The sequence below is a fragment of the Lithobates pipiens genome, unplaced genomic scaffold (genome assembly GCF_037356315.1).
Source record: "Lithobates pipiens isolate NorthernLeopardFrog02 unplaced genomic scaffold, aLitPip1_a1.2 Scaffold_16, whole genome shotgun sequence".
NCBI lineage: Eukaryota > Metazoa > Chordata > Amphibia > Anura > Ranidae > Lithobates > Lithobates pipiens.
The window spans coordinates 547,276,312-547,420,490 of NW_027507748.1; the positions used below are offsets into that span (position 1 = coordinate 547,276,312).

At 44.4% G+C, this 144,179-nt stretch overlaps 1 protein-coding gene and 1 pseudogene across 2 annotated transcripts; one reads left to right on the plus strand and one right to left on the minus strand.

Annotated features, from left to right (window-relative positions):
- Positions 1-40,873: 40,873 nt before the first annotated feature.
- Positions 40,874-102,800, minus strand: LOC143983566 (uncharacterized). Of its 2 annotated transcripts, none has more exons than XM_077483377.1 (4): positions 102,687-102,800; positions 97,176-97,293; positions 81,595-81,799; positions 40,874-44,537 (listed from the first exon to the last, which is right to left on the minus strand). In XM_077483377.1, exons 2-4 carry the CDS (start codon positions 97,284-97,286, stop codon positions 44,476-44,478), a joined length of 378 nt encoding a protein of 125 aa, XP_077339503.1. In that variant the 5' UTR covers positions 97,287-97,293; positions 102,687-102,800; the 3' UTR covers positions 40,874-44,475. The 2 variants fall into 2 exon arrangements, with proteins under 2 accessions (XP_077339503.1, XP_077339504.1); XM_077483378.1 differs by having other exon boundaries at positions 97,176-97,311; positions 102,687-102,760.
- On the plus strand, positions 95,573-95,838 carry LOC143981483 (small nuclear ribonucleoprotein F pseudogene; annotated as a pseudogene).
- Positions 102,801-144,179: the final 41,379 nt, after the last annotated feature.

The following is a 144,179-nucleotide window of genomic DNA, read 5'->3' on the forward strand; positions in this document are numbered from 1 at the left end:
AGGTACTACATCAATGTTGGTGCTCTGTATGTGGCCAGGCTGTGTAAAAGTCTCACACATGTGGTATCGCCATACTCGGGAAGAGTAGCAGAATGTATTTTGGGGTGTAATTTGTTGTATGCATATGTTGTGTGTGAGAAATAACCTGATAATATGACAATTTTGTAAAAAAAAATAATAATAAAAAAAAATCTTCATTTTGCAAAGAATTGTGGGAAAAAATGACAACTTAAAAAAACTCATCATGCTACTTACTTAATACCTTGGAATGTCTACTTTGTAAAAAGGGGTCATTTGGGGGGTATTTGTACTTTCCTGACTTGTTAGTGTCTCAAGAAATGAGACTCACCTGATGTACTGAAGGCCTGATCAGATGTGATCAATTTTCAGCGATTGGCACCATAATTTGTAGACTCTATAACTTTCACAAAGACCAAATAATATATACTAATGTGGGTTATTTTTACCAAAGATATGTAGCAGTATAAATTTTGGCCAAAATGTATGAAGAAAAATTACTAATTAGCAAAAATTTATGACAAAAACAAAGAAAAAGGCATTTTTTTTTACAAAATTTACGTTTTATTTTATTTATAGCACAAAAAATAAAAAACTCACTAGTGATTAAATACCACTAAAAGAAAGCTCTATTTGTGTGGAAAAAAGGACGCAAGTTTCATATTGGTACAGTGTTGCGTGACTGAGTAATTGTCATTCAAACTGTGAGAGCGCTGAAAGCTGAAAATTGGTCTGGTTAGGAAGGGGGTGTAACTGCACTGTATTGAGGTGGTTAAAAAGATAATAATGGTGTTGTGGTAAGTTGACACACAAAACACACCAAAAAAATGCAAAGATGAGCAAACTGTCAAAAAAGGAGATGCTGATTAAAAAAACCAACCACAAAATAAAAAATAAAAAAAAGATTGGGTAGATGTGACGAATTAAAATATTGTATTGCTGAAATGAGTAAAAAGAAATACGTTTGGGAGAAGTGTGTGTGAATATGAGTATCAAAACAACTTCATTCTTGTAGCATTGTAAAGAAAAAGAGAATGCGCTGCATGAAAGAATTTTTTAACATTGCAGCGTGACGAATGTGCTATATCGATTACGAGCAGTAGTTTTACCTGAGCGAGTGCTTCCATCTCAGAATTTTATTGTGAGCATGCATGGCACCTTGTCCGTCGGACTAGGCTACACGCGATTGGAACTGACGTGATCGGATCATGTTGTCGGAAAATGTTATAGCCAAGCTGTAAAACTTGGTCCATCGGATGTTCCGACGGAAACAGTCCGATGGAGCCCACACACTGTCGGATTATCCGACAACACGGTCCTATCGGACATTGTCCATCGGAATATCCGACCGTGTGTACAAGGGCTAAGTGTGGCGGAAACTAACACTGCACATTACCCTGAACACACCATCCCCAATGTGAAACGTGGTGATGGCAGCATCATGTTGTGGGGATGTTTTTCTTCAGCAGAGACAGGTAAGCTGGTCAGAGTTGATGGGAAGATGGATGGTGCCAAATACAGAGCAATCTTATAAGAAAACCTGTTGCATCTGCAAAATACTTGAGACTGGGGCAGAGGTTCTCCATCCAGCAGGACAACAACCTTAAACATACAGCCAGATCTAAAATGGAATGGTTTCGATCAAAGCATATTCATGTGTTAGAATGGCCCAGTCATGTCCAGACCTAAATCCAATTGAGAATCTGTGGCAAGACTTGAAAATCTCTGTTCACAGATGTTCTCCATCCAATCTGACAGAACTTGAGCTATTTTGCAATGAAGAATGGGCAAAAATGTCACTCTCTAGATGTGCACAGCTGGTAGAGACATACCCAAAAAAGACTTGCAGTGAAAGGTGGTTCTACAAAGCATTGACTCAGGGGGGCTGAATACAAATGCACGCCACAGTTTTCAGATATTTGTAAAAAAAAAATGGAAAACCATTGATCATTTTCCTTCCACTCCCCAATTATGTGCCACTTTCTGTTGGTCTATCATATAAAATCCCAATAAAATACATTTACGTATTTGGGTGTAACATGGCAAATGTGGAAAATGTCAAGGGGTATGAATACTTTTTGAAGGCACTGTAATATGGATTTAAATCATCCTCTCTTTTGCAGCCAAGGAAACTGCCATCTTAGCCTCTGCCTCTTCTGTAGTTGCCATAGTGCTCCAACTGTAGTTGCCAACTGTGACAGTTACCATTCAGGACATGCCCTGAACATAACCATTTTGGGAAACAGTTCTGCTTTAATCTTATGTTAACAAATTTACACAAATTGATTAATTTTTTTGCTTGCGTCACAATGTAGCATTGAAACGGGAATAAAATATTTCTAAAGTAAGGCATATTTCTTCACTATGAGCAGTTTCATTCTTCTACATTACATAAAAGTCACACTAATGTGATATCTTAATCAGCCGACGTCTATTTTATTTTGGGGTATATATATATATATATATATATATATATATATATATATATATATATATATATACATATATATATATATATATATATATACATATATATATTGTGAGGGGTTAGCTCGGCAGCGGATGTGTGTGACCCCCTGGATGGGTTCACAACACAAAATCAGGCACAGCAGACAGCGCTGTAGGTGCAAAAAAACAAAAGAAGCAATTTATGCTACATGCAGTGATACATATAACAGCCAAACAAAAATAAAACATGAAAATAAATCCTGGTCAGCTCGACCTCTAACTACACACTTAGTTTCCCTGTCTAACAACTGAGTGCAGCCTTGTGCTGCACCAGTCCCTGTCTCTGTTGTAGAGGTTTGCCACACAGGCGTTAACTCACCGCACAGAACAGGTGTCACACTCCCCAGTCTATACAACACAAAACTGGTTCCAGGATGGAGCATCTCCCTAAGCATGCTGGGTTTTTTTGTAGAGGTCTTAATGAGCCCACTTACTTCAGCTGGGCTCATTAACTCTTCCCCTCTAGTTGTACAAGTCTGCATAAAGCCTGAATCTAGGGCACACATATTTCCCATCCTGGATACAACCAGGTGACTTTACCTGCCTGCTGCCACATACCCCCCCCTCTTGTTTCAACCTTGGGGTTGTAACACAAGCAGTCAGACACGCATGTATCCGAGACAAAGCATCCACATTCCCCATTTTAACACCATGGCGATGCTTAACTGTAAAGTTAAATTCCTGTAGGGCCAGGAACCACCTATTTACCCTTCTATTGGTCTCCTTGTTTTGAGCCATCCACTTTAAAGGAGCGTGATCAGTCACCAGGTCAAAGTGCCTACCTAGCAGATAGTACCGAAGGGAATCTAGAGCCCACTTCACTGCTAAACATTCCTTCTCAATCGTGGCGTAATTTACCTCATGGGACTTCAACTTCCTGCTGAGATAAATGACTGGGTGCTCTTCCCAGTTCCAGACCTGGGATAACACTGCTCCTAACCCAACGTCTGATGCATCAGTTTGTACCACGAAGTCCTTAGAGAAGTCTGGTGAGTACAACACTGGCTGGCTACATAAGGCTGTTTTTAAGGACTGAAATGCTTCTTCAGCCTCTGGGGACCATTTAACCATGACCGACTCTTTCCCTTTTGTCAGGTTGGTGAGGGGCACAGCCTGAGAAGCAAAATGGGGAATGAATCGTCGATAATAGCCAGCGATTCCCAGAAAGGCTCATACCTGTTTCTTGCTGTTGGGACGTGGCCAATTCTGTATGGCCTCGACTTTATTGACTTGGGGTTTTATCACCCCCCCTCCCAATAGTGTACCCAAGATATTTGGCCTCCTCCTGTCCAATGGTACACTTCTTTGGATTGGCCGTAAACCCAGCTTCCCGGATAGAGTCTAGGACTGCTTGTACTTTTGGCAAATGTGAGACCCAGACTGTGCTATGGATAATCACATCATCCAGGTAAGCTGCAGCATATTTCTGATGGGGCCTCAGAATCTTATCCAGTTTCCGCTGGAATGTTGCCGGTGCATTCTGTAACCCAAACGGCATTCTCTTATATTGGAATGCCCCAACTGGGGTTACAAACGCAGTTTTCTCCTTGGCCGACTCGGCCAGGGGAATTTGCCAATACCCTTTGGTGAGATCAAGAGTTGTCATATATCGGGCTGTTCCCAACCGGTCAATCAACTCATCTATGGGGTAGGTGTCAAATTTTGTAACTTTATTCAATTGTCGAAAATCGTTACAAAACCGCCAGCTCCCATCAGGTTTGGGCACTAGTACGATAGGACTGGACCAGTCACTCTGGGACTCCTCTATCACACCCAATTCCAGCATCCTTTGAACCTCCCCACGTATTGCCTCCCGTCGGGCCTCTGGTATTCTATAAGGTTTTAGTTTTACCCTTTCTCCTGGCGGGGTGATAATGTCATGCTCTACGCCAGATGTTTGTCCCGGCAGCTCAGAGAAAATCTCTTTGTTGCGAAGTACAAACTCTTTAACCTCCTGTTGTTGGGCTTTCGATAAGGTGTCTGCTATTCCAACCTCAGGAACTAAGCAATCAGGCTGTGCTTGTGACAAAGTCTCTGCGACTAAGGATTCTCTATCCCTCCAGGCTTTCAGCAGATTGACGTGATAGATCTGCTCCGGCTTTCGCCTTCCTGGCTGTCTAACCCTGTAGTTCACCTCACTAATTTTTTCAATTACTTCATATGGACCTTGCCATTTGGCCAGAAATTTGCTTTCAACCGTAGGGACTAGCACCAAGACCCTATCCCCCGGGGAAAAAGTACGGGTCTTGGTTGTACACTCTCTGCTGTGCTAACTGCGCTTGGGTCAAATGTTCCTTTACGATTGGCATTACCTGTGCAATTCTATCTTGCATCAGGGCGACATGCTCAATCACGCTTCTGTGAGGAGACCTCTCATTTTCCCAAGTTTCCTTGGCGATATCCAGCAGCCCTCTTGGGTGTCTCCCATAGAGCAACTCGAAGGGTGAGAAACCCGTAGAGGATTGGGGTACCTCCCTAATGGCAAACATCAGATAGGGTATTAGACAGTCCCAATTCTTTCCATCTCTATCCACCACCTTCTTTAACATTTGTTTTAGGATTTTGTTGAATCTTTCAACCAACCCATCTGTTTGGGGGTGATACACAGATGTACGCAATTGTGTCACTTTGTACAACTTGCATAGTTCTTTCATAACCCTGGACATAAAGGGTATACCTTGGTCCGTAAGCAGTTCCTTACAAATACCCACGCGGCTAAAAACAAGAGATAGCTCTTTGGCTATGGTTTTGGCCGAGGTATTTCGAAGAGGAATTGCTTCCGGATAACGGGTGGCATAGTCCAATAAAACCAAAATGTACTGATGCCCCCTAGCAGACTTCATTATCAGACCTACCAAATCCATTGTGATCCTCTCAAAGGGGACCTCAATGATAGGAAGAGGTACCAACGGGTTACGGAAATGTGGCATAGGTGCCGACTTCTGACACACAGGGCAGGAGGAACAATAATTTTCTGTTTCCTTCATGACCCCAGGCCAATAGAATCTCTGCAGTACCCTCTCTCTGGTTTTCTCGGCCCCCAGATGACCTCCCAGAATGTGCCCATGGGCCAATTCTAACACCAACTTCCTGTAAGGTTTGGGCACTACAAGTTGCTCAATGGTTTCTTCTGCCCTTTGAGCCACTCGATACAGCAGGTCCCTTTCCATAGTGAAGTAAGGATAAGTGCAAGTCTTATCTGGGTTCACTAACTCGCCATCTATTTTCACCACATTTTCCCGTGCCTTTAATAGGGTGGGGTCTTTTAACTGTTCTGTGGCAAAATTTTTCCTGTGAACCTCAAGATCCGAAAACTCCACAGACGGCATGTTTTCATCTGAGGATGTTGGCTCCTCCCCAGTTTCTCGAGTTTCCCCCGCCAATACCGACAAGGGAAATTCAGGAGAGTCCTCACCACTCCCAGAGGAATTCTGGTCATCTTCCTGGTTTATAGGGGCACCAGTGGGGGGCTCAGGACAATCCCAGAGTTCCCAGAATTTTGGAAAATCCCTTCCCACAATAGCATCATGTGGTAAGTGAGACACTAACCCCACCTGATGAGAGAGGTTACCTTTGGGGGTCTCAAAAAACACTGAAGTTACAGGATACTCTCGGGTGTCCCCATGCACACAAATAACAGCCACCTTGTTCTTCCCAGAGACCTCTGTAGTAACTAATTCAGCTTTTATCAACATTACCAGGCTACCTGAATCCAGCAACACATCAACATTTCTACCATTAATACACATTTTACATAAATGTTTCTCAGGTCCCCGAATGGCAGTGCATGCAACTGTCGCAAACAGCAACTGACGTCTCTCCCTTATAAAGTCACATTGCATAGGCTCATCCACAACTGGGCAATTGGCTGCAATATGTCCCTCCTGCCGGCAGCGGTAGAAAATAATCTTTTTCGCTGCCTCTTGCAGCCTGGGCTTCCCGGGATGCTCCCGCCAGACCTTAGGTAGAACTCCCATCCTCTCACTCTCTCCACCCTCACCCCTTGGAGTCATCTTACCCGCCACTGGGGATGATCTGGTCTTAGGATGGAAAGTCAGTGAGTCCCTGGAAGAGGTGGTCAAGTTCTCTGTAGCCAAGTACCTCTCAACCAGATCCACAAGTTTATCTGCATTTTCTGGGTCTCCATGGCTTACCCATTTTTGGATGGCAGTAGGAAGAGCTCTCAGGAAATGATCCATGACAACACGTTCCACAATGTTTGGTGCGATCAAAATCTCTGGCTGCAGCCACTTCCTGCTCAGGTGAATGAGATCATACATTTGAGATCTGGGGGGTTTTCCAACCTGAAAAGTCCAATTATGCACACGCTGAGCCCGGATGGCCAGGGTGACACCCAGCCGTGCCAATATTTCTGTTTTTAGTACCACATAGTCTTTTGCTTGGTCAGGCTCTAGGTCATAATAAGCTTTCTGCGATTCCCCAGTTAACAGAGGGGCCACCAGTCCAGCCCATTGCTCCTTAGGCCACTTTTCCCTTTCAGCAGTCCTTTCAAATGTGGTCAAAAACACCTCCGGATCATCCTCTCCAGTCATTTTTGTCAGTAAACGGCTCACACCAAAGGATGCGGTATTATTGTAACCACTTGCTTCATTGGTCTGCGGACGTTGCTGTATCAATGTCTCTATTTGCTGTTGAAAACTCTGCTCCTGCTTCTGCAACAGGTCTATGAAGCGGGCTTCAGATCGCTGCTGGGCTTGTTGCTGAGCTTCCAGACTCTGCTGCAAAGTTGCATTTGTCTGCTGCTGGGCTTGTTGCTGAGCTTCCAGACTCTGCTGGTGAGCCTTCTGCTGAGCTTCCAGACTCTGCTGCAAAGTTGCATTTGCTAGAGCCAGCTGTCTCAGTATCTCCTCCATGCTGGCCTTAAAAAAAAAAAAAACTGCCAAAATTCTCCACCAACTGTGAGGGGTTAGCTCGGCAGCGGGTGTGTGTGACCCCCTGGATGGGTTCACAACACAAAATCAGGCACAGCAGACAGCGTTGTAGGTGCAAAAAAACAAAAGAAGCAGTTTATTTATGCTACATGCAGTGATACATATAACAGCCAAACAAAAATAAAACATGAAAATAAATCCTGGTCAGCTCGACCTCTAACTACACACTTAGTTTCCCTGTCTAACAACTGAGTGCAGCCTTGTGCTGCACCAGTCCCTGTCTCTGTTGTAGAGGTTTGCCACACAGGCGTTAACTCACCGCACAGAACAGGTGTCACACTCCCCAGTCTATACAACACAAAACTGGTTCCAGGATGGAGCATCTCCCTAAGCATGCTGGGTTTTTTTGTAGAGGTCTTAATGAGCCCACTTACTTCAGCTGGGCTCATTAACTCTTCCCCTCTAGTTGTACAAGTCTGCATAAAGCCTGAATCTAGGGCACACATATTTCCCATCCTGGATACAACCAGGTGACTTTACCTGCCTGCTGCCACATACCCCCCCCTCTTGTTTCAACCTTGGGGTTGTAACACAAGCAGTCAGACACGCATGTATCCGAGACAAAGCATCCAAACGAAATCTATTGGATAATTTAAACTTTTTTAGCAAATAAAAAACTGAAAAGTGGTGCGTGCAAAATTATTCGGCCCCTTTACTTTCAGTGCAGCAAACTCACTCCAGAAGTTCAGCGAGGATCTCTGAATGATCCAATGTTGTCCTAAATTACTGATGGTGATAAATAGAATCCACCTGTGTGAAATCAAGTCTCTGTATAAATGCACCTGCTCTGTGATAGTCTCAGGGTTCTGTTGAAAGCGCAGAGAGCATCATGAAGACCAAGGAACACACCAGGCAGGTCCGTAATACTGTTGTGGAGAAGTTTAAAGCCGGATTTGGATACAAAAAGATTTCCCAAGCTTTAAACATCCCAAGGAGCACTGTGCAAGCGATCATTTTGAAATGGATGGAGTATCAGACCACTGCAAATCTACCAAGACCTGGCCGTCCCTCTAAACTTTCAGCTCAGACAAGAAGAAGACTGATCAGAGATGCAGCCAAGAGGCCCATGATCACTCTGGATGAACTGCAGAGAACTACAGCTGAGGTGGGAGAGTCTGTCCATAGGACAACAATCAGTCGTACACTGCACAAATCTGGCCTTTATGGAAGAGTGGCAAGAAGAAAGCCATTTCTCAAAGATATCCATAAAAAGTCTCGTCTAAAGTTTGCCACAAGCCACCTGGGAGACACACCAAACATGTGGAAGAAGGTGCTCTGGTCAGATGAAACCAAAATCGAACTTTTTGCCCACAATGCAAAACGATATGTTTGGCGTAAAAGCAACACAGCTCATTACCCTCAACACACCATCCCCTCTGTCAAACATGGTGGTGGCAGCATCATGGTTTGGGCCTGCTTTTATTCAGCAGGGACAGGGAAGATGGTTAAAATTGAGGGGAAGATGGATGCAGCCAAATACAGGACCATTCTGGATGAAAACCTGTTGGAGTCTGCAAAAGACCTGAAACTAGGACGGAGATTTATCTTCTAACAAGACAATGATCCCAAACATACAGCAAAATCTACAAAGGAATGGTTCACAAATAAACGTATCCAGGTGTTAGAATGGCCAAGTCAAAGTCCAGACCTGAATCCAATCGAGAATCTGTAGAAAGAGCTGAAAATTGCGGTTCACAAACGCTTTCCATCCAACCTCACTGAGCTCGAGCTGTTTTGCAAGGAAGAATGGGCAAGAATTTCAGTCTCTCGATGTGCAAAACTGATAGAGACATACCCCAAGCGACTTGCAGCTGTAATCGCAGCAAAAGGTGGCTCTACAAAGTATTAACGCAAGGGGGCCGAATAATTTTGCACGCCCCGCTTTTCATTTTTTTATTAGTTAAAAAAGTTTCAAAAACCCAATATATTTTGTTCCACTTCACAATTGTGTCCCACTTGTTGGTGATTCTTCACAAAAAATAAAAATTTTATATCTTTATGTTTGAAGCCTGAAATGTGGCAAAAGGTTGAAAAGTTCAAGGGGGCCGAATACTTTCGCAAGGCACTGTATATTGTAAGGGATCTTCCCGGGGTAGGGTGTGTTTGGACACAGTTCACAGCAGACTTGGAATTTGATAAAGCAGATCTTGGCGTTTATTCGTGGTACAAACAGTCCAGCAAACAAAATATACAGCAACACCGTGCTTTTCTAAGTACAACAAAAATAAAAGTCCTAGCCCGGCTGGGCGCTTACTAACAGGTTCTGCTCACCTATCTGACACTTACAAACACAGCGTCTTTCACCTGGATATCGCAGGGTGCGTTTTAGCTCCAGCAGTGGCAGTGCTTGCAGCTTCCTTCAACACACAGATTGTTCATTCCCTGGCTGAGCAGCAATCACCTGCAGACCCTACAGAGCCTTTAGCTTCCCAGGCTAATTAGGATCCAAGCTCACCTGATCCCAAACCCAGAACTGGATCGGGGGATGTGGAATGACAGGTCCCTCTACCAAACCTACCTGCCATTCCATATAAACCCAGGCCCGGCAAAATTAAATAACAACTCAGCAGCATATCGCTGCTGAGAAACTGATCCATCCTGGATTTACCATCTCACACTGTGTAGCAACCTAGGTGAGATGTACACCCCCTCGATCACTTCTCCAGTGACATGTCTACATATCCCCCCCCTCTTTTTCAGACCGGAGGGCTGAGCCTTTTGTCCCCACAGACAACTTACCCTTGACAATGCGTCAGCATTTGCCTGTAATTTCCCTGGCCTGTGTTCCACAGTGAAATTAAAGTTTTGTAGGGAGAGAAACCATCTAGTCACTCTTGCATTTCTCTCCTTGTTTAACTTCATCCATGTTAGGGGGGCATGGTCTGTCACCAACTTGAATTTCCTGCCTAGCAAGTAATACTTTAAAGATTCTAGGGCCCACTTCACTGCCAAACATTCTCGCTCCACAATGGCATAATTTTTCTCGGCCGGGGTTAGTTTTCTACTCAAGTACGTCACCGGATGCTCCTCACCATTCACTACTTGTGAGAGTACTGCACCTAAGCCTGTGCTAGAGGCATCTGTCTGGACCAGAAATTCTCGCCTGAAATCGGGGGTGACTAACACAGGTGGTTGGCACAAGGCAGACTTAAGGCTTTGGAAAGCCTCCTCGGCCTCTGGGGTCCACGTGACCATTGCTGTCTTTCCGCCCTTTGTCAAGTCAGTTAGCGGAGCAGCAACTGAGGCAAAGTTCGGCACAAATCTACGGTAATAACCCGTAATACCCAGGAAAGCTCTAACCTGTTTCCTTGTCAGGGGTCTAGGCCAATTCTGTATTGCCTCAATTTTATTTAGCTGTGGCCTAACCAATCCTCTTCCAACAATGTAGCCCAGATATTTGGCCTCTTCTAGGGCTAGAGCACACTTCTCGGCATTTATGGTCAACCCTGCATCACTTATGGCATCCAACACGGCCTGTACCTTACAGAGGTGACTTTCCCAATCAGGGCTAAAAATGACCACATCATCGAGGTAGGCGGCTGAGTAATCACGATGTGGTCGCAGAATCAAGTCCATCAACCTCTGGAAAGTTGCAGGCGCTCCATGTAACCCGAACGGCATCACTTCATACTGGAATAGCCCATCAGGGGTGGAGAAAGCAGTTTTCTCTTTAGCCTCGTCAGAAAGTGGAATCTGCCAATAGCCCTTTGTGAGATCGAGGGTGGTTATGTACCTGGCGTTACCCAACTTCTCAATCAACTCATCTACCCTGGGCATAGGATACGCATCGAACTTGGAGATCTCATTCAACTTTCTGAAATCGTTACAGAACCTCCAAGTTCCATTGGGCTTTGGGATTAGCACAATTGGGCTGGACCATTCACTCTGTGACACCTCAATTACCCCCAGAGCAAGCATACGTTTTACCTCGGCAGATACGGCTTCCCTACGTGCCTCGGGTATCCTATAGGGCTTAAGGTTTACTCTGCTTCTAGGCTCAGTTTCAATGTGATGATGGATGAGGTGTGTACGCCCTGGGAGGTCAGAGAACTTGTTTTTGTTTTTCTGTAAAAATTCCTGAGCCTCCTGTTTCTGTGACACTGATAGAGTATCACCTACCTTGACTGGAGGGATTGGTTGTGACAAATTATTAACAGTATTTGTCGCCCCCAAGGATTCCCTGTCTTTCCAGGGCTTGATCAAGTTTATGTGATAAACTTGGAAAGGCTTCCTTCTACCTGGTTGGTGCACCTTGTAGTTCACCTCACTGATCTTTTCAACAATTTCATAAGGACCTTGCCACTTCGCCAAGAATTTACTCTCAACAGTGGGGACTAGTATAAGGACCCTATCGCCTGGGTTGAATGTCCTGATTCTTGCGGACCGGTTGTAAATTCTACTTTGGGCCTCTTGAGCTCTCTGGAGGTGTTCCCTTACCAGGGGCATTACAGTGGCTATACGGTCCTGCATTTGTGCTACATGCTCAATAACACTCTTGTATGGTGTGGACTCATTCTCCCATGTCTCTTTTGCAATGTCTAGTAGACCCCTAGGGTGATGACCATAGACCAACTCGAATGGTGAGAACCCTGTGGACGCTTGGGGCACCTCCCTAATAGCAAACATGAGGTAGGGTAATAAATGATCCCAGTCACGACCATCTTTTGCCACCACTTTCTTCAACATATGTTTCAAAGTTTTATTAAATCTCTCCACCAATCCGTCCGTCTGGGGGTGGTACACAGAGGTACGGATGTGTGAGATTTTAAATAGTCTGCATAATTCCTTCATTACTTTCGACATAAATGGCGTACCTTGGTCAGTTAGGATTTCTTTGGGGATCCCAGTCCTAGAGAACATATAAAACAACTCACGTGCAATTGTTTTAGATGCAGTGTTTCTTAAGGGTACAGCCTCAGGATAGCGGGTCGCATAATCCAGGACTACCAAAATATACTGGTGTCCTCTAGCTGACTTTACAATGGGACCCACTAAATCCATGGCAATACGCTCAAAAGGCACCTCTATAATAGGGAGCGAAACCAAAGGACTGCGAAAATGTGACACTGGGGCACTAACCTGACATGTGGGGCACGACTCACAGTATTTTTTAATGTCATCATATATGGCCGGCCAAAAAAACCTCTGGAGAACCCTCTCTCGCGTTTTGTCAGTCCCCAAGTGTCCCCCAAGAACATGGTTATGTGCCATGTCAAGCACCTGACGCCGGTACGGCTTAGGTACCAGAAGCTGTTCCACAATCTCATCCTTAACCTTATTAACTCTATAGAAAAGATCATTAGTCACCGAAAAATGTGGAAATCTTTTTTCAGCATCTGGTTCCTGAGGTACCCCGTTCATAACAGCAACCTGCTCTCTCGCATTTTTGAGAGTGGGGTCCTGTAATTGTGCAGTCCCAAAATTATCGCTAGACACCTCTAAATCTAGTATATTTTGCTCAGTGGGAGGAGCCTCCTCCTCCCCAGCCAGGACCTGTAAAGGAAAACAATCATTTTCATCCTGCATACTTTTATCATTCACAGTGGACAAGGCAACCCCCTTAGAGGTATCCTCACTCCTTTTGGGGATTTTTCTTTTTTCCCAGAGAGCCCAGAATAATGGAAAATCGCGCCCCAATATTACATTATGCATGAGGTTTTTAACCACACCCACTTCAAATTGTACGGTGCCTTGTTCAGTCCCGACTTTAGCCAGCACTATAGGGTACATTTTTGTATCACCATGTATGCACACAACACTCATATGCTTTTTAGACTCTAAGTCCCCAGTCACCAGGCTAGCATGCACCAAGGTTACAAGGCTTCCTGAGTCCATTAACGCTTTAACAGGAAAGTCATTGATTGTAATATCGCAGATTTGCGGTTCAGTCTCTAGTCCAGGAACTGCAACACAAGATGGTTCCGCAAATAGCGACTGACGCCGGCTAGCGTCACATTCCATGGGTTCAGAGGTAAGAGGGCAATGGGCCGACACGTGTCCCGCCTCATGACATCTCCAACACTGGATAGGGCCTGGTCTCTTTGGCAAGGAGTCTTTTCGAGAGCCCCTTAGCCACCCGGGACCATCACCAGTCTTTTGTCCCTGAGACACCACTTGAGCCCTTTTCCCCCCATCAGCACCCCTCCACACTCCCCCAATAGATGGAAGTCTCTTACCAGCCGACGGCACAGATCTGGCGCTCCGGGGAGGTGAAGATGCTGCAGGAACATCACGGAGGTAGTCCTCAGTCGCCTGGAACCTCTCCACAAGGTTGACAAGTTCGTTTGCATTCTTAGGATCACCTTGTCCCACCCAGCGTTGCAAGTCAGTAGGAAGGGCTCGGAGGTAGCGATCCATCACGACCTTCTCTAGGATTTGTGCAGGAGTAGAAGTGTCTGGCTCCAACCACTTTCTTGCCAAATGGATTAGGTCATACATCTGGGACCTCGCTGATTTGTCCAGACTGTAGCTCCAGTTGCGTACCCTCCGGGCACGGACTGCAGTAGTAACTCCTAGTCGGGCAAGTATCTCCTCTTTTAGCCGAGTATAGTCCTTAACCTCTTGCTCACTGAGGTCATAGTAGGCCTTTTGGGGTTCACCTGTTAAATAGGGCGCAATTACTTCTGCCCACTCAGCGGCTGGTAACTTCTCTCGCTCAGCCACGCGCTCAAATACTGTTAGATAGGCCTCAACATCGTCCTCAGCAGTCATCTTTTGCAGCGCTTTCTGCACAGTCCTTCTCCCAGAAAAAATCTCTGGAGCGGCTCCCATCACCACAGGCGCCTCTCGATTTGCTATCAGGTGCTCAATAAGTTGTTGTTGTGCAGCCATGGACTGTTCGTGTCGTCTATTGGCCTCTATCTGAGCCTGCTGTTGTGCAGCGATCATCTGCTGTTGTTCAGCCATGGACTGTTCATGTCGTCTATTGGCCTCTGTCTGAGCCTGCTGTTGTTGCAAACTCACTTGCATAAACTGCTTCAGCATCTCCTCCATGTTGCTGGACTGTTCCTGGAGTGTCATTGCAGCTTTCACCCAAGACATAAGCAGCTGTAGCCAAGTCTGTCCACACCGTTGCCCCTAGCAACCGACTTTGCCCGCATTCTCCACCAATTGTAAGGGATCTTCCCGGGGTAGGGTGTGTTTGGACACAGTTCACAGCAGACTTGGAATTTGATAAAGCAGATCTTGGCGTTTATTCGTGGTACAAACAGTCCAGCAAACAAAATATACAGCAACACCGTGCTTTTCTAAGTACAACAAAAATAAAAGTCCTAGCCCGGCTGGGCGCTTACTAACAGGTTCTGCTCACCTATCTGACACTTACAAACACAGCGTCTTTCACCTGGATATCGCAGGGTGCGTTTTAGCTCCAGCAGTGGCAGTGCTTGCAGCTTCCTTCAACACACAGATTGTTCATTCCCTGGCTGAGCAGCAATCACCTGCAGACCCTACAGAGCCTTTAGCTTCCCAGGCTAATTAGGATCCAAGCTCACCTGATCCCAAACCCAGAACTGGATCGGGGGATGTGGAATGACAGGTCCCTCTACCAAACCTACCTGCCATTCCATATAAACCCAGGCCCGGCAAAATTAAATAACAACTCAGCAGCATATCGCTGCTGAGAAACTGATCCATCCTGGATTTACCATCTCACACTGTGTAGCAACCTAGGTGAGATGTACACCCCCTCGATCACTTCTCCAGTGACATGTCTACAATATATATATATATATATATATATATATATATATATATAAATGGGTATCCAAACCTTACATTTGGATTTTTTTTTTATACTATATACATAATTATATAATTTATCCAACGGATTTAGTTGCCGGAATGTCCGACCGTGTGTACGGGGGCTTAGGGTTTTGCTTTTAGGACAAAAAGTTCAATTTTGGTCTCATCTGACCAGAGCACAGCTTCTTCCACATGTTTGCTGTGTCCCCCACATGGCTTCTCATAAACTGCAAACAGGACTTCTTATGACTTTCTTTCAGCTACTCTTCCATAAAGGCCAGATTTGTGGAGTGCACAACTAATAGTTGTCCTGTGGACAGATTCTCCCACCTGAGCTGTGTATCTCTGCAGTTCCTCCAGAGTTACCATGGGCCTCGTGGCTGCTTCTCTGATTAATGCTCTCCTTGCCTGGCCTGTCAGTTTAGGTGGAAGGCCATGTCTTGGTAGGTTTGCATTTGTGCCATACTCTTTCCATTTTTGGATGATGGATTGAACAGTGCTCCGTGAGATGTTCAAAGATTGTGATTTTTTTTAAAACCTAACCCTGCTTTAAACTTCTCTACAGCTTTGTTCCTGACCTGTCTGGTGTGTTCCTTGGCCTTCATGATGCTGTTGGTTCACTAAGGTCCTCTAACAAACCTCTGAGGGCTTCACAGAACAGCTGTATTTATACTGAGATTAAATTACAGACAGGTGGACTCTCTTTACTAATTAGGTGACTTCTGAAGGCAATTGGTTCCGCTAGATTGTTATGGGTATCGGCGTAAAGGGGGCTGAATTCAAATGCACGGCACACTTTTCAGATATTTATTTGTAAAAAATGTTGAAAACCATTTATCATTTTCCTTCCACTTCACAATTATGTGCCACTTTGTGTTGGTCTATTACATGAAATCCTAATAAAATACATTTACATTTTTGGTTGTAACATGTCAAAATGTGGAAAATTTAAAGGGGTATGAATGCTTTTTGAAAGCATTGTAAATCAGGTTGATGACGGCACAAATTAGAATGATGACTCATTTTTCACAAATTTGCAATTGCTAAAGAAAATTGACATTCCAGCAAATGAAAGTCTAATTATGGCTAAAATTTAAAAATGACATATGATACAGTCTGTCAGTAGCAGTATCACAGCAGAATTGTTTATCTCAGTCTTCCCAAAACATAATTTTTTTACCTGGTGATCCAGACAAGTAGCCTATTGTTTTTCAACTTTTTCTGATGGACCAAGCTATTCAGACAGAGGTGGTGGTTAGAGGGTTGAAATAAACTAATTAGCACTGACGGGTACTTACAATGGTCAGCTTTTATTTAGTTAAATTAAATCTTTCCCCCCCCCCCCCTAAAAAAAAAGCCCAATATTGCTGTACCTATTTTAAAGTGTTAGCTGAAGTTGGGCTTTACACTGTTAGTCATATATGTCAAGTTCATCTAAATCTACTAGTTCATCCAACACCATCTTCTCCACTGACAGTACTGCTGTCCAAGGGTGGCTTGCTCCTCCAAAGATGCAGTGGAGGAATTAATGTAGCCACCCTAAGAAAGGAAGTGTGTGTTATGTATTGGCCAGTCACAGAAATGTACAAATTCCAATAATACAGAGGTCATAGTGCATTTATCAGTAAGATAAAGAGCAAAAGTGAAATATCTCTACAATACAACTTGAGGATAGTTAGATTGAACATACCTCAAATAGGCCAAGGGTGTACTGAGCAGTGTGTGTGGTCTGGTACAAAAATGTCTTGACATTAGAAATGATGACCGCTCTGTGACCTACAACAAATGCTGTTGAAGAAATTCACAGTACAAATTTCCACCTTGGTTTCTAATGGACCTTTTCCCAGCACTGGTCTCCGGCACCCAGTTGTGTGCTGAGAATAGAGTTGGACTGTAGCCAGGTGACATTTTATTTTCTGTGTACAGGAAAGCAAAAAGTCACCAGGACCTGTAGAAAAGGTTGTTTTTTTTTTGTTTTGTTTTTCAAACAAAAGAGGAATTGCATGTCTCCTTTGGTAAAAACTCTACCTCTTGCTGATAACTTGTTAAAGTGAGTGAAGTTCTGCTTTAACCACTTCAATACAGGGCACTTTCACCCCCTTCCTTCCCAGCCCAATTTTCAGCTTTCAGCGCTCTAGCGCTTTCAGTGACAATTGCGCGGTCATGCTACACTGTACCCAAATGAAATTGTTATCATTTTGTTCGCACAAATAGAGCTTTATTTTGGTGTTATTTATTCACGACTCCGTTTTTTTTTTTTTGCGATATAAGCGCAAAAAAAGCGGAAATTTGGGAAAAAAACAATATTTTCTTTTTTCTATTTGAAAAGAAATCCAATAAAATCAAATTTTGTCATAAATTTAAGCCAAAATGTATTCTGCTACATGTTTTTGGTAAAAAAAATTCCGTTAAGTGTATAATAATTGGTTTGTGTGATCACGGACATATGTACGCAAATGATCATGTACATATGTGTGCAGGTGATCACGTACATATGTGTGCAGATAATCATTGGGACATGTGATTTTAGTGGGACATATGTGGGGGACATGTTTTTATTATTAGGGACATGTGTTTTTATTATTTGGGGACATGTATGTTTTGGGGACATGTGTGTTTTGGGGACATATGTGGGGACTGTGTTTTCACTGTGTGGTGTGTTGTGTGTTTACACTACACTGATGATCAGTGAGTAAAAAGCTGTGAAAAGCAGCCCATACTCACTGATCATCAGCCGGCTGCAGCGTTCTGCTCTCCTCTTCTCAGCGGTGACTTCCGTGTGAGGAGAGGAGAGCCGATTGCCTAGCAACCGGCTGTTTGTTTACATCACATGATGGCCGTGATTGAACACGGCCGTCATGTGATCAGGAGGGCCAATCACAGAGCCCTCCTGCCGATCTGAGATGTGCCGTGTCCGGGTGACACGAGCACATCGGGATCCCGCTGCTCCTGAAGGACGTTCCTGAACGTCCTATCAGGAGCAGGCGGCTCCCACCCGGCCGTATATATACATTGGCCGGGTGGGAAGTGGTTAAAGTGTATTTCCACTTTATTTCCACTTTTGCAGCCAAATAAGGACAACTACGTTAAGGCTCTGTTTACATATATCCGAATTGAATGCTTTTTTAACCACATCCAATTCGCATGTAAATTAAACAGACTTTCTATGGAGCCGGTTCACATATCTGCAGTGCAGCAGCAGTGCAAATTTAAAAAGAGTCTTGTGCGTTTTTTAAGCACTGTGCTGCAGTTCAGATGCGAATTCCAAGCTATTGCCTTCCATAGGCAATCAAAAAAAAATGGCGTGGGTCATCCCCCCCCCCAGTCCATACCAAGCCCTTTTGGGTCTGGTACAGACTTTATATTGTACCCCTACTCATTCACTAAAAAAAAGTGTCAAAAATAAATAAAAACACAGAAACAGTTTTTGACAATTTCTTTATTAAAAATAAAAAAGGAATGTCCCCTAATGCAGAGCCATAATCAATCATGATGCCTGCCGCTGGACCCGAAAAAAAAAGCTTTGCCCGTGAGGAAGTCTATTGCCATCTGCCTGTTCCGCCGTGTGACAGTACTTAAATAGTTTAGGGGTGGGGTCACCTGGGGGTACCACCCCTTTGTGATGTTACCAACCCAGCATGCACCATCACAGGAGGCGGTGCCACAAGGTGAGGACGATGGCTGGCCCCACCCCTAAGCTATTTAAGAACTGTCACACTGTGGAGTAGGAAAGTGGTGGTAGCCTTCATTGCGAGCAGAGCTTTTTTTATTTTTTGGGTCTGGCAGTGGCGGTGGGCTGCATGATTAATGATGGATCTACATCAGGGGATATTGTTTTTTTATTTTTAATAAAGATATTGTCAGAACGGTCTCTGTGTTTTTATTTATTTTTGACATTTTTGTGGTGAATGAGTAGGGGTATATACCCCACACTCATTCAGATAGGGGGGAAGCCGGAATCTAGGAGCCCCCCCCCCCTTCCTGGCCTTCCAGGCTGCATGCTCAGATAAGGGTCTGGTATGAATTTTGCTGGGGACCCCACGTCATTTTTTTCCCCCTTAACCACTTCAGCCCCGGACCAATTAACAGCCTAAGAACCAGAGGTCTTTTTACAATTTCGCACTGCACTGCTTTAACTGGTAATTGCGCGGTCATGCAATGTTGTACCCAAACGAAATTTGCGTCCTTTTCTTCCCACAAATGGAGCTTTCTTTTGATGGTATTTGATTGCCTCTGCGATTTTTATTTTTTGCGATATAAATGGAAAAAGACCGAAAATTTTGAGAAAAAATTATATTTTCTACTTTTTGTTATAAGAAAAATCGAATAAACTCAATTTTAGTCATACATTTAAGGCAAAATTTATTCAGCCACATGTCTTTAGTAAAAAAAAAATGTCAATAAGCGTATATTTATTGGTTTGCGCAAAAGTTATAGCGTCTACAAACTAGAGTACATTTTCTGGAATTTACACAGCTTTTAATTTACGACTGCCTATCTCATTTCTTGAGGTGCTAAAATGGCAGGGCAGTACAAACCCCCCCCCCCCCCCAAATGACCCCATTTTGGAAAGTAGACACCCCAAGGAAGTTGTGGAGAGGCATGTTGAGCCCATTGAATATTTTTTTTTTTGTCCCAGGTGATTGAATAATGACACAAAAAAAATAAAAAGTTTACAAAAAGTTGTCACTAAATGATATATTGCTCACACATGCCATAGTTATATGTGGAATTGCACCCCAAAATATATTCTGCTGCTTCTCCTGAGTACGGGGATACCACATATGTGGGACTTTTTGGGAGTCTAGCTGCGTACGACCCCCCCCCCCTGAAAACCAATCACTGCCTTCAGGGTTTCTAAGGGTGCAAATTTTTGATTTCACTCCTCACTACCTATCACAGTTTCGAAGGCCATAAAATGCCAAAATAGCACAAAACCCCCCCCCAAATGACCCCATTTTGGAAAGTAGACACCCCAAGCTATTTACTGAGAGGCATGTTGAGTCCATGAAATATTTTATATTTTGCCACAAGTTGCAGGAATTTTACAATTTTTTTTTTTTTTTTGCACAAAGTTGTCACTAAATGATATATTGCTCACACATGCTATGGGCATAAGTCAAATTACACCCCAAAATAAATTCTGCTGCTTCTCCCGAGTACGGGGATACCACATGTGGAGCCTAGCCACGTACGGGACCCCGAAAACCAAGCACTGCCTTCCGGATTTAAATATAAAATGCTACCAAAAAAAACTGTTAGCGATCGCAGGGATCAGGCCTGACTCTGCGATCGCTGCACTTATGTGTTTAGTGTTTTGTAAGTGACAGTGATCGATCGATACTGCACTTGGGTGGGCTGGGCAGAGGGACAAAACACAGGTGCCAGCAGGTATCTGGGCTGATCTCGCTAACAATGCGTTTTTTTGGAACCCTAAACTGCTGGGGATGCTAGTATAGATCTGATCAGATCAGATATTGATCTGTTCAGATTCTATACCACTACGGGAGGTTTATGCTTTGCGTGTGGGTGTTAGCGGTACTGGCACTAACCTAGCACTGCCTGGGGTGACGCAGACCCTGACCCTAAAACCTAATTGATATCACCCGCCGGGTGATCAGGGGGTTAAACCTTTATTGGGTAATAAATGGTGGGTGCCCTGATGCTATAAAAAGCAAACTAACCAGAGTCACCCGTAACACTTATACGGTGATCACTGGTAAAAGGGTTAAATAGGGGCAATCAGGGGGTTCAAATTTTTATTAGGTAGTATATGGGGGTCCCTGGCGCTATATAAAAACCTGACGGCGAACCTAAATAACTAACTGGCTAACCAGCGTCACCAGTGACACTTATACTGTGATCGCTGGTGAAAGGGTTAACTAGGGGCAATCAGGGGGTTAAAACCATTATTGGGTAGTATATGGGGGTACCTAGCGCTATAAAAACCTGGCGGTGAACCTAAAAAAATAACTAGCTACCTAGCGACACTAGTGACACTAATGCAGCGATCAGAAAAATGATCGCTTAGTGACACTGGCAAAAGGGGGTGAAAGGGTTAACTAGGGGCAATCAGGGGGTTAAAACCATTATTGGGTAATATATCGGGGTACCTAGCGCTATAAAAACCTGGTGTTGAACCTAAATAAATAACTGGCTACCTAGCGACATCAGTGACACTAATGCAGCGATCAGAAAAACGATCGCTTAGTGATACTGGCAAAAGGGGGTGAAAGGGTTAACTAGGGGCAATCAGGGGGTTAAAACCATTATTGGGTAGTATATCGGGGTATTTAGTGCTATAAAAACCTGGAGGTGAACCTAAAAAAATAACTAGCTACCTAGCGCCACTAGCGACACTAATGCAGTGATCAGAAAAATGATCGCTTAGTGACACTGGCAAAAGGGGGTAAAAGGGTTAACTCTAGGGGCAATCAGGGGTTAAACCTTTATTGGGGGGTGGTAGGGGGCTACCCTGGACCTAACACTAACTGCCCTGACAGTTTTTACTTTTACAACTGACACTGAATGCAGTGATCAGTAAATAAATGATCACTGCAATCAGTGACACTGTGACTGGGGGGGGAGGGGGGGCGGGGGACGATCGGGGGGGGATGGGGGGGGTTTGTGTGCCTGTGTGTGCCTACATTTTAGTGTAGTGTTGGTGCACACTTACTTTCTGTCTTCTCCTCGTAGTCCGGTCAAAAAGACCGCCCCGAGGAGAATGACATCACTTCCTCCCTGCCTGTGTATACAATACACAGTGGGAGGAAGCTTCTCATTCGCCAGGAGCAATCGAGAGGGGATGGCCAGAAACCAACGGCCATCCCCTCATCCCGGATCGCTCCTGAAGCGAACCGGACCACCGTATCCAGCGGGAGGGGGTCAGATCGGACCCCCAACCCGCTGGAATGCAAGCACGTACATGTACGTGCTTGTGCCTGTACGTGCCATTGCAATGACGTACATTGGCAATACGGCGGTCCTTAAGTGGTTAAATGCTGTACCAAACCCGAAAGTGTTTTTTTCATTATTTTTTTATTGCCAACAATGTTTTTTTTTTACATTCAGCTCACAGCGGGGAACCCCTGACAGCTGATGAGCCTACCCTTAAGGCCCCTTTCACACAGGCAGATAGAGCTGGGGAAAGATCAAGTTATCCACTGCAGCTAAACTCAGACAATGCTTTCCTATGGCCCCATTCACACACTGCATTTAGCAACGGTTTTGTTACATGGGGTTTGGTGCGGTTAGAAAAAATGTATTTGACTGCATCCAGGACCGATTTATTGCAGCTATCTGTACATAACTGCAGGTAATCGCAGTGTACTATTTCGCCTTCAGATAGCAGCGGCAACAAGGAAAGAAAACAACAGGAAGCAGATCAGAAATGGCAAGAATGTTTTAACGCAGCTAAACGCAGCCGTGTGTAAACGCACGTAAACACAGCTAATTGCAATGTATAAATGCAAGTGATAACTTTGCCTGGAGTCTTGGAATTTCAAAATAACAAAACAAAAAAGCTTTTAACAGCAGCAAAACAGCTGCCCATGTGAAAGGGGCCTAAGGATGCGGCGGTCGGCTTCCCAGCCTGCTCCTTAACAACCAGCTAATGTTAAAGATGCAGGTGGCTGCTGGCTGCAAAAATTTGCATCTGCATCTTTGTATCTAAAATCACAGCTGAACCACTGAACAGCTGCTTAGGGAATTCGCAGTGGAAACAGAGGGGAAATTTGCACCAGACATGTGTAAACCTAGCTTAAAGTGGGGTGCCCCCTAAAAAAAAAAAAAAATTTAAAAGTCAGCAGCTACAAATACTGCAGCTGCTGACTTTTGATAATCGGACACTTACCTGTCCCAGGGTCCAGCAATGCGGGGGAACGAAGCCCCCCTTCGTTCCCCCGTGATACGCCGCACAGTCATCTGTTACACGTGACAGGTCCCAGATGACTGTGCGGCACGGAGGGGAAGTGATGTCACCAGCCCGGACAATGAAGGAGGTAGACTACGAAGGACCCCCTAGCAACGGGCATTTAGAGGTAAGTAAATATTTATTTTTTTCCAATTATTTTTTTGTTTGTTCTTTTATGAATTTTAAGCAATATTTTTTTTTTGGGTGGCAACACCACTTTAAGTTTTGTTACATGTACCCATTCACACAGCATATCTATTAAAAAAAATCCTAGCAGTTTACTTTGTTTATGAGGGAGTCAGGCAGTTATCTGTACTGTGCAGGCAGATTTTTGTTGTCAAATAAAACTAGATTTGATCAATGTCTGTCCTAAAGCATTAAAAATGTGGGGGCTGTATTTCTTGCATTGTATGTAAATTAGGACAGAACTAGGACAGGCTCACTCTAAAACCTGGTACAGACTATAAGCTTTTTTCATTCAACACAACAGGCTAAACAAAAACAATTTAACATATCACTGTACTAACACAAGTGATGTTAGTATAGCTATCTCCCCTGCTGTGCTATTGTGTTCTGACAGGAGGACTCCTCGCCAAAGCCACTCCCCCCCCCCCCCCCCAAATTGATCTTAGTACAAAGATCTCCCTTGCTGTGCTATTGTTTTCTGACAGGGGAACTGCCTGCCCCCCATCCACCAGGCCACCATTGGCTGCCAGCGCTGATTGGATGCTGGTTTTCTAGCATGCTCATTCAACAGAAGCCGGTCTATGAGGGAGCTGTACACATGGGCCAAAAGTCAACCAGTTTTGGGCAATTTTCAGGCCGTGTGTACCCAGTATAACATTATTCAAAAGACCTTGCAGTCAGCCATGACATTTCCTGAGAAACCAGGAATCTAAAATAGGGGTGTCAAACTCAATTTCATCGTGGACCACATCAGTATTATAGTTGTCCTTAAAGGGTTGGTTGTATCCGTTATGCCGCGTACACATGATCGGAATTTTGGCCAGCAAAAGACCGATGAGAGCTTTTTATCAGAAAATGCGACCGTGTGTATGCTCCATCGGAATTTAGCTGGCCAAATTCCTGCCAGCAAAAATTTGAGAGAATGTTCTCAATTTTCCTGATGGAAAAATTTTCTATCAGAAATTCCGATCTTGTGTATGCAATTCAGACACGCAAAAACTCACGCATTCTCATATTCAACTACGAGATGGAAGCTATTAGCTACTGGGTATTGAACTTCCTTTTTCTAGTCCCGTTGTACGTGTTGTACGTCACCGCGTTCTTGGCAGTCGGAATTTGTTGTGACCGTGTGTATGCAAGACAACTTGAGAAGAATTCCGTCGAAATTCCGTCGGGAAAACCATCAGACCTTTTTCCGACCATAATTCCGATCGTGTGTACGCGGCATAAGACTATATACAGCAAGTAAAATAAGTATTGAACATATCAGCATTTTTCTAGGTGAATATACTTCTAAAGGTACTATAGACATGACATTTTCACCACATGCCGGTAATAACCCATGCAATCCGTACATACAAAGAAACCAAAACAAATAAGAAATTCAAAAATTTAAATATGTGTAATAAAATGTATGACACAGGGAAAAAGTATTGAACACATGAACAAAGAGAGTGCAAGGCATGGAAAGCCAAGACACCCACTGAAATCTATCAGTAATTAGAAAGCAATCCTGCCCCTTGTCAGTGCAAATTAATATCAACTGGTTCAGTATCAACTGATGACCTGTAAAAAGGTGTCTCATTACTAAGGTGTCACACAAGAAGCATCTTATGATGGGTAAAAGCAAAGAGCTCATAAGACCACCCCAACCTTATTGCTGCAAAACATACCGATAGTATTGTTAATGGATGGATTGCTAAACTTCTGAATGTTCCAGTAAGCACTGTTGGGGCCAAAATCCGGAAGTGAAAAGAACATAATTTCACCATAAACCAGCCACAACCAGGTGCTCCTGGAATAAGTAGGCACAATTGTATCAAATAAAACAATAAGTAATGCACTCAACCGCCATGGCCTGTTTGCACGCTCACCACGCAAGACTATTGCTGACGAAAAAGCATGTTGAAGCTTGTTTAAAGTTTGCTGCACAACATTTAGACAAGTCTGAAATACTGGCAGAATATAGTCTGGTCAGATGAGACCAAAATTGAACCCTTTGGATGCCATAATACACCCCATCTTTGGAGGTCAAATGGCACGGCACATCATCACAAAAACACCCCAAAACCAACAGTGAAGTTTGGAACATCAGGAACATCATGGTGTGGGGCTGTTTTTTCGGCATACGGTACTGGCAAACTTCATATGATTGAAAGAAGGATGAATGGAAAAATGTACCAAGACATTCTTGATAAAAATCTGCTGCCATCTACCAGGATGATGAAGAAGAAACGAGGGTGGACATTTCAGCAAGACAATGATCCCAAACACATAGCCAAGGAAACTCTCACTTGGTTTAAAAGAAAGAAAATAAAGCTGCTAGAATGGTCCAGTCAATCACCTGACTTGAATCCAATAGAAAATTAATGGGAAGAACTAAAGATTAGAGTTCATAGAAGAAACCCACAGAACCTTCAAGATTTGAAGACTGTGGTGGAATGGCCCAAAATCACTCCTGAGCAATGCATGCAACTAGTTTCTCCATGCAAATAATTGAAGAACTCTGGACGGCCGCACTCCAAGATAAATTCAAATGCCTTTTATTCGTGAAACAGAATCACACAAAATTGGGTCACAGCAAAGCAACAATAGCTAACACGTTTCACACTACCAAGAGTGCTTACTAAGCTATGAGTAAGCACTCTTGGTAGTGTAGTAGGGAGGGAAGGAAGGAGACAGAAGGAAGGAAAGAAAGAGGAATGGAGGGACAGCAGGCCCAGATCCTACACCACAATATAAATATGTGTATTCCATAAAGTTTAACAATCAGCAGATAAAGATACTGCAAACAAGTAGTGATAGAGCTTCAGTCATCACAGAACCATGGTTGTTATGGTGTGAGGATGATTGAAGCGCATTTTTTCTATTATTACATTGTAATATAAAATGAAATAGTTTTACTCACGATAATGCAGAATCAGTGAAAGCCCTGAGCGCGTCACTTGCCATGTCGCCTGCCACCAGATGCCATCAGGTGTCCCCAGCACCCTCCTTACACCAGACATTCTTAGCAGAGTCTCTCCTTACATCAGGCATTCCCAGCAGAGTCCTTCCTTACATCAGGCATTCCCAGCAGAGCCCCTCCTTACATCAAGTGCCCCTAGCAGAGTCCCTCCTTACATCAGGTATTCCCAGCAGAGTCCCTCCTTACATCAGGTGCCCCATCAGAGTCCCTCCTTACATCAGGTACCCCAGCAAAGTCTCTCCTTACATCAGGCATTCCCAGCAGAGTCCCTCCTTACATCAGGTGCCCCCAGCAGAGTCCCTCCTTACATCAGGTGCCCTCAGCAGAGTCCCTCCTTACATCAGGCATTCCCAGCAAAGTCCATCCTTATATTAGATGCCACCAGCAGAGTCCCTTCTTACATCAGGTGTCCCCAGCAGAGTCACTCCTTACACCAGGCATTCCCAGCAGAGTCCCTCCTTACATCTGGCATCCACATCAGAGTGTCAGGGCTGGGCTCAGACCTTCTTTCTCAGAGCTCTGTGCTCAGCTGTCGGTTAATTGCCAAAGACTCTTCTTTCCACAGCGACTCACCTGGCCTTCATGTCTTGCTCGTCAGCTAGAGCTGCTGGTTATATAAACTCTTTGGCTCAGGTCTTCTGTGTCTTTGCCTTGGTCAACATATCAGGACTCTCTTTGCTGTGTTTTCCTGTGAAAGACTTTTGCCTGGCTGACTTCCCTTCTGGTTCCTGATCCTGTTTGCTGCACCCGACTCCGCTGATCTCTGGACTCCTGTTTCTCTGGCTTGTTCTGACTACCCATTCTGGTTACCGAACTCTAGCTATGTTTTGACTACGTTTGCTCTGTTGATACCATTTTATTAAATAATGTGATTTTACTGTACTTTTGTCTCAGTCTGATTCATGGTTCCTGACAGTAGGCAAAGGCCATGAATTCAGAAGTTGCAGGTGGATTCAGAAGTTGCAAGCAATCCACTTGTTGGTAATAATGTTCTCTGCCTCTCCCCTGTACTCTCGCCCCACCCCATGTTCTCAAGGTTCTTCCCTGTGCTCTCCAACCCCCCATGCTCTTTGCTGGTCCCACCTCACCCCCTCCCCCTCTCAGGGGATCTGTCAGGGAGGATAGTGGGGAAGGGGCCGGTTAACATGTCATGGGCTGCTCAATGCAAAATGCCCGGGCCTATTTTTTGTCCCAGTCCGGGCCTGCTCAAGGCTGCCTTTGCTGCTGCTGTGTTGGTACATCTGGTCCTACGGTACCTTTCATCCCTGAGGTTGATGCATCTGAGACTGGAGTTGGTGCCCTGTTGTCTCAGTGTCCTACCTCTGAGAGCGCTCTGCATCCTTGTGGCTACTTTTCCAAGAAATTATCTCCTGTGGAATGCAATAATGAGATTGGGGACAAAGTTGTTAGTGACCATTTTAGCCCTTAAAGAATGGAGGCATCTCCTCGAAGGTGCCACTGTGCCGGTTCTTATTCTGACTGACCATAAGAATCTCAAATTCTTGTCTGAGGCTAAACGCCTCTCCCCCAGAAGGGCGTGATGGTCTCTTTTCTTGTCAAGTTTAAGTTACATGGTCTCATTTTTACCCAGTACTAAGAATGTAAGGGCTGATGCTTTGTCACAACAGTTTTCTTCCACTTCCAAGATGGAGTCGGTAAGTGTTCCTGTGATTCCTCCTGATCATATTCTGGCTAGGGTTAACACCAGTCTCACTTCTTCTTTGCGTGACAAAATTCTTACCGCTCAGATTCATTCTCCTCCTGAGAAACTTTGTGACTGCTGCTTTGTCCCTGAGAGTCTCCGTACTGCCGTGCTCCAGACTTATAATGTGACAGACCCAACAAGGACAGGGGCTTTTGGAGGGGACTGCAGAGTAGCCTCTTGCCTACTGACTATGGGCCCTGGCATCTGAGGGATGTACAAGCGTTCAGGAAGATGTCCTGTTATATTATGCAAGATGACATTACCACATTTAACAGTCAAGGAAGCCATGATGACCTCTGCCAACTTAAAACTCAGAAGATGGATTTGAAATGAAAGCTGGCTAATGAGATTTGGACAGCCCTGGGCCTTCTTGAATACTGGAGCCAGGCTGTCTGGAGGGTGGAAGCCCTGACTAATCAAGGCTTGTTCAGGTGTCTAGCTGTTGATTAGCTTACTGTTATTTAGATCACTGTTAGATTTTAGTTGCTAGCTGTTGATTAGCTTATTGTTTATGTTAACTGTTAATTAGATGTACTGATGATATCACTGTTTAAAGTTCACATGGTTTAGGATAATGGGGTTACCCTTGAAATTCATACCAGACCCCCATGACATTTTTTAAAACATTTTTCAATTGCCAATTGACAGCGGTATAGTATTGCCGGCAATTTAAATGTAATTTTTTTTCTTTAGAAATGTTAGTTTTGCTGCAGAAGGTTCTATACATGGTGCATGGTACAAATGCACCACTTTACAGGAAGACTAAGGGGACCCCCCCCCCCCCCCGGCTCTATATTTAAAGGAATTTTTCATTTATATTGTTTCACTTTAAGCATCATTAAAACCACTGCTACTGTAAAAAGTATATTTAAATATTTTTTTTTTGCATTGATACACGTCCCCCGGAGAAGTACCTGGACCCCCATACCCTTTATAACTTGTACATAAGCCTTCAAAATGGGGACTTTTAATTTTTCAACTTCGGGTCCCATAAACTTTAATAGGGTTCGCAGTTCGGGTCCGAACTTTTTATATGTGCGGGAGTTCAGGTGTGAACAAAACCAGGGGGTGTTCAGTCCATCTATACTTGTAACTCAATTGTGCATAAATAAGTATTCAAGCATTTTACTTGTCAGTGTCAGAGATTAGCGGCAATTATACAAATTCTTACAAGAAGTCATTCCTGCTATAAGAACTATAGCGCTAAGAGCTATAAGAATAACAACTTTTGATTCAAAAGGTGTATTTACTTTTTCCACAGTGCACCATTACATCTATTGATATAGATATATATATATATATTTTTTTTTTTTTTACAGTAAACAGCGCTAAAACTATTTATAATATACATATAGGTATGTAGCATATAAAATATAATTTTACCCCAACAAAAATGTTTTAAGTTTAAGTGGAAAGTGGAACTTTTGCTCATCGGAACCCTCCCCCCCTCCGGTGCCACAGTTGGCACCTTTCAGGGGGGAGGGGGTAGCAGATATCTGTCTAAGACAGGTATTTGTGCCCACTTCCAGGCATAGACTCCCATGGGAGTCTATGCTTCTTCCTGTCCCGGCGCGCTGTCTGCTGGGACACACACGGGTCCCAGAGACAGTGCGGACCATTCCCATTGCGCTGCGCGACTCGTGCATGTGCAGTAGGGAACCGGGAAGTGAAGCCGCAATGCTTCACTTCCTGATTCCCTCACCAAGAATGGCGGCGGCAGCAGCTGAGAGCCGAACGATCAATCGGCCTCGACTGCCAACATCACTGGACCCTAGGACAGGTGAGTGTCCATTTATTAAAAGTCAGCAGCTGTAGTATTTATAGATGCTGGCTTTTAATATTTTTTTTTCCAGTGGACTCCCTCTTTAAAGTGTACTGTTCTAGAGGCAAATAGATTGCGTGTCAGGAAAACTAGTGACAGTGAACAGAAAAAAATTGCAGTTTACTAGAGACGTAAATATGTTAGTAAAGAAGACATAAATTAACATATAAAGATACAGAAAGTGTAGTAGAAGTGTATAAAAACAGACAAAAGGAGACAAAACATTATCAGTGCAGTTAAAGCACAGAAAGTGAAGGGAATATTTAAATCTATTAAAAAGGAGACAAAACCTTTTTTGGTATATTAGTGACAGGAAGAAAATATACTATGGGATCACAAAAATTAAAACTGGAAACACTTCTATTTGTGCAGTGGCGGCTTGTCCATTTGGGGCGCAGCCCCCCTAATCCATGTTTACGGCCCTTAATCTACATGCAGGGCGCTGGACACATGGATTCCAATGAAGATTTTTTGTTTTGTTTTTTTATGCACATGATTAGAGCCTAAGGCTCTAATTGACTTCAACAAAGGGTGGGCTCGGGGAGCAGAGAACTGTTCCCCCGAGCCCACCCACTTGTTTGACAATAGCAAATTAATATTTTCTATTGTCTTCCTGATTCTCCTCCTGTCCAATCAGGAAGCGCCCGTGGTTCCTAAGACCCGATTGGCCAGGGAGTCTCAGAACCCACTTCCTGTTCGGCTGGAAGGAGAAGGAACAAGGTCTCCATGGACGACTCACCCGCAGCCACATCCAGTACTCTGGCTCGGAACAGTGGAGTGGGGAGGAGGGGAGATCACAGTGTCATCTTGGGTAGACTCATCATCTGCCTCCTAAGGTAAGGAGGCCCTCTGCCTTCCCATCTATCTGTCTCCCGCGGGGGGGGGGGTTTAGTGATGCTGCTGATGCCGCCTTATTGTCCGACTCCCGCAGAAGGGAGTGGGAGATGGGTGGTTGGTGGTGCTGGTGAGTGCAGGCTTCATGTCCATCTCCTGCAGAGGGGGGAGGGGTAATGGCACCCCTCCCACCCGGGGGGTGGCATTGGTTTGCTCCCCCCCCCAAATATTAAGCACCAGCTGCCACTGTATTTATGCGCACAAAAAATAAGCTGGGTGTTGTTTATATAAATTATATCTTGCCAACATCCTGAAATTCAGATACAATAGGTATATGACACTAATGGGACCTTTAAGGCAGAATCATAGGTAACACAGATAAAAAAAGCTAATTCCAATCTTGATTACTGCTTTCCTCAAACTCACCAACAATCTGCTAACAGTCAAATCCAATGGACAGTATTCAGTTCTCCTACTTCTGGACCTCTCTGCTGCCTTTGACACAGTTGACCACCCCCTCCTCCACAAAAAACTCCATGCCTTTGGTCTCCGTGACTGTACTCTTCGCTGGTTCTCATCCTACTTATCCAACCACACCTTTAGCGTTACATACAATTCTACTTCCTCCTCTCCATTTATCTGTTGGGGTTCCCCAAGGTTCTGTCCTTGGAAATCTCTTATTCTCCATCTACACCTCGTCCCTGGGTGAGCTGATATTCTCCTCTGGCTTCCAATACCATTTCTACGTTGACGACACCCAAATCTATCTCTCTACCCCTCAGCTCACTCCTTCAGTCCTCACGTATAACTCATTTACTAACAGACATATCAGCCTGGATATCATGCCACTTCCTCAAACTCAACCTATCCAAAACCTAGCTCATAATTCCCCCCCCCCCCGTCTCTTCCCCTGATTGCTCTGTCAAGATTAATAGCACTACTTTTAGCCCCTCACATGCCAAGGTTCTAGGTGTAATCCTGGACTCCGAACTATCCTTTCGGCCCCACGTCCAATCACTTTCCAAATATTGCCCCAACAACCTCCTCAATATCTCAGGAAAACGCCCCTTCTTAATCATTGATACCACAAAGTTCCTAATTCACTCCCTGGTCATCTCCTTGCCTCAACATCTGCAACGTCTTCCTCATGGGATTACCTTTACATAGGCTATCCTTCTTCAGTCCATCATGAATGCTGCTGCCAGGCCCATCCACTTTACCAACCATGTCTGCTCCTCTCTGCCAATCCCTCCACTGGCTTCCACTCACCGAATGAATTAAATTCAAAATACTAACATCAACTTACAAAGCCATCCACAACTTGCCCCCCCCCCCCCAGCTACATCACTAACTTTGTCTCAAAATACTAACCAAATTGTTCTCTTTATTCCTCCCAAGACCTCCTACTCTCTAGTTCCCTTGTCACCTCCCACCATGCTCACCTCCAGGACTTTTCCTGAATCTCTCCTATCCTATGGAACTCCCTAGCCCAATCTGTCCGACTATCTCCTACTCTTCTTTTTGACGATCCCCGAAAACCCTTCTCTTCAGAGAAGCCTATTCTGCCCACACCTAAAAACTGTACTTTTATTTTCTCCATCAGATCATCCCCCACAGTTACTACCTTTTGTATCATTTGACCCTTCCTTCTAAATTGTAAGCTCAAAAGAGCAGGGGCCCTCTGAATACTCCTTTATTAAATTGTATTGTAACTGTACTGTCTGCCCTCATGTTGTAAAGCACTGCGCAAACTGGTGCTTTACACATCCTGTATAACAATGATAGTAATAATAATTACAAAATAAATATAAAAAAGATCAAAGGTCAACATGAAAAGATAAATACAAAATACAGTAAAAACAAGTTACATTGCGGTGGTTTAGGCTACCCTGTTACTCTCAGTATTTGGTGCTCCAGTATTGCTCAGTATTGCTCTAGTAGTGCTCAGTATTTGGTGCTCCAAATACTGAGAGTAACAGGGTATCCTAAACCACTGCAATGTAACTTCTAGGGTATAAGGCCTGGTCAGTCAGGGTGTTCACAATAATGAATTCAAAGCATTTTGGAAATATAGTTTTGTTACTATATTTGAAAAGGAGGGTATAGCAATCTGTAATGTAAATTTACATTAGTGAAAATGTAAATACCATGCAGTATACAATGGTAGTACAGATAGTAGGTTAACATGCTGTTACAGGCATAATACTCATGTTGTACAATCACAGTTGAACACAGCATAGAAGAAAGTGGCAGGTCCCAGTCGGCTGTGCCCCATTGTCCCCAGGTGTTATCCAGGACGGATGGAGATTCATTCTTATGAACACCCTGACTGACCAGGCCTTATACCCTACAAGATCGGTCTGGTGCTTCAAATACTGTGAGTAGCAGAACTTAAATAGCACACCGATATGTACCTTGTTTTTACTGTATTCTGTATTTATCTTTTCATGTTGACCTTTGATCTTTTTTTTTTTTATACTTGTTTTATAATAAAGCTTGCCATTGGTTTTGTATATCTGTGTTACCTAGGATTCTGCCTTAAAAGTTCCATTTGGGTCATATAACTATTGTATACTTCTATTCAGGGAGACCTGCATGCAGCAAACAACTTAAACATGTATGTGTGGTCTTCTCAGAAGTTAATAACACCATGGGGCCATTCACATCAGTCACTATGCAAGAACACCTGATGTGGTAGGGTGGAAGTGTTGCTCATGCACTGCAAAGTGACATTTCCTGTGCAGCATTTTGCGAGGTAGTGGATGGTGGATCTGATGTGAATCAGCCCTAACAACATTTTTGTTTTTTAAAGCTTTTTTTCCCTTTATTTTTAACTGGTGATCTGGACTGTAAAATACCCAGTGTTAGGGTTGAAGCAAAGAAGCAACGGAGAGAGAAACCCATGAACAGCAGTATTTTTAACCTAAACGAATGAACAAGTAGGAGTTGTTCGGGAAGAATTTCCATCATCCCATCCAATGAGGAGTAGTGTTAATAGTCTCAGGTTGATGCATAATATACACCTACTGGTCCTTTTTATAGGCGTAACATTATTATGGATGGGACAGTGTCTTTTCATACCTCATTTTTTACAGATGCAACATTAGTATGAATGGGATAGTATGTATAGAGGACCCACACTCAAAGAGGGAGGGAGGGGGGAGCGGGATATAGAAATAGTAGTGGCAATCAGAATATCTTAAAATAACCTGTTGGTGTTACTAAATGGTAGAACGGGACACTTAGTATAGAGGTGTATAGGAAGAGAAATGCGAGTGGTCTTTGAAGGGTTAATGATAAAATTCACCCCAACGATATAAAAAGGTGATGGGAACGTATGGCCTCACCCTCAGATGATGTCAATACGACAAAACGCGTCAGGGTGGAACCATACGAGTTTAACACAGCAGGATTGATAGGAGAGATAAGAGGAGAAGGACCGAGCCGGGAGATATCAGCGGGGAGCGATCCATTGCTGAGGGTGGTAGGACTATCCTTCAACCTAGCTGATCTAATAATCCATATATTGAACCAACGCTTTGAAAGTTTTAATGTTTGTGAGTGCAATGTTTGACGGTTTCTTAATTTAATAAAGCATCTTGTTTGTTTAACGGAATTACACTATATGTGTTTTTCTTTGTAATTATCCCTCTTTCTGAGATCGAGTGGTGTGATATATGAAGGGGAAGGAAACCTGCATTTACATCTAACAGGATTTCTTGATAAGATCTGTGAAACCAGCTGAGTCTGGTAAGAGAAATACCAAAGTGGGACTTCTCACTGGCACCGACTTTCTTTGGTGTTTGCATGTGTGCACGCGTGGAGGTGTATTCTGGACAATGGTGCAATATATGTCAAGAGTTTAACGAACTATGTTAAATTTCTGTGAGATTAAAAAACTCACCATCAAGCGCTAGCATTTTAAGATTGGAGATGAACATAAAATGAGACATAGAGTTTTTAATCCACTGAATATATATACATTGTGAATTTATATAATTATAAATTTAATGAGGAGTATCTTACCATTTATTGCACACTATTGTGATTGTCTATAATTAGAATATCATGCGCTGTTTCTGACTCTCTTTTGATGGATTGATTCATCTTTAGATGTGTTGATTTATTTCTATAGAGTTTTTTGTACAGTATTTTTAACCTATGGACAGGGGCGTAACTAGAAATCACAGGGCCCCATAGCAAAATGTTGTATGGGCCCCCCCCCCCCCCCCCCCATCAAAAAAAAAAAAAAATGAACTAATGCCATTGAACAACAGACTACCACACCCATGTGGCACAGTACCCAGGCAACAGCTTATATTAATTTTGAACAACAAAGTATGCACTATACTGTATGCAGCCCCTGAAGGGAACACATTGCAGACCTCCAGGCCTTCTAACCAATTTCTGTTCTGTTATATAAAATGAAATAGTTCAACTCACCATAATGCAAAATCAGTGGGATCCCTGAGCGTGTCACTTGCCATCATCGCCTGCCACCAGATGCAGATTGTAACTTGTCACAGGTTGCGGAATGTCACCTACCACATGTTGCAGATTGTCCACTTGCCACATCCCAGATTGTCACTTGCCAAGATAGATAAGTCACACATTATGCCACACATTATGGATTGTCACTTGCCACGTCCTGGATTGTCACTTGCCACGTCACTTGCTAAACATTATGGATTGTCACTTGCCATGTCCTGGATTGTCACTTGCCACATCACTTGCCACACATTATGGATTGTCACTTGCCACGTCCTGGATTGTCACTTGCCACGTCACTTGCCACACATTATGGATTGTCACTTGCCACGTCCTGGATTGTCATTTGCCACATCACTTGCCACACATTATGGATTGTCACTTGCCACGTCCTGGATTGTCACTTGCCACGTCACTTGCCACACATTATGGATTGTCACTTGCCACGTCCTGGATTGTCACTTGCCACATCACTTGCCACACATTATGGATTGTCACTTGCCACATCCTGGATTGTCACTTGCCACACATTAAGGATTGTCACTTGTCACATCACCTGCTACATGTTGCGGATTGTCACTTGCCACGTTACCTGCCACACATTACGGATTGTCACTTGCCACGTCCTAGATTGTCACTTACCACGTCCCGGGTTGTCACTTGCCACGTCACCTGCCACACATTACGGATTGTCACTTGCCACATCACCTGCCACACATTACGGAATGTCACTTGCCACGTCACGGATTTTCACTTGCTACGTCCCCTGCCACATGTTACGGATTGTCACTTGCCACATCCAGGTTGTCACTTGCCACGTCACCTGCCACACATTACGGATTGTCACTTGCCACGTCATTACAGATTGTCACTTGCCACATCCTAGATTGTCACTTGCCATACATTATGGATTGTCACTTGCACGTCCCGGGTTGTCACTTGCCACGTCACCTGCCACACATTACGGATTGACACTTGTCACGTCACGGATTTTCACTTGCCACGTCACCTGCCACATGTTATGGATTGTCACTTGCCACATCCAGGTTGTCACTTGCCATGTCACCTGCCACACGTTATGGATTGTCACTTGCCACGTCCCGGGTTGTCACTTGCCACGTCGCCTGCCACACATTATGGATTGTCATTTGCCACGTCATGGATTTTCACTTGCCACGTCACCTGCCACACGTTACGGATTGTCACTTGCCACGTCGCCTGCCACACATTATGGATTGTCACTTGCTCTGCCACTTTCCTGCTGTGTCACTGAGTCAGGCAGCAGATTATCAGTCAGACAGCAGAGAGATAATGTCAGCTCTCTGCTTCCTGGCTGCCTGCCCAGTGAGGGGGACCCTGCACTGCAGGGATGCAGGGCGGCCAGAGATGATGTCATCTCTATGCTCCCCGCCTGTCAGCTCCCTGATTGGCCAGCCCACTCTCTCACCAGCGAACTGGCCACTCTCATCCGCCTCCCACGGATCCTCTGACCGCCGCTCTCACTCACTGAGCCGCCTGTGGACCACCCGCGGAGCCGCGGACTACCCGCGGAGCCGCCCGCGGACTACCCGCTGAGCCGCCCGCGGACCACCCGCGGAGCCGCGGACTACCCGCGGAGCCGCCCGCGGACCACCCGCGGAGCCGCGGACTACCCGCGGAGCCGCCCGCGGACCACCAGCGGAGCCGCGGACTACCCGCGGACCTCCCGCGGAGCCGCCGGCTATCTCCCGCGGAGCCGTGGTGCCTGTCCTCACCGGGCCCCACTTGACTGCGGGCCCCATAGCGCCCGCATGTGTTGCTATGGCGGTAGTTCCGCCACTGCCTGTGGAGAGGGTAGTGTAATGCCCCGTACACACGACCAGACTTTTCAACATCAAAAGTCTGACGGAATGATTGCGGCAGACTATTCGAACGTGTGTGGACTGCAGCGGACTTTTGATTTGCAAAAGTCTGACAGACTTTAGAAATGGAACATGTTTCAAATTTTTCCGACAGAACTCTGCCGGACCCAGAAATCCGCTCGTGTGTGTGCTAGTCTGACGGACTAAAACCGACGCTAGGGCAGCTATTGGCTACTGGCTATGAACTTCCTTATTCTAGTCCAGTCATACGTCATCACGTTCGAATCCGTCGGACTTTGGTGTGATTGTGTGTGGCCAAGTCCGTTCATTCGGAAAGTCCGTCAGAACTCTGTCAGAACTCCGTCAGAACTCTGTCGAAAGTCTGCCGGACTTAAGTCCTGTCGTGTGTACGCGGCATTAGGAGTACTGGGAAATTTAGAGGAACTTGACTAATAAACTCCAGCTAATACTTGTTAGGCAGGACTAGAAATAGTGAAGGGAATTTACTAAGACTGGAGCAGGTCACTAATTAGCTTCTAATGTTCATTTTCAAAGCTTAAAGGCTAAATTTTTTTCTAAATTCCAGCTCCCTTATGTACCAATAAAGCATTCAAGTACTTTTTTTGCAAAAATATCAAAGCTTTCCATAAAATATACAGACACTTACCTTACTGTCCTCCATCCATGTTTCCAAACGTATCTATTGCTTCTGTCTGTCTTCCCTACAAACTGTAGGTCATGGAAGGAGTTGACCAGCTGACCTCATTAGCACACACCCTGCATCATCTACCCTCCCAACTCCCAGCTGCCTGTTTTTTAAATGAGATGCAATCAATCAGTGATCACCCTTCTCACTAAATACACAATATACAATCAGATTGCATAGTGTATGTCCATCTTTATACAAGTACATAGGAGAGAGTAGACAGAAACACTCAGCTGTCAAGCCACGTTCACAACTCACATTCCCAAATGCGTCTTTTTTTTTTTAGCGGGGGGGGGGGGGCGTTTTGGAGCATTTTCACTCATTACACACAGCAATCACCCCAAAGAAGCTTCAGAACCTTTTTTTTAGAGTGGAGCTTGGTGCCTTTTTACTGCCATTTTTAGTGCATTTTTGAAATGCAAGGAAACGCACAGATGTGAATGGGGCCTCATTGTTCTTGTGTTACTTCACCAATTTCACTTTTTTCCATTCACATCTAGCATAGTGGGAGTGAACATTTTGTGGCTCATTTTTCCTGTGACACGCATAGGGCAGCCCGTTGGCAATTTGTGGGTTGCGTGTTTTTTACTGTGCATTTTGCAGCATTTGCCACTCATTTTTTCACATGGCAAAATGTGTGTTTGCGCCTGTGTTTAGTGTGCCGTTAACAATTAATGGCACTGAAAGGGCAAATAGTAATTTTAGGTGTACAAAGATGGCCATACACTATCCAATCTAATTGTACAATATCCTGTGTGTTTCCTTGCATTGCAGAAATGCGCTGCACCAAAAATCGCTGTGAAAAATACACCAGCTCCATTCTAAAAAAAGTTCTGAAACTTCTTTGGGGTGGTTGCTGTGTGTAAGGCAGCCCATTCAGGTGGATGGGCTTCCCCATGTGTGATGAGTGAAAATGCTCCAAAACGCCTCCTCCCTCGCTAAAAAAAAACCACACATGTGGAAATGCGAGTTCCAGATATGCAGAGATGTGAATGGGGCTTGACAGCTGAGTGTTTCTGTCCACTCCCTTCTATGTGCTTGTATAAAAATGGTCATACACTATGCAATCTGATTGTGTATTTTGTGAGAAGGGTGATCACTGATTGATTGCATTTCATTTAAAAAACATGCAGCTGAGGGTGGATGATGCAGGGTGTGTGCTAATGAGGTCAGCTATTCAACTCCTTCCTGTGTCATGATCTACAGTCTGTAAGGACGTAAGACAGAAGCAATAGATACATTTGGAAACATGGATAAAGGACAGCAAGGTACGTGTCTGTAGAATTTATGGAAAGCTTTGTTATTTTTCAAAAAAAGTACATGAATGCTATATTGGTAATAGGGGTGCTGTCATTTAGAAGGAAAAAAAAAAAAGAAAAAAAAAGCCTTTAACTATATAAACTGAGGCTAGAAGCTGATTGGCTACTATGCACAGCTGCTTCAGCATATCTGACAACAGTCCCGAATTGTGCAGGACTGTCCCACATTTTGACAAACTCAAACTGCAGACTTTTCTCATTTAAGATGTTTTCGCCTGTTTCAGTGTTTTGTGTGACTGGACTGTAACAACCATGTGGATAAGGAATTTTGACTTTACCTGATATGCATACTTGTTTTGGGTTAGTTATTCAACTAGAAAAGCTAAAATTTCTGGGGAAATTGTGTGAAGTGTTCTTGCCTCCACCTACTGGAGTGGGCAGAGTAACTGGGTGGAGTGGCTTGAGTAACTGTTGTGTGGTTGCAGTGGCTGGAGTAACTGTGAAAAGTGTTAAAAAGCTTAATATTTTAAAAAGTATATATAGTAGTAAAAAAGTTGAAGAAGTCCCATCATTAGGTGAAAGAGCAGAAAAAAATTTTTTTCAAAAATTTTTTTTTTTCAAAAATTATTATTTTTTTTCAAAAATTTTTTCTTCAAAATATTTTTTTTTTCAACATTTTTTACTTTTTTAATCATTATTTTTTTTTTCATGGGGGGGGGGGGGGGGGGTCATAATGTTTTGGCTGGTCATAATGTTTTGGCTGGTCATAGCATTTTGGCTGATCATGGAGTTGTCAGCTTTTGTCACCTTCCACTTTAGTTTTGAACATTTCGCCATTCATTCCCATTGAACAAATTAACGCGAAAAAGGACTGTATTTCATGAACCATTCGGCAAAACATTCCCCAAAGTAATAACACACCAATCGGTAACAATCCGCACGTTTTGGTATATTACTGTGTATGTAGTGTAAAAGCTGTGGGAGGAGTTAGGGTGGTAAATTTGGCTATAATAATAATAATACATATGTGAGATAACAGTACCGTATATACTCGAGTGTAAGCCGAGATTTTCAGACCCTTTTTTTAGGCTGAAAGTGCCCCCCTCGGCTTATACTCGAGTCACCGCCATCTGCCTACCCAATCGGCGTGTCGTGCAGACAGACGACGGCCATTCCACTATTCAAAAGCCGCGCCTCCCTGTCTGTGATAGGCGGAACACTCAATTTCCCAGCAGTCAGTGGTCCGCCTATCACGGACATCCGCTCATCCTCATACTACGGACGAGGATGAGAGGATGTCCGTGATAGGCGGAACACTGACTGCTGGGAAATTGAGTGTTCCGCCTATCACAGACGGAGGCGTGGCTTTTGAACAGTGGAATGGCCGCCGTCTGTCACAGACGAGGAGGAGAGGTGCGGCTTTTGAATGGCATGGCCGCCGTATGTTTTTTATACATGCAGATCGGTGCAAAATGGCACACAGAGGCTGCAGAAGGACACAGAGGCTGCAGAAGGACACAGAGGCTGCAGATTGGCACACGGAGGCATGCACAGGACACAGGTAGGCTGCAATGGACACAGGGATGGTCACAGGGATGGACACAGGGATGGACACAGGGAGGTATACAGCTGCAGATGGGCATTGTTGACCCTCTTTTCCACTCTTTTAAGCTGTAACAGTAGCTGCTGCATGTCTCACCCTCGGCTTATACACGAGTCAATACGTTTTCCCAGTTTTTTTGTGGTAAATTAGGGGCCTCGGCTTATATTCGAGTCGACCTATACTCGAGTATATACGGTAAGTGGTCTTGCTATGCAAGAACACTTAATAAGTGTTGAAGCCAGTATAGCAAACATGTAACATGTATAGTTAGCCAGTATAGCAAACATGTAACTAGAATTTTTCCAGAATAAGCAATGAAGCTCTGGTATTTTGTTAAGAACAGCTTTATTTCAACATACATTGATAGGATTATGCTTAATATATAGGACAACATTTATTACGTTTTATTTTATAATGTGGTATTGACAATTTGCCGATGTACATTTGGTTCATAGATTTAAAAAAAATGCTGCAAATATTATTTACAATACAAATCAGGCTATACACATGTACCACCTTTACATAGAGAATTTTACCTATATAAAACTGCAATGTAAATCATCAATATTATTTTATTTACATTTTTTACGTCTTCTCAAACATATAGAAACTGTGTGGCACAGACAAGAATAATCTTTGCCACATTTAGAAACCCAAACAAAACTGTGCGCAAAGCCACATTAACCAGGGCATACTGTACATCTGGCATACTGTACTTACAGAACTATAAAGGACAAACGTTTTTCATTTTTAGCTATATACATCTTCGGATCCAATTAAGTCTGAACCCATTCCAAAATTACATTGATATAAGCCCAGAATGATGTAATTATATGTAGCTTGTACATTTCTGTCGATTTTATTTCCTATATAAATAAAACAAAATAACAAAACAGAAAAACTGTTTCTGTATAGAAAATAATGTGTGCTTGTATGTTGTCATTATATGCAGCTTGAATGTATCACCACTACACTTGCAGAGATTCCAAAAAATGTTTGTACAAGTTGTACCTTTAGGAACCTGTGGACATTCTGTGCTAGGCATAAGATGGCCATATACTGGTAGATTTTCAAACAAATGTTCATACGGACATTCATGCAAAAATCCTCATCATCGTATTTGAAAACATGAGGTGATGGTAGCTGTATTAGTGCAGTTGTGACAGAAACAATTGAGTGCTGTCCGTGATACCTTTTTTATTTGCACTAACATAAAATTTTAGGACAAGCTTTTGGGGTATGTTCCCTTCTTCAAGGTACAGCCCAGTATGCAAATAAACCACATTCACTATTAGAAATTCATTCTATAAACATGTTCCAATCTTGCTCCAAGTTTTCTTGTCACTACGGATGAAAACGAACATTGGTTTTACCCCACTAATGATTAGAAAATGAAAGGAACGTTCTTAAAATTAAAAAAAACTTTCAACAGCATTCTACTAGTGCATTGCTAGCTACATAGACAAGTATCTCTTTATTGTTAAAGGTTTGTGTGTTGGGTCTGCAATAAAGACAATGTAAATGAGTTACCTCCTTTTTCTACAAGGTGCAAAGCCCTTTTTAACATGCGCATGCTGCCACGTGGCATACAACAGTCATAAGAATTCTTTGATTAAAGTAACTTTCATTTTACTAAGAAACGTATATTTTAAGATCATCATTCATATGCTTCTTGTTTAGGGAGTTGCATAATCATGTTACATGCAACAAACGAAAAATTACAAATGCATTGCCTTTTTTTTCCATCAGAAAAAATATCCAAAAGTTATACAATTATATATGCATAATTTAATTTGATATTTTTCTCTATGTAATGAAATACTTTACAAGTGCTTATAAAAAATGTAATAAGGTAAAAGTTTAGATTTTACAATACCAGTATAAGCATTAAATAGAACTATCTTCATAAGCTAAAATGTTCCTGTTTGCTTACTATTGTTTCAAATATTGTGGGCATGATTTGAAACCTCTGTAGGGCTTTGTTGCAGTCTTGGCCATACACATTGCATTCTAACTGTTTAATTTTTGTACCATCTTTTTACAATTTACCAACAACTGTTTTGTGTGAGAGTCTAATGATCAATCCATTAAATTCATATCTAATTATTGGGGATGAGGTTCGGGCTGGCGGTGAATCCCAAGGAAATTTGTTGTTTGAACTGTTGGTCTCGAAAAGTTTCACCACTAGGTCTAAAGAACAATTTATAATGTAACATGTCACAAGAGTCAATAATTTGAAGGAATTGATAACCCAATCTTATTTTATGAAGCTGTTAGGGAGATCTAAAATTTCTCTATGGGGAGAGATATATGTACCTTTTAATTATCTATTTAAGTGTTGAAATTGGTGCATGTTCCATGGCAGTGTCCAGCGTCCACTGTCTTTTGTTTGTCTTTTGCTTATTAGTCCTACAAATGGCCAGAGTTGAATAACCATTTTATGTCCCCATGGACCTCAATAAAATTCGCTGAAAAGTTTGCAAACTTCAAGCAAGATTTCCAAACCTATTTGCAAACCAAACCCAGGCAAATTTGCTCATCGCTAATACTCATGTAGGCCTGCACGCTTGGCCAGCTAATAAGGAAAATATCTCCAGTTGCACACAAAAAGGACAAAATATCTTACTCTACATATTCTATCTTAAACAAAAGTGAAACATTTTGCCTGGAGTTCAACTTTAAGCCTAAGGCACAGTAGGTCTGTGCCTATGGGTGTCAGAGTGCCCATGTTATAATTTTATCATCTAAATAAATAAGCAAGAAAAAAAAGGGACCATTAAGTACCTAAAACTTCAAAACGACCATTTGGAGAAACTAACCTACTTGTATTTCATTGTATTTTATTAACTTTCTATGAAACCTGGACATTGGTGGTGTGACAGCTTATTAGGATAATGTCACATGTGTATCAAAATGACAGTGTTTCTTGCCGGTTATTAAGATTAATTACTAATAGACATTATTGCTTTTACAGAATTACAATATCTTGCCCACCCACTTCTCCATTGCCATAATACAGGGGTGACTCTTGCATTAAGAGTGCACGGGTGCTGCCCCCTCTATCCTGACCACCCCCTATATGGTTAATGGATAGATTCATGCATTGCATAGATTGGTTAAAATAAATGGTTAATGGATAGATTCATGCACACATGGCTGATGCTGCAGCCCCTATTCAGGTGTCTGGCCCCTTTTTGGATGCCGGGCACCTGAATTACAAGAGTGTTTTTTTAACCACCTGATTAGAGCCATAGGCTCTAATAGGCTTCAAAATAGGGTGAACTCGAAGTGCAGAGCATTGCGCTCGGAGTCCACCCAGATGTGTTAGAAAAGCAAATGAAAATGTGCTTTTCTAACACTGAATCGCCTCTCCGCCAATCAGGAAGTGTGGGTCTGTTACCCATTTCCCGATTGGCTGAAAGGTCAGGCGATCCTATTGGATGCCCAAGATGAGGGGAGGCGATGCACGCCGGAAGCCACTGTGATCTCAGAAGGGAAGAGGACACAGAAGACACTGCAAGATGCCTGCCGCAGCCTGTCCCCCTGCCCTGTGATCCCTGATGTGCCCACCGATCGGGTAAGTGGACCGGCAAACAGCGGGGGGGGTAGTGGTGCCAAGGGGGGAGGAGGATGTCTGTCTCCCCCCCAAACAAAGAACCACCAGCCGCCACTGCCATAATATCCTAGAGCTTCTAGGTTAGGTTGGAAGCAATGCTAAAATATGTCTGTCTCTTTTCTCTTTTTCAGTTATATGAAACACTTGTATTTTCTATATAAACACTTGTATTTTCTATATAAAATAAGGGCTTGATTAGGAATAATAAATGTATTGTATAGTTAATTTTTTTTTCTTTAGTATATTCATCATCATATTCACAACACCTTTCTTAATTATCTTCGTAGGTGAGCATGCATCCACCTCAATAAACATCAGTCTTTTTTAGACTTTGGATCTTCTCCGATTGCTGCAGCTGCTTTATCCTTGGTATTGTCTAAAAAAAAAAGAAAAAGAAGAGGACAATAATACAGTTTCAATTTATTAAAGTTTTAATAATTCTAAAAGTGCCCAAGCATGGGACATTTAGCATGACTAATTGAAATGCACTGTTTTTAGTGGTTACACATTCATCTTCAAATCTTAGAAGACAAAGTATCCCCTTTTAATTTTACAGTATTTAGTTCTTTGTACCATCCTCTTAGGTTCCCTGCAATGCTAGCTGCTATGTCAAACAGAGCAGCCCCCCATCCATAGCTGTTCAATACTTCAGCTAGCAAAGAGTCTGGTGCTAATGAGCGCATGTCTGCAGGCTGCCAGCACTTGTTGGCGGCATGAGGTATGTAAAGGAAGGTGAGGCTTGTCAGCCTAACCTTCCTCTTTATTTCTTTTGCCGGTGCTTGCCTAATTGTTGACCAATCCTGACAAAGCAAAAGGGGGCAGGTGACAAAAGTCTGTGGGCGCCACCATATGTAATGTTGCTTAATTCTTGGCTTAGGGTGTGTTCTGATTGGCCTTAACACAGGGACTGTGCAAAGGCAGGAACTTGACATCTTATTTTTAACATAAATAAAATGTATGATTTCCTATTGCAAATATGGATTCTACTCTGTATCATGGTGTAATACAAGATTTGTATAGTTGCTTTATTATTTATTTAATTTTTGTGAGAGGTGCTGCATAAAATATCAATAGGTCAAAATGAACTTGCCAGGCACATGACACGATGTCCTAAACTAAAGCCAAAGTCTCTAAAACGTCTCCAGTATTATATTTCCCCTACTCTGCAGGAAGTAGTGACAAGGTTGACAGAAGTTAGTAGTCTGCATAAATACTCAGGGCAGTCATCTACTCTTGGCTTGAAATCACAGCCAGGCTTTTCCGACTGTAAAGAATTGATTTATGTACCCAGTCTCAATAATATATACATTCTTTTTTGTTATGTGTATTCATTACAACTTTTATATACCTAAAGATTGCTGAAATATTTGTTTTAATCAAAAACTAAGTGACCACTTCTATATATATATTTTTCACATATGTATGCTTTCATTAAAAAAAGGATATGCATTCAAAAATCCTGCCTATACTACTCCCTAAAATGTATTATTCTGTTTTGTTAAAACAATCCCTATCTTTCACTTTATCAAAATGAAACTGGGAAGTTTTGCACTGTAAGAAAATGGTTCAACGCATTACACAACATGTTTTTAGAAGTGGCATTTTATAGGAGTAGGGGAGCACAGGAATAGCTTCCGCAGTGTAATGGTAGTCTTTCAATACTCCAGTAAGCAGAAAAGGTGTCATAGGAAGGTGTAGTGCAGCAACAGAATACTGTACATAGGTACATTTACATCGTTTTATTGGTCCATCTTGGCTGATACCATACCTGGCCAACTCCACTGGAATTTCCTGGTGCCATCGCTGCTCTGCCTAACCACCACTCTCAATGGTGCCTGTGCTGAGCGGCTGATCTCCTGTGTTCACAATGCTGCAGGCTGGCCAATCAGCACAGGACCTGGAAGCTGGTGGAGATCACTGGAGTAGCAGTGCCTATGATTTCCATGTTCCAGGGGCATCGGCCAGGTATGGTATATACATAGTTACATTAGTTCAAGCTGGACCAGAATAACTATATGAAAATATTCCAAAAAAAAACCGAAAAACATTCCATCTTTAAAAATATTTAATAGCCAGGTAAAGTAGGTCACGTAAATGGATTTCAACTGCTTATTTCTCTGTTAGACCAATGTTCCATTTGAATTCAATCATTAAATGGTTCTAAAGGCAGAAGGTTTTTTATCTTAATGCATTTAATGTGTTAAACTATTCCCCCCAGCTCCCACCCCTTACTTACATGAGCCTTATCTTGATCCCGTGCTGTGGTCAAGAGCAGCGGCTCTCTCCTATACCATTCTCTCTCCATTGGACATGAAGGCAGCAGCAGGAGCAATTTGCTCCTGCTGCTGTCAATCAAAGCCTGTGAGGAAGGACCGAGGGGTGGGGCCAAGCTGCGGTGTGTGTGTCAATAGACAAACAGAGCTTAGCTTGGGATTGAGTCTGCACATGTGCCCCCATAGCAAGTGGCTTGCTATGGGGGCACTCAGAAGGGGGGAGGGACCCGGAGTGCAGGTGGAGGACCCCAGAAGAGGAGAATCAGCACTGTTCTGTACAAAACCATTGCACAGAGCAGGTAAATATTAATGTTTGTTTCCTGTACAATCAATTTAAAAATACGTTAGTATATTTGCCAGAAGGGATAACAAAAATAACAGAGGGATAAAAATCCTTACCTAAGCATTTATTCATGTGTTCTCTAAGGAACAATAATAGGGCTAGGTTTTTAATTGAAGACCCAACACTTGAGGGAGTGTAGAACAGCATTTTCTCCAAGAAATATAATATTTTTTTTTCCTGCTTTTACTTTATTCATCTAACCAGCAACAATATTAACCTAGCTCTAATTTAAAGTTGATGTAAACCCTCACATATACCCAGTGAAGTGAATAGCCTCAGGTGATACAAATCCTTCTACATTTTTAGGTTTTACTTGTATTTCTGCAGTCTTCCCTGTTCTATACTCTTTGAAAAGTGCAAATCGTGTTAGAAATATTTCGTCCTCTTTTATCGGTGGGTGGGGAGTCTGGGCTTACCCTGTGTGAGAGTTGATTGGAGGAAAGGGACACACCGCTACCCTACACATAGGCAGAGCAATGAAGGAGCATGCAGAGCTGTAGTCTGAATAGACAAGCTCTCTGCTAATCTCCCTCTAAAGCCTCGTACACACGGTCAGAATTTCCGACAGAAAAGGTCAGACGGGAGATTTTCATCGTATATTCCGACCATGTGTATGCCCCATCAGATTTTTTACGACGAAAATTCTAACGGACCTAAAAGGAGAACATGTTCTATATTTTTCCGACGGAACTAATTCCTATTGGCAATGCTAAAGCATGCTCTGAACGCATGCTCTGAAGCAAGTACGAGACAGAAGCTATTGGCTACTGACTATTGAACTTCCTTTTTCTAGTCCTGTCGGACGTGTTGTACATCACCTCGTTCTTGACGGTCGGAATTTGGTATGACAGCTTTAGCGGAATTCAGAGTTTATTCCGAAGGGAAAACCAGTTGTGTGTACAGGGCATAAGTTCCCTCCACAACACAAATTTCCAGCTGCTGTTATCTCATGTGTCAGAGAACTTGTCAGAAGTGACTCACTTCTATCTTATGGAAAAGAGCACCAGAGAAAAACTGCACTCAGAGCTTTGAAGAGAGATAAGTAAACACTACAGATATACTATATGTGCCTAGGTCAAATTTCATAAATGGGGTTTACAACCACTTTAAGACTTGAGTACAGGCCCACTTAAGTATATTTACCAAAAGAAAATAAATTCATTGAACAGTGTCCAGAAAATAACGCTAATAAGGGTGGATATAAATCAATGATTTTTCTTAAAAAATCAAAAAAATCCGATTTTTTTTTTTATTTATATCAATTTTTTTTAGATTTTTATCAACTTTTTTTAATAAAATGCTTTTGTTTTGTATTTAAGATACATTAATAATTGAGTTTGATCAGCATGAAATTGAGCTTAGTCTTGTAGCATGAGGCTGTATATTCTGCAATATTTACATTTTTTGGTAAACTCATTCAATGAATCCAAGCTCTGCAAGCTGAGATAACATGCACTGCATTGATGCATTCACACAACTTCACAGTAATCATGAGATAAAACAGCAGCACCCGACAGCTGATGGAAACATCAGCTGTGGTGCCAATATCGCTGGACTCCAGGACAGGTAGGTGGGGGGGGCAGAACTCCACTTTAACTACATATTACTGGCTCAACTTTATAGATTTACACTTCATTTATTTACTGACCAACACTGTCATTTTTATAAATACATCACCACCTTTGCCCCTGGGGGCAAAGGTGGTGATGTTTGACCTCCATTTGTACCCTCAGGCTGCTATTGCTGTTTAACAGATACTATGGCCACTGTGCAGTTGTCCCTGAAAGGGGTAATGTTTTTAGCACTCATAACACATTTGGCTTTACATTTAGTCACAGGTAACCCTCTAGAGCAGGGATCTCCAACCTACGGCCCTCCAGCTGTTGTGGAACTACACGTTCCATGAGGTATTGTAAAATTCTGACATTCACAGACATGACTAGGCATGATGGGAATTGTAGTTCCTGAACAACTGTAGGGCCGTAGTTTGGAGACCCCTGCTCTAGAGAGACTGATAAAAGGGGAAACCCCCCAGAAACATGTCTCTTCGTATTGGCATCCCAGAAGCTTGTGTGTGTGTGTGACATCATCCAGGAGGTTTGTCTGCACTGACACCTGATGATTTCTCTCCCCTGTGTACTGAGTCAGCAGTCTGCAATCTGAGTCCAGCTAGCTGCAGCGTGAGTCTTATCCAGCCTGACAAGGCTTTCTCCACTTTCCACTCCGGTGCTTCGGAGCAGAATAAGGCCGCGTACACACGGGCGGACTGTTCGCCCAACTTTGTCCGTCCAACAGTTTCGGCAAACAGTCCGCTCAAAATTAGCATGGACGGACATGGCCACACACGACGAACGAACAGTTTGCTGAAACCGCGCGCGATGACGTGAACGGCACGTACGACGGGACGAAAAATACGACGTCCTATACACTGCATTATAACTTTCGGCGTGAAAATCCTTTCTGAGCATGCGCGCAACTTTGTTTGACGAACAAGCCTACACACGAGCGGACTTTCCGAAAAACCTTGTTCGTCAAACTGTCCGCTGAAACTGTCCGCTGAAAGCCCACACACGAGCGGACTGTCCGCCCAAACACTGTTCAGCGGACAAAGTTGGGCGAACAGTCCGCGCGTGTGTACGCGGCCTAAGAATTCACCTCCACTGCAGTTTGTGAATGCATTTTATACATCCTTATTAGTAAATTGATAGTAAAAATTCAATACTCAATGAGCATTTTGCACTGGATTTCTTTTTTTAAGTACTAGCTCAAAACTGACTAAGGCTGGGTGTACACTAATGTGAATTAGATGTGGGTTTTCTCCGCATCCAATTCGCATGACAGGAGAGTGTGACCCACTCTCGATCAAGCTGGTTCACACACCTTTGGGGTGGCTGCGGTCCGCATTGGAAAGGATCCCGTGCGTCTTTTACTCTGTTTCAGGTGCTAACTCAGGCGAAAATTCCGACATGATTCTCACCTGAATCGATGAACAGGAATGCACCGGACTCCATGATGTGACCCACGGCCACATCAGTGTGAACCCAGCCTAAGGCCCTCAAAACTATACAAACAATATATTTTTTTTAAATCAGAACCTAAAGTTAAATAGATTGTCTTAGTTTTGTATGATGGCCTATATTTCTGTAAATGTTTATTAAATCTTTATTTCCACATAAAAGCACACTATATTAGTGTACACAAACACAATATATTCTTCAAACTTTCAACTAATTATAAAATATGAGATCTTGTCATGTTCATTTCTAGCCTCCAACTCATGACCACCACAAAACTGCACATGTAATCTGAGACATCTTCAGCTATGCTAGTCACATTGACTTTTGGCAAAGTACCATATGTGTTGGTCACCAGGGGTTTAAAGGGTCTTAAAGCCGATAACAACAAAATCACCACCCTATAAGCACTATTCGTGGGATGCCGCAGCTATAACTGCCTGCGCTCACACATGGTGCTGATGGTTGGGGTGGAACCATGGCCAGGATCAGTAAGCTCCTCTCTCCTCCTCTGGGTTACATGCTGCATGTGCTGTGAGATAGTGTGTGGCTGTTGCTTGTCACTTGCTGGTTTGAGCAGTGCTATTCAACAATACCCATTCTTTCATCATCAGATGTGCTCTGCAGGATGATGACTTCTGACTGTGCAATCATAAATCATATGCTACCATCCTATAGAATACATTCCACAGTGGAGGTAGAGGTATTGTTGACTAGCACTGCTCCAGCTATGGAGAGAAGAGAGTTCATCTCAGAAAGGTAAGGCTCACAGACTAAAAATGTTTGACCCTGCCCAACTGACCTGAATTGGTCCTTAAACGCTTTAATACTGGGAACTTTTACACCCTTCCTGTCCAGGCCAATTTTCAGCTTTCAGCGCTGTCACACTTTGAATGACAATTGTGCGGTCATGCAACACTGTACACAAATGAAATTTGGATAATTTTTTCTTGTTAAAACGTTTTTTTATTGATCACAGAAAGAGAATAGAATACAGGAATATCTGTCTTGGCTATTAACTTGTGGTATCAAAGATATGAACAATCTTATCATTACTTTGAACTTCTGAAGACACGTGTCAAACCAGGGAGGCGATGGTTGAGAATGCCTACAGCCATATATGGTAAATAATATTATATGAACAGTTTGGCATTGCTGGCACAGTCAGTAGCAATGAAACACAAAAACAGATTGTATCTAGGGAGAAGATGGTAACCCCTATTAAAGTTTTGGTCAGAGTGGAGACAGAAGGGAGAAGAGAAAGAAGAGGGTGGGGTGAAAGGAGAAAATATGAGTGTGAGCAAATCCATAATATGGTGAAGATGAGTGGTCCGATAGAGCTTACTATAGATTGCCTACACCCAGGAGGTACAATAGGGGAAAGAGTTAGGATAGGTGCAGGAGGTTGAAAAGTTTCCCGGGATGGTAGCACCGTTCTGGTTCAGGAGCTGATGCGGTTGAACTTGGATCATTTTTTATAGCAGAAAGTAAAATATATATTTTTTTCAAAATGTTCACTCTTTTTTCGATTATAGCACAAAAAACAGTGGTGTCTTTTTGAGAGACTGGGCCACTGGGTTGATCAGTATTTACAGCCTTTGGTTATTAGACATCCCGGCTATATCAGAGACACCTCAGTTGTTTTGGATAATATACAAAGTATTGAGTGGGTAGACACCTTTAGCTGGATTACTATGGGTGTCAAATCTTTGTACCCCTGCATTCCGCATGAATTAGCATTGGAAACAGTGAGATTCTATTTCGAACATCATAGTTCTTACAACAAGGAACTAAAAGAGCTCATTGTACTTACTGTTGATTTTTTGTTGAGACACAATTTGTTTTATTTTTGATCATGTTTTTTATTTACAATGTACAGGTGCCTCAATGGGAGCTAAGTTTTCCCCTTCTTTAGCAAATTTATATATAGATTGGTGGGAAGAGAATTTTATTTTTTCTCCCTCCAATCCTTTTCTGAGCCATATAAAGTGGTATGGTCATTATATAGATGACCTGCTCCTTATATGGGAAGGCACTCATAGTGATAGTGATAGTGTTTTGTTACGTGTGCCAATAAAAATCCCCTCAACTTTAGTTTTGATACTTATCAAAGCAACATAAACTTTCTAGATCTTACCTTACAAGGATGTGGTTCTACAGGGCATATCTTTATCCGTACTTACCGTAAAACATGTTCTGGTAATTCACTACTATTGGCCTCTAGTTGCCATCCGGCACATAATATATGGTCAGTCCTGGTGGGGGAATGTATTAGGGCCAAATGTAATTGTTCTACAATGGACAGCTTCTCTGAGAAGTGTAATGTGGTGTCCTCCAGATTACAGGCACACAAATATAGACAGAGTCATAAATGTGGCCAAGAATAGGGATAGAGCTACTCTCCTGAAATACTCACAACAAAAGAATAGCAGAGAGCTAGGAGCTAATCCCATCACCTTTGTCACAACGTATTAGTGTAGATTCAATTCAGGTTCAAGATATTATATGTAAACATCTTCCCATTTTGTCAACTGACACCTGTTTTTGAAGCAGGTTGTAGGTTTTCTAGCCGGTGTGCTAGTAGTACCTTGGGTGCATCCTTTCTCTCAGTTTTTTCCAGTCATGAAGTTACAAGAAAACATGGTTCCACACCACAGGATCCTGGTTTTGCGGTAAGCACTTCAGAAAAGTCTGGTGTAGTGTGATCGTGTTCTACTGGAAGAAACTTTGCAGTATGGGATTACATCAATTGTAGAACCAGCAATGTAGTGTATACAGTTGAATGTACCTCTTGCCAATTACAGTATGTAGGATGTACTAGAAGACCATTAAGGACAAGGATAAGTGTACATGAGGCATCCTATACGTCAGAAAAGTGTTTGTCTAATGTGTCCAAGCATTTTAAACATCACCCTTTGGGCAATATATCATCTTTCATTTTTTATGGTTTAGAAAAGGTTAAAAATCCACCTTGTGGTGGTGACACATATCGCAGGTTTGGTGGATTTTTAACCTTCACAACCGGATACCATCAAGTATGAATTGTAGATATGATGTTGTCCTTTTCCTCCGATAGATATTTATTACAAAAGGCATTTTGTGCTAGATTTGATGTTTTATTTACATTTTTGTTTCTTATAGATCCAATTATTACTTTAATATGTTAATATGGTGTGTCCTGCACTTCCTGGGGAGTATACACCTGAGGTGTTTCACATATATTACAATCAATAACATCATCTAATTGGAGGGCGTGAACTACAGTATCCTTTTATTTGCGTGTGTGTGTGTGTGTATATAAGTGTATGTATGTGTGTATATATATATATATATATATATATATATATATATATATATATTGTAGACATGTCACTGGAGAAGTGATCGAGGGGGTGTACATCTCACCTAGGTTGCTACACAGTGTGAGATGGTAAATCCAGGATGGATCAGTTTCTCAGCAGCGATATGCTGCTGAGTTGTTATTTAATTTTGCCGGGCCTGGGTTTATATGGAATGGCAGGTAGGTTTGGTAGAGGGACCTGTCATTCCACATCCCCCGATCCAGTTCTGGGTTTGGGATCAGGTGAGCTTGGATCCTAATTAGCCTGGGAAGCTAAAGGCTCTGTAGGGTCTGCAGGTGATTGCTTCTCAGCCAGGGAATGAACAATCTGTGTGTTGAAGGAAGCTGCAAGCACAGCCACTGCTGGAGCTAAAACTCACCCTGCGATATCCAGGCGAAAGACGCGGTGTTTGTAAGTGTCAGATAGGTGAGCAGAACCTGTTAGTAAGCGCCCAGCCGGGCTAGGACTTTTATTTTTGTTGTACTTAGAAAGCACGGTGTTGCTGTATATTTTGTTTGCTGGACTGTTTGTACCACGAATAAACGCCAAGATCTGCTTTATCAAATTCCAAGTCTGCTGTGAACTGTGTCCAAACACACCCTACCCCGGGAAGATCCCTTACAATTGGTGGAGGTAGCGGGCAACGCGGTTGCTAGGGGCAACGGTGTGGACAGACTTGGCTACAGCTGCTGATGTCCTGGGTGAAAGCTGCAACTACACTCCAAAAACAGTCCAGCAACATGGAGGAGATGCTGAAGCAGTTTATGCAAGTGAGTTTGCAACAACAGCAGGCTCAGACAGAGGCCAATAGACGACATGAACAGTCCATGGCTGAACAACAGCAGATGATGGCTGCACAACAGCAGGCGCAGACAGAGGCCAATAGACGACATGAACAGTCCATGGCTGCACAACAGCAGATGATGGCTGCACAACAACAACTTATCGAGCACCTGATAGTAAATCGAGAGGCGCCTGTGGTTGCTAATCCACCCACAATGGAGGGAGCCGCTCCAGAGATTTTTTCTGGGAGAAGGACTGTGCAGAAAGCGCTGCAAAAGATGACTGCTGAGGACGATGTTGAGGCCTATCTAACAGTATTTGAGCGCGTGGCTGAGCGAGAGAAGTTACCAGCCGCTGAGTGGGCAGAGGTAATTGCGCCCTATTTAACAGGTGAACCTCAAAAGGCCTACTATGACCTCAGTGAGCAAGAGGTTAAGGACTATACTCGGCTAAAAGAGGAGATGCTTGCCCGACTAGGAGTTACTACTGCAGTCCGTGCCCGGAGGGTACGCAACTGGAGCTACAGTCTGGACAAATCAGCGAGGTCCCAGATGTATGACCTAATCCATTTGGCAAGAAAGTGGTTGGAGCCAGACACTTCTACTCCTGCACAAATCCTAGAGAAGGTCGTGATGGATCGCTACCTCCGAGCCCTTCCTACTGACTTGCAACGCTGGGTGGGACAAGGTGATCCTAAGAATGCAAACGAACTTGTCAACCTTGTGGAGAGGTTCCAGGCGACTGAGGACTACCTCCGTGATGTTCCTGCAGCATCTTCACCTCCCCGGAGCGCCAGATCTGTGCCGTCAGCTGGTAAGAGACTTCCATCTATTGGGGGAGTGTGGAGGGGTGCTAATGGGGGGAAAAGGGCTCAAGTGGTGTCTCAGGGACAAAAGACTGGTGATGGTCCCGGGTGGCTAAGGGGCTCTGAAAAGGACTCCTTGCCAAAGAGACCAGGCCCTATCCAGTGTTGGAGATGCCATGAGGCGGGACACGTGTCGGCCCATTGCCCTCTTACCTCTGAACCCATGGAATGTGACGCTAGCAGGCGTCAGTCGCTATTTGCGGAACCATCTTGTGCTGCAGTTCCTGGACTAGAGACTGAACCGCAAATCTGCAACATCACAATCAATGACTTTCCTGTTAAAGCGTTAATGGACTCAGGAAGCCTTGTAACCTTGGTGCATGCTAGCCTGGTGACTGGGGACTTAGAGTCTAAAAAGCATATGAGTGTTGTGTGCATACATGGTGATACAAAAGTGTACCCTATAGTGCTGGCTAAAGTCGGGACTGAACAAGGCACCGTACAATATGAAGTGGGTGTGGTTAAAAACCTCATGCATAATGTAATATTGGGGCGCGATTTTCCATTATTCTGGGCTCTTTGGGAAAAAAGAAAAATCCCCAAAAGGAGTGAGGATACCTCTAAGGGGGTTGCCTTGTCCACTGTGAATGATAAAAATGTGCAGGATGAAAATGATTGTTTTCCTTTGCAGGTCCTGGCTGGGGAGGAGGAGGCTCCTCCCACTGAGCAAAATATACTAGACTTAGAGGTGTCTAGCGATAATTTTGGGACTGCACAATTACAGGACCCCACTCTCAAAAATGCGAGAGAGCAGGTTGCTGTTATGAACGGGGTACCTCAGGAACCAGATGCTGAAAAAAGATTTCCACATTTTTCGGTGACTAATGATCTTTTCTATAGAGTTAATAAGGTTAAGGATGAGATTGTGGAACAGCTTCTGGTACCTAAGCCGTACCGGCGTCAGGTGCTTGACATGGCACATAACCATGTTCTTGGGGGACACTTGGGGACTGACAAAACGCGAGAGAGGGTTCTCCAGAGGTTTTTTTGGCCGGCCATATATGATGACATTAAAAAATACTGTGAGTCGTGCCCCACATGTCAGGTTAGTGCCCCAGTGTCACATTTTCGCAGTCCTTTGGTTTCGCTCCCTATTATAGAGGTGCCTTTTGAGCGTATTGCCATGGATTTAGTGGGTCCCATTGTAAAGTCAGCTAGAGGACACCAGTATATTTTGGTAGTCCTGGATTATGCGACCCGCTATCCTGAGGCTGTACCCTTAAGAAACACTGCATCTAAAACAATTGCACGTGAGTTGTTTTATATGTTCTCTAGGACTGGGATCCCCAAAGAAATCCTAACTGACCAAGGTACGCCATTTATGTCGAAAGTAATGAAGGAATTATGCAGACTATTTAAAATCTCACACATCCGTACCTCTGTGTACCACCCCCAGACGGACGGATTGGTGGAGAGATTTAATAAAACTTTGAAACATATGTTGAAGAAAGTGGTGGCAAAAGATGGTCGTGACTGGGATCATTTATTACCCTACCTCATGTTTGCTATTAGGGAGGTGCCCCAAGCGTCCACAGGGTTCTCACCATTCGAGTTGGTCTATGGTCATCACCCTAGGGGTCTACTAGACATTGCAAAAGAGACATGGGAGAATGAGTCCACCCCATACAAGAGTGTTATTGAGCATGTAGCACAAATGCAGGACCGTATAGCCACTGTAATGCCCCTGGTAAGGGAACACCTCCAGAGAGCTCAAGAGGCCCAAAGTAGAATTTACAACCGGTCCGCAAGAATCAGGACATTCAACCCAGGCGATAGGGTCCTTATACTAGTCCCCACTGTTGAGAGTAAATTCTTAGCGAAGTGGCAAGGTCCTTATGAAATTGTTGAAAAGATCAGTGAGGTGAACTACAAGGTGCACCAACCAGGTAGAAGGAAGCCTTTCCAAGTTTATCACATAAACTTGATCAAGCCCTGGAAAGACAGGGAATCCTTGGGGGCGACAAATACTGTTAATAATTTGTCACAACCAATCCCTCCAGTCAAGGTAGGTGATACTCTATCAGTGTCACAGAAACAGGAGGCTCAGGAATTTTTACAGAAAAACAAAAACAAGTTCTCTGACCTCCCAGGGCGTACACACCTCATCCATCATCACATTGAAACTGAGCCTAGAAGCAGAGTAAACCTTAAGCCCTATAGGATACCCGAGGCACGTAGGGAAGCCGTATCTGCCGAGGTAAAACGTATGCTTGCTCTGGGGGTAATTGAGGTGTCACAGAGTGAATGGTCCAGCCCAATTGTGCTAATCCCAAAGCCCAATGGAACTTGGAGGTTCTGTAACGATTTCAGAAAGTTGAATGAGATCTCCAAGTTCGATGCGTATCCTATGCCCAGGGTAGATGAGTTGATTGAGAAGTTGGGTAACGCCAGGTACATAACCACCCTCGATCTCACAAAGGGCTATTGGCAGATTCCACTTTCTAACGAGGCTAAAGAGAAAACTGCTTTCTCCACCCCTGATGGGCTATTCCAGTATGTAGTGATGCCGTTCGGGTTACATGGAGCGCCTGCAACTTTCCAGAGGTTGATGGACTTGATTCTGCGACCACATCGTGATTACTCAGCCGCCTACCTCGATGATGTGGTCATTTTTAGCCCTGATTGGGAAAGTCACCTCTGTAAGGTACAGGCCGTGTTGGATGCCATAAGTGATGCAGGGTTGACCATAAATGCCGAGAAGTGTGCTCTAGCCCTAGAAGAGGCCAAATATCTGGGCTACATTGTTGGAAGAGGATTGGTTAGGCCACAGCTAAATAAAATTGAGGCAATACAGAATTGGCCTAGACCCCTGACAAGGAAACAGGTTAGAGCTTTCCTGGGTATTACGGGTTATTACCGTAGATTTGTGCCGAACTTTGCCTCAGTTGCTGCTCCGCTAACTGACTTGACAAAGGGCGGAAAGACAGCAATGGTCACGTGGACCCCAGAGGCCGAGGAGGCTTTCCAAAGCCTTAAGTCTGCCTTGTGCCAACCACCTGTGTTAGTCACCCCCGATTTCAGGCGAGAATTTCTGGTCCAGACAGATGCCTCTAGCACAGGCTTAGGTGCAGTACTCTCACAAGTAGTGAATGGTGAGGAGCATCCGGTGACGTACTTGAGTAGAAAACTAACCCCGGCCGAGAAAAATTATGCCATTGTGGAGCGAGAATGTTTGGCAGTGAAGTGGGCCCTAGAATCTTTAAAGTATTACTTGCTAGGCAGGAAATTCAAGTTGGTGACAGACCATGCCCCCCTAACATGGATGAAGTTAAACAAGGAGAGAAATGCAAGAGTGACTAGATGGTTTCTCTCCCTACAAAACTTTAATTTCACTGTGGAACACAGGCCAGGGAAATTACAGGCAAATGCTGACGCATTGTCAAGGGTAAGTTGTCTGTGGGGACAAAAGGCTCAGCCCTCCGGTCTGAAAAAGAGGGGGGGGATATGTAGACATGTCACTGGAGAAGTGATCGAGGGGGTGTACATCTCACCTAGGTTGCTACACAGTGTGAGATGGTAAATCCAGGATGGATCAGTTTCTCAGCAGCGATATGCTGCTGAGTTGTTATTTAATTTTGCCGGGCCTGGGTTTATATGGAATGGCAGGTAGGTTTGGTAGAGGGACCTGTCATTCCACATCCCCCGATCCAGTTCTGGGTTTGGGATCAGGTGAGCTTGGATCCTAATTAGCCTGGGAAGCTAAAGGCTCTGTAGGGTCTGCAGGTGATTGCTTCTCAGCCAGGGAATGAACAATCTGTGTGTTGAAGGAAGCTGCAAGCACAGCCACTGCTGGAGCTAAAACTCACCCTGCGATATCCAGGCGAAAGACGCGGTGTTTGTAAGTGTCAGATAGGTGAGCAGAACCTGTTAGTAAGCGCCCAGCCGGGCTAGGACTTTTATTTTTGTTGTACTTAGAAAGCACGGTGTTGCTGTATATTTTGTTTGCTGGACTGTTTGTACCACGAATAAACGCCAAGATCTGCTTTATCAAATTCCAAGTCTGCTGTGAACTGTGTCCAAACACACCCTACCCCGGGAAGATCCCTTACAATATATATATATATATATATGTTGTGTCTTTCATGTTTGATTGTGATGTGAACAAGGTGTGTGCCGAAACGCGTTAGCCATCATTTTAACATGGTCATATGGAAATAACCTGGATTAGGTGTATCGCTGTGTTGGATCTTGTGGTATTTAAGTACCACCAAAAGAAAGCTCTATTTGTGGGGAAAAAATATGTAAATTTAATTTGTGTACATCCTTGCAAGGCCCGAGCAATTGTCAGTTAAATTACTGCATTGCATCCAATTTAAATAGTGGTATGAATTGCATTAGAAACAAAGGTTTATACTGCAAATAAGTAAATGGGTCATAAAGTTCCAACATCAGCAGTACAGCACACACATTAACATGTGCAATTTACTGTGCATTAAAACAACAAATGAGGGTAAATAGGAATTTTAAAGAGGGGGACCAGCCTGGGTGAAAAAAATGTAAAGTCAGCAGCTACAAATACTGTAGCTGCTGACTTTTAATATTAGGGCACTTAACTGTCCAGGGAGCCCGTGATGTTGGCACCCCAGCTAATCTTCGGATCGACTCCCAGGTGCTGCCACTGCCATTCCTGGTAAGGAAATCCATTAATGAAGCCTTTTGGCTTCACAGGGGGTTCCCTACTGCGCATGAGCGAAGGGCTTTCTAAGTGACCTTTGGATTCCTTGGAAAGGTTGGGAAACCCATGTTTCAGCTCCCCATGCACCTCTTATGTCTAAGGTACGTGACTGAGAAAATATATATTGAATTACTTAAAATGGGACAGTAATATTTATCCACAATATCTCCCAGGATATATGTAAAGACTATTCTTGGTTTGTTTGATTCTGAACTCAACATGTTAGTTGAGAGAGCTGATCACATTGTTGTTTGTGCTAATTAACCCTGCTATTGTGTGAAGGAGTTCTGTGTTGATGTTTATGATAATGTGTTTTGTATAGTCAGTGAGCTAGGAGACGGGTAGTCTATCCTGGGGGGTCATATCTCTGAGTCTCCTAGTCTGGGTAAATGATTAGATAACTAGCTCATGTCAATTAGGTTTCTGGTTATAGTTTTATTGTAAGCCTGCTGTATATATTTGTGTGTCATCTAAAATGAAAGATGCCATAGTTCGCAACTAAACAAGTATCATCTTGTTTTGTGCTTGTGAGCAGTTGGAATATCTGATATCTATATTCAGACTGGGAGGAAGCAGTATATCACGAAAGCACTCAAGCGGAGTGTAGGGAAGTTTCGTTACATTAGCGGAGCAGTGGGACATTCCCTTATAATTACATTACACAGAAGCTCTCGCCCCCCCACCAAAAAATTAAAAGTCAGCAGCTACAAATACTTTAGCTGTTGACTTTAAATATTAGGACAGTTACCTGTCCAGGAATCCCGCGATGTTGGCACCTCAGCTGATTCTTGGGTGCTGCGGCAGTAGTATTTTATATTTTATGAATTATATAAAGTAAATCTGTTTTACTTTTTAAAAATGCTATTACCTTCACAAAGGGGTTGATAAGCCTCCCCTGTGTGGCAGTGACAGTTCCTTTTTTGGAGACATCAGGGAGTCAGTTAAACCTGTCATGCAGCCTATGTCAAAGTTCTGCTACAAGACCCAGTGAAATTAATACAGAAGTTAGGGAAAGGTAATGTAATTTACTTCACCATTGGTTTCAGATTTCTTTCTCCATTCTTCCTACACTCCATGAGAAGTAAATCGTCTAGATAAGCCATGACGGCTATACCCTGAGCTCTTAGGTTAGCCAAGAGAGGATCCAGAATCTTCGTGAAGACTCGAGGGGCCGTAGCAAGCCCAAACGGCAAGGCCACAAATTGAAAATGGCGCCGCTCTACCGCAAACCTTAGATACCTTTGGTGTGCGGGAAAAATTGGCACATGGAGATATGCATCTTTGATGTCTATTGATGCCATAAACTCTCCCCCTTGCAGGGAGGAGACTACAGTGCAGATTGACTGCATTCGGAAGGACCGGATGCGTAAAAACCGGTACAGATCCTTCAGATCTAGGATAGGTCTGACAGTTCCATTTGGCTTCGGAACGGTGAAGAGATTCGAGTAAAACCCTGAACCCTGTTCTTTTGGGTCCACTTCTATTATCATCCCCTGGGATAGTAAGTGATCTAAGGCCAGAAATAGCGGTTTTTGTTTTACTGGATCCCTGGAGATCCTTGACCTTAGGAAACGAGAAGGTGGAATCTCCTGAAACTCTAGCCTGAAGCCCAGAGATACCAAAGAGATCACCCACTTCTCCCGGATCTCTTCCCACCAGGCTCCTGCAAACTGCAGGAGCCTTCCCCCCACTCGGCCGAGCGGGGGCGCCCCTTCACAAGGAAGCTTTTGGGCTCTGCTTGGCAGGCTTTCTCCCCCAAGTCTTTTTCTGCCCCTGGGCTCGGCCCTGAGCCTTTCCTGTAGAGGAGGGCTGAGAAGGCCGTCGCCACTGCTTAGAGCTTGATGCTCCGGGAGAGAGAGCACGCCTAAATGAAGGACGCTTGCTCCTTTTGACTGGAAGGAGAGTAGATTTACCTCCTGAGATTTTTTGGACGAATTTGTCGAATTCTTCTCCAAACAAACGTTCCCCTTTAAACGGGAACCCAATCAAATGCTTCTTGCATGACAGCTCAGCTGCCCAATTCTTTAGCCATAGGGCCCTTCGCATGTGTACCAACATGAGAGACAAAGGATGCTTGTTGGACAGAATCCAAAATCGCATCAATCATGCAAAAACAGAATATGAGGCATTTCGACTTCAGCTGCAGGCCTTCTGAATGTGGTACGCACCAATTCAGTATAATACTGCACCTGTTTTCTGAGTGCCTGGGAGGAGGGGACTCTCTCCTCTTCCTCAGATTCATCCGACTGCTCATGATCCCTGTCCCAAGACAGGGATCTCTCCTCATTGTCAGAAGAATCATCTGAGAGAGGAATTTCAGCAGAGGGAGGGGATCTACCCCTTTTCCTGCTATCTTTCAGGGAAGCAGAAATAAAATTCATTATTCTCCCTTCAAAACCCTCCAATGTAGCCCTAAGGGAGTCCTCAGTGACATAAACCGGGGCTGGGACATTAGGAGAGGCTGCAAAACCTGAGAGGGGCACTGACTCGTCCTGAGAGGCTGGCTCCAGTCTTGTAGGGGGGGATGGTAACTTACAGGCACTTTTAGAACCCCTGGACCTAGGCAGTGATTTACCAGTGCCTTTGCTACCTCCCCCTGAGACCCTCTTACGAGGAGACATAGTCCTAAGCTACAAAGCAGAGGTACTAGTACAAGTGCAATCACTGTTGTGCTTAAAGTCTCACAATAAATATATATGCTTAAACTGCACAACCTGATGCTGAGTAGGTGTCTAAGGTTTTCCTGGATCCAATCCCCATGGATGCTTACTGCCCACAGCTCCTGTGTCTCCACTTACAGCCCCCTGACGCTCTGGGCTTTTTAAATATGCCGCCTGGTGCGTGCGCAGTACAGCGCCGTGCACACTGACGTGCACAGCTCACAACCACACTCCCCCCTCCTCCATTAGGCCGGGAACGAGCCCGGCGCGCATGCACGAGGACTGCAGGATCCGGGGGGGAAAGGAGAACTCCACCGGAGCTGCGTGGGACCCCCAGACTACGTGGGACCCCTGTGTTACCTTGTTGTGGCAGGGACTGCAGTGGAGACGTGAGACAGCTGGAGAACCAGGCTTCACTGAGCGTGTGTACTGAAAGGCATGTAAGTATGCATCAGGCTGCTCTTACTCCCTCTAGTGGTGGAAACCAGGTAATACATACAACTACTCAAAATGAAGAAATCCATCATATAATTATATATATAGGATTAACTTCCCTTACCTGTCCTCGCCGCAGGAATTGCTGAAACAGACAAATTCCAGCCTTCACCCATCACGGCGGGCAATGTTAGCCAACCTTCAGGTTTATCTGGGGCTCTTTCTTGGAAGAGCCTCCTACCTGGACCATGTAAAAGACTCTGCCAGAAACTTTCGTGCGCACTGTATAAACAGTACACCAAGTCTGGTTTTCCCAGAGCCCAGTCTTCCAATAGGAGAGGACTTACAGGCCAAACCTCGTTTCTTCGGCTGACGAGGCCCGGGTACCATACCATCTTGGGAGTCAAATATCGGCCCGAGGTATGGATCCGGTTTGTTGTAGCCCTTAGGCCCCCGCAGGGACCTGCACAGAGATAAAGTTTTACGTGACCAACCACCATAGACACTGGCGAAAAAACGGAGGTGCCTCCCATATGGGAGGGGTTATATAGGGGAGGAATTCTCTTTAATTGGGGTTAACCAGTGTCCAATCACCAGAGGTGCCTATATAACCCACTATGTAATGAAGCTCCTGTGATGTATGATCAAGAAAACACGTTTTCCTTGTTTCTGTTATAACATTTTATAAATAAATAATCTTTCATCATACATTTAGGCAAAAAATGTATGCTGCTACATTTCTTTCATAAAAAAAAAATCCTAAATCAAATACCCCCCAAATGACCCCTGTTTGGAAAGTAGACAGTCCAAGGCAGGGGTAGGCAACCTGGGGCCCTCCAGCTGTTGTGGAGCTACAGTTCCCATGAGGCATTGCAAGGGTGGCAGTTACAATTACTCCCTGAGGCATGATGGGACTTTCTGCAACAGCTGCAACAGCTGTTGCCTACCACTGGTCTAAGGTATTTAGTAAGAGGCATAGCAAGTTTGTTTAAGTTGTAATTGTTTGTGGGAATGAAGAAATAGAGAAAAAAAATATATATACAGTGGTGTGAAAAAGTGTTTGCCCCCTTCCTCATTTCCTGTTCCTTTGTATGTTTGTCACACTTAAGTGTTTCGGAACATCAAACCAATTTAAACAATAGTCAAGGACAACACAAGTAAACACAAAATGCAATTTTTAAATGAAGGTGTGTATTATTAAAGGTGAAAAAAATCCAAACCATCATGGCCCTGTGTGAAAAAGTGATTGCCCCCCTTGTTAAAACATACTATAACTGTGGTTGTCCACACCTGAGTTCAATTTCTCTAGCCACACCCAGGCCTGATTATTGCCACACCTGTTCACAATCAAGGCATCACTTAAATAGGAGCTGTTTGACACAGTAAGGTCCACCAGAAGATCCTTAAAAGCTACACATCATGCCGAGACCCAAAGAAATTCAGGAACAATTGAGAAAGAAAGTAATTGAGATCTATTAGTCTGGAAAGGGTTATAAAGCCATTTCCAAAGCTTTGGGAATCCAGCGAACCACAGTGAGAGCCATTATCCACAAATGGCGAAGACATGGAACAGTGGTGAACCTTCCCAGGAGTGGCTGGCCGCCCAAAATTACCCCAAGAGCGCAGTGACGACTCATCCAAGAGGTCACAAAAGACCCCACAACAACGTCCAAGGAACTGCAGGCCTCACTTGCCTCAGTTAAGGTCAGCGTTCATGCCTCCACCATCAGGAAAAGACTGGGCAAAAATGGACTGCATGGCAGAGTTCCAAGGAGAAAACCACTGCTGAGCAAAAAGAACATCAAAGCTCGTCTCAATTTCTCCACAACACATCTTGATGATCCCCAAGACTTTTGGGACAACATTCTGTGGACCGATGAGACAAAAGTGGAACTCTTTGGAAGGTGTGTGTCCAAGTATATCTGGCGTAGAAGGAACACTGCATTTCATAAAAAGAACATTATACCAACAGTAAAATATGGTGGTGGTAGTGTGATGGTCTGGGTCTGTTTTGCTGCTTCAGGACCTGGAAGACTTGCCGTGATAAAAGGAACTATGAATTCTGCTGTCTACCAAGAGATCCTGAAGGAGAATGTCCGACCATCTGTTCGTGTACTCAAGCTGAAACGAACTTGGGTTCTGCAGCAGGACAATGATCCTAAACACACCAGCAAGTCCACCACCGAATGGCTGAAGAAAAACAAAATGAAGACTTTGGAGTGGCCTAGCCAAAGTCCTGACCTGAATCCAATTGAGATGTTGTGGTATGACCTTAAAAAGGCCGTTCATGCTCGAAAACCCTCTAATGTAACTGAATTAGGACAATTCTGCAAAGATGAGTGGGCCAAAATTCCTCCAGGACGCTGTAAAAGCCTCATTGCACGTTATCGCAAACGCTTGGTTGCAGTTGTTGCTGCTAAGGGTGGCCCAACCAGTTATTAGGTTTAGGGGGCAATCACTTTTTCACACAGGGCCATGATGGTTTGGATTTTTTTTCACCTTTAATAATAAACACCTTCATTTACAAATTGCATTTTGTGTTTACTTGTGTTGTCCTTGACTATTGTTTAAATTGGTTTGATGTTCCGAAACACTTAAGTGTGACAAACATGCAAAGGAACAGGAAATGAGGAAGGGGCAAACACTTTTTCACACCACTGTATATATATATATATATATATATATATATATATATATATATATATATATATATATAAAAAAAGAAAATTAATCCAAATATATAAAGTGCCTCCAACAGATTTAAATCGTGAACAATCACATAGGTGAATAAAGTGTCCAGTGTTTAAGTATAGCAACATAGATAGCCAAATAATAAAGTGTCATGTGCTTTAAATATTCAAGTAAATATCTCCAAAATAATAAACTCATAAAATTCTTCTTATAATAAAATGTGCAACACTCAGTGCATGCTTAAACAAAAAAAACAGGATAATAATAATAATAATAATAATAATAATAATAATAATATAATATAATAATTTATGTGAACTCTAAAGCGGGAGTCCGCCGGGAGTTCCGCCGTTTTTTTTTTTTAAAAGCCAGCAGCTATAAATACTGCAGCTGCTGATGTTTAAAATAAGGACACTTACCCGCCCAGCGCGCCCGCAATGTCGGCACCCGAAGCCGATCTCTCGATTGTCTCTTGGGTGCTGCCGCCGCCATCTTGGGTATGGGAATCAGAAAGTGGAGCCTTTCGTCTTCATTTCCCGGTTCCCTACTGCGCATGCGCGAGTCGCGCTGCGCAATAAGGATGGTCCCGCTGCCTCTGGGATCTGTGTGTTTCCCAGCAGGCAGCGGGGCACTTGCGGAAAGGGGCGGGCACTTGCGGAAAGGGGCGTAATCTACGCCCCTTTCCGCAGAGAGCTATCCCGGAAGTGGGTGCAGATACCTGTACTGTACAGGTACCTGCACCCCCCTCCCCCCTGAAAGGTGCCAATTGTGGCGTCGGAGGGGGGGAGGATTCCAATGAGCGGAAGGTCCACTTTAGGGTGGACCTCCGCTTTAAATGAATAAAGTGATCAGTGGCTTTTTCAGTGCTTCTCAAAATAAAACAAGATGATAGAGTCTTTATGTGAGCTGGGATAAATAAAGTGACCAGTGACTTATTCAGTGCTTCTCAGAATAAGGTGCCAAAAGCTGTGTCTTTAACTCCAGTGTTCACGGCACACCAGGTAGAATGGCCCCTTACCTTACTGCTGTAAGGTAAACAGCAGAGCAAACAACCGGCAAGATCCAGGTTTGCCGTGAACACTGGAGTTAAAGACACAGCTTTTGGCACCTTATTCTGAGAAGCACTGAATAAGGCCGCGTACACACGGGCGGACTGTCTGACGGACTTGGTCTGCTGAAACGTGTTTCAGCGGACAGTCCGCTCGTGTGTGGGCTTCAGCGGACTTTTTCAGCGGACAGTCTGGCGGACTAAGTCTTTCGGAATTTCCGTAATATTGTCCGTCCAACTTTGGTTTCAGCGGACAGTCCGCTCGTGTGTAGGCAAGTTGGACGGACTAAGTATGGCGCATGCTCAGAAAGGATTTACACGGCCGAAGGTTGCATTGCAGTGTATTGGACGTCGTATTTCTAGTCCCGTCGTACGTGCTGTACACGTCATCGCGCAAGCTTTCAGCGGACTGTCTGTTCATCGTGTGTGGTCAAGTCCGTTCATTCAAAAGTAGGACGGACTGTCTGTCGGATTGTCTGACGGACTTAGTTGGCCAGACAGTCTGCCCGTGTGTACGCGGCCTAAGTCACTGGTCACTTTATTTATCCCAGCTCACATAAAGACTCTATCATCTTGTTTTATTTTGAGAAGCACTGAAAAAGCCACTGATCACTTTATTCATTTAAAGTTCACATAAAGACTTTATTATCCTGTTTTCTTTGTTTAAGCATGCACTGCGTGTTGCACAATTTATTATAAGAAGAATTTTATGAGTTTATTATTTTGGAGATATTTACTTGAATATTTAAAGCACATGACACTTTATTATTTGGCTATCTATGTTGCTATACTTAAACACTGGACACTTTATTCACCTATGTGATTGTTCACGATTTAAATCTGTTGGAGGCACTTTATATATTTGGATTCATTTTCTTTTTATATATATATATATATATATATATATACTTTGTGTAATATATAATTGTCCAGTTTAGGGTGACTCTAGCACACTTACCTAATAGGAGGAGACATCATCCCTGGTAGTGTATGAAGCCGCGTACACACGTGGCGGACTGTCTGGCCAACTTAGTCCGTCAGACAATCCGACGGACAGTCCGTCATACTTTCGAATGAACGGACTTGCCCACACACGGCACTTTTTGAGCGGACTAATACGGCGGACTAAGTCCGCCATACTATCCGCCCTACTTTTGAAATGAACGGACTCGCCCCCACACACGCGGAGGAAAACCCGCTCATTTGGAGCGCGTCTCCAGGTAGGTGGGGCCCGCGAAGGAGACGTCGCTGACCCCGCCGCCTGGTATGGACTTAAAGGGGAACCCCAACGCCGAAAAAAATCGGCGTGGGGGTCCCCCCCAAGTCCACAACAGACCCTTGTCTGAGCACGCTACCCGGCCGGCCAGGAAAGGGGGGCGAGCGAGCGCCCCCCTCCTGAGCCGTACCAGGCCGCGTGCCCTCAACATGGGGGGGTGCCAAAGCACCTTGTCCCCATGTTGATGAGGACAAGGGCCTCTTCCCGACAACCCTGGCCGTTGGTTGTCGGGGTCTGCGGGCGGGGGGCTTATCGGAATCCGGGAGCCCCCTTTAATAAGGGGGCCCCCGGATACCGGCCCCTTACCCTACGTGAATGAGTATGGGGTACAATGTACCCCTACCCATTCACCTGTGAAAAAAAGTACAAAAAAAACACAACACAGGGTTAAAATATTTTATTGCACAGCTCCGGGGGTCTTCCGTCTTCGGGGGTCTTCTCGCCGGACTCCTCCGCTATCTTCTTGTAGCTCTTTTGCTAGCGGAGGAGTCCGGCTTTCTTCCTCGCCGCCGGCCTCTTCTCCCGACTTCGGGGGTCTTGTCCGGCCGGCCAGGAAAGAAGAACGTAAGGCGGCGGCGACGGCGGCGACAGAAGACCGGGCCACCGCCTGTAAAAGAGCTATAAGAAGGCGCGGTGGCCCGGCAGAAGAACCGAAGAGGGGAACAAGACCCCCGAAGTCGGGAGAAGAGGCCGGCGGCGAGGAAGAAAGTCAGACTCCTCCGCTAGCAAAAGAGCTACAAGAAGATAGCGGAGGAGTCCGGCGAGAAGACCCCCGAAGACGGAAGACCCCCGGAGCTGTGCAATAAAATATTTTAACCCTGTGTTGTGTTTTTTTTGTACTTTTTTTCACAGGTGAATGGGTAGGGGTACATTGTACCCCATACTCATTCACATAGGGTGGGGGGCCGGTATCCGGGGGCCCCCTTATTAAAGGGGGCTCCCGGATTCCGATAAGCCCCCGGCCCGCAGACCCCGACAACCAACGGCCAGGGTTGTCGGGAAGAGGCCCTTGTCCTCATCAACATGGGGACAAGGTGCTTTGGGGTGGGGGGGCCGCGCAGCCCCCCCTTCCCCAAGGCACCCCCCCATGTTGAGGGCACGTGGCCTGGTACGGCTCAGGAGGGGGGGCGCTCGCTCGCCCCCCTTTCCTGGCCGGCCGGGTAGCGTGCTCGGACAAGGGTCTCTTGTGGACTTGGGGAGGACCCCCACGCCGATTTTTTTCGGCGTTGGGGTTCCCCTTTAAGTCCATACCAGGCGGCGGGGCCAGCGACGTCTCCGTCGCGGGCCCCGCCTACCTGGATACCCGCTCGAAATGAGCGGACTTTTCTCCGGGCGGGAAAAGTCCGCTCATTTCAAAAGTACGGCGGACTGGCACACACACGGGCGGATTGTCCGCCGAAATGCGAGTCCAGCGGACAGTATTTCCAACATTCCGAAATACTTAGTCCGCCAGACTGCACGCTGAAAAAGTCCGCTGAAGCCCACACACGAGCGGACTGTCCGCTGAAATGTGTTTCGGCGGACTAAGTAGGCCAGACAGTCCGCCCGTGTGTACGCGGCTTTACTTAGCATTATTGGTATATTTAAGCACAAGGCACTTTACTTTAATTTAATTTAGTATAGTTTAGTTTAATCTTCGCAGGTAGCGCAACACCATTTATTTGATTTCTAAGCCCTTGTACACACGGTCGGAGATTTCCACAACCAAATCCGTCTGATTTTGTCCGTCGGATCTTGTCCGAAACTGTTGCATACACACGGTCGGACAAAGTTGGCGAAAAATCCGATCTTTCAGAACGTGATGACGTAATTTCGTTACGATGGGACTACATTCAGGCTAGTAGCCAATAGCTTTGATGTAGGAATTTGATCTGAGCATGCGTGGCACTTGGTCCGATCAAAATTCTCTACACATGATCGGAGTATGTCCGATCGGCCCAGTTGGTCGGGAAATATTTCCAACGTGTTGGAAAATTGGGTCCAACGGATATTCTGACGGAATCAGTCCGATGCATACCACACACAGTCGGATTATCCGACGACACGGTCCGATAGGACACATTCCGACGGATTCTCCGACCGTGTGTACAAGGGCTAAGAATTTATTATTGGGGGTTAGGGCTTATACCCCTTTCGGTGGTCTGCTGCAACCTATCATTAGTAATAGTATGTGCCCTTGTTGATAGCGCGGGGATACCCTAATCTATTCAATGCAACCATTAGGCCTCAATCCATCACAGAACCCAAAATACCTGGGATGTTCAAGCCTCTTCCTCCTGCTCCTGCCGAACCTCAGAAAGAGAGTGTGACCACTGCAGTGGAAGGGATTCCATCAGGCAGTGTCCGAGGTGGTGGCTGCCGTTCCAGCATTTGGCAGCATTTTAAAAGAATTGGTGTCAGTCAGAAGGCCAAATGCAATCACTGTGGCAGGGAGGTCAGCCGGGGCCGAAACATAGGGCATCTCATTAATAGTGGCATGAACCAGCACATGCGTGTGCACCACCATGCAGTGCTGTTAGGGGAGAAAAGTATTATGGCCACTCCTCCAAACACCAAAAGGGGAACCAATAGTGGCACCGCCATAGCCACCATGAGTGCCAGCACCACCAGCCGGTATAAGGCAGAAAAGAATGCTGTTACCATCCTGCATCCAATCCATACCAGCCAGGCCACCCTGGAAGATTTTGGTGGCTTTCAAAGTAAGGGTATGTCTCGGGCGCAGGTGCATAAAATAACGCGCCTGATTGGCCAGCTCATTGCAGTTGGAGGAGCACCTTTCAACATGGTGGAAGGTGAACCCTTCAAGCAATTGATGCAGGCTGTTGCACCACAATACGTAAGACCTTCAGCCAAACTGTGGTGCCAGCCTTATACAGGTCTTGTGTCGGGGTACTCAAGGAGGAGATTGGAAGGGCAGTTGGACAGGCAGTGCACCTGACCACTGACCTGTGGAGTGCGTGTAGTGCCCAGAATGCCTTCCTGTCCATGAAGGCACATTGGTGGCAGGCCAAGGTGTCCCATGATGTAATTCAAACATTTGGATCCTCGTCAGCAGTTGACAAACATGGGCACCGTTGCTTCCTCCTGCACGCTGAGGTGCTTGATGAAAAGCACACAGCGCAAAACATCCTGCAAGCCCTGCAGAAAATGTTGTTGCAGTGGTTTGGACAGGCAGACAGCAACTACCGGATTGGCTATGTTGTCACTGATGGAGGCAGCAACATGGTCAAGGCTTTAAGGGATAGCAGCTTTGTGGGTGTGCGCTGCTCAGCCCACCTTCTCCACCAGGTGGTAACTGACAGTTTTCGGTTGGTGGAGACCATTTCTGGCAGCGATGGAAGGCTGTCCAAAGTGGTGGACTCTTGTCGGAAGATGGCTGGCCCCTTCCATTGGAGTGTGAGGGACAGCGACCTCCTCAGGGTAGAACAGAGGAAGGCAGGCCTTCCAGAACACTGCCTGAAACAGGATGTGGGGACTAGGTGGAATTCAACCCTAGCAATGCTGGAACGCATCCTTGAGCAGCAGAAGGCTCTCCATGCCATGGCCTGTGATCATAACATTGGCATAGAGAGACCTTTAGGCAGGGAGAACTGGGCCATAATTGGGCAGATTGCGGCAGTCCTCAAACCTTTCCTCTCTGTCACAGAATACCTAAGCCGCGAGGATGCCAGCATTGGTCATGTGCTCCCACTCTTCAACCACCTTCAGAGCAAATTGGAGCGGTTCAAGTCAGCTGAGGAACCTTTGCCTGGTGGTGGCCCTCAACCTGATGTGTTGGCTCTGCTAAACACATTTCTGATGGAGTTGGACAGGCGCACTCAGGAGTTGACCGCCTCTTGCCCAGAACTGATGCTGGCTGCCATGTGTGACCCTCGCATCAAGGGCAAAATGGCTGTGCAGTGTAGTGCTCTGACAACATGGGGGGACAGACTAATCGACAGGGTGCGTCAGAGGGAAAGGCTAGGAGAAGAGGAAGAGGAGGAAGATGATATTGAAGACCCCCTCTCCCATGCATCATCTAGTGAAGTGAGCAGAGCTCCTGCCAGCGGAGCATCTTCTGTCTTGGCTGAGGCACTTGACACCCTAATGGGAACCTCCAGCATAGTGCGGCCCAAGAAACCCATATCAGCAAAGGAGGTTGTCATGTCCTATTTGTCAGCCCCACCAGTGCACTCCACCACAGATCCAATGTTTTTTTGTCAGGAGAAGAGCGAGGAGTGGCCTGCCGTCGCAGATATTGCCAAGGAGCTACTGTCCTGCCCTCCGACAAGTGTCCAGAGTGAGCGGGTGTTTTCTGTGACGGGAAACATCCTGTCACCCCAAAGATACCAGTTGTCCCCCCAGCTAATGGGGCAGTTAGCATTTTTGAAAATCAATTTGCCAAAGCTGGGGTACCCCTCCCTCACTCTGAACATTCCTTGAACTGACTGTCTGCAGCAGAGATGGCCATTTGGTCTTAGTAGTTGGTCCCTGTCCCTCCACACAATCCCTCCCCTCGCTTTTCATCTACCCCTATTTGCTTGTGACATCATCTGGGATGGACGACAAGAGAGGAGGTGCCACCAGGGAGGAGCGGAGAGAGAACTTATTACACACGCTTCCTGCGCTACTCTGCATGCTGGCTGGTAAACGCTGTGCCCTGATGTTCCCCAATGTGCCCTGATGTTCCCCAATGTGTCCCAATGTGCTCCAATATGCGCTGATGTGCACCGATGTGCCCTGATGTGCCCCAATGTGCTCCAATATGCCCTGATGTGCCCCAATGTGCCCTGATGTTCCCCAATGTGTCCCAATGTGCTCCAATATGCCCTGATGTGCCCCGATGTGCCCTGATGTGCCCCAATATGCCCTGATATGCCCCAATGTGCCCCGATGTTCCCCAATGTGTCACAATGTGCTCCAATATGCCCTGATGTGCCCCAATGTGCTCCAATATGCCCTGATGTGCCCCAATGTACCCTGATGTTCCCCAATGTGTCCCAATGTGCTCCAATATGCCCTGATGTGCCCTTATGTACCCCAATGTGCTCCAATATGCCCTGATGTGCCCCAATGTGCCCTGATGTGCTCCAATGTGCCCTGATGAGCCCCCACCATTCTTCTCATTTACACATATGACTGCTAGAACAGATAAAAAGACATTTAGGGAAATTGATCAAAATTGGAGCGAACAGAATCTGGAGCAGTTGCCCATGGCAACCAATCAGCTTCTCTTCAGTTCGTTCCGTTAAGATTTGAAAATGAAAGAGAGAAGTGGATTGTCTGCCATGCACCGCTGGTCCAGTTTTCTCCTGCTCCAGTTTCGATAGATCCCCCCACACTGTTTGGGGTCACCGGGGATGTGCGGAGAGCACATGCTTGGTAACACCAAACAATTTCCAGTGACCCCGCACATCCCCGGTGATCTCGTGCAGTGCGGGGGATCAAAACTAGAGCAGCTGTGCATGGCAGCCATGTGCTCATTATGAGGGGCTCCCACCATCCCTGTGCTGTGCTGACTTCCTCTTGGGGCTGTACCCCTGCTGTGCTCAGTATGTCAGCACAGGAATGGTGGAAACCCCTCATAATGAGCACATGGCTGCCATGCACAGCTGCTCCAGTTTTGATCCCCCGCACTGCCCCAGGAGGAAGTCAGCATAGCACACGGATGGTGGGAGCCCCTCATAATAAGCATAATGACTGAGTCGTTCATGTGACGACAACTGATCTGAAATTCGTAAGAAAAAGCTCGTATTGCGTACAAAATTCGGACGCATGGCAATTCGTATTTCGGATCCTCCCGAACGTACGAATTGAGGGAAATTCATACGAATTTGAGATTCATATGGAACAAATCGCACATGTCTAATATATATATATATATATATATATATATATATATATATATATTAAAAAAAATGTTTTACGATAACACATTACTACTCGAGGGAGGTAATCAGGATTTTTTTTACACACTATCATTGTTTATATTGAATATCACTGTTATAAACAATGATTTTTTTCTGAATGAAATCTATTAATTTAGTGTGTACTATTGTGATTAGCCTTGATTGGCCACAGCTAATTAAATGGCACAGACGGGCTGTGATTGGTCCTAAAACAGGCTGTGATTGGTCCTCTCTGTACCATGTAATCACATACCTCCCAACTGTCCCTGACTTTGAGGGACTGTCCCTTATTTGGAGCAATGTCCCTGTGTCCCTCATTCCTCCTCATATGTCCCTCATTTTGGTCTGATCTATATAGTTGTATATAAAATGCAGTTTTTATCTTTCAAAAATTGTTTTTTTTCTGTGTCTGCACACATCTGCACATGCGCAAGATTTAGCGCTGCTTAAAATAGATAGCCTTTTCTCTGTGATGTAAAGAGAAATAGGCAAGTGTGTACAGGACATGTAGTTGCATGAAGTGTGGCAAAACTGATCTTTGGCCTTGCTTTGAAGCATCGTGTAGATTCAACACCCTCAAGACAGTCCTGATTGCCATTACCTCAATAATTAGTGAATTAGAACCTTATCTGACTATGCTTGATGAATGCATACAGATATTACAATATACTATCTACTGAAAGAACAATTAATGCAGCTTAGGGAATATTCATAAAACTTGGCGGTTCCTAGACTCTATTATAAATAATTTTTCTTTGCTGCTTAAAATAAATATGGGCTACACACATTTTTTTATTAGCCGTGTGCCTTATCACTTGTGGCATAATAGCTTGTACACATTGATCAAATTACACATGCATGCCTGTTTATGTATTCATTGGCAAAGTTAGAGTTCAGTTTACTTCCTTCTAAACAGGATTCCTGCATAGGATTTTACCAGATACCTCCATTGGCTGAATCAGTGGGATCTGGGTCAAATTGTGGCTCATGCAAATCCATTCCGTCATCCTTAATTATCAGCTGTTTGCAGGCCGTGCCCTTTGCCCTTCAGTTGGATTACTATACGGTAATCAGTTCTGTTAAAGCAAATGTGTTCTCTCAACCACATCTTCTCAGATTGTTTACACTGTATATCTTCACTAATTAATGTACAAAATATTTTCAGGTATGATTACAGTGGAACTTCAGCAAAAAAATGTTTCCGCTTTACATAGATGAGGGAAGGATTCAAACCCCTGTCAAGTTTTTATATAGTTTTTTTTTTGTTTAGGTTTCCTCTCATTTTCTGTCCTGGTGACCATACAAGAAGTGAAGAGAAATCTTTCCATTAGAGACATAAACAGCAATAAAGCCTGCAAAGTTTCTTACCTTCCCCACTCTATACAAAACTAAAGAAAGTAAATATAAACCGAGAATGGGAAAACATATACACATGTATCCACAAGGGAACGGTAAATGTACACACGCAAGAGAATGCTTTTAAAATCTTTTCAAGGTGGTACAGAACCCCCCTAAGGTTACACCACATTTACTCCTCCCTTTCACCATTATGCTGGCGTTGTGGGACTGAAATTGGCTCACTCTTATATATCTGGTGGGCATGTCCTAAACTACAAGCTTTTTGGAAAGAAGTCCACCGACTCATCAATCAAATAACCACCTACAACCTAGAATACACACCAGCGCAATTTGTGCTACACCACTCCAACATACCAACAAAGGCTTACATACGCTCCCTAGACATGCATATGGTCAACGCGGCATAAATGTGCATACCAGTTAAATGGCAATGCTTCATGGTCTTGCTGGTTACATTTTACCACGACAAACAAATATCAACAGTCCATCATGTGAGTGATCACCAAGAGCGGTGATAGAGAAAATAATTACTTGAGGAACCCACCTCCCACTCCCCCATTTCCAAATAACTTTACCTCGCTTCCTCCCCCATCTGGAATGGCCCCTCATACACTACCTCCATATGCAAACATAGTCTGTGACACTTTCCTAAAACTTCTTGACATCCATGACCTCCCCCCCCCTCATCTTCTCCCGACCTTCCCACACTTGTTCTCAACGCGACAATCCCACACGCTGAATTTTGTCACCCAAACTAAGATATTGACATAATCTCAATGCATATACCTATCCCCTAAGACAGATAACTGAATGGATACTGACATACTGTCTCCTTATGATTGATACCTAATGATTATACATAATGTCATACAAAACTAACCGTAACATGCTCTTCTGGACTTATGCACTCACCTGATTGTTTCTATTGTTTATACAGTTGCAATTGTATACTCTACACAGCGGCTGCGTCCGCAAATTAACTTTGCATTGTTATGTTATACTTTTGCATTCTTTTCAATAAAAACTTTTGGAGAAAAAAAAAAGTAAATATATATGTGCTTGTAGTAATTTAGATGTGATTTTCAAATTTTAAAAAGCTATCTCTTCCATTTTTATTTTATTAAATCTGAACTCGTTATGGATTTTATTGCATAGTTACATCGGCTCAGCTTGGACCAATGTAAGTATGCAGGTGCAATACCGGTGGGACTGTTATGGAAGCAGACAAGTACTGTAGTAGTCGCCATTACTAGATCACTACAGAATCCTGAGGCATTCTCTGAATGGATGAGGCGGAGAGGCTCCATCTCCAAACATAGATCACCTTGCATTTATTGCAAAAAAGTTCATGGCATTCTGTGAATGGCGTCCATGGCCAGCAAATGTTCACCTGTATGTAGCAGGGCAGGCACTCGAAAGAGGACCTGGAAGACAGCAGTGACCATTGTAGTAGTGGCGAATACTACCGTGATTCTCTGCTTCCACAGTGGTCCCACAGGTAAGGTATATGCATACTGTACTTGTAACTATGCAATAAAATCTATACCTGGAGTTCAGCTTTAAATTTATAGATTGGCAGATTAGCAACTAGAGGCAGGGTAAATTCATTATTATAATTATTCTACATAACTGCTTCAAGTGGTTTTAAAGGCAGAAGGTTTTTTTTTTATTTTAAAGAGGACGTCCACCCTAAAGTGGAAGGTCCGCTCATCGGAACCCCCCCCCCCTCCGGTGCCACAACTGGCACCTTTCAGGGGGGAGGGGGGTGCAGATACATGTATAATCCAGGTATCTGCACCCAGTTCTGGGACAAGCTAGCTGCAGATGCCCCCCCCCCCCCCCCCATTGTGTTCTGGAAAACACACAGTTCCCAGGACACAGCAGGGACCAGTGGAGATGCGTGGCGTGACTCACGCATGCGCAGTAGGGAACTGAGCAGTGAAGCCACAACGCTTCACTTCCTGATTCCCTGACAGAGGATGGTGGTGGGGGCAGCTGTGAGACAAGTGATTGCTCGTCATCTGCTGCCGACATTGCTGGACCCTGGAACAGGTAAGTGTCCATTTATTAAAAGTCAGCAGCTGCAGTATTTGTAGCTGCTGACTTTTAATATTTTTTTTTAAGGTGCAGCTACTCTTTAATGCCCTACTACTTAAAAAGGGGGGCAAGTTGCGCTCATAAATAATGTAAAAAGTTCAAACTGTGATCAAAACAGTCCAAGTAACAAAGATGAAAAAACTGATAAATCCAAAGCAATGTGCAACTTAAAATATAGTAGACAATCCAAATATATCCTCCACCATGTAACGGCACCAACATTGAAGATAGGATGTGCCCTTACCGCAAAGAATGGACCCTCTATTGTGGGAGGTCAAAAATGCAATGGGAATTATCATCTGTTAGGTGTCCCTGGAACATGCAGTACAGATGATATACGTCTCTCCCGCACTCTTTACATATCCTCAACAGCATATACTGGAGGCAGGACTTTACTGGGCAGTCACAACAGTGCGCCCCCCTTATACTTACCCGAGCCCCATCTCTATCCAGCGATGTGCACGAGTGCCTCGGCTGTCCGGGACTCTCCCTGCCAATTAGCTGAGATATAGCAGCTGCGCCATTGGCTCCCACCGCTGTCAATCAAAGTCAGTTAGCCAATCAGGAAAGAAAGGGAGTGGGGCTGAGCCGTGGCTCCGTATCTGAATGGACAGAGGGAGCTGCAGCTCGGGGTGCCTCATAACAAGCTGCTTGCTGTGGGGGCACTCGACAGGAGGGAGGGGCCTGGAGCACTGACGAGGGGCCCGAGAATAGGAGGATCTGGGCTGCTCGGTGCAAAACCACTGCGAAGAACAGGTAAGTATAACATATTTGTTATTTTAAGTGAAAAAAAGGAGACTTTAGTATCACTTTAAATCAACTCTGTCCCCTACAGCAGAAAAATTAGATGAAAGGTAGCCTGTAAAAGAAGACTTGTTATATTTACCAGAGCAATGAACAGTGAATTCAATCTTCACTCTCTTTCAGAGCTATGTCCACTGTTGGCATCTGACGCTTTCAGGTATGGTCATGTCTCCAGCTAAAGCTGGCCGTACAGGCCATACATGGATCGAAATTCAGCCATTTCAGCAGGGACCAGACTCATTTTAATCCATGTATGGGCAGGGTGATTTGAAAATTTTCACTCGATCAGCGTCTCCAGCTATAGCCGGTAGCGCTGACCTGTGTATTCTGATGGAGGCAGAGTCTCCCCGCTGTCAGAATACAATAGCTTGGCAGTCAGTACTGCCAACCATCAGTACTTTTACTGGCAGCCAGTAATAAACGGACACTTTCTCCTGCCAGTAAATGCCAGTGACAGAAAAAGGCTGCCAGTTAAAAATATGGCTGCGACGCTTGGCGCAGTTCCGGTTGAGAGCCAGCCAAGACCATCCGAGTGCCTGCTAAAGTGTGTTTGGGTGGTGCCAGTGGGGTGTGGGTCTGGCGGAGGTGGTGACCGACCATGTCGTGTGATGTCTTGGTGCAAGGGAGCCGAGCGGAGTGACTGGAGCCTCGTGTGCAGGTCTGCAGTATGGGAGCAAGGCAAGCCGGGTGCGGGACTTTCAGTGCTGGTTGGACTGGAGTGGACTGAAGGGATCATCTGGCATGGAGAGAGACTGTCACGGGGACTCAGGAGGGGATGTGTGGTGTCGTGAACATGTCATCATCATCTGTGCTGCTGCACATTGCTGTCAGTGTCACTGTGGGAGTCAACTTCATGTGTGTGTGTGTGTGTGCCTGTCCATTCTAATCCTGTTCCTGAGATACTTACTTACTGTATTGAAAATAAATTAGGGAATATGTTTTTTGCCTTAATACCTACCCTAAATCACATTGCTAATCACATTTTGTACTTGTTTGTAGCCTAAATACTGAAATTTGCACTTAAAACTGTAATTTTGTAACTTTTGTAAATGCCAGCAAAATCTTGGCTGTGCCAGTAAATTGTGGGTGTCGTGTCAGTAAATTTCAATCTGCTGGGTTAGCAACACTGTTGGCAGGATGGATTCCCTCAATCCACATTGGGTGTGTGGATGGGGTGAATGAAGTCCTGTTTTTGTTCCACCTGCTGGTTAAAACATAGTATTTACACTGCTCAGGCAGCAGGCAAGTAATAGACAGCTATCCGGAGCAAGTGTTCGCCCCGACTCACCACAGTCAACTTTGCAGGTACAGAAAAGGGAATGGCCGCAAACCACAACAGAGCTTAAAGAGGAAGTAAACCCTGATGGGTTTACTTCCTCTTTGTCTCCCTGCAAAGGTAAAGCATAATGGGCTACTATGCAACATTTGTTTGTGTGTGGTTTTTTTCCACACATAAAAGTCGATTTTGATCAACCTCTTATTAAGCATGGATTTATGACCCACTGGGTAAGACGGCCATTCTGTGAATTTAATTTAATTTCAATTGAATTGTTTTGTTTGTTTAATGCCTGGAATGATGTATTCACATACACATTTTCTTAATATATTAATATGTATCTGTTATCATTCACTTATTACAATATAATATATGTCCTTGTATTGACAACTTGATTGAAAGGAGTGTATCTGCTTGGATCAACTATGTTGATTGAAGCAGATATTCAACTCAATATAGAAATTCTTGTTTCAAACTTTTCAGATGTATTTGGTAATTCTATTCATTACTCAATTTTTCAGTTTTTCTTTGTAACTGTATACGCTGCAACATCCTGAAGAAGCTCAAGAGAGCGAAACATGTAGAGAAAAATGCAGCATACTTATGTACAAGTTTGGTAACATGTATGGTTATCTGTGATTTTGTACCATCTCTTGTACTCCAGTAGTTGTTACATACATCCATACTCCTTATTTTAGAAAATGTTTTATGTATTTGTATTCTTAATAAAATTGTATTGATTTTACTCTTGGCATGTGATTATCCTGCCTTTATATTTGGTACCGTCTTAAAAGTCCCGGGGGTTGGTTACCCTCCAGCCCCTTTCTCCCTTCCCCTTATCATTAATCAATCTATGCAACATGATCAGAAAGAGAAAAACAAAAAGGATCACAAGGAAAATGACCCACCAAAAATAATATATGTGTTCTAGAAATAATTGACGATTGTGTAGTGGTGGATAAAAATGCACAACCCCCAAAGAGGAAAAAAAAAAAAAAATATATATATATATTTTTTTTTTACAACAATTGTTATCCAAAAACGTGAGATATGAAACACAAAAACGAAACAAAGTTACCATATCGAGTGTTGTACCATGTCATCGGTGTGTGCATAAGATCCCCCACACACGATCACACAATCACATAATTCCAAAATAATTTGAAATAAAATAACTAATATAATAAAAAGTAGCAGTGACCTGCTGGTTGAATGACATGAAATGACTAATGTATGGGCTGTGGTTTTATCCACTGTCCATATATCTCTACTGGGAGTGTATTGATTTAGTGAGTCAATGGACTCACAAAGTTGCATTATGAGCAAGAGCATCAAAGAAACATTAGGACTGATTTACTAGTAGCACCCTCCTAGCTAGGTTGTTAACAACTTTAGGCAAATTTAGTTTTTGGCTTCCCTGTAGCCAGTGGAATGAGGTTTGATTTATTTTGGCCCTTATGCTTTCTGCTATTTGCAGGCTTGACTGATTTTCCCTGATGTCTGGAAGGTTCCAGAATTCAGTGTATGGAAGAGGCAGACTCTCTCTTGCATACTCATACAGCCTCAGTCAATCACTGGCAGGAAGAGTGGCCAGTAGGGAGCTGAGGTGTATATTAGTAGGCTGGGGCCTGGAACAGCAGGGTCCTTGTGCTGAGGGACAACAACCAGCCTGAGGGCTCTGGCCCTCTGGGGCTAACAGCTGCAGTTTAGAAGAGATAATCTGGGTCCCATCTCCAGCTAGAACTAGGGGACCCATGTCCAGAGTTCCTGAAGAGCAGTGCAGGAAGTCCACAGAGGATCTGACCTGAAGGCATACAGTACAGAGACTGGCTGGAATTGTAGGAACACAGGGTACAGTGAGTACAAGCCTAAAAGATCCCAGAGGCTGCCCTTACTACCTTTTGGTAGAGTCATTCCAGTTTATTGGCTCAGGCTTTACCTTCACAATGGGGTCCCCTGAGTTGTAGTTCACTAGACACTGAATACAAGAGGAGGGTGGTTGCATCTTCCAGAGACAGATCAGTTAGAAGTGTCCCCCATTATCTTTCTGCTAGTTTGGAGTATCCCAGGGCTCACCCGTACCATACCCAAGTTAAACAAGCAAATAAACCACACTGCCTGTTTTCTGAATTGAGAGACTGTGAACTGCTGTGTGCCTGGCTGCCTTGTACCTTACAGGGAATGTAATCTGAGATAAATCAGCCAGCCCGGTCTAGGCTATGTGCTACATACTAAAAGCAAATAGACTCTGCATTTTGCAAGTGCAGCTGCACAAATTTTCCGCAGGGCTTAGTTAATGTGGTGAAGTTTCACTTTTCAAAGAATACCCAATCAGTTACAAGGAAAAAAGGTAAATCTCTTCTTGGTGGGAAAGCAGGGCTATTTGGGGAGATCTGTACTATGGGTAATATTGGCTTGGGGATGGATATTTGAACAGGGACCAGGAGGCTCTGTGAAGGGAAATGGAGGGAACACAAAAAAAGGTCTGATGGGGCTTTCGTTATTTTGCCTTTACACACATTTTGACCATGTCATTATACCACTAACATATTAGGTTTGCCTCTGAATGTCATTGCAGCAAATCGCAATATTATACATGTCTCACCTGTCTGGTCTTCTGTTTCCACCTTCTCTGTATCCTCCTCCATGAGTTCAGCCACCTCTCTCGCTTTTCTTACAGACTCAGGGGGCCATTGCAACTCTCCACTTTCTATATCTATTATATCAGTTGGTTCCACCACAATAGAGGGTAACCTTCCTCTCATCTTCACTGGAACTTCCTCTTCCTCTTCTTCTGGGTCAGGAAATATCTTATTGAATTGTAGAGAAAGAATAATTTTGTGAAAATATTGCTGGCAGGGTTTACACACATAAAATTTTGAGAAATGTAAAAGTGATTCTAAACATTTAAAAATAAAAATAAACATGTTATACAGTACTTACCTGCTCTATGCAATGGTTTTGCACAGAGCAGCACCGATCCTTCACCTGGCCCCCTCTGCCTTCTGAGCCCCGCTACCTGCATCCATAGACACACCCCCCACTGCCTTGTTATAGGATTTGACAGCAGCAGGAGCCAATGGCTCCCACTGCTATCAATCTGTCCTGTGAGGAAGGAGAGAACAAAGAGAGCCACTGCTCTCGTGCACAGCACTGGATGGAGATTGTCCTCAGGTAAGTATAAGGGGGTGCTGGAGAAGAGGGATCCTGGACAGAGAATGCATGAAGGTAAAGAAAAAAAAATGAAGGCTTTAGAACAACTTGAAGCTTATTTGTCATTATCATTTTCAACATTGTACCTTTTTTTCTTACACCAACACTATTCCGTGGTTGAATCCAACCAGACCTGTATGTATGGAAAAAAAGAATACAGACCAGGACTTAAGTTGTAAAAGATTACCAGTGCAACATACTATTTTATTTTTATTTTTTTCTCATTACACTTCCTTATTTGTTGTCAGGTAAAACAACTACTGTATTTCTGGATCTGCTACAGAGTGATCTAAAATAAGGGTCTCCAAACTTTTCTGTTCAAGGTCCACATTGTATATTTTAGAAAAAAATTCAAGGGCCAATTCCTGATTAGAGTCCCCCTTACAACAGTCAGCTTGTACTCCGTGCTAATGGCTTCATATCTTCCCTCCTCCGGGAAAACACAATGGCTCTGTGGGAGAGATTTCCCTGTCAACCCGTGGTTGCAGGAAAAAAATTAGCTTTGTGTATAGAATGCCTGATGCCACGTACCCACGGCAGGACTTTCCGGCAGACTAGGTCCAACAGGATCAGTCCGTCAGACAATCCAACTGTGTGTGAGCTGGTCTGACCGCTTTTTATAAAACAAATCCGACAGACCTAGAAATAGAGCATGTTTCAAATCTATCCGACGGACTAAAAATTGTGAAAACCGTTCGTCTGTGTGCTAGTCCGACGGACCAAATACCAAACAAGGGCAGCTATTGGCTACTGGCTATTGAACTTCCTTGTTTAGTCCTGTTTATGTCATCACGTTCAAAATTAATGGACTTTCGAACAGACTTAGTCCGGTCGTGTGTGGCCAAGTCTGTTAGTTCAGAAAGTCTGTCGGACCTCCGCTGAAGTCCATCAGGAAGACCGGCGGACCTAGTCCATCAAAAAGTCTGGTCATGTGTACGCGGCATTAGTTTGAGTCCTCACCCTTGCTTTTGTTTTGTTTCGCCTTAATTTCTATCTCTGGTAAACAGAAGTGGGATTGCTCTGTGTATGCAAGAATATTGAAGAACTTATTCCTCCCTTTTTGTGAAAAGGGCTCCTTATGGTCTGGTTCAATTGTCTGCTACAGACAACCTCTGACCCATGCTTCACTAACATCCTTTGTCCTCATCTCCTTTGTTAAAATTATACTAAACATACACTGTTTAATTTACATAGTCCCTTCTATTTCTGTATATGGTTGATGACACTGTAATTATTTTAATTTAAAAAAAAATCTAAGTGCCTTTTTTCTAATTAGTATACAGCTGTCACATGACCCAGCTCTTTCCCAGCATGTCTGCAGGGTAACATAAGTAGGAGGAGCTTCTAGTCCTCTGCTACTGGTCACATGTTCAAAATAAAAAAACTCTTTGGCATAAAATAAATAAATAAATAACATCAATACACTATTTGTAATTGCCAATATATAATTGAATTGAAATATTTATTATTTTGTAGAAATAACATGGTGTTAGTGGATTTCTGAAGCCTCCATTAATGTTCATGTATTATTTCACCCCCCATTGTGTTTAGCTGGTTAGTGGGCATGGATGAGGGACGGAGGAGGAGGTAGGGAGTGTGCATTTATTTACCACTGTGTATATGCCCACATGTGTGAATCTAGTCACATAGACTGCTCAGATGTGATAGGGAGGAAATGCTCAGCATTGAAATTCACTGAAAACTGAGCATGGGCAGAGATGCCATCACAGCTGCAAGTTTCCTAGCTGAATTTGGGACATGAACAAAGGGTGGAGATAGAGAACAGCAGGATCAACATGTTTTTTTTGCAGAATACAGAAAACAAATCTCATAGTGAAGGAGTAGGAACAGTATAGTGACTGAGTATGAACAGTATGTAATACACCATTTATTGATAGTTTTTTTATGATGTGGGTTTAGTGACACTTTAAATCCAACACGGACATGCTGGACTTCTCTGGTTCAGTTAAGGTCCATCTATGGATCTGTTATTAGATGCAGATTATATGCTCTTTCTGAAAGAATAATTGTTTTTGGTTTATTGCTTTGGCCAAATCAGAGAATTTGATTTCTTCTTATAGTGGCAGTTAGCTCTATCGCTGGTCTAGGGTGTTCTACCCTTATTCAAATCACAAAATCTTTGGTGCCTTCATTATGATATTTAGAAACACAAAGTTGTTCCTGACCTGGTGGCTCGGGAAGCTGACTCTTGATTCAAGGAAATCCTTGCTTCCCATTTTTTGGAAGATCATCACACCAAATGCAAGCCTAGGGCTGGGGAGGAGTTCTGGGCACCCTGTCTATACAGGAGGCTCAGTCCTTGGAGGAGTCTTGTCTCCTGATTAGTATCCTAGAAGTGTCTTTGTTGTGTTGAACCACCCTGCCGGATGTTCGTTCAATTCGAATTTGGTCTGTCAGAACCACAGCAGTAGTGTACATCAAGCATCAGGAATGCATTACACTATGTGCACTTATCTTTTCATTATGAGTGATATCTAGATGGAAGGATGAAGTCCTTGATGCCAACAATAATCATTACAAACAAATGAGCTGAGTTGGACGGGTTAGTTCGTTACCATAGGGGTGTTTCCTCACACGGTGTGTTGATGGGATCCATGATTGAATTTGGAGCCTATATGAAAAAAGTGATGGATCTGTGATTGGCTCTATTTTGGACTAATCAATATACGCTTTATGTCATCATTAAGTGTGTTTTTTTTCTCAAGAGCTGCTAATGCTATAGCTGGACTGTAGCATAATTTTATATTTATGGCAGCTGCTAATTCTATTTATATAGTTTGTATTATTCTATGAGTGCTGGGTGAGAGGGATCATTCAATTATTGCTAATTGTCACTTCTTTTGTTTTTAACCACTTAAGGACCAGGCCTCTTTTTCAGACTTTTTTTTTGCTAGAAAATTACTTAGAACCCCCAAACATTGTATATTGGGTTTTTTTCTAACACCCTAGAGAATAAAATGGTGGTCATTGCAATACTTTTCTTTCACACCATATTTGCGCAGCAGTCTTACAAGCGCACTTTTTTGGAAAAAATTCACTTTTTTGAATAAAAAAATAACACAACAGTAAAATTAGCTCAATTTTTTTTCAAAATTGTGCCCGCTCATGGAATGGCATCAAACTAGCTCTAGAATTATTGTTCTACCGATCGCGGTGATATCTCACATGTGTGGTTTCACTACCGTTTTCATATGCGGGCGCTACTCACATATGCATTCGCTTCTGCGCACAAGCTCGTCGGGACGGGGTGTTTTTAAAAACATTTTTTTTTCTTATTTATTTTATTTTAATTTATTTATTTTGACACCGTTTAAAAAAAAAAAACTTGATCACTTTTATTTCTATTACAAGGAATGTTGACGTCGCTTCCGCCCTCCTATGGTATAGAGACGAGTGGGGGCCATCTTAGCCTCACTCGTCTCCATACCCAGCAGTGTGCAAGACCCGATCACCTCCGCTGCTACCGATGGCTCCGATAAGCTCGGAGGGCTTGGGAGAGCGGTGGGAGGGGGGGAGGCACCTCTCCCGCTGTCAATAACGGTGATTTCATGGTGAACCCACCGCAGAGACCACCATTATCGCAAACATGACCGCCTCCTGTAAAGATGGATATCTCGGTTGTGGCAGCAGCTGCTGCCATTGCCCAGATATCCCTCTTCAAATTGCCAATGTATATGTACAGGAGGCGGTCGGCAAGTAGTTAAGTTTGTATTTGATTACTTATAGCAGCCATGGATACAGTGAAATTCCTTGATAACTGACCAATTAATTTTTAATTTATATTCATTGTTTTCTATTGATGGAACATTAGTAGAGAATGAGGACCACAATTTTTTGCTCACCTCTTTGGGATTTGCTTTGGAAAAGCAGATCTGAACCTACTGGGATATTTATACTTTTGAGCACTATTTAGGAAAAATTATTATGCGGAGCCTCAGGTGGGAGGTGGATTAATTGATGAAGCATCAATGGCACAGTGGCGCGATTTTTTTAATGGTGTGGTTCTTAAACTCCAAGAGTTGATGCTCAAAAGGAAAAAACAAAACATGAAAACTTTTACAGATTTAAAAACGAAATTAGATCCTATTACGGATACACAACAAACAGTTTGTTTTAATAATGAGATTAAAAAGAAGTTAGAAAAGGTAGATCGAGAAATGCAAAAAAAATTTAAATTAAAAAGCTTTATAGAGATTTGGGAGACTTTAAAAACAATTCTATTTATATATGGCAAAGTACAAATGCAGTTTCCACTGAAATAGGTGAGAAGCTGGTATTAGTTCCTCCACCAATTAGAAATACACAAAATAATAGTGGGAGTGCCACTATAATAACGAAAGAACACCAGTATGGGGACATGTACAGTGCAAAGAGGTCGAGGGGGACATAGGGGTAGAACTCTTCTAATCAGTGGCACCAGTAAAATATAGGGGATCAGCAGTTTAGGAAACCTCTAAGAAATCAATATCTAAAAAACCATGAGGAAGATAATCAATATAATTCATATCCTAATACACCTGGGGCCCAGCATTATTCTAGACCACAGGGAAATCAAATCAACATCAAAGATATGATAATAAAGATCAATGGAGCCCTTATTCTATCCACCCGTCCAATTGATTTGAGACACTGTATAATTACAATAACTCCCCAAAACCAGCAAGGCCTTTTATAGGGAGAGGGGGGGAAGAGGTCAAAGACTATGAGTAGGCAATTCTTGGACAGGACGTCCACCAAAATCCTCCCAGTATGTCAGGGATCAGGGGTGGTGCAATCCACCTCAATGGGAAAGACTGCACAGTCCTTTAGAAGCAACAAGAAGAAAGGACATAGAGGTTTTGGAAGTGGAGGGAGAATCCAACAAAAAAAGGAGAAGGAAGACATAAATTGCAGGGATATACAATTTTACTAAAGTTTAACTCACAGATAAAGAAATACATATATTAAATGTGGGATTAAAGTGTCCAGTTCATAAACCTATCAACAAGTTTGGTGTGTATATTGATGTGCACAAATATATAAGAAAATTGAATATGAAAAGGTATTTATAGGTATTAAACATGCCCCACTAATAAGATTGATATCACATCAACTGGAATTGATAGTAGCTTAAAAAATAGATCATTATTTAATCCTCCACTTCCTTCTATTAACCACGTGGAAGTTTTCAAACAAATGATTTTGAAGGATGCGGAGACTATTCAATTAAAAAGGAATTTAAACCCCAAATATATAGAAGACAGTATCACATCATTAGAGAATAGGAAGAATGTTATTATTAGACCAGCAGATAAAGGAGGGGGGTGGTCATTTTGAAAAAAAATTTTTACCACTCCCAATTAACTGATATGTTGGTGGATGGTGACACTTATTTGGAACTAGATCGAGACCCCACTATGAATTCTAGGAGAAATTTGAACAATTTGATAGACTATGGTTATGATATGCGGGTATTAAAAAAAATAGAAAAAAGATATTTGGTCCCTAGACTAAACTGCGGCGGCTGGTCCAGAAGCGGTTAAGCAAACAGAAGATCACTTTGTTAATGGCCGATGTTGCATCTTTGTATACTGTGATACAACATGATAATGCCCTACTTGCTCTCAATTATTGGGCATTTAGTCAAAGGGAAAAATGGTTCCAAAATAAGTTTTTAGGGATAGCCTTGGACTATTTTTTATCCCATAACTATTTTTGGTATGCTGGAAGGTTTTTGACTCAGGAGAAGGACTTCACTATGGGCGCTAAGTTTGTGCCCAGCCTAGCGAATCTCTTCAAGAGTGAATGATAGGACAGACATATTTATGATAAACAGAGAAGTGAGCTGTTATTTTAGAAAAGATTTATAGATGATCTGTTTTTATTTGGGTCAGCACTGAAACGTCTCTAGTTAAATTTGTTGAGGACCTCAATCAGAACAATAATAATATAAAATTGGAGTGTCACTGGAGCAGTGAACAAATTAATTATTTGGATGTTACAGTGATGCTGAGTGATGAAGGATTAACTACTAAAGCCTTTTTTAAACCAACAGATCGCAATAGTTACTTGCCGGTTTATAGTGGACACCATCTGACATGGCTTAGGAATATACCTAAAGGACATTTCATGAGAATTAGAAGGAACTGTTCTCGGGACGAAGATTTTGTAGTACAAACTCAAATTATTAAAAAAATTGTTTTGTTGAAAAAAGACATAAACCTATATTTTTAGATAATGCCATACAAGAAGTCAGTCAACTTACCCAAGAGGTGTGTTTATTTAACAAGGAAAGGCAGAATGTTTTAAAACATGAATGGGGTTTTATTAGTAATCATCATACCCAGCACAAGGAGGTTGAGAGAATTTTTAGGAAGTATTGGCCGATATTAGGGATGGACAAAATGTTGAGGAAAGTGGTACCCAAAGATCCAGTATTTATTTATAGGAAGGGGCCTTCATTTGGGGACAAGATAGTAAAAAAGATATTAGATCCCCTACTAAACCCTTAATGTTTTGGGATAAAGCTGGATTTTGTGCTTGTCGTAGATGTTTAGCTTGTTGCCAGGTGCACACACACAGGCGGGGACTGACCGATTTTAAGTCCACAGGAAATGGGAGATCCTTTGAGATCAAGGACTTTATTTCGTGCCACTTAATGCATGTGGTGTATGTACTTCAATGTCCGTGCGACTTGATGTACATTGGCCTCACTAAGCGAACAATTGGTAAAAGGATATCAGAACATATCAATAATTTTAAAATTGGGTACAAAGATCACAGTGTATCAATACACTTTCGACACAAACACAATAGGGACCCTTCAGGATTGAAATTTTGGGGTATAGAAAAGATTAATCCAGTATGAAGAGGAGGTAATAGGGTCAGAGAGTTGTTAAAGTGTGAGACGAAGTGGATTTATTTAACTGATACGTTATATCTTAATGAAATGAACATAGAATTGGATCTTAATTGTTTTATTAGTGACAATAATTTATGAAATTTATTGATGGAATTCTAATTATTATAAATCAATTTTAGATTCAGCATCATTTGTGATATAATCCTGCTGCCAAACAACATGTTAATAACGTAATGAAAATACATTTTTTTTATGTATTTTATTGATTATGAATTAATGGAGTGTAGATTGATACTAATGTTTTAAAATTCCTGCTCTAAATTATATGTGTTGTGATATTGATTATGTTGATATATGCAGTGACATTGATTATTATTTTTGTAGCTTTGTGTTGTTTTAACAATAAGAGCCCATACATGATGCTATCTGGTCACACCAATGAGGATAAAAATTGGACAATTAGAGTTGCAAGCACCGATTGAGTGTTACCACCAATATTGAAACATATTGTATAGATCTAAAGGTGGTAAAGAACATGGAGGGTTATTTGGTGATATTACACAGATTCTAACCGTTTGCACAAAGTTACTATCTAAGCATATATGCCCATTAACACTTTGGCTTAATAGTTGGAGGAAGTGAGAGTGTGTAGGGTTAACACAAGACGCTTGCGGTGTATAAAGGAAGGGAGCTGTGCTTTGTGGCCACGCCCTCTGACGAAGTGATGACAAAACTCGTCAGGGCATGACCATGCAGCTACCATTACGATCTGTCAGCAGTCATCTCAACCCACGTACACCGCTCTCCGAGACATTGGTGCTGAGAGACAGATGAGCGATAAGGACAGGATTGTGTTTACATGCTTTTAATAATTTGTTTTATTGTAAGTGCGCATTTCTAAGAGGGGTTTGGACTTAAAAAATCTAATTTTTAAGGAATTAAACTATCTGCACTCTTTTCATTACGAGTAATATTTAGATGAAAGGATGAAGTTCTTGATGCCAACAGTAATCATTACAAGTGCATAAGCTGAGTTGGTCTGTCTGGTGAGTTCATTACCATAGGGGTGTTACCTCACGCAGTGTGGTGACGGGATCCACGATTGAACCTGATGAACCTGTGATTGGCTCTATATTGGACTATTCAATATATGCTTTATGTCATCATTAAGTGTGTGTTTTTTCTCAAGCGCTGCTAATGCTATAGCTGGACTGTAACATACTTTGATTAATAATTTTATATTTATAGCAGCTGCTAATTCTATTTATATAGTTATTATTATTTATATATATTAAAATCACTGCTCCTGAAAAAAAAACGGCCGTTTTTAAAACTGTTTTTGGCATTGATACATATCCCCTGGGGTAGTACCTGGGTCCCCATGCACTTTTTATGGCAATAACTTGCATATAAGCCTTAAAAAAAGCACTTTCGGTTTTTCGTGTTCGTGGCCCATAGACTTTAATGGTGTTTCCACAAAAACATTTTTGCATGTTCTGTTGCGGACCAAACCTGGGGGAAGTTCAGCTCATCGCTAATAAATAGTAATAAATACAAATTTATGTGTGCGGTCAAAGCATAATACTGTGATACATCCACATTGTGGCACAATTCCCAAAAATGTATAGGAAGACAGGGGAAATAGTAAAAAAGATAAATACATGCCATAAGAGATGGCAGATTGGCCATTTCCAAGCGTTCCATATACCAGGTCTGATACCTGTATATGTCATTATGATTATATTTACAGAGTTGAGTTGGGCGAACAGCTGGAGCTGAGCAAAAGTTTGGCCCGAACATCACATGTTCGCCTGAATTTCCCATGATGCACTGCGTGCGGCACAGTGCATTCTGGGGAACTAATTGGATGAAGCAATGCACCTGCTGGTCAGGTGCAAGACTTTGCCCAATCAGGGCACAAAGCACAGTCAGAGTGTCAGGAAGATCCTTCTCACAGGCGTCCGAGCGGCGTAAGTCGCAGGAGATCTTTTGCGCAGTTTCAAGAGCGTTACCGCGATCAGCAGTGCGCGCGTGCGCGCGGGAGTGCGCACGCGGGTGCGCGCGCGGCCGTTTGATGCAATCGGCGCCAATAGCGCTAATTAAACTGGATCCAAGCTTCACTGCCTTGCTGCCTGATCAACAGCGTTCCTGTGCTTCCTGGTAACCTGTATCTGAACCTGAACCTGCATCCGTATCCTGATCCGTATTGAACCCGGCCTGTTCCCGACTCTGCTGTTTGCTGCCTGCCCCCCAACTTTGGCTTTGTACCCGACTACTCTTCTGGATTCCGTTTCTGTACCTGATCTGCCCACCTGTGCCTGACCTGGACTGTAACACCATCTGTCAACTGTAAGTTGCTTGTTCACTGCTGTTGTACTACAGGACACCTCCCAGTCTTCCACCATACCCGGCTGTTACTCCCTCTGCGCTTGTTGCCTTCTACCTCTTGCTGCAGACTACTGGACTCTTCCCACTTCCCGCAGTATCCCATTTGCACCTGCACCTGCTGTCGGACTACAGAACCCCTCCCGTTGTTCGCTGTTCCCTGCGATCACTTGCATCCCGTTGCTGGACTACAGGAATCCTTCTGCTGTCTGCTGAACCTTACCTCACCTTTGCCTGCATTCCGATACTGGACTACAATACACCTCCACCATCAATGGTCTGCTGCTTTTTACATCTACCATCCAGTCAGGCACTGGTGCCCCTCTGTGTTCCTGAGCCCCTGTCATCACTACCAGGGTCTCTCAAGTCAGAGGTCTACGAGAAGCCACTCCCTGCACTCCGGGCTCTGCCTTAAGGTACGTGACACAGAGCCATGATTGGACAAAGTCATGATGACTTTGCTTAATCATGGCTCAGTGCTCATAGTCCCACCCTACACTATGAAAGGTTCCTTTCCACAGGAACCTTTTGCAGTGTGTTCTTGAAGTGGAGATAGACAGAGCAGGGCTCTGTTTGCTACTAGCGAGTTAGTGTGTTATTCTGACTCTGAGTGTCAGTCTAGTGTTAGAGTATTCTGCGTATAGTGCAGCATTACATAAAATTTAGTTTCTTAATACAGTGCTGTATACTGCCCCTTTTTTTTGGCTGCTGCGTTTTTGTTTTTTGTCCCTTGCCCCTTTTTTAAAATTGTCAGCCGCAGTTTTTCTGACTGCCAAGCTATTGTTTCCCCTGTTTAATTTTTTTAGTTTTTTTATAGTTTTTACATTTCTGTCAGCGGTAGTCCTCAGATTAAAGTGCACCAAACAACACTTTTCATTCAATAAAGTGTATGCACTTACACATTTCCCAGTATCTATCAAATGTCGGTAATAAGCCCCCCATCATGTCTGGGAAGCCAACAAGGTGAAGCAGACGTTCCCCTGCCACTATGAGGGGGCCAGCAGCGTCTGTGTCCACAGGCAAAGGTGGACATGGTCTATCCTCAGGCAGGGCAGGTTTTTCTCTGTTTAGTAATGTTGCCTGTGCTATATCCAGCCCAGCATGCAGGAAGTGGTGGACTGGCTTACTAAACCATCCTCATCCTCCTTATCCTCTATCACCTAAGTTGAGACTAGTGCGCAGTCCACCGCAGCTGTCAGAGCAGCTTATTCTGCCTTCTACTCCTGCCATAGCCCTAACATCATGCATGGAGGAGTTAGCTAAATTATTTGCACACAGCATCAGCCACTTGCTTCTTGAGGATGCACAGACATTACCTGATTCTGATGTTGGTTCTAAGTTTGAGGAAGGGAGTAACATGAGCCTACAAAGAGGGGAGAACACTGATAAACAACAAACTGCCAGTCATGTCCCCCCAACCGCAGCGTATTGCCCAGTTGACACCGGTGAAGATGAGGATAGAGTGGATGATGATGATGAGGTCACTGATGTGACTTGGGTGATGGATAGAGCAGAGGAGGAAAGTGAGGGGGAGAAACAACCCTAACGAGGCAGGATGTCCTCCAGAGGCAGCCATCATGGAAGAGTAGAGAGCAGCCACCCTATTCCATCAGATTGTGGAGCTGTTATCTCCCGGCCCACTACCCTCAGCTCAGCTGTGTGGGCCTTTTTTAGCACATGTACAGCTGATAGCGCAGTTGCAATTTGCAATCTGCCACAAGCAGATCAAGCCTGTTGGCAAGAGCAACTGAAAGCCACACAAAAGGGATATGATTTTTCTTCTCCTCACTCCTCACCTTTTATGTCTACCCCCACTATATCTCATGACCTATCAGCAGCCTCCACCAACAGGGATGATGGTATAGCAAAGGATGTCACAGGTTCTTGCAACATGTCTGCCAGCAGCACACCACCAGCTGTAGAGTATAGCTGGCAAATTTTTCTGCCCCACTGCGGCATCAAACAAAAGAAAAAATACACTACCTGCCACCCACATGCCCAGCGTCTAAATTCTAGCTTCTCCAAACTGCTGGCTTTACAACTCCTGCCTTTTCATCTGGTGGATTCTGCCCCCTTCCATGAATTTGCAGAATGTGCTGTACCACAATGGCAGGTTCCCAGTCACTATGTCTTTGCATGTAAGGCCATTCCAGCTCTGTACCACCACATGGTAGGCAATATTTTGGCATTGTTGGGCAAGGCAGTCAGCAGCAAGGTCAACCTTACTGCTGACACATGGTCCAGCAAGCATGGTCAGGGATGATATATTTCATTCACAGCACACTGGGTAAATCTGCTTGAAACTAGGAAGGATGCAGGACAGGGCTCAGTGCTGGAGTTTGTTTTGCCACCACGTCTCCATACTGCTGGTAGTGTTGATGTGAGATCTGTCAGCTCCATGCCCTCCTCTGCATAGTTGTGCTATGAACCACCAGTACCTCCTAAGCGTTCAAGGGGCTATTCAACAAGTCAGACTAATAGATTTTATGCAGTGCTTCAGCTGGTCTGTCTAAGGGACAAGAGGTACACCAGAGCAGAGATTCTTTCAGCTCAGCAGGGGTAGGCCCAGAGGTGGTTAATGCCACAAAAGCTTGAGCCAGGAATGGTGGGGTTTGATAATGGCTGAAATTCAGTGGGAATTTCACCTGCCCATAAACTGCCTGATTGGTGACATGCCCACCAGGTCAAACTCAACTTTGGCAATGCTACAATGGCTGTACATGCAGCAGAGGGCCATCAACACTTAGCTGTGCGAGTATGGCACAAGCACAGGCTCAGGGGAGCTTGGCTTCCCCCCCCCTCCCCACGCCAATGGCTGCTGATAAAGGATGGATGCACTGTACTGTCACCTTTTGTAGAGGCGACAAGGGTGGTGAGCCATGACAATGCATGCATCAGTGACACTATCCTTCTTGTGTTCCTGCTGGAGCATACTCTGGATGGCATTATGCACAGAGCACTCGAGGCAGAGCAGTGGGAGGAAGAGGAGGACTTCCTTTCCTCTCAATGCCTGCTTTAGGAGGAGGATTCTGGCAGTTTTAGAGGCATTGTAGCAGTGGAAGACATACGTCAAACCTTAAGAGATGGTTTTCAGTCCCCAGAAACCCTGGGAGTAGTACGTGACTGGAAAGAGGCAGTTCCAGATACTGTAATCCTCAGTTACCTCAAGGCCTCTGCTTCTCATGCCACCAAAAACTTGTGGTGCATGGGCTCTCTTATTCTTCAAAGCCTGTGAAAGGGCCCAAGACTTCATGGCATCAAGGAGAAGGAGAAGGATCATTATTGGTTGGCAACCCTCCTTGACCACCGTTACAAGGGGAAAGTCTCAGAACTCATCCTAACCTTGCAGAGGGAGCACAGGATGAAATATCTTGAGGACACCTTAAAGACGAGTTTATGCAACAGATTTCCAGACTCTGGTAGGTTATAGTGTCAAGGAAAAGGTAGATTTGAGGCTTCTGTTGGTCAAAGGAGAAGCAGTGAAGAAGTGGGCCGCCTAAATGATGCATTTACTATTTTTAAAAATTTTGTCATGTTATGTTGGAAGATTATCTAGGGGCGAAAACAGACAAGGAATGCGTTCCAGATCCACTGGGTTTCTGGGTCATGAGAATAGACCATTGGCCAGAACTTGGCCAGTATGCAATTGAGCTGCTGGGCTGCCCTACATCCATCCAGCTTTTCGAGCGGGCATTCAGTGCTGCTGGAGGTGTTGTGACAGGTCAAAGAGTGTGTCTGTCCACAGACTCCTTTGACCGGCTGACATTTGTCAAAATGAATAAGTCCTGGATTAGCACCAGCTATCAAGCCCCTGTTGCCGATATCGCTGTTTTTGGGATCTGGAATCTCTGCAAGACTGTCTAGGTTGTGTAGCTTTGTGGGTGTTGATTTTATCTTGAAGTATTTTTTTTTGGTATAGGTTTCATGAGCACAATAAACACCCAAGGACCAATTTGTCTGCACTTGTTTGACAGGTGCATGGACAAGCAAGGACAATTCTTTCTTTCATCAAGAGAACCTCACCAACATCCAAAACCCAATTTTTCCACACCTGTTTAACAGGTTCATATAATTTCAATTTTTAATTAGTACCTCTAGCCATTTCCTGCTCTCTCTGGCGGTGTTTTCTTAGAGCACTCCGCTGGAAAAAATTTTTTTCTTTTCACTGGTCGGTAGATCAGGGGCAGCTTTAGCGGTAGAATGAGTTTTCCACTAAACCCAAAAACATTCCTTAATGGTGTTACTGGTAAGCCAGTAATGGTGAAACTGAAGTTGGGTATGGAATACAAGGACTACCTGGTCTCTGTGGATGGCTACATGAACATGCATCTCGCCAATACAGAAGATTATATTGATGGGGCATTGTCTGGACATCTTGGAGAAGTGTAATAATGTATTGTATATACGAGAAGTAGAAGAAGAGGAAGTAGATGGCTAGATGAGAATAAAGCAATTTCCAAATTATTTTTGTAAATTTACTTTGAAACTTCTCTTTTGAGGTTATCATTGTTGGATATTATTTTTGTTAACAAAACATACAAAACAAATTTTTTTTTTCAAGAGTGGCTCTATAGGGTTACATTGTGAAGGCTCCACCAACACCCAAGTCCAATTTTTCCCCACCTGTTACTTCTATCCAAAGTCTGCGAAAAAGACACCAGACTTTAGCTAAAAAAAAACTTAATCTTGGCCTGAGTGTACTGTAATTTGGCTTCTTACATAAGGCTTGCTCACTGTGGTACACAAATGTGTTATTTTCTTCTGCCAAAGAGACACCAGAATTTATCTAAAAAATCTCTCATCTTGTTCCAAGTGCACTAAATTGTGGCCTCATCATACAGACTAGCTCCCAAGCTATTGTTTACAAAATAAATAAAGCTTGCCGGGAAAATATATTTAAATGTCTTTTTTTTTCTTTATATATGTTAGTTTTGCTGCAGCGGGTTCTATTTACTGTACGGATGCGCCACTTTACAGGCAGGCTAAGGGGATCCCCCAGGCTCTATATTTAAAGGAATTTTTCATTTTTATTGTTTCACTTTAAGCATCATTAAAATTACTGCTCCTTTAAAACTATCTTTAAAAAAAAAATGTTTTGCATTGATATGTGTCCCCCAGCCCCCCATACCTTTTTTTATGGCCAATAACTTGCAGCCAAGCCTTCAAAATGGGCACTTTTGATTTTTCAAGTTCAGGTCCCATAGAATTTAATAGAGTCTGCGGTTCAGGTCAGAACGTTTGTGATGTTCCAGAGTTCTGGCAGGTGTTTGGCCCAACTTTATTACATAAACAAGTGTCTAGATACAAGTACTGCCTTCTGCATTCCTTTACCTTTGTAAGTACCCTCACTATCAACTGCCAATATGAATGCAGTGTATAGTTGGAGGGCAAAGCAATCAGCTCAATATATGTTTTTTATGATGTACTGCTGTTAGGCTATAATAAAACATTTTTTTTATTCAGATTTGAAGCCCTCATTTAGGACATCTTCTTACAAAAATATTAACGGTCAATATAGAGCAACTCTATACATAGTGGCAAGGAATTAAATAAGTCATGTAATCTCTCACTGTTTGCCATTTTGCTCTAACTGTTCTTCTTATTCCAACCAATAAGAGGCTGATTAAACTAACAGAGTTCAGGAGGCCACAAAATGTATAACACTCTGAGTTTAAAAGTCACTAGTTCTTTAATGCATACATTTTTTCAGCTAGTTTGGTAGTTACCTGAAAAGGCAGGCGGCTATCACTATGTTTCAGAGCCGAATCATCCAAGCCATGTACCACTTCATTAATGTCCTCCTCCACCGGCAAACGGAGAACAGACACTTCATTCATGATGCCTCTGGCATAAAAGAGAGACCTATTAGAGCAGAGCAGCAATAGTTCACTACTAGGAAATAAAAAGGATAAACAATATAGCTGTGTGCTGCCACCTGATGGTGAAAAAACTTCAATATAAATTTTCTGCTGCTATCACCTATGTGTTCCCACAAAAAAACAGAACCAAGTAATAAAATGTGATAGCGCTGCTAATAAAAGAAAATAAATAAACAAAATCAACATACAAATAACAATAAAATCCATGAAGTCCACAAAGTTCAATTGGAGTCCATTTGTGACATATATGTGAAATATCTTCTTAGGTATGGTGCAAAAAAGGACTTTGCTAATCCAACATGCTTCACTGAGACGCCACAACACTCTATAAAGTGCTCCCGTCACCAAGTGCAATGCACGCTCACCTCCTTGTTAGACCCTGTAAGGGATCAAACACACCTTCCAGATGAAGCCACGAGGTTGGTGGCGTAACTAGTAGAGGTGGAGCCTGACGGTGGTGGAATCCCTTCGCTATAAGTGAGATCTAAATGGAATTTATGTATATGCTATAACTATTTTAATAAATGTCAGTGTATCTTAAGCTGGGGTGGTGAGGTTCTGTCAATTTAACACTGGGTACTGCACTATTAGAGGCACTTTTGTTTTTTATGTGACATTGGAACTGGCAGAGAGTAATGTGGAACCAATTTTGAAGTAGCCATATTGGAAGGATACTGCACTTTGTGCAGAACGTGTCTGACTCTCAAATAGCATACCAGGAATCGCTGATGACTGTTGTGGAGCCTTTATTAAAGGAGAATTGCCTTGTGTGCAAGGTGTGTTTGACCCTTAGCAGGATCTAACAAGGAGGTGAGCGTGCATTGCACTTGGTAACGGGAGCACTTTATAGAGTGGTGTTGAGTCTCAGTGAAACACGTTGGATTAGCAAAGTCCTTTTCACATATATGTCACAAATGGACTCCAACTGAACTTGTGCACTTCATGAATTTTATTGTTATTTGTATGTTGATTTAGTTTATTTATTTTGTATTATTAGGTGCGCCATCACATTTTGTTAATTAACAGTGCACTATGATATTTTATATGTATAATGTTGCTAATGTTAGACTGACAGCACATTCCAAAGCCTACTCTCTCCCATGACTGGACACTAAAAGACTAAAATAAAGAAATCAATTCATGCTAGCTGTATTTAAATATACATGTATTTTTTATTTTTTCAACATATTGAACATACACAGATCAGTCATGGCACTATGACTAATGACAAGTAAAGGGAATAACATTGATTATCTCATTACAATAGCATCTGAAAGTGTATGAGATACTTTAGGCAGCAAGTGACCATGTTGTCCCTGAAGTCGATGTGTTGAAAGCAGAAAAACATGGGAAAGCATAAGGATTTGAGCAACTTTGACAAGGGGCAAATGGTAATGGCTAGACGACTGGGTCAGAGCATCTCCAAAACTGCAGTGGGATGTTCCTGGTCTGCAGTGGTCAGGACCACAAAAGCCTAGGAAAGAAAGCCAGTGAACCAGTTAGAGGATGACAAGGCCATGTGCAGCCAAGGCTCAGTAATACGTGTGAGGCTCATGTATTCTGATCCAGCTCAAATTGCTGAATACGTTAATGCTGGTTCCAATAGAAAGGTGTCAGGACACACAGTGCATTGCAGCTTGTTGGGTATGGGGCTGTGTAGTCACAGAATGGTCAGGGTGCCCATGCTGACCAGTGTCCACAGCCAAAAGTGCCTATAATGGGCATGTGGGCATCAGAATTGGGCCACAGAGCAATGGAAGAAGGCGGTCTATTGGGATGAATACAAAAATACAGTGTCTCACAAAAAGTGAGTACACCCCTCACATTTTTGTAAATATTTTATCATATCTTTTCATGTGACAACACTGAAGAAATTACACTTTGCTACAATGTAAAGTAGTGAGTGTACAGCTTGTATAAAAATGTAACTTTGCTGTCCCCTCAAAATAACTCAACACAGCCATTAAGGTCTAAACTGCTGGCAACAAAAGTGAGTACACCCTTAAGTGAAAATGTCCAAATTGGACCTAAAGTATCAATATTTTGTGTGGCCACCATTATTTTCCAGCACTGCCTTAACCCTCTTGGGTATGGAGTTCACCAGAGCTTCACAGGTTGCCACTGGAGTCCTCTTCCACTCCTCCATGACGACATCATGGAGCTGGTGGATGTTAGGTCTTGCGCTCCTCCACCTTCTGTTTGAGGATGCCCCACAGATGCTCAATAGGGTTTAGGTCTGGAGACACGTTTGACCAGTCCATCAACTTTACCCTCAACTTCTTTAGCAATGAAGTGGTTGTCTTGGGGGTGTGTTTGGGGTCGTTATCATGTTAGAATACTGCCCTGCAGCACAGTCTCTGAAGGGAGGGGATCATGTTCTGCTTCAGTATGTCACAGCACATGTTGGCATTCATGGTTCCCTCAATGACCTGTAGCTCCCCAGTGCCGGCAGCACTCATGCAGCCCCAGATCATGATACTCCCACCACCATGCTTGACTGTAGGCAAGACACACTTGTCTTTGTACTCCTCACCTGGTTGCTGCCACAGACGCTTGACACTATCTGAACCAAATAAGTTTATCTTGGTCTCATGAGACCACAGGACATGGTTCCAGTAATCCATGTCCTTAGTCTGCTTGTCTTCAGCAAACTGTTTCCAGGCTTTCTTGTGCATCATCTTTAGAAGAGGCTTCCTTCTGGGATGACAGCCATGCAGATCAATTTGATGCAGTGTGCATCATAATGGTCTGAGCACTGACAGGCTGACCCCCACACCCTTTCAACCTCTGCAGCAATGCTGGCAGCACCCATACGTCTATTTCCCAAAGACAACCTCTGAATATGTGCACTCAACCTCTTTCGTCGGCCTTGATGAGGCCTGTTCTGAGTGGAACCTGTCCTGTTAAACTGCTGTAGGGTCTTGGCCACCGTACTGCAGCTCAGTTTCAGAGTCTTGGCAATCTTTTTATAGCCTATGCCATTTTTATGTAGAGCAACAATTATTTTTTTCAGATACTCAGAGAGTTCTTTGCCATGAGGTGCCATGTTGAACTTCCAGTGATCAGTATGAGAGAGTGAGAGCGATAACACCAAATATAACACCCCTGCTACCCATTCACATCTGAGATCTTGTAACACTAATGAGCCACATGACATCGGGGAGGGAATATGGCTAATTGGACCCAATTTGGACATTTTCACTTAGGGGTGTACTCACTTTTGTTGCCAGCGGTTTAGACATTAATTGCTGTGTGTTGAGTTATTTTGAGGGGAACGCAAATTTACACTGTTATACAAGCTGTACAACGTGTCATTTCTTCAGTGTTGTCACATGAAAAGATATAATAAAATATTTACAAAAATGTGAGGGGTGTACTCACTTTTGTGAGGTACTGTAGCTTGAGAAACACAACAATGAGTTTGGGATGTAGAATGGGCTCTAATTTCACCAGATCTCAATCCAATCGAGCAAGTGCTGGAAAAACAAGTCTGCCCCCCCCCCCCCCTCACAACTTACAGGACTTAAAGGATCTTCTACTGATGGCTTGGTGCCAGATACCACAGCATATCTTTAGAGGTCTAGCGGAGTGAGTGCCTTGAAGGGTTATGGTGGGTGGTGATAATGTTATGGCTAATTGGTGTATTCAAGCATTGCTAATTTTTCTTTTTACCATAGCTGTAAAATATTACTGGGTCTCTAAAAGTATTTGAGGCTTGAACTGAGTCTTTGGTCTTTAGCAACAAACCCTTTTTTACGTTTGTGGCAAAGCCCAATGCACACAAGCTCCAGGCATACATTCCCAAGCCCCGCCAAAGAATTCTAAGGCATCAAATTTGAAATATTGTGCTAAAGTGAAGAGTTCAGTAATTCTTTGTTTAGAAAACTGTTGATTTTGTTTAACCATGAAGTGTTCTTTATTATGCCAGGTACTTGCATGATACTAGGTATATGAAGCCTATTTAGGCAGGTTGACTATAAATGGAATGGGATTTGGGTTGGGTTTTGTTACAAAACTATTGCAGTTCAGGTCAGGGAGGCCTAGTACTAATATGTGCTGGTTAGTCAGTGATGCAAAGCGTAGTTGTGGGGTGAATTATGCTTCCAATGCATCCCTTGTGCTGGGTTATGTGACTACCTCATGGTACAGTCCTTCCATATGTTGTTTTCAGTTGCAAGCACAGACTTGTCTGGTCAGGTTGGGTGGTGTGCACTGCAAGTTCAATTAGGTCTGTGGGCCATGGCTTGAGTGCTGGTCTCCAGAACTAGACCCATGCATGTTAATAAGTGTCTACTATATCTATCAGAATTAACTCTCTTCCAAATATCTCCCCTAACATGGTACAATTAACCGAAAACCAATGTGTTATATTTAAAATAAAAAATAAGTGTTGGGTGAATTCATCACCAGTCAATAGGTTGCTAAGGGACATTGGTGACTATCTAAGAAAACACTTTTTTATAAATTAGGCTTTTACAATAATGAATATATAGTTTAAAGGCAAGAACACTATATTACTATTACCAGCTCATAGTAAACCCTTTCTCTAAAACATCATTCTTTCTATTTGAGGACTTCATGGAGACTATTACACAAATGCTTAAAAGGGTATACAATGTGAGAATAGCCAAATAAATAGTTATATCTCAGAAAAAAATATACTTTTAAAAAATAAGAATAGAAAAAAAAATGCCCACAACAGGAAGTAGGACCCAAAGTTATATGATTTAACATAAAAAACTAAAGTGTTCCTGTGAAAATAAATGAATCCTTTGACATGACCTATACAATAACATGACTGTAAATGTGCATTGCATTCCTGTAAAGCCGCAAGCAGTGTCATGTCCTAATGTATATAGACTTATTTCCTGTTTAATAAAGTACTTGAAGTAGTCACCTCAGGTTAGATTTACTAAAACTGGAACATTTGTGCATAATAAGCTTGAACAACCCAAGGCCACCTGTCAGCTTTCTACAATGAATCAGACATCAACGTTTATGTTCTTAATGGTTGCAATCTTTTACTTTCCATTAAGTATGATAATTTTGCCCATTTGTAAGTGCATAGCTGCATATGTTTCGTAGTTACAATTTCCTTATGACTAAAATACACACTGATGCAATCTAATAGAATCACATTAGTACAGAACAGTGTATTAATCATTTTAAATCATACTTCTATAGTCAGTAAATTCCTCACACATTAGCACAGAGATATAAGCTATAAGATGCAGGCCTAGTACAACATTACATTCTAAAGTTTCCATAAACACTATGCAATATCATATACAAAAATTATATCAGTAAAGCATCAGTGATATTACTCTATTAGAAGAAAATATTTGTAATTTTTCCTACCTCTCATCGGTTGTATAGTCTCATGCTGGAAGCTAGATCTCTCTCCAGCTGCTAGCAATCTTAAGACGGTCCTGTCCTTGGAACCAGCTAATCCTCATTTTCCCATCATCCCTGCTATGTCACTCACTACTGTGTCATCCTAGTTTCAACAGCCAATGACACACCCATGCAATTATCCATTGAGAACAAATATATACACTGTTATATTTTACAATCTAGTACAAAGTCATTCATCGACACTAAGAAATAAAGTGTATCTGAGTACCACAAACTGAAAATGCTGTTTAATTAATTTTTAATATTTAAAGCAAACTCATTCATCCATCAACGTCTCCACACTTTATTTTGTTGAGAAATCACTTTGAAAAACACCTCCTACAATTTTTAGTTGCAGCCATCTTGAGTAAGAGCAGATGATTCCTGTAGCATCTACTTCCTGGGATCCATCTATGCTTAGCTCAGGCATGCAGGCAGGAGGGTTTACATGAGAAAGCCCCTTATCTCCTCCTCCAGATTAAAGAACAAAATGCCCATGAAGACTCTTGGAATGTACATTGTATGACATGATTTTTGCCTATGCCAGAAACAGGAATCAACTGAAGAAATATAAAAAAAGAAAAGGTTTGAAACAAGTCAGTATATAATATATCTTCCTATCTATTTACTAATGCAGCATAAGGATTAAAAATAGTTGATATTGGGGACGTGTCCAGATGGGAAGTCAGGCAGACATGCAGTAGCTGAGTTCCGCATCTACCTAATCCTTTTCATTATCCTGCCATTGCGGTCCGTGCATCCAACCTCATATATGGGTGTCCGAAAGGTGCCTCTCTGGTTTTCCGTTACTCCTGACCTCCTAGATGTCTACAGGGAAGAGAAAATATGGCAAACACTCAGCGCCCCAGGCCCGGTCTCCCCCGTCGGGGGTCATCTTCACTACGCTCTGTGCCCCCTCATCCTGTGTAACAGCGAGCACTCAGACAGCTTCTACAAACATAAGAGATGCAGAGCCTTCATCGGCGGATCTGATGGCTGCTATCACCTCACTAAAGGAGACGCTTACCGCCAAGATCGACACGTGTCCATGGAGGTCAGTCTAATCAGGCATGACATGGACAAGTTCCGGTCCCGGATGTCTGAGGTGGAATCCCGTATATCCCAGGTGGAAGACACATGCAGGAGGATTCCAGGGAAACAGGTACAATCCTTACATGAAAATACAGTGGACATGGAGAACAGACTCCGTCCTAATAATCTGCGGGTGGTGGGGCTCCCTGAATGGGCCGAGGCTACCAAGCCTGCTGAATTTGCTGAGGAGTTCCTCATCCTGCTACTAAGCCTCACGGATCTCCCACCCCCATTTCTGGCTGGAAGATCTGTGGGTCCCCACTATCCCATCTATTCCTGGAGCCCCACCTAGACCCTTTCTGATTAAACTCCTCCACTACCGAGGCAGGGATAGATTGCTGGCAGCCACCAGAATTGCTGCAGAGCTCTTATTGGAAAACTCCAAGATCTTCTTGTACCCTGACTACTCACCTGAAGTGCAACAAGGATGTCACTCCTTCACGGGGGTTCCGCAAGCGCCTCCAGGAGAACGGCCTGAAATACAGCCTCCTGTACCCCAGCAAGCTTAGGGTGGTGGATGGCAGTTCCACACGCTACTTTGAAACCCCTGCTACATCTGTTTCTTGGTTTGATTCCCGCTGATCCTTTCAAGACCTCCCTACTGAATTACAATTCTGCCTGTTGCAGCTATTCAGGGAGGCTGGGATCCTGCCATTGACCGCATGCTCCAGAAGCAGAGCACCCCTTCTACACAGCACACTGCTGAGGTTGACCCCAATTTTCCCTCACCCACCTTGTGTCTGGAGCTTACCCAGGTACTGTCTTTAGTTTCCTTGGGGTGTGCTCCATCTGCAACAGCCCTGTGTGCAAGGCTTCAAGGGGTCCTAGAGACCTGAAGTTTTCACCTTTTTGTCAAGTTATGAGAACAAACCCTGCATCAGATTTTTTTCTTTTTGGTACCTGTTTTTGGCTGTAGTATTTTTTATCATGGCGCCAGGGTAAGAAGTTATGTTTTTGGGGGAGAGGAGGGTATATGTTTTAAGGATTTACATGTATATACTGTTGCTCAAATGTGTTTCAGGCCTCTTTCACATGACTGATCCTGTCAGGGTTTCTCCTGCATGGAACGGGCGGATGCGTGGGCGCGCGTGCGCGTTAGCGCTGTTTGGCACTAGTGGTCCTATTTAAAGGAGGCTGCTGCATCTACTCGGTGCTGTTTGCCTGCAGCTCTGTACCCGAACTACCTGCTATCTGCCTGCTGTTGTGATATCTGACCCAGCTTCCGTCTGACCTCGCTGACCTCTCCTGCTCTGACCCTGGCCTGCTTGACCTTGTTTGGACTGTACCTCTGTTGCCGAACCTCTGCCTGCCTACACTTCTCTTCTGCCTGCTGTACTTACCTGTCTGTTTTTCCGTTGTGACCCGGCCCACCTGACTATTCTTCTGCTGTTCAAGTGTGCTGTAACCTATCCTTGCTGCCACTGCCTTGCCTGCTGATCGCTGCCTGCCTGTCTACCATCTTCTCTGCAGTTCCAACATCCAGAAGTAACCAGCCACTGCTTCCAGTCAGACACTCCTACCCCGCTGCGCTCACGGGGCCACTGTCTCCATTCCAGTGGTCCCTGAACCAGAGCTGTAAGAGAAGTCTTCTTCCATCAAGTCGGGCTCATCACCAGGTACCTAACAGATCTGTTCAGGACCGCCTGTCAGTTTTTTAGGCCGGCCTGAACGGATGCTCCATAGAGGTCTATGGAGCTTCAGATGTCAGTGGTGACATGCCTGCTGACATCCGACCCGCTCCGATCCGAAAAAGTGTGATGGAGGAAAAACCTACTTTTCCATCCGTCTGCGGATCGGATCGGGCGACAACGGACTCTGCGGTCCGTCGTCATCCAATCTCCCATAGGGGAGACCGGTGCTCTGACAGGTCCGTCCCTGCAAAGTGTGCGTAGACGGACCTGTCATCTACCTGCTCAGCAGGGATTGTCGGAGCGATCCCTGCTGAGCAAGCAGATGTCCACGGGGCGGATCATCACTGATCTGTCCCATGTGAAAGAGCCCTATCTCTACTGACTCACACGGACAATGCTCTTTTCTATGATAACTTCAATGTGGAGTGGCTTGTTGACTCCATCCTGGTCCTGTGCCCACCTGGTATTCCATGATGGAGTGTGAGTTGCCGGAGCCGCGATGACATCACTCCCACGGGTGGGAATGGGAGCCCATGGTTCCAGAATGGTGCTCTAATGCCCGGCACAGTGCCATGACGTTGCCGGCTGCATCAAGTGTGAATATCTCCTAAACCGTGCAGGTTAAGGAGATATTTCTATTGGGATGTTTGTGGGGGGGGGGAGGTTATGTTTTGTTATGTTGGTTATTGTGTGGTACACTGAATGGATCATCTTTGGAAAAAGGAAAGTCTTTCTTTTTATATTGCGGCTATACACTCTTGGATGCATATATCTAACCCATGGGAAAAATGGCTCCTCTGAAGATATATAATGTCAGAGGGTTAAATAGCCCCAGCAAGAGGTATCAAATATTGCAGGAATTGAAAAGCTGGTCATCAAATATTGTCTTTTTGCAGGAGACCCATTTTAAATGGTCATCCAGTGTTGGATTGAACTCTGAAAATTATCCAACCTGGTTCCATGGATATTCGCCTAATAAGAGATCTAAAGGGATAGCTATAGGAATCGATAGAAATACCCCTTTTGTTTTAAAAGCTATAGAGTCGGACTCCAAAGGGAGGTATTTATTTATTAAGGGCTTCCTGTTCAATAAAACATATATATTAGTTAATTTTTACTGTCCTTATACCAACCCCTGTCTTTTTTTTTAGAATAGTATTGAATAAATTGGAAAAATTTAAAGTGGAGGGTGATAATGGCAGGAGATCTCAATTTTGTATTTGATCCAGTTCTGGATACCCAACCTCTTTTTTTACACTCAGAAGGAAAATATCTTAACCACTTCAGCCCCAGAAGGTTTTACCCCCTTCCTGACCAGAGCGCTTTTTACAATTTGGCACTGCGTCGCTTTAACTGCTAATTGTGCGGTCATGCAATGCTGTACCCAAACTAAATGTGTGTCCTTTTTTACCACAAATAGAGCTTTCTTTTGATGGTATTTGATTGCCTCTGCGATTTTTTTTGCGTTTATAAAAGGAAAAACGCAGAAAATTAAAAAAAAATGATATTTTCTACTTTTTGTTATAAAAAATACAATAAACTAAATTTTAGTCATACATTTAGGCCAAAATGTATTCAGACACAAAAGTTATAGTGTCTACAAACTAGGGTACATTTTCTGGAATTTACACAACTTTTAGTTTATGACTGCCTCACTGCATCTCATTTCTGGAGGTGCTAAAATGGCAGGGCAGTAGAACCCTCCCCCCCCCCAAATGACCCTCATTTTGAAAAGTAGACACCACAAGGAAATTGCTGAGGGGCATGTTGAGCCCATTGAATATTTAATTTTTTTGTCCCAAGTCATTGAATAATAACAAAAAAAAAATGTAGAAAAAGTTGCCACTAAATGATATATTGCTCACACATGTCATGGTTATATGTGGAATTAAACCCCAAAATAAATTTTGCCGCTTCTCCTGAGTACAGGGATACCACACGTGTGGGACTTTTTGGGAGCCTAGCCGCGTACGGGGCCCGAAAACCAAGCACCGCCTTCAGGATTTCTAAGGGCGTAAATTTTTGATTTCACTCCTCACTACCTATCACAGTTTTGAAGGCCATAAAATGCCCAAATTACCCCATTTTGGAAAGTAGACAACCCAAGCTATTTACTGAGAGGCATGTGGAGTCCATTGAATATTTTATATTTTGCCACAAGTTGCGGGAAAATGACAAACTTTGTTGAGCCCATTGAATATTTAATTTTTTTGTCCCAAGTCATTGAATAATGACAAAAAAAAAAGATTTTACAAAAAGTTGCCACTAAATGATATATTGTTCACCCATGCCATGGGCATATGTGGAATTGCACCCCAAAATACATTCTGCTGCTTCTCCTGAGTATGGGGATACCTCATGTGTGGGACCTTTTGGGAGCCTAGCCGCATACGGGGCCCCGAAATCCAAGCACCGCCTTCAGGATTTCTAAGGGCGTAAATTTTTTATTTCACTCCTCACCGCCTATCACAGTTTTGCAGACCATAAAATGCCCAGATGGCACAAACCCCCCCAAATGACTCCTGAGTACAAGGATACCACATGTGTGGGACTTTTTGGGAGCCTAGTTGCGTACGGGGCCCCGAAAACCAATCACCGCCTTCATTATTTCTAAGGGCGTAATTTTTTTATTTCACTCCTCACTACCTATCACAGTAAAATGCCAAGATAGTGAGTATTTTGCAGCTCTCATTTGTATTTGAAGAAAGAAAAGAAAAATTTTTTTTTTTTCTTTTTTCAATTTTCAAAACTTTGCAACAAAAAGCGAGGTCTGCAAAATACTCCCCATACCTCTCAGCAAATAGCTTGGGGTGTCTACTTTCCAAAATGGGGTCATGGGGGGGGGGGTTGTGCCATCTGGGCATTCCATGGCCTCCAAAACTGTGATAGGCAGTGAAGAGTGAAATCAAAAATGTACACCCTTAGAAGGCATGAAGGCTTGGTTTTGGGGTCTCGCACACAGCTAGGCTCCCAAAAAGTCTCACACAAGTGGTATCCCCGTACTCAGGAGAAGAAACAGAATGTATTTATGGGTGTCATTTCACATATGCTCATGGCATGTTTGAGCAATATATAATTTAGTCACAACTTTTTGCAAAAAATTTTTTGTCTTTTTCCCGCAACTTGTGTCACAATATAAAATATTCCATGGACTCGACATGCCTCTCAGCAAATAGCTCGGGGTGTCTACTTTACAAAATGGGGTCATTTGGGGGGGGGGGTTGAAAACTGTCCTGGCATTTTATGCACAACATTTAGAAGATTATGTCATACATCACCCACTCTTCTAACCACTTGAAGACAAAGCCCTTTCTTACACTTTTTTGTTTACATAAAAAAAAAAATTTTTTTGCAAGAAAATTATACAAACATTATACATTTTTTTAAAGCAAAGGCCCTACAGATTAAAATGGTGGGTGTTTCATTTTTTTTTCACGCAGTATTTGCGCAGCGATTTTTCAAACCCATTTTTTGGGGAAAAAACACATTTTAAATTTGAATGCACTAAAACACACTATATGGCTCAAATGTTTGATGAAATAAAAAAGATGATCTGAGGCTGAGTACATAGATACCAAACACGACATGCTTTTAAATTGCGCACAAACGTACAGTGGCAACAAACTACATAAATTTTTAAAAGCCTTTAAAAGCCGTTACCATTTACAGAGGAGATACTACTAAACGTACTGCCCTCGATCTGATCTTCGCAGTGATACCTCACATGCATGGTGCAATTGCTGTTTACCATTGACGCCAGACCGACGCTTGCGTTTGCCTTTGTGCGAGAGCAAGGGGTGGACAGGGGTGCTTTTTTTCTTTTTCTTTTTTCTTTATTATTTTTTTTCTTTTTTATCTTATTTTTAAACTGTTCCTTTCATTTTTTTTTTTTTTTATAACTTTTATTGTTATCTCAGGGAATGTAAATATCCCCTATGATAGCATCAGGTAGTGACAGGTACTCTTTTTTGAAAAAAAATTGGGGTCTATTAAACCCTAGATCTGTCCTCAAAGCATCTGACCACACCAAGATCAGTGTGATAAAATGCTTTCCCAATGGCACTGATAACATCCAGCGAAATTGAAATCATGAAATCCTCGTAGCTTCCGGTTTCTTAGGCCATAGAGATGATTGGAGCCATTCTGGTCTTTGATCAGCTCTATGGTCAGCTGGGCGAATCACTGGAACACCTGCATTCTCAGGTTCCCTGTTGGGACAGGAGAGCCAGAGAAAACCATAGAAGATGGTGGGGGGGGAGAGACATTCCCTCCCACTGCTTGTAAAAGCAGTCTAGAGGCTAATTAGCCTGAAAGCTGACCACTGGCTGAAATTATACCAAGATGATACCTAAACCTGCAGGCATCATTCTGGTATAACCACTCAACGTCCAGCAACTTACCAGTACGTTGCTGGTCCTTGTTGGGCATATATTGTAATCTTTTTTCATGCAGCCTGTGGGCTGAACAAAAAAAAGAGATTGATCGGTGGGTATGCCCACCATTATAATACCTCGCTTCATCCACCCACTTCTAATGACGGGCATACATGCACCATTTATATATGCCGAAGCATGGGGGCATCCGCCCCAAAAGGTAGGAGCAAATTGCTCTTCTCCGCCCCTGCTGCCCCCATGTCTCAGCATATATGCTCTTTTTTTTAACTGTGGTGGTGAAATCACCTCCTACAGCGCTGGAGTCATGGCTTTATGTATCGTGGGAGCAAACGCTGCTGCTGTCAAGACACATAAATCTGCGCTGTAACTGAATGGCGTACCTGCTAAGCAAAGGATGGTTAACAATAAAACAAAGTAACATTGCAGTATAACAGTAAGAATTACCATACCTACAAAGCAAATACAAAAAAAAAAATAGTAAATCTGTGTAAATAGCAATCTGTGCCTAAAATATATATATGCCGAAGCATGGGGGCATCTGCCCCAAAAGGTAGGAGTAAATCACTCCTCCACCCCTGCTACCCCTATAAATGGATAAATGGCATAACTGAAAACAAAAACACGGTTAATAACAAAACACAGTAAACGGTAAAGTATAAAAAAAAAATCATACCTGAAAAGCATGATTAAACATAATAACAATAAAACATTTCAGAATAGAATACAGTAAAAAAAGAGCAGAACAATAGAGAGAGAATAGAGAGAGGGCAATAAAACAACAATAAAACAACAATAACATTTTTTTTTATCATTTTTTGTGTTTTTTTACTTTTTTTTGTAACTGTAACTGTTGTAACTGTAACTGGTTCCAGGTTTGGGTTTCTCAAAATGTGATGGCATCTTGGGAGACCCTGTGAAAGTGTGCCTAGTCTGTGCAGTGCTGTACCCTACACTAATACTCAACTAGTGTATAGTAGCCTTCAAAACATTCACCAATGCAAAGACCAGGATTGTCAGGACGGAAGGGACAATAATAGTGGGTGTCATGCCTATATCCGCGCTTGCTGCAGACACAAAATCTTCTTTGGGGGGTTCGTTGGGTAGGGGTACTTGGGAGGACATAAGAAAAATGCCTCTTATGCAGCCGGCTTACTGCATTTGGTTGGGGAAGGTGAGGTGGAGCACCGTCTGGAAACAGAAGGGCTCTGACGATCTCTTCCTGGAATTTAAGGAAAGATCCAGCCCGTCCCTGAAGCTCTGTATAGCACATGAGCGTTCAGCAAAGCCAATTGAAATAAATAAACAGACACTTTCTTGGCAACTAGGTACGGTGCCAACAACTGATCGTTGAGGTCCACCCCTCCCATGTTAAGGTTATATTCATGGACACAGAGGGGTTTCTCCACAACACCAGTCGCCATAGTAATTTGGACCGTCGTGTCTGCATGAAGGGAGGTAAGAATGAAAACATTCTTATTATCCGTCCACTTCATAGCGAGCAAGTTATTACACTTCAAGCAGGCTCTCTCCCCCAGCCTAAGACGGGAATCTACAAGCCGCTGGGGAAAGCCCCGGGCGATTAGGTCGCACAGTGCCACATGCTCCAATCTGATGATCAAACAAGTGACTAAAAAGTGGAATGCTCATGTAATAATTGTCCACGTGCAAGTGGTACCCCTTTCCGAATAAGGGTGACACCAAGTCCCACACAATCTTGTCAGTGCTTCCTATGTAGTCAGGGCAGATTGTCGGCTATACGTGGCTATCTTTGCCCTCGTAAACCATAAAACGACATGTATAGCCTGTGGCCCTGTCACAAAGCTTATACAATTTTAGCCCGTATCTGGCACGCTTGCTGGGAAGGTCCTCTTTAAATGAAAAGTGGCCAGAAAACTTAATCAGGGACTCATCAATGCAGAAAACTTGACGGGGAGTAAACAAGTCTGCAAAACGTTGGTTGAAGTGGTTTACGAGGGGCAGAATTTTGTAGAGTTGATCGTATCCAGGGTCTCTACAAGGACGACAGAGTTCATTGTCATTTAAATGCATGAACCGCAAGATCTGCTCGTATGGTGCCCTGGTCATGGAAGCAGAGAACAAGGGCATATGGTGAATTGGGTCAGTGGACCAATATGACCGCAACTCACTCTTTTTAGTTATGCCCATGTTGAGGGAAAGGCCTAGAAAGGTCTTAAATTCGGAAACCATAATTTGTTTCCAATCTCTGGCATGTGTTGACCAGTGTACAAATTGCTTTGGTCCACAATAGATCTATAGAAATCTTCGGTGAAAAACAGTGAATAAAAATCAAGTGACGTAAAATCAATTGTTTCCACCTGAATGCCGGGTTGGCCAGTAAATGGGAGAAGTACGGGTGCTGCAGAAGTGGTGGGTTCCCAATTAGGATTGGCGAATGCAGCAGAAATGGCACTATGGGCATGATGGGCCTATGTTCATCTTCTTGGTGGCAATAGGACACTACTTGTGCTTGCCACCTCACCAGCTTGAACTGCATTTATGGGACTTGCCACGTCACCACATAATACTGCAGTGCTGGCTTGACTACAGCCATGGTGTACTAGGCTGCTGGTGCTTGCCAGTTCACCAGAAGGATGAGCGGCACTATTACTGCTCTGCTCCATACGAGGGACCTGCGGTTCTTGCACCTCAACGACAGAAGAAGAAGATCCGGGTCTGGTACGCCTAACCTTGGCAGGAACCACAACTTCGTCATCAGAGATATCTGTCATGGAGCCACTGTCATCTACAGGATATTATTCTGAGCCTTAATCTGACAGATGAGTGACTTCTTCTTCACTATCTACCATGCTCAGAAACGTTTAGGCCTCTTCACTAGTGTACCTTCGATTTGCCATTTTGGGCTCTAAATTTAGTGGTACACTAGTGAAACTCACAGGTAAAAAAGTTCCTGACTCTTAGCGACTGTATAAAAACGCTACAAAAAAAACTGTTAGCGATCGCAGGGATCAGGCCTGACTGCGAACGCTGCAGTTATGTGTGTTTAGTGTTTTGTAGGTGACAGTGATCGATCGAAACTGCACTTCGGTTGGCTGGGTTGGGTGGAGGGGCAAAACGCAGGTTCTAGCTGGTATCTGGGCTGATCCCGCTAACACTGCATTTTTGGGAACCCTAAACTGCTGGGGACGCTAGTATAGATCTGATTAGATTAGATATCGATCCGTTCAAATACTATACCACTAAGGGAGGTGTATGTTACGTGCGTGGGTATTAGCGGTACTGGCACTAACCTGACGCAGCCTGGGGTGAGGCAGACCCTAAAACCTAACTTATATCACCTGCCGGGTGATCAGGGGGTTAAACCAGTGCCCTGACACTGTAAAAAACAAACTAACTAACCAGTGTACCCATAACAGTTATACGGTGATCACTAGTGAAAGGGTTAAACTAGGGGGCAATCAGGGGGTTAAAACCTTTATTAGGTAGTATATGGGGGTACCTGACGGTATAAAAAGCTGACGGCGAACCTAAATACTTACCTGCCTAACTAGCGTCACCTGTGACACTAATGCAGCGATCTGAAAAACAATTGCTTATTGACACTGGTGACAGGGGGTGATCACGGGGTTAAACCTTTATTAGGGGGGTACCCTAGACCTAAAGGGGCCTAAGGGGCCTACCACTAACTGCCCTACTACTTACAGTATAACAGTCACAAATTACACCAATGCAGTAATCTGTAAAAACAAAAAAAATTTTATTGGGGGGTGATTGGGGGGTGAAAAGTGTGCCTGCGTGTTCTACTGTTAGTGTAGTGTTGGTGCAACTCACATGGATGTCTTCTTTCTTCGGGAGCCATAACAAAAAGGCTCCACGAGGAGAGATTACATCACTTCCTCTGCTTCTGTTTACATTACAGAAGCAGGGGAAGTTTTCCATTCGCCGGGAGAAATCGCGAGGGGGTGGACATGAATCAGTGGCATCCCCCTCAGCACGGATCGCTCCTGGATAAATGCCAACCGCCCGTGGGAGGCAAGTAACGTACCCGTATGTTACTTTGCGTGCCTGTGCCATTCTGCCGACGTATATCGTTGTGAGGCGGTCGGCAAGTGGTTAAGGTAGTCAAATGAAAACTACATCAGCAGCAACTAGTGGAGGCATGGAGAATTTTACACCCTAGGGGGAGGGACTTTACATATTACTCTCAGGTACACTCCTCCTACTCAAGAATTGATTATATTTTCCTGGTTCCTTTTCTGGAAGGGCTACTGAAGGTAGAAGTGAAATCAATAATCCTCTTGGATCATGCCCCAGTCATGGCTAGCTCCTCCTACTCAAGAATTGATTATATTTTCCTGGACTATCAGCTTCTGGAAGGGCTACTAAAGGTAGAAGTGAAATCAATATCTCTCTCGGATCATGCCCTGGTCATGGCTAGCTTGGACTTAGAGGACATACTGGATAGGCAAAGATCCTGGAGGTTAGATGAATCTCTCTTAGGCCGCGTACACACGGGTGGACTGTTCGCCCAACTTAGTTCGTCAGACAATCCGACAAACAGTCCGCTCAAAATTTGCATGAACGGACTTGACCACACACGATGAGCAGACAGTCCGCTGAAAGCGTGCGCGATGACGTGAACGCCACGTACGACGGGACAAGAAATTCGACGTCCAATACACTGCAATGCAACCTTCGCCGTGTAAATCCTTTCTGAGCATGCGCGAAACTTAGTCTGTCGAACGAGCCTACACACGAGTGGACTGTCCGTTGAAACCAAGTTTGGGCGGACAGTCTTATGGAAATTCCGAAAAACTTTGTTCGTCAGACTGTCCGCTGAAACAGCCTGCTGAAGCCCACACACGAGCGGACTGTCCGCTGAAACACTGTTCAGCGGACAAAGTTGGGCGAACAGTCCGCCCGTGTGTACGCGGCCTCATATGATCACTATATATCTGAGGCTTTCAAAATAGATCTGAATTTGTTTTTTAAGAGAGAGAATATTGTGCCAACTGTATTGTGGGAAACCCATAAAGTATTTATGAGAGGGAGATTAATGGCAGAAGGGGTTAAGAGAAAGAAAATGTGGATGGTGCAAAAACAACTGATCCTGCAGGAAATCCAGAGGCTGGAACGGTTGCATAAAGGGTTAAATAATTGTAAAATAATGGTTGAATTAACAGGAAAGTGAGAGGCATTGAGGGATTTGCTGGGACAGGATACTAGACAGGTATTTCTGAAGTCAGCTAAAAGGCAATATGAATTTGGTAATAAACCTGGGAGACTATTGGTGGGGGCAATTAAACTTAGACGGAATCTCAATTATATCGCAAAAATAAAAGATAAAAAGGGAGGGATGAAATATTCAACTAGAGATATCAGTAACATTTTTCTAGAGTATTATCAATCACTATATAAAGTAAGCGACAGTCAGATTGCGATGATAAACAAAATAGAAGGAATAAAATTGAACAGTATCTTCGGAAGATAGAACTACTATATCAGAAGAAGATTGTTAGTGATATCTCTAAGGAAGAGATAAAGCAGGCAATTAAAAACAGTAAGAGTGGGAAAAGTCCAGAGCCAGATGGGTACATGTCCCTATATTTAAAAAAAAAATTCTTTGGAACCCTGACGCCCTACTTCCTTCTATATATGAATTCCATTGGGGGAGGAATGAAAATACACAAGGAAGCTTTGGGGCCTATATAACAATCTTGGTAAAGGAAGGGAAGGATCCAACATTATGCTCCAGCTTTAGGCCAATCTCCCTGATTAATGAAGATGTAAAAATGTATGCAAGGATCTTGGCTGAAAGATTGTATATGCCAGATATGTTAGATGTATAGAGAGGGATCAGGCAGGCTTCGTCCCCGGGAGGTAAACAAGGGATAATATATTAAGGACAACCCTTTTAATGCATGAAGCAAAAAAGGGAAAGAAATATGTTATTTTCCTTTGGGTATATATGTTGCAGACACTATATATATTTGGCCTAGGCCCATGAATGCTTAGGTAGATAGAGGCTTTATATTCCAATCCTATGGTCCAAATTCACGTGAATGGAACTTTGTCAGACAAATTTAGGCTCTATAATGGGACGTGCCAGGGATGCCCACTCTCTCCTCTACTCTTTGTGTTCTCTCTAGAACCCCTCCTAGCATCTATAAGAGAGAATTATGAAACTGAAGGTATAGAGGACTCTGGGCAAGAGCATAAGATATCTGCGTTTGCAGATGATATTATGCTATATATAATGAACCCTTAGCAATCACTCCCAAAGATCCTGGAAGAATTGGGTGAATACAGGGTGGTTTTCGAATTTTAAGATCAATAGGGAGAAAACTGAGATAATAAATATTTGTGTCCCCCCCAAAGGAGAGAAGAGAACTTAGAGCTCTTTTCCCCTTTGTGTGGAAGGAAAAAGGACTAAAATATCTGGGAGTATTTCTATCAGTTTCAACAGCAGACTTATACCAGGATAATTATTTATCTCTTTTGAATAAAATTAAACAAGACCTGAAGCGTTATCCTGCACATAGACTGTCATGGTTTGGTAGGATAAGTGTAATCAAAATTATGATCCTCCCGAAAGCCCTATACATCTTTTAAAGCCTTCTGATTAATATCCCAGGGGGCCAATTTTAGAATTATTAGATCCTTGCTGCAGAAATGTGTATAGAATAGAAGAGGAAGTCATATTTCCTATAAAATAATGAGTAGATCTAAAGATAATGGGGGGGGGGGGGGGTGTGCTTCTCTCAGATCTTCCAAAATGCCATGCAGCAGCAGTACTGAGGAGAATCACGGATAATATGAGTAAAGTCGCCCTAGGAATATAGAGGTCTCCCTAGAGAAATGGTCCCAATTACAACAGAAACATTAAGAGCATGGGATATAGTACTCAAGGGTACGACAGGGCAATACAATAACCTTTTTATGCCCTTGATGGGAAATAATTATTTCCCCAGGGAAAGATAATAAACTGTATTTAAAATGGACCCATTGGGATCCATCAAGACTAAGTTATGGACTATGTCCATTCCACCTCAATGGACACCATGATAAAATAAATTAATTATAAACTATTGACTAAGTGGTACCATGCAACATACAAAATGCATAAAATGAATCATGATCTTTCACCTTTATGTTGGAGGAAATGTGGGAAGGAAGGAACCCATGCTCATATATGGTGGCAGTGTAGTTTGATCCAGCCATACTGGGTGGAAGTATTGTATCTAATTAAAAAGATTGACGGGACAGAAATAGAATTAGATCCCTGAAAATGCTTGTTCTATGCGATTGGGGGTTCTAGGAGGAAGTATAGAACAGTATTTACTCCATTTCTGCTGAATGTAGGGAGAGCACTAATCCCAAAACATTGGAAAACAAAGGAAATACCAATGATAGCCTGTTATTGGCTATCACAGTAATCATTCACTCTATAGTCAATCCCTTTTTCTTTTCTGTGAAAAGGAAAATATACATTGTATCTTTTCCTCCTCACTACAGGAGGTGTCTGTATGAATAAAAATGGTCTGTTGAAAAAGAAAAAAATTATAACTAAAGGCAATTTTTTTTTTTGTTTTGGATACAGTGGAGAGGGATTAGAACACCTATCATTTTTTGTTGTTGTCTTTGCCCCCGTTAAGGAGATAACCCTCTCTATTTGTCCTGTTTACCATTATCATTGTGTCAGGGCTGGGCTCAAACCTTCCTTCTCAAAGCTGGCTGCTCAGCTGTTGGCTAATTGCAAGCTCTCCACAGTGATTCACCTGTTGATTATATCCTGCCTACTTAAGCCATCCAGCCCAGATGATCTCTGCCTTCACCCTGGTCACATCTCTACAGAGGCTCTCCTGTGTTCCTGTTAAAAACTTGCTTGGCTGACACTCCTTCTGGCTCCAGATCCTGCTTGCTGTTTTGCTACTCTGTTCTCTGGCTCCCTGACGTTTTGGCTTGTCTGACTATCTGTTCTGGTTCCTGAACTCTGGCTATGTTTTGACTAAGTTTACTCTGTTTACCTTTTTATTATTATTATCAAACAAGTGTGATTTAACTGTACTTTTGTCTCAGTCTGATTCATTGTTTCTTTTAGGTCCATAGCCTGGGTCCCAGGGGTCCCCAACCACAAGGCTGCGGCCCTCTACATGGTCGTGGCCTCTCTGCAGCTGTACAGCGGGAAGCACGGGAGAGCCAAAGAGCAGGCTGACAGCACAGGAGAGATGACATCATCTATCACTGTCCGCCCTGCATCACTGCTGTTCCGCCCTCACTGTGCAGCTGCGGACAGCAGAGATTACATCTCTTACTGACCGCCCTCTCGCTGGTGACCCTGATGTAAGGAGTGGCTCTCTGGGGATCCTGATGTAAGTTGGGGTGGCTCTATGAGGACCCTGATGTAAGGGGGGCTCCCTGGGGACCCTGATGTAAGGGGGTCTCTCTGTGGACCCTGATGTAAGTTGGGTGGCTCTCTGGGGACTCTAATGTAAGGGAAGCTCTCTGGGGACCATGATGTAAGGGAGAGCCTCTTTGGTGACCCTGATGTAAGGGGGCTCTCTAGGGACCCTGATGTAAAGGGGAGGCTCTCTGGGGACCCTGATGTAAGGGGGGTTCTCTAGGGACCCTGATGTAAGGGGAAGGCTCTCTGGGGACCCTGATGTAATGATAATATATATAATATATAATGTAACGTAAGACACTAAGTGAGTTTAATTACCACCTTAATCAGCCACAGAACCAGAAAAATGTAATTAATGTGTTCGTGTTTAAAGGGATGAGGTGACATGTGTATGCCTGCCCAAGCGCATTCCTTTTTTTACTTTGCTGCTATGGGCTCTAGCCCCAGATCTTTTGTAGACCTAGCAACGCCCCTAGTTCTGGCACAAGTGTTTATTTTTTCAACAGTTTATTTTTACTGTGTAGTTTGCAGCCAAGTTTTTCCTTAAAGTGTATTTGCATATTTGCAGCCCAACTGGCATAACAACCACTTTAATTTTGTTACATGTTCTCATTTACATAGCATAACATTTTAAAAACAGCTGACTACCAATTTAATGCTCTTTTCTGAAAACTTTAGCACTAAAAATGCAGTGACGCTTTATGGCTTTCAGCAAATCACAAGACAATTGTAAACAATGGATAGCTTCCATTCATGCCTTTCATTGTGTGCTATTGTGTTGATCTCTGTGACTGATCACAGTGATAACATGGTGCACACAGGGCCAAGCACAGCCTATCTGTACCATGTGATTAGCTGTGGCCAATCAAAGCTAATCACAATAGTAAACACTGAATGAATAGATTTCATTCACAAAAAAATGGTTCTTATAACAGTAAAATTTACTGCTATAACCGATTATAGCATGTTAATCCTGATCACCCCCCTAGAGTAGTACAGTGCTGCTATGGTAACACTGCATTGCTCTGGTCACAGTATGTAAAAACAATTACCAAAAAATATTTTTTTTATTCCTTTTTACATACTGTCATCAGTCAGTGTCCCTGATCTCCACCACACCAGTTATATGATGATACTGTACTGTTAGTGATAGCGTGTGAAAAAAATAGTGAAGAATAATTGTGGAAAAAAAAAGTTTTATTTTTTTCATTTACCAAAAAATTGTGACAAAACATTATAAATTCTAAAAACTCTCCATGCCTGCTTACTAAATACATTGGACTGTCTACTTTCCAAAAATTAGTCGTTTGGGGGGTATTTGTACTGTCCTGCCATTTTTCTGCCTCAAGAAATGAGATAGGCCATCAGTACATCGGGATTGATCAATTTACAGTTATATATACACCATAGTTTATGGCTGGGTTCACACTGAGGCCGCGTACACACGCGGGAACTGTTCGCTCAACTTTGTCCGCTGAACAGTGTTTCGGCGGACAGTCCGCTTGTGTGTGGGCTTTCAGCGGACAGTTTCAGCGAACAGTCTGCTGAACAAAGTTTTTCGGAATTTCCGAAAAACTGTCCGCTGAAACTTTGTTTCAGCGAACAGTCTCCTCGTGTGTAGGCTTGTTCGTCAAACTAAGTTCCGCGCATGCTCAGAAAGGATTTACACGCCGAAGTTTGCATTGCAGTGTATAGGACGTCGTTTTCTAGTCCCGTCGTACGTGCCGTTCACGTCATCGCGCACGGTTTCAGCGGACTGTGCGTTCGTCGTGTGTGGCCAAGTCCGTCCATGCTAATTTTGAGCGGACTGTCCGCTGAAACTGTTTGACGAACAAAGTTGAGCGAACAGTCCCCGCGTGTGTACGCGGCCTTACATACGGAGTGGCTCAGCAGGGGTCTGGTGTGTCCCTGTTCACCGTTTCGGGTCTGATTTCAGTCCAAATTTTTGGCTGAATTCGGACCTGAAATGGACCAGAAGACGCACAGAACCCCATGGGTGTCAGCAAAACTTTTTTTTTTGGGGGGGGGGGGCATCATTTTAAGGTCACCCATGCTCTGTCCCTTTTTGACAATGTCATGAAGGGGAGGGGCTTAGTCATGATATAAAGCGCAGGCATGCAAAGGTTTGAGACCTGGTGCAAAAGCTTTACAGAAGGCTCAAGCTGCCATTGTCTGATTAGCAATTTCTAATCTGTTTTTAACGCCTACCCTGCCCTGCCCCTAAATTGGCCTCTAAACACGCCCTTGTAAATTATCTCATGAAATTACACTGTTAACTGTTTTATGCAGAATTAAGTTCCAAAAATAAATATTAACAACAATCTTAACAATATTAACATGAATCGTATCAGTGCAGCCTATTAGTGCCCATCAGTGTAGCCAATCAGTGCCCATCATTACAGTCCCATCAGTGCAGCCTATCAGTGCAGCTTATCAGTTCTGCCTCATCAGTGCCCATCAGTGCAGCATATCAGTGGCCTTCAGTTTAGCCTATCAGTGGCCAACAGTGCAGCATATCATTGCCCATTAGTGCCACGTTTTATTGCCCATCAGTGCAGCCCATGATTGCCCATCAGTGCAGCATACCATTGCCAATACATGCAGCATATCATTGCAGCCTATCATTGCCCATATGTGCAGCCTCATCAGTACCCAGAAATGCATCAGTTAGGAATCAGGAGGATCTGCCAGCCGGATGACACAGAGCAGGGATCTCCCGCTGAGACACAGCTTGTATATGAATAGCCGCCGCTGTCAAATGAAGTCCTGCCTCCTAAACCGGCTACTCTGATAGACAGCACACACTGATCCAATGTCGATCCAGGGGGCAGGACTTCCTTTGACAGTGACCAGCTTTTCATATACAAGCCTCGTCTCAGCAGGAGATCTCCACTCGATGTCCCATTTCTAGGTCCGTCACAATTTTCGACCTAAAAAGTCCAATGGGGCATACACAAGATTGGAATATACGATGAAAATCTCCCGTCTGACTTTTTCTGTCGGACATTCCGCTCGTGTGTACGTGGCATAACTGTCACCCTTGCTGGGCAGCTTAGTCTAAGCCCTTGTACACACGGTCGGACATCCTGACAACCAAATCAGTTGGATTTTGTCCGACGGATTTTGTCCTACGGATTTAGTCCGAAACTGTTGCATACACACGGTCGGACCAAGTTGTCGGAATTTGCGGTTGCCAAGAACGCGGTGACGTAAGCCGTGTACGGCGGGACCAGAAAAGGGAAGTTCAGCACCACGTCCGGCACCCTTTGGTCTCCTTCTGCTGATCTCGTGTTAGTAGAAGTTTGGTGAGAGACGATTTGCGCTTTTCAGATTAGTGATTCAGATCGCTACTGCTCTTCGGTTTGTGCTTGTCTTTGCGTATCTGATAATCAGTGCGTGCAGTCATTAAGTATTTGTTTCTCATTGTGGACTATATCTTGGTATAGTACGCTTTGAAAGGCATTTTTTATTGTCTGCTTGCTTCTGCTATTCAGGTCGTTCTTTCAGGCCTTGCTGTTTATCGGTGCTTTCTGTTGTCCGTTCTGACCAGCCGACCGTTTTGAAACCATGTTTCGTCTACGCACTTGTCGTAGAGTTTGTGCTGTGCAGGGGCTTCGTGTTGGGGTTCTTACTTTGACACAAGCCCGGTCCATGAACAGGGAGGGGAGGCGTTTGTGGACCAAGAATTGGTTGCGCCAGCGTGACCAGTTCTCTCACATGCCTTTGCTCCGTGAGATCCGCGAGAATAATCCTGATGATTTCAGGAATTATCTCCGGATAACGGACCCCGTTTTTCACCGTCTGCTGGCTTTGCTTATATCACCAGGCAGGATACCTGCATGCGGCAAGCCATCACTCCGGAGCAGAGGCTCATCGCCACGTTGCGCTACTTGGCGACAGGGAGAAGCCTTCAGGACCTCAAGTTCTCTACAGGCATCTCCCCCCAGGCTCTGGGGATCATTATTCCAGAGACCTATTCTGCCATCATTCAGGTCCTGCAGAAGGACTATATGAAGCTAAGTTTTCTCCTTAAACATCACATTCTATGTATTTCATGATTGCTAATGTCTTGCATTTCTTTCCTCATTCCCTAATTACCATCATTGCAATATGCTCTAATTCATATGCTCTGCCCCTTTGTCCTCAGGCATATTTGTCTCAATAACTTCCCCACCATGCTCTTCTTGGCCCATCAAACTATAGTCTAGTCACTTACCAATGTCTTTTGTCAGCTCCATATTATTGCTTTTCCCTAAACACCCCCTAAATTATCTACAAAATTCATGCAGAGTGACATTTTTTAAATTTTTGGGGTTGTGCCAAGCTCATTAGTAACCCCCCTCCCCCCAACTGCTAGCTCAGCTGATAGCAATCCTCTATCTGATGACTTTACCAAATTCAATACACATACATGCTATACCTACCTTTTTGATGATCACATTTATGGATGAATTCACCTAAGCATGTAGTGCAAAGGCCTGCCTCAATACTTTCAAATGCTATTTTTTATTTTATTTTTAACCTATTAATTATCTTGATATGTAATAGCAGAATGTCAAAATGTGCTTCCATTTTGTTTTCTTTTTGGTATTATGACACTTCTTACCTGTCTGGTGGGCTGCCAATAGTGTAACTAAGGAGGGGCTTCCCAAAGTATCACACAATATTTAGGCATTCAGCTCTCAATCAAGTGGAGAGGGTTATCTGTCCTAAACATCCCCCCTCATTTTTTAGCAAGGGTCCATCAGATGGGGGGGGGTGGGGGGGGGTGATGACTCTCATAAGGGGACCTTATACTTTAGGCTTTAAATACTCAGTTCCCAAAATGTTATACTAATTTTGTCAAAAAATGTCTAATCTGCTTGCAATGTTGATTTGTCAAATTACTAATTTTTGTTCTTGTTTCACTACACAGTGTCCTTCAATGCCACAGGAATGGCAGACTGTGGCCTCCCACTTTGCCAGTTTTTTTCAAGTTGTGCCTTTTTCACCAACAGTGCAAACCCAAGTTCAGAGCGAGATGAGGGGACAGTCTCTTCTTCAGATAATGTTATTATGTTGTGGGTCTGCTACACACACACCTTGTTTTTGTAACTAATGTATGTAGTGCATTACTGACCAAAATCGTGCTCATTTTCTGCACCATGGCAGGAAAATGGCATGATTGTCCAAATTTACACCTCACTGTGGGTGTTTTTTACTAAAGGCACATCCACTATGCACTGCAAGTGCACTGCAAAAGTACACCTGAAACTGCACTTGGGGTGCAAAGTGGAGTTGCCTTTATTAAATCACACTCCTCAGCACAAACTAAAAATTTACTCCAAATACATTTTTGGCGCAATGAAAAAGGAAGCCACACATTGTTGATAATTAAACGTTTTAATACAAGCACATTCACATGTGCGTTTCGAAAAGGTTTTTACAACAAACCAAGAAATTGTGTGTATCAAAAACAGAGTTTAATCAAAATTTTGTTTACTTGGTGTTTTTGTGTAAACAGGCATGTATCAAACAGAACACAGGAACTTACAAAGTTCAACTTTGAAAAGTGAAGACAATATCAGACATGAGTATGTACAAACTGGGCTGATATTGCCTTCATCACATGGGGTGTCACCCCTGAAAAAAACAAATTTGGAAGATGCACACAGTGTGTCAACATGTGCTATCTCCCATCATGGGGGATCAATGTACATGCTTTGGGGCTGCAACCCCTTCATCTCAGACACTTTACACAAACACGTACATTGATCCCCCATGATGGGAGATAGCGCATATTTACACACTCTGTGCATCTTCCAAATTTGTAATTTCGATAAATACAACATTTTTTGTTTAAAATATCAAAAATAAAACCCTATCTAGTTTTGTGTTTTTCACACTCTCCCCAAAACATCAATGATGTTCTTCATTTTATTTTTAACATCATTGATGTTTTGCTGTATATTTTGCAAATCACAATTGCACCCCATTATCTCCCCAATCAGGATCTGGGCACTTTCACTGGTAAAACGGGAATCTTCTTCCACATCACCTACAAAACAAAGCAAAAAAACACACCATGTAATAAAAATATGGTGATATACAGTGGTGTGAAAAAGTGTTTGCCCCCTTCCTCATTTCCTGTTCCTTTGCATGTTTGTCACACTTAAGTGTTTCGGAACATCAAACCAATTTAAACAATAGTCAAGGACAACACAAGTAAACACAAAATGCTATTTGTAAATGAAGGTGTTTATTATTAAAGGTGAAAAAAAATCCAAACCATCATGGCCCTGTGTGAAAAAGTGATTGCCCCCCTTGTTAAAACATACTATAACTGTGGTTGTCCACACCTGAGTTCAATTTCTCTAGCCACACCCAGGCCTGATTATTGCCACACCTGTTCACAATCAAGGCATCACTTAAATAGGAGCTGCTTGACACAGTAAGGTCCACCAGAAGATCCTTAAAAGCTACACATCATGCCGAGACCCAAAGAAATTCAGGAACAATTGAGAAAGAAAGTAATTGAGATCTATCAGTCTGGAAAGGGTTATAAAGCCATTTCCAAAGCTTTGGGAATCCAGCGAACCACAGTGAGAGCCATTATCCACAAATGGCGAAGACATGGAACAGTGGTGAACCTTCCCAGGAGTGGCCGGCCGCCCAAAATTACCCCAAGAGCGCAGCGACGACTCATCCAAGAGGTCACAAAAGACCCCACAACAACGTCCAAGGAACTGCAGGCCTCACTTGTCTCAGTTAAGGTCAGCGTTCATGCCTCCACCATCAGGAAAAGACTGGGCAAAAATGGCCTGCATGGCAGAGTTCCAAGGAGAAAACCACTGCTGAGCAAAAAGAACATCAAAGCTCGTCTCAATTTCTCCACAACACATCTTGATGATCCCCAAGACTTTTGGGACAACATTCTGTGGACCGATGAGACAAAAGTGGAACTCTTTGGAAGGTGTGTGTCCAAGTATATCTGGCGTAGAAGGAACACTGCATTTCATAAAAAGAACATTATACCAACAGTAAAATATGGGGGAAGGTGATCCAGTGGATTATGCTGTGGTGATAATCTGAATATGCCTGATTTTGAATTATTGTTTGTGAGTGTATTCTTTGTTGTATTTAAATAAATTGGAGTGTTTTACGGTATCACACTATATATATATTTTTTGATTCTCCATTCACGTTACAACTATTGGGACGGTTGAAGTAACAGTCACAACCATGATCTAAGGGAGGATGATGGAAAGAGTGGACCCCACTGAGTATATATGAAGTGCTGATTTGACCTATATATTCCGGTAAGAGTTCTACCAAAAGGGGGTGTCTTTCCACCTGTCACTAAGAACCCCCTGTTTGTGGAAACCACGTGTGGAGGTGTGATAAGAAGGACGGTGGCGGTGAACAGTCTTTTCCAACACTAAAAGACTATTTGTTCGAAATGTGTGGTTTTACTCTCCTGGAATGAATTGTGGCTTGTGCACACAGGCTACAGTGGTGCATTGCCTCCTGTAGTGACATTGCTTTTGAACTTGGGAGAAGAGTAAGGGGGGAGTAAAAATATCCTCATCCGGATTTTATAACAATATCGTAAAGTGATTGCACAGTGTATGATATATGTGAGGGTCATACAGAAATCGCACATGTATACACATATTATTATTTGAATGTATTTACAGCAAAGGTTCACTGTTATATAGCGCTGCTTTCCAGTGTACCAGTGGAAAGCTGTGACTGTGTGGTCACAGATTGTCTCTTCTGGTATATGGTACAATAATTTCTCAGTAAAATATGGTGGTGGTAGTGTGATGGTCTGGGGCTGTTTTGCTGCTTCAGGACCTGGAAGACTTGCCGTGATAAAAGGAACTATGAATTCTGCTGTCTACCAAGAGATCCTGAAGGAGAATGTCCGACCATCTGTTCGTGTACTCAAGCTGAAACGAACTTGGGTTCTGCAGCAGGACAATGATCCTAAACACACCAGCAAGTCCACCACCAAATGGCTGAAGAAAAACAAAATGAGGACTTTGGAGTGGCCTAGCCAAAGTCCTGACCTGAATCCTATTGAGATGTTGTGGCATGACCTTAAAAAGGCCGTTCATGCTCGAAAACCCTCTAATGTAACTGAATTAGGACAATTCTGCAAAGATGAGTGGGCCAAAATTCCTCCAGGACGCTGTAAAAGCCTAATTGCACGTTATCGCAAACGCTTGGTTGCAGTTGTTGCTGCTAAGGGTGGCCCAACCAGTTATTAGGTTTAGGGGGCAATCACTTTTTCACACAGGGCCATGATGGTTTGGATTTTTTTTCACCTTTAATAATAAACACCTTCATTTACAAATTGCATTTTGTGTTTACTTGTGTTGTCCTTGACTATTGTTTAAATTGGTTTGATGTTCCGAAACACTTAAGTGTGACAAACATGCAAAGGAACAGGAAATGAGGAAGGGGGCAAACACTTTTTCACACCACTGTACATTGATGAGCTTACCGGAAGCTGTGTTCTCCGACACTCACCTTGACATGTGAAGGACCTAACCCACAGTCACTTCCTCCACCCGTTAACCATAATATCTAACCCTCTCCAAATCCCTTCACAAATGACATGACAAGATTTTGGATTAAATGGCCTTGATGGCCTTTTATTAACAATTACTTTGAGATTAAATAAACAACATTTAAAATAACTCATAACCAACTTTTTGTACTTTTGGGGTCTTTGAGGGGAACCCCACCCCACTGGTCACTGCGACAAACTTCCTTTTACTTTAGGCCTCCAGTCGCAAATCCCCGGACCCGGAGACGGTACTCAACTTTCGCAGTGACCCACCTTTTACCCCTTCCAGGTTAACCCCTTGTTAACCAGAAGGTACCTGATAACCCCATCCACAGATGGGTACCAACCATGTTATCCCCATACCACAGATGGGTACCAACCATGTTATCCCCATACCACAGATGGGTACCAACCATGTTAACCCCATACCACAGATGGGTACCAACATGTTAAACCCCCATGCCACAGATGGGTACCAACCATGTTAACCCCATACCACAGATGGGTACCAAGCATGTTAACCAACCCCGTACCACAGATGGGTACCGACCATGCTAACCCCATCCCACAGATGGGTACCAACCATGTTAACCCCCATCCCACGGATGGGTACCAACCATGTTATATATGCATATAACATCCATATTCTCCTCCTTCAAAGATCCAACCACTGCCATGGGCTGTCCGTACAGCCCCTATTATAATCAACGATACTCGGGAGGGTGGGTGGGAATCTTTTCCTCCGCCGCTCACTACTGACGTCACTCTCCTTCCTGCCTAATAGTTTTCTAGCCCGAGCGCCTCCCCTGCTCCGGCCACTCCCCTTTTCTTAAAGGAGACAAATTATTTTTTCCTTACTAGCATGACTGTGCTGTCCACACCTGTCATGCCGTCCCTACGCTTATCCTTTTCTCTCCTTCTGCTCCGGGACTCTCTTGACATGTGAAGGACCTAACCCACAGTCACTTCCTCCACCCGTTAACCATAATATCTAACCCTCTCCAAATCCCTTCACAAATGACATGACAAGATTTTGGATTAAATGGCCTTGATGGCCTTTTATTAACAATTACTTTGAGATTAAATAAACAACATTTAAAATAACTCATAACCAACTTTTTGTACTTTTGGGGTCTTTGAGGGGAACCCCACCCCACTGGTCACTGCGACAAACTTCCTTTTACTTTAGGCCTCCAGTCGCAAATCCCCGGACCCGGAGACGGTACTCAACTTTCGCAGTGACCCACCTTTTACCCCTTCCAGGTTAACCCCTTGTTAACCAGAAGGTACCTGATAACCCCATCCACAGATGGGTACCAACCATGTTATCCCCATACCACAGATGGGTACCAACCATGTTATCCCCATACCACAGATGGGTACCAACCATGTTAACCCCATACCACAGATGGGTACCAACATGTTAAACCCCCATGCCACAGATGGGTACCAACCATGTTAACCCCATACCACAGATGGGTACCAAGCATGTTAACCAACCCCGTACCACAGATGGGTACCGACCATGCTAACCCCATCCCACAGATGGGTACCAACCATGTTAACCCCCATCCCACGGATGGATACCAACCATGTTATATATGCATATAACATCCATATTCTCCTCCTTCAAAGATCCAACCACTGCCACAGCATGAAAGGGGCAAAACCTTACCCTTGCGTGCACCTCCACACCCTCCTCGCTCGATGTATGCCTTCCGCAAACCTAGAGCCCAAAGACTGGTACCACTTCGTTGCAGCGCACCCCCATCGTTCCCAAGATACCTCCAAGTATCCACCTCCAGCTCACCATGACGTACAGCCATACCCCCGTTCCTGCTCACAAGCCTACTCACTTCCATGTTCTTACCCCCCAGAGTCCTATAAACCTTTTCCGCAGGCCAAGATGACTGCCCACCATATCTGACCAAGCCATGACCATGCTGGCTGAGCTGCCCCATTGCGCACCTATTAGCCAAACATTTGATCCCCTGGCCCACCCCAGTAAACCTATGAGTGACCCAGGATCAACACTGGCCAACTTCCCCAATGCAAACAAGAAAATGACAACCCAAAACAGTAAGTTCCCCCTTCCGTAATGCTAAGATAAAGGCCCGAAAGCCGCATCCTTAGACCCAAATCTGCAACGAATATGGGCGAATATAAAAAACTCAAATCCATCCCTGAGTCCCACCTGTCCAAGCACTTATTTGTAACATCACTTGGAGCTGGGCCTGGCAGCCCCCCGTGACCACCCCAATTCAGAACGACTGGGAGGCATAACTTCGTGGCTCATAGCCACTGCTGTCAACCAGTAGTGAAACCCAGCTACGAAAATTGTTCCGTAAACAATGTGCTCCTCTTACCCGCCACCTATGCGTGACCCCTGAATCTGGAACCCCTCCAAACGCCTGTCCGTAGCGGTCCGATCAGTTCGACCGCCTTCCCCACCTTCTGACGGAATCCCGAAAATAACCTACAAACCCACACCATCTGCCCTACTTTATGACCGTTAAGAAAGGCTGTCCATCTCGCGTATCCGTAATGTCACCCACGAGAGCCGGCGAGAAGGCCGTGCGGAACAGGGCACGTTCATGCTCTGAATTACAACTGTCGCTCAGCCACCAAAATGGGCTGTGTAGCATGTCAACGGAAAACCGGGCGCCTCGTAGTTTGAAAGAAACTCCAAGTCCGCCAATGCCGATCGATGGCGGCAGCCAAAATATCTCTCTCCAATCCCCTGATAATACAATAGCGACCCGCGTGGGTTACCTCTCGACCCTCGGAGGCGGTACCAACCCTGTACCGAAATGCTGCACATACCCGCCTCACCTTGAAGTAGCCCCCCACAAATTGTCCTATTAACGGATCAATGAATCCCCCCATGCCGTGATCCACAAGGCAATGTCCCACCCAAGCCATGACCGGTGTTGTTCCGCATCTGGTGCTAACTCCCGGCAACCGACCAGTTGAAAACGAGACCACGCATTCACCACGGTGATACCCAACCTTGGTACATATACTGCATAAAGAAAGCAGTCCCTTGGAAACAGCCCAACACCCAATGTCTCACCCCACCGGGCCCCCGCATAGACTGTACCGACAAGCAGATGCCACCCAGACCCCCCCCCCCCCAGGTTGTCACAACAGAGACACACCTTTAGGTACGGAAGGATTCCCACCACATTTACCTCGCTACCACAGTCTGAAACCATCCCAGATGAACCAAGTTCCTCCAGAACCGAGCCTCCCCCCTCGCTGGGGGACAAGGGCAGCGCTGCCTTTCCCGAAAAACAGGCCCCCATAGCCCACGGGGCCCACAGCCTACGTGACAATCCCCCTAGAATATACCGATGGGCCCAGACCACATTAGAGTATGCCCTATAAAACGACTCCAGGATGTCCTGCCACCCCTGCAAGTCTCCCCTGGGCTCATTGTCGAGACTTCCGAAATCCTGAGGGACCTAGACTAACTCAGAGTCTGCCGCCAGCCGGCGGCAAAAAACCTGCCCATGGAAATTCAAGCCAGCAAATTCTCATGTACATGTTTAATTATGTATGTGTCCAACCCACAACGTTTGTAGCTGATGAACAATAACTCTCGCTTAGCAATGGTCCACGCCGTCAGCCTTAAACGTTCCCCACTTGTCCCTCGATAATCGCATTCCCTTCCCATTGAATCCACATCCATGCCCTGAAAAAACCGTGGCAGACGTGAGGCCCTCCGCCTTACCCATTGTTAGCGGGACCCCGAAATTTTCCGCTATATGTCGCACGGTCCCCAACGGGACGGCGCAAATGGTGTAACCCGGTTGGCAAATGCATCTGAAGTCCACCAGATATTGAATGACCCAGTCGATCGCAGTGATATCCCGCACCACCCGTTCCCAAAAAACTGAACTGAACGTTGTGAAGAAAACGCATGGGAAGGAGCATCGCATGGGGGACAATGATCCACAAAGCACACCACCTGCCACGTACAGTCTGGCAGACGGAAACTGTCTGGATGAACCGGCAAAAGCCGGAAAGCTGATTCACTATCAGCGTCCGACCCCGTGACCCCCACCCATCACCCGTGATACCGCTGCACCCCAACAAGTACCTGAAAACCGCATGCTCCCCCTGAGCCATCAAAGCCTTAATCAAACCACACTCTGGATGGGAAAGGTGGTGAATCCCTCCCAACATAGTGGGCTCATTTCCGGGAACCACAAGCAATGGATAAACCAACCGATCAGCAACCGGAACCGTCCTAAAGAAGGGAGGGGGGCGCGTGGTAATGTGACCGCTCGCGAAACCCGATTCCCACACCTGAGCCGATTACCGGTCGGGTACCGCTGGGAAAAAGGAAGGCGTCAAAACCATCCACCGTCGTCGTCCCTCCACATCCGAACCACCTTCCAGCGCCCGGGAACCCCCCGTGGCCAGCACGAGCGTCCAAAGCAACAGCTCGCCCAGCAGTCACTTGTTCGTGGTCGGTTGTCCCGAGGCTGCGGGACCTCAGTCCCCTGCCTGAAACGGATTAGGAGCCCGCTCCGCTGTCATAAGCTGCATGCACTGGCAACGATCCGAGTGATCCCATCGCAGTGTCTGTCAGACACCCAATCGTTGTCAAAAATTAACTGTCCCGCAGACCAGCCCTACCGCCATACGCCTGACGCTACAGGCTGCCAGGTATCAGAACCGCATCGAGCCGTGTTGGGGGGGGGGGCCTCCTTCCCGCCCCCCCCACTCGCCTAGATGGCGAACGCCTGCAACCCAGCGCGAAGAAGGGGGGTGGGTAGAAGAAAGCAGCCGATCTCTGTGATCGTCGCACCCAGGCTGAATCTCCCTATCGGCAACAATGAGAAGATCTCCACCCATTCCCCTTTCCACATGTCCCGTTACCTCAGTCTTTAGATGGTCATCCCCCCTGGTATCCCCCCCGAAGCCAGCTGTGTAGCCGCCGTGGCACGCTCCTTACGTGTGCGGTGCCTGGGATGTTCTGCGTGGGGCCTATCACCGCATGCCCCCTAACAAACTACCCCCCACCGGGGGGCCCTGCTGTCCACCCCGATCTACCACTAGTTATAGAAAGAGAAAACCTAAAAGGAAGAATTGCACTCACCGGGCTGTCCAGGACTGGGCCCACCAGCCGCCACTCTGGAATCCACCGCTGCCGAATGTTCCCGGTCCTCGTCCCTCTCCGACCCGGACGGTTCTCCCTCCGATCAGCCGCCGTCCTCCTCCGTCCGAAAGGCCACTGGCCGCACCCCCCAGAGGGTCCTGCTCAGGTTGCTGGGGTTCGGTGATGTCGCTCCCATCCTGCTCACCGTCCTGTCACACCGACCCGCTTGGTGCCCGCATAGCTGGGCTCCCGGTCTCCGCAACAGCAGTCCGAACTCAGACCACGCTCCCCACCAACGCCGCGCTCTTCCTGTCCTCCCTCAGGTCGCGTGGGCCAGCGGGCCTGCCCTGCCGCCTGACCCACCACCCGTGCCGCTGTGCAGACCTGCTCCGTCAAAACTGGCCGTGTGCACCAGGCCTCTGCGACGAGTAATGGGGACGGGGGAACGGAACGGAGCCATGAGTCGTGTAGGGCTCCCCCCCCCGCACTCCTGCAACTGCGTGCGTCTCACACCCCCCCTGAAACCCCGGGGCTTCTGTTCGCCGTGGGGGAGGGGGGGAGAGGTGTGATGCTCTTTCTCACGTTCCCATCTAGCCGCACTCGCTGGCACCGAGCCCTGGTGAGGTGGCAGGCGAAAGTGCTCCAGCTGTAGCGACCGCCGAGCACGTGGAGACCCTGCTGGCCACAGAGCCCCGTTGAAGTATCTGGCTGAGGTGCTCCGGCTGGAGAGCCAGCCGAGCACGTGGAGTAACAGGTCCCCCCCCCCCGTCTGGCATTCGTCCCATCCTCCGCATACCGGCCCCCCGCCCGTGCTTGCAGCCGTGACATACCTCTGTGCCACCGCTGCAGCCGCTCGTAGCTGTGCAGGAATGACTCCTCTGCCGCCAACACAGCCGTCCATGGATCGAGGAGGAAGAGCGGTGAGGGTGTGTGGAATCTTTTCCTCCGCCGCTCACTACTGACGTCACTCTCCTTCCTGCCTAATAGTTTTCTAGCCCGAGCGCCTCCCCTGCTCCGGCCACTCCCCTTTTCTTAAAGGAGACAAATTATTTTTTCCTTACTAGCATGACTGTGCTGTCCACACCTGTCATGCCGTCCCTACGCTTATCCTTTTCTCTCCTTCTGCTCCGGGACTCTCTGTTGTGGTGACAATTTGCCCAACCTCCACAATCTCTCCTTCCTCCTCCTCCTGCTCCTCTGTTTCTGCTTTTGGAAGTTGCCCTTCTTTGGGAGGGGTGTGGTCCCTGGTGTCCTCATACTTGCCGAGTCTTCTCTCCCCTATGAGAATGTAAACAAAGAATAATTAGCACACAGAGGGCAGAAATAGGAATATGAAACATTGCTTGGAAGTGTTGTACAATTGTGTTTTTTGGCCGAGTTCCAAGGTGAGAACATTATTGGGGACACGTTGTTAAGCTGGAATACTTCCCTGCAGAACGATGTTTCTTACGAACAAATGAAACCATGAACTTGAAAGTGGCCATTTTAAAATGCACAACATGAAATCAAAGCACATGGAGCAGTATGCAAGCAAGAATAATCATATGAACACACGACAACTACTTACTTTTTTTAAGAACACGCTTGATCCTTAGGTACTGCTCGTGCTCCCTCAGTTTCAGGTCTGACCAGCGTTTTCTCAGTTGATCCTTGGATCGTCGTACCCCAAAATTCTTATGAAGACTCTTCACAACTTTAGACATGATCTTGGCCTTTCTGATATTTGGGTTTGGGTAAGGGCCATACTTCCCATCATAGTCGGTCCTGTTCAGTATGTCGACCATCTCCAACATCTCTTCAAAAGACATATTTGAGGCCTTAAATCTTCTCTTCCTAGATCGGGACGTTTCAGGCTCTGGGCTTTCCTCACCCTCCTCCTCGTTAGTGGAACTATTATTAGTGCGCACCTGTGTTCTCTCCGCCATGTGCTCTCCCCACTGCGCTGGAAGCGAAGGGGCGGGGAATAGTCTAGAAAGAATGTCAGGGGCGGGCGGTGTTTTACGCATGCACACTGTATATAAAACGCAACACGCGTGTATTGTCCGTACGATCTGGGAAGAGAGTGAGGTGCGGACGCGACGATCGTGCAAACGAAGGCAACATTTTTAACTTGGTGCATCGCTAGACTAGACTGCTTCTATCTAGGCCGCTGTTGGGACAAGATTAGGAGGGTTTTTAAAGGCATTATTAGTATTTGAGGGTTTGTCTTGTGTTGTGTCTTGCAAACCATATGGATCCATTCAAAAACCCACATTTTATGGAGCTATTCCTCAAACCCTACAAGGAGATGCCCTGCCTGTGGCAGTTCCACAACGAGTTTTATGACGACATAACAAAGAGGAACGCAGCGCTGGAGAAACTTCTTTCCTTGGTGAGGATCATGGTCCCCATGGCAGACATGGCCTATCTGAATAGGAAAATTGGGGCCATGAAGATTACATATCTGAGGGAGAGAAAGAAGCACCTGGAGTCCTTGAGAGCAGGAGATACAGATGCCATTTATTACCCCAGGATGGTTTACTTTGAGAGGCTGCATTTTCTGGTAGACCAGGGGGTACCCAGGCCACCACTCAGGCCACCACTCTCCAGTCTTCCTTCAAGGCATCCTTCACCCCCAGCTGAGGCTTCCCACGTCCAACCTGGGCCTTCCAGGCAGCAACATGTGGTGAGGCCCAGCTTGAGACAGGTATTGCATTGTTGAACATATTTCTTGTGTTACATTTAATGATGTTATCTAGATGTTCTTATTGATCAGTAAGTTGTGATTTATCAAAGTGGTTTACATATCAAGAGACAGTAGTGACCAAAAATGATTGGGACAGGAAAGAAAAATGCTGGGCTCAGAATGATAGTCTGTTCTATTTGGTAACATTCAATTTGCAAAAGCCAGGAGCACAAAATGGTGTGATTGTTGAGCAAAAAACTAAAACTATGTCCCCTTTTCATACACAGGAAGACCTTAGTCGGGGGGAGGCTGTGGCAAGTGGCAGCCAGGAGGTCAACCAACGCCCTCCTTCTCCTCCACCTGCCCCAACTACAGGAGCACAGCCACAGCCTCGAAGGATGCCTGGAGGGAAGTTCCCGAAGGAAGACGAGTGAGTGATGGCCTGGGTTCAGTCTGCTCTGCCAGAAGATGCAGCCTCTTGAAGATCCACATCCTGGGGACATAAATGGCATCTGAATTTCCTGTTCTCTAGGACTTCTGGAGCAGACTTCTCTCCCTGAGATATGTACTCCACAGGCCACCATTTTTTTATATTCTAATTTGTTCATGTCTACCCTAGGGGCCAAATTCTGCACCAAAGTAACAAGTTTCTCCAGCGCTGCGTTCCTCTTTTTATTTTATTGTGACCAAAATAAAGGTTTTTTTTGTTTAAATAAATACTTGTGTATGTGTTTTCCTTCCAAAATGCCAGTTTATTTGTGAGCAGGCATGTACATTTCAAAAAAACAAAGTGAAATGAATAACAAGGGGTACCAACAATAAACAACCTCCTGTAGATTAAAAAAGAAAAACAAAATATCAAAAATACAATAATATTGTTGTGGTAAGTTTACACACAAAAAACACCCCAAAAAAAGGAGAAATTAGCAAACTGTCTTTAAAGGATATATTTAGGAAATCCAAAAAAAAAACATCCAAAAAAAATAATAAACAAAATCTAAAATTGTGTAGATGTGACGCAAAATAAAATTGTATTGCTGAAATGGTTAAAAAAGAGTAATGAAATACATTCTGGAGAAGTGTGTGTGACTATGAGCATCAAAAGAAGTTCCTTCTTGCAGCATTGTAAAGAACAAGAGAATGCGCTTCATGAAAGAATTTTTAACATTGCAGCGTGACGAATGTGCTATATCGCTTACGAGCAGTAGTTTTACCTGAACTAGCGATTCCGTGTCGGAATTTGAATGTGAGCATGCGTGGCACCTTGTCCGTCGGAGTAGGCTACACATGATCAGAGTATGTCCGATCGGACCAGTTTGTCTGAAAATATTTCCAGCAAGTTGGAAAATTTGGTCCAACGGATATTCCGACGGAAACAGTCCGATGCATACCACACACAGTCGGATTATCTGACAAAACGGTCCGATAGGATACATTCCGTCGGAATCTCCGACCATGTGTACAAGGGCTAAGATGTTGAAAAACAACAGACTTACTGGTCAAATTACCAGGTAATAAACTGTTACACTGGGAGTGAAAAAAAAAAACAAAGCTGCTGTATAAGGGCAGCTTCACACTGATCCGCTGTATTTTGACTGAAGTGTGGGTACAGCGCATTGAGCCCGCAGCTTTCATGCCGGTTAGCTGTGCTTTCCCCTAGATTTCTATTATGTCCAACGATTTTGGTGCGCTTTCTAAAATTGCACCAAGAGTCCTGCATGCAAGACATTTGGTGTGCTTGCAAAATCACATGAAAACTGTGGGACATAATAGAAGTCTATGGGAAATGCAGTTAATGCACCCGAAAATTGCGGGTACACTGCATTGCAGCCAAAGCACAGTGCATGTATTTTTTTAAATTTGACCATAGGTAAAGTGGTTCTAATGTCAGAAGGTTTTTTTTTTACCGTAATGCATTCTATGCATTTAGCTAAAAAAGCCCCCCCTAATATTTACCTGAGCCCATCTCAATGTTGTACACGAGACACGGCTGTTGGGATTCTCCTCCTCATTAGCTGAGACAATAGCAGGATGCCATTGGTTTCCACTGTCGTCAATCAAAGTCAGTGAGCCAATGAGGAGAGGGAGGAGATGGGGTTGACCTGCGGCTCCATGTCTGAATAGACACATAGAGCAGCAGCTTGGCTTGTGTGCCCTGAAGGAGGGGGGCCAGGAATGTCGGCAAAGGAACCAAGAAGAGGAGGATCGGGGCTGTTTTGTGCAAAACCACTACACAGAGCAGGCAAGTATATTATGTTTGTTAATTCTAAATGAAAAAAACAAGACTTTAGTATCACTTTAAGGTTTTTTCCTTAATGTATAGAATGCATACTTACATGAGTCTGCTCTCAATCCAGCGCTGTGAAGCTCTCTTTGCTCTCTCCCTCCCCTGAGGACAGAGAGGCAGCAGCAAGAGCCATTGGGGGCACTCGCTGAAGAGATGGAGTCAGGAGCACCAGCGGAGGATCCAAGAGAGGAGGATTGGGCTGCTCGGTGCAAAACCATTGCGCAGAGCACGTAAGTATGTAGGCAGGTGCAGTTTGTTGTCTCCATGGCAGCTGGCACTCCATCACAGTGGCAGTGCAGAGGGAGAGAAAGTCGAGAGGAATATGGTTCCTCTATGGTTCCCTGAGTCACTGGGGCAGCCATCCAATAGGATACTGGCCGCCCATGTGACTCTGGCAGCCATTTTAGGTGTGGCAGGGCAGAGTCTATGTAAGACACTAGCCTCTGGGTTTGGCGCACATTTGTGTGTAGGTAGTGTAGGGACAGGTCACCTGTCTGTTAGGGACAGTATTAGCAGCAGGTAAAGGTTCCAAACGAGTAGGAAAACCTTGGGGCTTATCTCCTTGGACATCTTCCCGTTTGGGTTTAGAATGGCCGGGCCGCATTCCCTCCCTCCAGACGTTGTCAGTTTAAGTGATACTTGCTTCACTACATGCTGTTGGCATCTGTCAGTGTTCCTGATTGGGTCTCCTCCCACTGGGTTTGTTGTGAACTGTTTTGCCTTTACTTTAATACAAGTATAGCACCCTTTAGTGTGGAAGTGTAGGCAAATTTATGTTTTGACTCATAGTTAACTTGTCAGTCTCACCTGGGCCATGGGTTTACTGCAGGTCAGGTTAGATTACTTATTGTCAGAAACCATGAATCAGACTGAGACAGAAGTACAATTAAATCACACTTGTTTATTAATAAAAATAAAAAGGAAAATAGAAAAAGCGTAGTCAAGCATAGCCAGAGTCCAGTAACCAGATCGGGTAGTCAGCCAGGCCAGAAGTCAGGGATCCAAGTAGAGCAACAGCAAGCAGGATAAGGAGCCAGAAGGGATGTCAGCAAGCCAGTCTTTACACAAACCGCAGGAGATGGTTTTTAATGATGTGACCAAGGCAAAGGCAGAGGTGAAGTGAGCTGGAAGGATTTAAGTAGGCAGGTCAGACGAGCATCATCAGGAACAGCTGGTAACTGTGGAGAGAGAAGAGAGCTGGCAATTAGCCGACAGCTAAGTGGCCAGCCCAGAGAAGGAAGGGCTAAGCCAGCCCTGACAGTACCCCCTCCTCAATGACCCCTCACCCTCAGGGAGAGGGCCACCTTGCTTGAGGAGAAACCATCTATAGAAATCGCGGAGGAGGACAGGGGCATGTAGGTCAGGGGATGAAACCCAGGAGCGTTCCTCAGACCGTACCCCTTCCAATGCACCAGGTACTGTATGCGCCCACGGAACCTACGGGAGTCAACAATGGATTGTACCTCATACTCCTCATGGTTCTCAACCTGAATAGGGTGAGGACATGGCACCGAGGTGGTAAATCGGTTACAGACCAACGGTTTCAATAAGGAGACATGAAACACATTTGAGATGCTCATACTAGGAGGAAGATCCAACGCGTAAGCCACTGGGTTAATCCTGTAAAGGATACGGAAAGGCCCAATAAACCGAGGGGCAAACTTCAATGAGGGAACACGAAGCCGGAGGTTGCAAGATAACAGCCAGACCCTGTCCCCAACCTGGTAGGAAGGCGCAGGCAGGCGTCTGCGGTCAGCATGGAGTCTGTACCTATCATTAGCATGACGCAAAGCCTCCTGAACTTGTACCCAAGAGGAACGAAGACCACGGAGATGCTCCTCTAACGCAGGAATACTCTGCGGAACAAACGAGTCAGGCAACGTGGAAGGTTGGAAACCATAATTCACCATAAATGGAGACAATCGGGAGGCAGAATTCAAGGCACTGTTGTGAGCAAACTCTGCCCAAGGTAATAGGTCAGACCAGTTGTTATGATGGTCAGAAATATAGCAACGTAGGAATTGCTCCAAGGACTGATTGGCTCGTTCTGCGGCCCCATTAGACTGCGGGTGATGCGCAGAAGAGAATGCAAGCTGGATCCCCAACTGTGCGCAAAAGGCTCGCCAGAGCCGGGAGGCAAACTGACTGCCCCTGTCTGAGACAATCACCTTGGGTAGCCCATGTTAGCGAAAGATCTGTTGCCTTATGAGTTTATGTGAAATCTTCATTAAGATATGTAAAATATTGTAATTATGAATATATCTCATTTGGCTTGCATCTATGAAAGCCAATTAAAACTGGCTTCCCCCAGGCGCTTGTTAAGAGCAGACAATGCGGGGCCGAGACTTGTATATACCAACAATGGAGAGCCAATCCCATTGTTCTACACCTACTCACTTCAAAGGATCCCATGCTGGGGTAGACAATGAAGAGAGCCCAACCATAATCAATACCTAAGTTCCTGGGGAAATCCAATTAAATCTTCTGCCCAAAATAGTCACAAGGATTTGCATGAAAGGGGGCTGACTTTTGTAGTTAGCCCTCCAATCATGATCCAAGTTAAGGCAGCCTATGGGGCATCAGCATGAAGGCATATACTCAGAGCAAAGGGGAGGTAACAGGTCTCTTTTTGGGAAACCAGCCCTCAGAGTGGAACATTTGTAAGGATGGGTAATTATGGGAAAGGTGTTGCTTGTAACTAAATATGCTTGTAGATGGGGGGCGTGGCCTGGAGCTTCATGGTGTAGGACGTGTTGAGTGAGAGCTTCGTCTGAGACCCTATCCTCACATCTCATCTTTTGGGGATTTTCCACTGATACTTACCGCAACGAAGCCCGCGCACCCTGTGCTCTCTCTGCCCCCCATGTCGCCGACTAAAAGACCCTCCGAGGCGGTCGCCAAGCTGGCCAAGTTCCGCCACGAGGGCCAAGACGCGGCGGAGGAAGATGGCCCCGGCCCTGCTCGCACTGTGGAGGAGCTTCCCTCCAATGACACCGCCAAGATTCTGGAGGCCGTCTCCTCCTGCCAGACCGCCCTTACTACCAAGACAGAGGAGGTTAAAGTCGACATCTCACATATTCGGCATGACTTGCAGAAACTGAGGGACAGGGTGTCTGAGGCTGAACGGCGGGTGGACTACGTGGAGGCGTACATTCCTCCTCTACAGACTTCAGTGGAGCGCCTACAACACCAACTCAGTGTCGTCCTCCATAAACAGGACGACATGGAAAATAGACTCCGCAGGTGCAACCTCCGATTCGTGGGTCTCCCGGAGCGCTCAGAGGGCTTTGACCCCCCCCCACCTACTTGGAAAACCTCCTTTTTAAAACCTTTGGCAGGGAATCCTTCTCCTCCACGTTTGTGATTGAAAGGGCTCACCGCCTGGCAGCTTGTCCCCCGCCGGCCGGTGCACCCCCGTGGACATTTATTGCCAAGCTTCTCAACTACAGGGACCGGGATACAGTGCTTCGTCTCACACGTGAACGGGGAAATATACCAGTCGACAACGTTGAGGTGGCGGTGTTCCCGGATTTTTCGGCGGAGGTCCAGCGGAGGCGAGCGCAATTCACCGAGGTCAAGCGCCAGCTGCGCGTTCGCCATCTACCATATGCAATGCTGTTTCCTGCTTGGCTTCGCGTGACCCGCGAGGGCAAGACACATTTTTTTGAAGACCCTGCCGCTGCCTCATCGTGGCTGGAGCAGGGAGAGGCCCGGGGCCCTGCTCACTGATGACCACCGCTGTCCCCGGAGAGTGCTTACCTACTTACTTCAACAACCATGAGTGATCCCTGCTCCTGCCTGCCCCCCCATGTGTCCCCCCTTTCCCACCGATCCCTTGAACTGCCACCCCTGCCACTGTGGACACCCCCTGTCTGGGAGAATGCTCTGCTGCTGACTCATGAGTTTGCCCACCCTCATACTCCTTTTGCGCCCCAGACCTACGGATATTCTTAACCCCTTAATTGTTTTCTCCGCTCTGTCTGTATTGGACACCCGCATGGGGGTGACGTGGGTCACACTGGGGGATTTGTATCGGACACGATGCCTCTGCCCTTGCTCCACTCTACTTTTGCCCTCCTCCCCCTCCTGCCCTGTCCTTTCCCGCTAGCACATGCGGAGATCCCCCTATGTCTGAATGGACCCTTTGCTCCTATACCTACCCGCCATCCCCTCCTGTGTGGTCCCTCGCCCACCCTACTTTGCCCCTCTTCCCCTATGAGCCCCCCACGATATGTTCCCTCTTGGTCTCTCAGACGACCAGCTGACTCTTGCTCTGGAAAATGTATACCCTGCAATCCGTTGCACTGTTTGCTCTGCAGTTTGTTATAATTGCACCCACTAATGTTATGTTTCCCTGGCCAGCTGTCACTACCGCGGCTGCGGCGAGTGACCGTTCTGATGTTCTGCCCCGCTGGTCCAGCGTAGGCACTGTTATTAATGTTATTAAGTTTATATATGTCATGTACTGTGTTATTTACAGCTGTAGCTTTATTAATGGTGTGTTCTTGTTTTTGTGGGAGATTACCTGGAGGGGTCCCATTATGGGGACAGGTAGTGGGTTTGCACTTATCTGCATGATACATGGCTGCGCTTAAACTTGCAACCTGGAACGTTAGGGGCCTAGGAGCCAAACCCAAGCGATTAGCTGTCCTTACCCACCTTAAACGCCTGAGAGTGGACATCTCGATCCTCATCGAGACTCACCTCACAGGCCAATCCCAAAGGGCGCTCAGAAAACCCTCGGCTGGATGTACAGTGCCCCTTACACCTCCCATTCACGAGGAGTAGGCCATTTTAGTTGCCAAAACTGTGCAGTTCCAGTTACACGACCTGCGTTTAGACCCACATAGATTTCTGTTCCTGCATGCCACCGTGAGTGGCCTGACGCTGCTTATCATGGCATTCTACATACCACCGCCCTTTCAATTTCAGGCCCTGCAAGAGGGTCTTACCTTTATGACCATATTCCCCACAGTACCCGTAATCTGGATAGGGGACTTCAACATGACCCTTAACCCCGGCATTGACAGACTCGGCACAACTGACCAACTGTCCCCCCTGCCCACATCACCAGATTCGGAAAATTTGCAGCAGAACTGGCCATGACAGACTCCTGGAGATATAAGCATCCGACCACAAAGGCCTTCTCCTGCTTTACCCCCTCACGCCGCACCATGTCCCGCATAGACATGGCCCTGCTCTCCCCTCCCCTACTACCCGAATTGTTGGAAGTGGGATTCGACGCCAGGGTGCTGTAGGATCACTCCCCATACTGGCTGACGTTACGACTGCCATCGACTGTACCTCCCCGCATATGGAGACTGAACCCCTTTTGGCTCACGGTCATCCCGGGTTCAGAGGAATCGCAGAGGGAAGTGGCTTACTTCCTTCGCGCAAACTCGGGGTCTGCATCCGTTGGGTCAGTTTGGGAGGCATTTAAGCTTCACGCTAGGCTGCTCCTGTCCACCCGTATCAACAGATATAAGGCCACCTCCAAGCAGGCACTGTTACAGGCTGAGGAGCGCCTGCAATCCCTTGAACAACAGTTTGTGGCAGATCCTTCACCGGAAAACACGCCACCCAGCTTCGCCTCCAGTCCCGGTTGACCGACCATCTACACTATGAAAAAGCAAAACCAGGACTATTTTTCAGTAGACAGCGTATTTTTGAGCACGGCGAGCGAGCGGGTAAACTGCTAGCCTACATGGCCCGGCTGGACCACAGCCCCCTGGTCGTGGTTCAGCTCCACAACGGAATTGGTGACATGATTTCTGACCCCGATATGGTACTGCAGGAGTTTAGACTGTTCTATTCCACCCTGTACACCTCCACTTCGCGACATTCGCACACTGACCTTACCCAATTTCTCCAAACCATTAAGTTCCCCTCTATCAGCCAAGATCAGAGATCCCTCCTGGAGGCCCCCATCTCCCCCGATTGCATTGCCGAGGCGCTTGCCTCCCTCCCACCCTCTAAGGCGCCGGGTTCAGACAGGCTGCCCCTAGAATTCTACACTCATTTTCAAGACACACTAGTCCCAGAACTGCACACACTTTACACCCACATGTTCGACACAATGACCCTCCCTGCCTCCATGAGTGAAGCCCTTATTGTCCTTATCCCCAAGCCTGGTAAGGACCCTTGCTACCCGGAGTCATACCGCCCAATTTCCCTCCTGCAACTGGACATAAAAGTCCTAGCTAAAATCTTGGCCTTGCGACTCAGTAAAGTTATCCTCAGCCTGATACACCCTGATCAGACGGGGTTCATGCCTAACAAGAACACTGCCTTTAATCTCCGTAGGCTCTTTATGAATCTGCAGGCCACTCATGACAACACTGGCTCACAGGTAGTGGTGAGCCTCGACGCCACGAAGGCGTTCGACTCCGTTGAATGGAGTTACTTATGGGAGTGTTTGACCAATTTTGGCTTCGGCCCTAATTTCATCAAATGGCTTCAGCTTCTGTATAGAGCTCCCACTGCCAGGATTCAGGTCAATGGTAGGATCTCAGACTCCTTTCCCGGGGAACTCGCCAAGGCTGCCCATTGTCTCCCTTCTTGTATGCCCTGGCAGTTGAACCACTGGCCATTGCTATCCGTGATCACCTGCACATTAGAAGCCTGCGGTCGGGCCCTCTGACGGAAACCCTAAGTCTGTATGCGGACGATATGTTGCTATATCTAGAAGACTCGGGTCCCTCTTTGATGGCGGCCCTACGGCTGATAGAGCAGTTTGGGGAGTATTCTGGGCTACGGATCAACTGGTCCAAGTCCCAGATCCTCCCCCTAGATCTGAGAGCCCCCTCTGCTGACCAGGCGGCACTACCCCTGGTCAGAGCAAGTCTGATAAAGTATCTGGGAGTACAATGCTCACGATCATTGACTGATTACACCACCTTAAACATAGAACCCTTATTTGCCCTCCTTAAACACAAAACTCAGGCTTGGTCCCGTCTCCCCCTCGGGGTGATGGGCCGTATAAATTTGGTCAAAATGATCCTCCTCCCCAAGCTGCTCTATATGTTCTGGCACGCTCCCCTGCGCATCCCACTTAGAACCTTTAAATCCCTGGAGGCCCTCATAAACACGTTTGTTTGGGGCTCATCCTGACACAAGCTCTCATGGAGCGCTCTGAAATGTCCTTCCCATCTGGGCAGCACTGCCTTACCAGACCTTTACTATTACTATCTAGCCTCCCAACTGTCCCATTTTTACTACTTTAATCAGTCTGACAGAGATCGCTACACCACCTTGGCGTGTTCCCCACACTCGGCCCAGGTCACACATCCATTCCGTCTCCTTATGCGTGGCCCTCAGGGGCTTCCCACCCCGGGGAGTGACATG

Coding starts and splice junctions, on each gene's coding strand:
- LOC143983566 (XM_077483377.1), bottom strand. CDS start 97,286: ATGAATGAAGTGTCTGTTCTCCGTTTGCCGGTGGAGGAGGACATTAAT. Junction 81,800..97,175: donor ATAGCCGCCTGCCTTTTCAG/GTAACTACCAAA, acceptor CAATTCAATAAG/ATATTTCCTGACCCAGAAGA. Junction 44,538..81,594: donor GGAAACAGAAGACCAGACAG/GTGAGACATGTA, acceptor TTTTTTTTTTAG/ACAATACCAAGGATAAAGCA.